Raw genomic sequence first — 134,647 nt, forward strand, 5'->3', positions numbered from 1 at the left:
GTAAGCTGTGTTACTCTGTCTGCTGTTTGTGTTAACCATTTACATCCTCAGTACTCAGTTCATCTCACCTCAATAATGTTCTCCTTTATCTGGTTGATTTTGATGAATGTGCTGTATACTGGAAAACGTAACCCTCTATGTCAGTCTTTTATACACCAATATAGTTGATCCCATAACTGTGGTCATTGTGTGGATAAAACCAACCCTGAGACAACAACCATGCACTGGTACTGAAGGATGACAGATACTGTTTGCATTGGTTGGCCCAAGGGCTGGTGATTGCTGTAATTATAACCAATCGAATAAACTACCTCAATCTCCTCAATTAAAATTCACGCACTTCACTCCACTAGAAGGCAAAACTGCTGACCCTGATGAATTTGTGGTGTATTTTGATGGTTATATTGGTTCGCTAATACAGAACTAGTATATTTTATTAATATATATATTTTGGATTCTGATTTTTCAGCACCCTCAGCACCCCTACTTCCCGTAGCTATGCTTTGTACCTCTCACAATAGCTTTAGTGACGATCTAGATCTGGAATGACATCATAAGAGGCACTCAACAGAACTGACCTGGGTTCAGCTCACTAAATACCTCACCTCCTGACTGTAAATAACACTGTTGTACTTGGCACAATATCTCCTCCACACCCTGACCTGTGTATCCCGTCTGTATACGGTATCCTCTACGCTTTGACTGCTCTTTTGCCCCTTGATATATTTGTTTTTCAGTATCCAGGAAGAACGGTTTTCTTGTGGTCTGTGGGTGTATTCTCTGCTGCTTTGTGTTCTAAGGGACCCTTTGGCCCAGAGTTCCTAAACTTAGTGATCCAAGTAGTGATCCAAGTTTAGAGGAAACTCACACACACACTCTTTCTCACACGCGCTCTCACACACACACACGCGCGCATACGAGCGCACCCCTCGGGGCCTCCAGGGAAGCGCCAAGGCCATAATCACACCTGTCTGGTGAGGGTGATGACTGGCTGTCTGGGCCTGGCAGATCAACAGACCCCCATTTAGTTGGAACTGTGTTAGTTCTCCTATTCAGCTCTGTAAAACAGTGAATAACAGTGAAAAATTGGCCTAGCTCTGCGATGTGGTGGCCACGGTCTCCATATCTGGCTAGAGTAAAACTCTGCTCAGACAACAAATGTCTATGACAGTGGTTTCAGTCAGATGCACTCTGGTAGACCATGAGCAGGGTTGCATAGGTTACTTTCTAAATGTAATCCGTTAAAAGTTACAAATCCAAAATTGTAATCAGTAACATGACTTTTGGATCACCCAAACTCAGTAAGGTAACCTGATTACATTCCGTTACTTTTCGATTACTTTCCCCTTAAGAGGCATTAGAAGAAGACAAAAATGTATGTTACCAATTGAATGACATCTATTGTAGGATAAATCAATGTTAAAGTTGACATAGCTGGCCATATATGATGTTCAATTTTACTTTATGGGTTGGTTATGTAGGCTTCTTCTAACCCATCGCTTTCTACTACAAATAATACCATTAAATTATATATCTTTACATTAAAAACCAAAGTCTATCAGAATTCCAGTCATTGCAATAAATGTTATACCCCTTGATCTTCAAGAATAGGACTTGGAAATATGGAGGTATAGATTAGCCAAATTATTTTACCTGAGCATGACCCCAAAACTAAGGACTTATTAGCCAGCCCTACTCTGTTCTTTATGATTTTGTTGTCATGGAGGACTGATTTGGCTCATTGATTCGAGTTGAAAAATAAATGCTGCGCTCATGGAATGGCATGCTTTGCCAAGAGTGTGCAAAGCTTTCATCAAGGAAAAGGGTAGCTACTTTGAAGAATCTAAAATATAACAGTGTTTAACACTTTTTTGGTTACTACATGATTCCTTATGTGTTATTTCATAGTTTTGATGTCTTCACTATTATTCTACGATGTAGAAAATAGTAAAAATAAAGAGAAATCCTTGAATTGGTGGGTGTGTCCAAACTTAGTAGATGTGTCCAAACTTTTGACTGGTCCTGTATATATAATTTATAAATCCAAAAATAGATGTAGAAACTACAGATTGCCCCTTTAAGTCTATCAATAGTGTGCAAGTTTGAACGTGTCCATTTTAACCCCCTTTTTCTCCCCAATTTTGTGATTACGAGCTTGTCTTATCACTGCAACTCCCCAACGGGCTCTGGAAGAGGCGAATGTCGAGTCATGCGTTCTCCGAAACATGACCCACCAAGTCGTGCTTGTTAACACCCACCCAGATCCCAGCTGCACCAATGTGTCGGAGGAAACACCGTTTAACTGACGGCCGAAGTCAGCCTGCAGCCGCCCGGCCCGCCACAAGGAGTCACTAGAGCGTGATGAGAACAGTACACATTTTTATTGTAACCCTGGACAAGCACACCTGATTCAACTTGTCAACTAATCATCAAGCCTCAATGAACTGAATGAGGTGCGTTTGTCCAGGGCTACAATGAAAATGTGTACTGTTGGGTGTATTCAAGGACCAGGGTTGGGAAGAGCTGTGCTACAGCAAATATCACCATGGAAGTGGCTCAATGAGAGTCCCTTGTGGAGAATGAACAAACTACAACTCTAAAGAGCTCGTGCTGTACCATGATTATCCAGCAGGTGTCCCTATATGGTCAGAGATGAACGATAATGTAATTCTAAGTACACCAATTTTCTTGATTAGTGTCTAGTCCTCAGACAATCAACTAATGAACTGAAAGACAAGCAAATCACATATAGAAAATGTTTGAACACAAAGAAATGTCATCATATTCTGATAAAACCTTCCCTCTGAAAACTGAAACAAGGTAAAAACATTTTTTATGTCATTTCCTCTCATGTCTAGAAGCATGCAGAGTGGAGTGATCCTGACTCTCCCTGAGGCAGCTTCCTTCAACAGTCGGTATTCCACTACATTTTGGAGGATGTAAAACGTTGGAAATCGGATCCGCCCTGGAAGTGTAAATGGCATATACAAAGCAACAACAAAACCAATCGCTCTCCACCTCGAAACGGTTGCTGTGGAATGTGCCGGGATCAAGAGTAAAAAACCCATTGATGTTGAGACTTTCTTCCACTCCTGTGAGAAAAACATTAACCTGAGGGAATCCTTGTTCTCTCTCTGGGATTCTCTCTCTTTCACAAACACACACGTTATCACAAACACACTTACAACTCACACACACATTCTCACAAGCACACACACATACTGTAGCCAACGTGTAGCCCACACACACACACACACGCACACGCACACGCACACACACACACAGGTGTGAGTGATGGCTGACTGAGGGGAGGGATAAACAAAGTTACACTACTAACCTGGGTTCTGTATACCTTTGTACTATGCCTCACTTAAAGACTTACAGTAGGATGATAGACTATTGCCCTGGGCTCCCTCTTACTGTGTATGATTAGTCCATACAGCTCCAGGGAGTTACTGTGAGGAAGCTGGAGCTTCAATAGGACTAAGCTGCTTCATTATGGGCTCAACTGATGTGTGGGGTCTCAGACAAAGCAATTACACTTGTCCCTATCATGTTCTGTATATTTACCAGGAACACTGATGTAAGGTCTGTGCTACTGTATCCGTTTGAATGGAATATGTAACCGTCGGGATTGTGTCATTGTAATGCCATAGGGAGATTCTCTACAAAACGGTCAATACAGTACTGAAACCGACGGGAGATGTCCGAGGTGGTCTGCGAACCCCACAATGTTGCGGTCATAGCATAATCAAAACAAAGACAATTTATGTGATGGCTACAATGAAAAGAAAAGTCATTTTATTGAAAGCAATATTTTAATAACATTTCAATGTGCCACTCATTTTATACCTCCACTCAAACATGGCAGTACAAAATCACACATGTATACAGTAATGTCAACTCCTCTCCTCCATTCAGCAGCACCTTTATCCAGTGATCTAGACACCATTCCACATAAAAAAAACTATAGCATATTATGTTATATATACTATAGTATTAAGTGTAGTGTTTTTGCAGACTTTACTGTAGTGTTTACTGTAGTATACTGTTGGAATCTGTAGTATTTACAGTTAACTATAGTATAAATACTGTAGTAATAGAAAACGAGTATATATTATAGTAATTAATGTAATGTTTTTGAAGATAGTAGTATACTGTAGTATTTACTGTTGTGTTTTTGCGGACATTACTGTAGTATTTACTATAGTATTCTGCAACATTCTACAGTAAGTACATCACATGATTGAGGGATACTAGTGTGTAGTATATTAAACTACAGTTTACTACAGAATTATTTAGTAAGTACTGTAGTATTCTATAGTAAACTGTAGTATTTCTTCGTGTGAATGAAACACAGTACTGTTTGAAGTCTCAGACCATAGGACTATAGACAGTCTCACACACTTGCAAAGCGAACTGTCTCCATATATACACCCCTGTCTCATGTTAAACTCTTCCCTATCCATCACACTGTTCCTTTTTCTAGTGCAGTTCATGTCATACACAGAGTTTGAAGGCTCGCAGTGTTTCTCAAACACACACCTTGTGGCAAAGCCGTAGGTGGGTAGTGATAAGGGTGGTCCAAGGCAAGGCTGGACGAAGTGGTCTGCTCTTCCGGGTTGGCTCACGCCTGGAGCAGCTGTCCTGTAAGGGCGGGGCTTCTGTCCCGGATCAGAGCACATAACATCTGGGCCACCCTCTCCACTGACCGCCCTCAAAGTGTAGCTTCCTGCAGCATGCACATACATACAGAGAGACACTGTTAGGATCCTCAGTGCATACAGACACACAGAGAGATGATGTTTGGATCGTCTGCATAATCTGATCCACAGACAGACATACTGTGCTGCTGCATATCCTGATCTATCAGACCAATCACAGTGGGGAGGATCTCCTTCGCACACATTTGACTGTTCAAATACAATACACAGCTCTTTGAGCTCCTTTAGAACAGACAAAAACAGTACAATCCACCGAGTATACCCATCGATGTTCAGACACACGCACACAACCTGCTGGGATCACACCAGAAGCCTTGTGATTGACAGATACCGTGTCTTACACAGAACCTCCCATGTCGAGTCCATTGTCTCTTAGGAGAATTCCTCCCTGGAAAAGCAGCCCTTCTCACGTTCTCCGGTGTTGTAATGCCTAGCGCATGTCCGTAAAATCAGCCAAACAAGCATCTGAATTCTCCTAAATCGAATTTTGCTAAGAATTCCCATTTGCAGGGGGGGTGGGGAAATGATCGTTGCCCACATGTGATTCGATAGCGAGTTCAATCAACAGACGGAAGCAATTTGAAATGGGAGAACTTCAAAATTAAACCTCTATATGATTTTTTTCAAATGTGCGTTTGTGAATCACAGGTCCCGCTGCAGTCGTAAGCCCGAGCGAGGGCATTCTTTACAGTTTACAGTGCATGATATTGGACAGATCTGCAGCAAACCACACGTTCAACTACAGACGGAATGTGTGTGTGTGTGTGTGTCTGATCTAACAGGCTAGGGTCCCACTGCTTTTAAAGGCAGACTCTACTGTTGTGGTCGTTTGCTTTCGTGATTCCTCTGTGCCTTGTGTGTTTTTTCCAGGCTGCGAATGCCTTTCATAATCATTGTTTCACTCCCTTCTCCATTCCTGACATCAGTGAGTGACTCCCGGTTTGGGTTAGTACTTGCTTGATGAGTCCTCAGCATTGGGATAGGGCTGGTTTCTGTCTTTCAGACACAGCAGTGTTTAGAAAACTATGGTGCTGCCGTCCTGTTCCACCACTGATCTGAGATCTGAGGGGATCTCTTGACATGTACTCTACTCTATTCTCAGCCTGGTCAATTTCACATTGGACCTCATGGGTTTGAATATCAGCCTAGTCACGAAGCATTGGAAACTGTGATGAAATGAGATTTCATTAAAGACGTTCTCCACGTTTGAATTTATTTGAATGATTGTTAGAGTGACTACTCGTTTGTGAACCTATAGTGCTTAATCTATTGCTACGGTGTCCATATTAGGACAGCCTCAGAGTCACAAGGAGTTAGTCTTTACACTCATCTCCCAGTGGAATGACGTGGAATTGGATTGCTGCTTAATTTCATTGTGTAAAATTATAATAGAAACATTTCTAATTCAGCCCCTCCTGGCTATTATTCAGATGAAACGTTATCAGTGACCAGACCTAAGGTGTGAGAGCGTTCAGAGCGGTGAGCGTGGAATCAGGCCTGACCGTGGTAAATGTGCCTGAGCACTGGGATCCAGAACTCCTGGAGTAACTCCCTAATCAGAACCAGTGTTGGGGAGCCAGATGACAAGCATTTTCCACACCAAGGGGGGATCCAAGGCTACAACTGCTGCTAGACGGATCAGCAATAATCTATTGATTAAAGCAACACAAAGTCAAAATGGAGTCAAAATATGGTAGCTTTGAGCAGGCTCCAGGAGTATTTCATTTCAGCTTTTCCTGTGTTTGCCTATTATGTTTTTCTATTTACATTTGGCCCTGGTTTTAAGAAATCAGAAAAGCTCAGGGAATGGAAAAAAATGTGTCTCTCCTGTTTTTCTTTAAGATGTACCAACGTCATTGTTCTTTTACTTAAAGGGATACTTCGGGATTTTGGCAATTAAGCACTTTATCTACTTCCCCAGAGTCAGATGAACTCATGGATACCATTTTTATGTCTCTGCTTCCAGTATGAAGGAAGTTGGAGGCAATTTCGCACGCCAATGCTAACTAGCATTTGCGCAATGACTGGAGGTCTATGGTATCTACTAGCATGCTAGCAGTTACCATAGACGACCAATCATTACGCTAACGCTAGTTAGCAACTTCCATCAAAATGCATGCAGACATAAAAATGGTATCCATGAGTTGATCTGACTCTGGGGAAGTAGATAAAGGGCTTCATTGCCCAAATCCTGAAGTACCCCTTTAATTACTAGTACTTGACAATGCAGCCTAGTATCATAGACTAGACGTAACATAGTAAACGTAGTTCCGTGGGACTCAAATTCGTAAGATATGTTACGTTTGGTATGGTTACATAAGACAGATGGTTACTTAAGGCAAAAGCTAAAGTAGGGTGGTTGGTCAGGGAGGATGGGGGATATAACGCGAACGCCTAGCAACCCAAAAGTTGGGAGTCCGAATCTCATCATTTTAGCTACTAATTAGCATGTTAGCTAACCCTTCCCCTAACCATTTTAGCTAATTCTTTCCCTAAGCTTAACCCTTTTAACCCTTCCCCTAACCCTAACCTTAACCCTTTAACCTAACTCCTAAACTTAACCCTAACCCCTAGCCTATCTATCCAAAGTTAGCCAGCTAGCTACAGTAGCCACCTAGTTAGAATTCGTAACATATCATACGTTTTGCAAATTCGTAACCTATTGTACATTTAGAAAAATGTGTAATATATAATACGAATTGTAATTCGTGACATACCATACGAAATGGATGATGGACATCTACCAATTAATTCATACCATACGAAACATAACATAACATACTAAATGGAGTGTCTCAGAATTACATACAGAATAATATGAAATGCTCTGAGACCAGGTTGGGCAATGAGGATGGGGGCCAATACATCTGTGAACAGTCAACAGAATATGGCAGCAAATGCACTCTTTTACCCTAACGTTGACTGGATATTCCTCCATTACAGAAATACACGTTGGTTTGTCAGAGGCTGGGAGGCAAAGCTTTGCGAGAAATCAAAGCATTCTAGGAAATCTGATTGCAACTCGTCCCCTTTATTTGCACCATAAGTAATGACCAATACATTCTTTCTTTTTTCTCTCTTGCATACTGTCTTCAATCTAATTCAGAAAAATAACTTATTGACAAAGGCCATGGCAATCAGTTCATCACACGGAATCGATTCCAGAATGTTCCATGTGTTTGAGGCATTAGTGAACTATGAGGATGATAAATGTTATGAACATGTTCATTCGTCCATTATTTACCACCCAAGTGCATTGTCTAAGGGAAAGTCTGGGAAAGCTTTAAGAGTATAGGGCCATGTCTTGGGCTCATTTGAGACAGCTACAATCTCAGCCCTCCTAACCACCAAGCTAATGATCACTCCCCTTAACGAGGTCTGTTTGGTTATGAGCGCAGCATGACAAGCCTAACGGCTGGAAAATAAAAAAGAAAGGAATAAAAAGAGAGGAATCGAGAGAAAGCAACTGGAGATCACCAAGGAGGATCAACGTTTTAAGCCCCGTCTAAGCCTTTGCGTTGAATTATTTCCACTTGGAAAATACATGCCTTTAAAATATGAATCATACTTCATAACAACGCATTATTAAATCAACTAGTCGCTCTCTGGTACATGAGCAAGAATTGAGTCCCTTTGAAGTCACTACAGCTTTGAGTGGACACAACGATTGCTGGCTGTCGCCAACTTGAGCAATCGGGGGAGAAGGGCCTGGTCAGGGAGGTGACCAAGAACCCGATGGTCAACCTGGCTCGATGGTCACTCGGAGTTCCAGAGTTCCTCTGTGGAGATGGGAGTACCTTCCAGGAGGATAACCATCTCTGCAGCACTCCACCAATCAGGCCTTTATGGTAGAATGGCCAGACGAAAGCCACTCCTCAGTAAAAGGCACGACAGCCCGCTTGGAGTTTGCCAAAACGCACCTAAAGGACTCTCAGACCATGAGAAACAAGGTTCTCTGGTCTGATGAAACCAATATTTAACTCTTTGGCCTGAATGCCAAGCGTCACGTCTGGAGGAAACCTGGCACCATCCCTACGGTGAAGCATGGTGGGGGCAGCATCATGCTGTGGGGATGTTTTTCAGCGGCAGGGACTGGGAGACCAGACTAGACCGAGTGAAAGATGAATGGAGCAAAGTATAGAGAGATCCTTGATGAAAACCTGCTCCAGAGGGCCCAGGACCTCAGACTGGGGGGGAAGGTTCACCTTCCAACAGGACAACAACCCTAAACACACAGTCAAGACAACGCAGGAGTGGCTTCGGGACAAGTCTCTGAATGTCCTTGAGTGGCCAAGCCAGAGCCCGGACTTGAACCCGATCTAACATGTCTGGAGAGACCTGAAAATAGCTGTGCAGCGATACTCCCCATCCAACCTGACAGAGCTTGAGAGGATCTGCAGAGAAGAATGGGAGAAACTCCCCAAATACAGGTGTGCCAAGCTTGTAGCGTCATACCCAAGGAGACTCGAGACTGTAATCGCTGCCAAAGGTGCTTCAACAAAGTACTGAGTAAAGGGTCTGAATACTTTAGTAAATGTTTTATTTCAGATTTTATTTGTAATAAATTTGCAAAAAAGTCTAAAAACCTGTTTTTGCTTTGTCATTATGAGGTATTGTCTGTAGATTGATGAGGGGAAAAAAACTATTTAATCCATTTTAGAATAAGGCTGTAACGTAACAACATGTGGAAAAAGTGAAGGGGTCTGAATACTTTCTGAATGCACTGTTTAAATGGTTTCAAATTGAAATCTAGGCCTATCCGATGACAGAAAGAGGAAACCGAGGCATAAATAATGTCAGTTCACTCAAGGAACCGCAGCTCACTCAAATTACTCTGGATGGGCTTGACAGACATGGCGGGTACCTCTCCTGACCCTAGCTCACCCACTAAACTTTTCTGTCATTGGCAGAGTCTCTGTCTGTTCAGTGCTCCCCTCTTCTCTTCTTTCCACTGCTGGTGCTCCAGGATCCATAAACTCCTCTCACTAATGAGGCCCTATCTGGCCCATTGTTACGAACACATGCACTCAAGACACACACGCACACTCACCAGTTAGTCCCTGTGTATAGCCATGTTATTTTCTACTTGTGTATAGCCATGTTATTTCCTACTCCCTGTATATAGCCATGTTGTTTTCTACTCCCTGTGTATAGCCATGTTATTTTCTACTTGTGTATAGCCATGTTATTATCTACTCCCTGTATATAGCCATGTTATTACTACTCCCTGTATATAGCCATGTTATTATCTACTCCCTGTGTATAGCCATGTTATTATCTACTCCCTGTGTATAGCCATGTTATTATCTACTCCCTGTGTATAGCCATGTTATTATCTACTCCCTGTATATAGCCATGTTATTTTCTACTCCCTGTGTATAGCCATGTTATTATCTACTCCCTGTGTATAGCCATGTTATTATCTACTCCCTGTGTATAGCCATGTTATTTTCTACTCCCTGTATATAGCCATGTTATGATCTACTCCCTGTGTATAGCCATGTTATTTTCTACTCCCTGTATATAGCCATGTTATTTTATACTCCCTGTGTATAGCCATGTTATTTTCTACTCCCTGTATATAGCCATGTTATGATCTACTCCCTGTGTATAGCCATGTTATTATCTACTCCCTGTATATAGCCATGTTATTTTCTACTCCCTGTGTATAGCCATGTTATTATCTACTCCCTGTGTATAGCCATGTTATTATCTACTCCCTGTGTATAGCCATGTTATTTTCTACTCCCTGTGTATAGCCATGTTATTTTCTACTCCCTGTGTATAGCCATGTTATTATCTACTCCCTGTGTATAGCCATGTTATTATCTACTCCCTGTGTATAGCCATGTTATTATCTACTCCCTGTGTATAGCCATGTTATTTCCTACTCCCTGTATATAGCCATGCTATTTTCTACTCCCGGTGTATAGCCATGTTATTATCTACTCCCTGTATATAGCCATGTTATTTTCTACTCCCTTTATATAGCCATGTTATTATCTACTCCCTGTGTATAGCCATGTTATTATCTACTCCCTGTGTATAGCCATGTTATTTTCTACTCCCTGTGTATAGCCATGTTATTTTCTACTCCCTGTGTATAGCCATGTTATTATCTACTCCCTGTGTATAGCCATGTTATTTTCTACTCCCTGTATATAGCCATGTTATTTCTACTCCCTGTGTATAGCCATGTTATTATCTACTCCCTGTGTATAGCCATGTTATTATCTACTCCCTGTATATAGCCATGTTATTTTCTACTCCCTGTGTATAGCCATGTTATTATCTACTCCCTGTATATAGCCATGTTATTTTCTACTCCCTGTGTATAGCCATGTTATTATCTACTCCCTGTATATAGCCATGTTATTTTCTACTCCTTGTATGTAGCCATGTTATTTTCTGCTCCCTGTATATAGCCATGTTATTTTTACTCGTAATTGCTATTCACTGTGTATTTATTCCTTGTGTCACTATTTCTATTCGGAAGGGTCAGTAAGGAAGCATTTCACTGTTAGTCTACACCTGTTGTTTACGAAGCATGAGACGAATAACATTTGATTTGATTCACTTGCTGAGATAGAAGGAATCTGAAACGAGGGAGGATTTTCATTTCTCCATGTCTCTAGCACCAAGTAGTCTAGTCAGACCCAATAACATGTCCTCCAGGGCCGAGGTGGTTTTCCATTGGCTCTCAGTCTCACCATGTCTTCCAGAGGTTTAATATGGATAGGGAAAACAGTTGGTTGGTGTGCAACACCACACACAAAGAGGCCTACAGTGTCTCTGAGGCATAGAGGAGTGCTGAGACATGTGGAATAGAAAAACACCTGACTTGGAGTAAAAGTAAGTATTATAAAACAGGTAGTTTGGATTCTGGATGCTGATTGGCTGAAACAGCATAAATGTAATGATTGCATTGTAATCGATGCTTGTCAAATGCCTGCTCTAAATATGTGTATCAATAAATATGTATACACACCAGGTATAGTGCCCACCTGTGTTGTGGGATACAATGAAAAAAGTCCCTACACATGTATCTGAGACCTGGTGCTCTCACAACAAGGGTAGGTGCATTTTTGGGACATATCATATTAACTTAGAAATATGAAATGAACCCAAATGAGCTTGACAAATGCAGCACTAGACTAAAACCACAGAACACTTTGATAATGGAATATATTTCACCAATATTAGACACGGGGTAACCTCACTTTCCATTTGATCATTTTCTCATCGCCTTTCATCTAGAAAATCTCCCTGACAAAAGTCCATCATTTGTACATATTAGTGGGAAAAGTGTCACAAGTCATACAGCATATGCCATATGTAATCCAAGAGCAGAACACACAGTTATACGCATATAGAAGTTACTCCTCTACATCAATCATCCACATCTCATATTTTAGTACCCAATACACGCCCTTTCTACATGGATGTGTTCACTTAAAAGTGCATCGACAAATGAACTTAGAATAGGTATCAAAAGTTAGTGACATATGGGATAAACACAAATGCTCTCTCGCACGCACACACTAGCCTCGTTATTCCAAACTGAAACCACACGTTTCCAGAATGGAACTTCAAATCATTACAGAGTCTATTTTTGCATACCGTTTAAGAGGAGGATTTTGACAGGAGTAAAACTATATGTCTTTGAAAGAGGAGAAAACATCAGCAGACCACACAATAAGCAATCCTCTGCATACTAGCTAACTTTACTTTTAAATGCCACAGATGGGATCAACCTTTCCATCATGGAAGCAGAGCTGTGTATAGCAGTCCACCGCCATACATGAAGGGGCTCTTTGAAGCTTTGGGTTTTTAGCAATTAGGAGTTTTAACAGTGACAATTTGCACGCCTCTGTCATTTTGAGATCTCAAGCCCTGAGGACTAGCTACCGAGGGCTCCCACTTCTGTTCCCTTCATGGATTGCCAATGGAGCTGGAGTCCTCAGTAAAAACAGCTCATGGAAAAGCTTTCAGTAGCGCCGGGCCAAGTGCACTGCAAAGAGCTGTTAGAATCACACTACCCAGCAGAGAAATCGGTCAAACGGCCTATTGAGACAAATGTACGACAAATGTTTGGGACGTACTGTCATTCTTTTTCTCTACATGTACCGTTAGCCACGAGGGCAGTATCAGTTTCTGTGGGCAGTTTCAAACTCTTCCATGAGCGGCTCCCTCCTTGCTAAAAAACCGCTGAAAATTAGCTTATTTTTTATTATGGTCTAAAGTAGTAGGCTGAAATAAGAAAAAGTAGTAAAAGAAGCTCTCCCCAAATGACCGATGAGGTGAGTCCCATTGGTTTAAAAGGATTGTGTTTCAGCCTACTGCCAGCATGTACTTTTGTGGGTATTGAGGACCTACGGCCCCCACCACTCTCATTCTAGGGGGAGGCGGTCACTAGGGGCCAAACAGACAGAGGGGGATAGCAGGTCTGGTTAATGTCCGGTTCAGAGACTTGATATGAGCCCAAACCTAACACCCAAGATTTGGGGTAACTTTATCCAAAGTACAGCCTACAAGGCTACTGCTTGGGCCATGCTAAGTTAGGAGGACCCAACAGTTAAAGCATTGACTTGGGATTAGGGGTTCAGGCCAAAGGGTCTGGAAGTGAGAAAATGTGACAGGCCGCTGGTCAATGATTTTAGGGTGAGGCGTTGAACTTGGCAAGGTGCCAGAATGTCTGTATTTGGGATGACCTTGTCCCTCCCATTCTGCTGCACTTCATTTGAAAAGGACACGTATCGTATGAGAATGCTTAAGTGTGCCGATGTTTATCCTCCTCCATTTGTGTGGAACTTTTGTGAGTCTCCTCAGACTTTCCAGCCAAGGAAAACCGCACTTGTATTGATACATAGCTGCTTCTTAGACCCCATTGACACGACAATTGTTGTTGCACAAACCGCTCACAGTACAGTGAGAAACCCCTTTCAAAGTGAGTTTCCAAAATATCCTGACAACTACAGCATGTATAGACTTCCCTTTGACTAACCAAACAACAAACCCAGTCAAAATGGGACACAGAGCATTTCAGCAAAGAAAATAAAGGAAGTTTGTGTTTCCAGAGGGTCTTTTCAGAATGAATGCTGTGTTATTTCAACAAGCTCTAGTGAGTGATGACTTGAATTTGGCCCACCGGCAGACATACCTCTAACAGTAACCAGGACAATGACTCTTCAGTCATAGAGGCATGAAGACATGGGGAGGACGTACGCACTGGGACATACGAAACTCACACACACACACACACACACACACACACACACACACACACACACACACACACACACACACACACACACACACACACACACACACACACACACACACCTCATTTAGTTATCATAGTAGAGTCCACACATTACAGATAAACATGACACAGTCTGTATCGTAGGACATCTCAGGTCAAAGACAGGTACTGGTATTTTGCTCACTGACAACCCCAGACATCCCAGACATGACACACCCTGGACTTAAACCCAGTACATCCTGGTCACGGCTTAGTGTCCTCACTTCCACTCCAAACACGGAGGTAGAATGTAATCGCAGACATATCTCCCATAAGCCAGGCATACAAACACCGGTGCAACAATGTGTTTCTACACTTCTGTCAAAACAACCGCATCTCACAGACTAAACAACGAGGGGATATGCAGGCCGTGCGGCCTACCAGACGATGAGCGTAAGACTGAGTGGGCAAGCAATGGGCCGTGCAATTGATATCAAAACACTTCACTAAAAATACCAATAATTGTATCTGTAGGTAATGATGTTCTAACATTGTAATCACACTCAAGGTTTACTGTGAGGATTTTCCACAGCCCAAAACACACTATACCATATCACAGTGAGGCCTTCCCCCCCAATGTAGACACAGGCACACATCTGAAGGGTTAACACTACTCAAAGTAGCCTTAAAAAGAGCCTGTAAGCAAAAGCGTAATCCTTCCAGTACTATGTCTCTTATAACATTATAAACTATAATACCTAGGTGTCTGGCTAGACTGTAAACTCTCCTTCCAGACTCATATTAAGCATCTCCAATCCAAAGTTAAATCTAGAATTGGCTTCCTACTTCGCAACAAAGCCTCCTTCACTCATGCTGCCAAACTTACCCTCGTAAAACGGACTATCCTACCGATCCTCGACTTCGGCGATGTCATTTACAAATTAGCCTCCAACACTCTACTCAGCAAATTGGATGTAGTCTATCACAGTGCCATCCGTTTTGTCACCAAAGCCCCATATACTACCCACCACTGCGACCTGTATGCTCTCGTTGGCTGGTCCTCGCTACATACTCATCGCCAAACCCACTGGCTCCAGGTCATCTTAAGTCTTTGCTAGGTATAGCTCCGCCTTATCTCAGCTCACTGGTCATCCCCAAAGCCAACACCTCCTTTGGCCGCCGTTCCTTCCAGTTCTCTGCTGCCAATGACTGGAACGAATTGCAAAAATCACTGAAGTTGGAGACTTATATCTCCCTCACTAACTTTAAGCGTCAGCTGTCAGAACAACTTACCGATCGCTGCAGCTGTACACAGCCCATCTGTAAATAGCCCATCCAACCAACTACCTACCACATCCCCATATTGTTTTTGTTTTTCTGCTCTTTTGCACACCAGTATTTCTACTGGCACATCATCATCTGCACATATATCACTCCAGTGTAAATTGCTAAATTGTAATTACTTCGCCACTATTGGCCTATTTATTGCCTTAACTCCTTACTTTATTTGCACACACTGTATACAGATTTTTCTATTATGTTATTGAGTGTACGTTTGTTTGTCCCATGTGTAACTGTGTTGTTGTTTTTGTCGCACTGCTTTGCTTTATCTTGGCCAGGTCGCAGTTGTAAATGAGAACTTGTTCTCAACTGGCCTACCAGGTTAAATAAAGGTCCAATAAAAATAAAGACGTGTTAACTCTACCCGCCAATACCGTGGGTGGTCAATACTGTGGGTGGTCAATACTGTGGGTGGTCAATACTGTGGGTGGTCAATACCGTGGGTGGTCAATACCGTGGGTGGTCAATACCATGGGTGGTCAATACCGTGGGTGGTCAATACCGTGGGTGGTCAATACCGTGGGTGGTCAATACCGTGGGTGGTCAAGTCTGTGGGTGGTCAATACTGTGGGTGGTCAATACCGTGGGTGGTCAATACTGTGGGTGGTCACAGTACACAGAGCGGTAAAATAAATTCACATATGAATACACTTTGGAGTTCTTTGCCTGAGTATATGTTTACAAACTCATTTAGAGAGACCTGGAATGTATTAATCCATTATAAGAACATATCCTTTTGTTTGTAATAGTTCCCGTAGTTGGAATGCCGTTTCCCCGATTGGGACGTGTAGAGTCTAAGTCAAGTCTTATCACTGAGAGTGAGAGAACCCATTGCTGGTCTTTTTAATCGACCAAATCAAAGCTGAGTAAACAGTGCTTTTGGTATGTCTAAGTCCTCCCTAGCCAAACTCCTGCGGTTGAGTTTCACACATACCAACACACATCTGGTGCACTCTGGGCACAAAAGATCAGGCTTGATATCCTGCAAGTCGCCTGGGTCCACATCTACCCAAGGCCCTATGGGCCCTGGTTCAAAAGTAGTGCACTACATAGAGGAAAGGGTGCCATTTGAGACTCAACCAGGGGGTTTCTTATCTCGGTTTCCACAGGGCTCCACCATAAGACTAACAGGCATCATTATGAGAAAACAAAGAGAACTAATTAGACTTATGACAGGGGAAAATAGTGTGTGAACGAGCAGCTGCATATTGGAACATAAATGTGATGCTAAACATTAGAAGATCTACAGAAGACTGGCCAAATCTGTCAGCGCTGTCGGATATGTTATTGAAGTAACACAAAACAGCTTTCACATTGGGGTTGAGTTTTTGCAAGCACTTGATTCACTTTATCTATGGTTCGTTCAGCCATGCACTTTTCCTATGCAGTGCCTCAAATTATACAGTACACTTTTTCCAAACCCTGGTACATGACAGATTTCAAATCAACAAAGCGAACTAATCACATGTATTTTAATTACTGTTTTAATTACAGTTGTCCTTATTCCTTGCATTCTCACCATGTCAGTGTGGGTCCTTTTCTAACAAAGGTAAAATAGTGCTTACATTTGTCCTGTTTCACTGCATGTACAAGTAGGTAACCAGTACAAGTGTGAGGTTTGAAATGGAAGTGGGGTCACGGCCAGGGTTCAGCAATTATTCATGGTGACCCTGGAGCAATTTGGGTGTGAAGCAATTAAGTGCCTTGCTCAAGGGCAGATCGACAGATTTTTCACCTTATCAGATCGGCTACCTGCCACCTCATATGGAAGTACTCTTGAAGGGTGCGCTACTCAAGGTCTATAACCTATCTTAGTTAACACAAATACACGTGGCATCTTAGCCCAGGACAACTGTTGAGCTGTGGCTGAGAGTGATTGGGAGCGTGCCCGAGACCGCAGTGGCGGAGGTCGTCCCTGCTCTCCCATGATCCCCTGTGACCTCGGCGTGGGTGCACGTCCAGGTAAGACTATGAGAAGGGTGTACAGTTTCGCCTGCCTGCCATGCGGACGGTGGACCTAAACAGGGAAGAGAATAGACCTATAAAGCCTTCCCTTTTTCTTACTCTCGTTTTTCTCTTTCTTTTTTTCTTCTTTTCCAGAGGCTAATCTCTTCTCAGGTTTAAGGTATTCCTGGTCTGGTTTGAGGAGAAGGAAACGCGGAGTGGGTAAACATCAGGGCTCTCACTGCAGGAATTAGAGCGCCCATATATCACTGTGACATCCCTCTTTTCATGCGGTGACAGGTTGCCAGGACCCTGGACTGGGGGGGGATCCGGTGACACTTCCTATCGCCGCGGCAGCCATTGATAGGGGATACGATCATAGTTTTCACACCGTCAGATCGGTTTACTGCACTAGAGCGTCTCCCAACTCTCACCACCGACAACTTCAGCCAACGGCTTAAATGGTCTGAGTGTTCAGTGTTCACACATCATGGCACACATGTCAGGTGTGCATCTTTGGTCAGGTTGAATAACACCACCGCAACAGGTCTGTGGAGGTGCTTTGATCACAGATCTTTCCACAAAGGCGGCAGTTCATTGTCCATGACTCCATTTGTTCAGCTTGGGAGAAATCTTTACCTTAGGTAAACATAGGAATGGTTCTGCCACGCTGCGTTCCAGCTGTGGGTGTTGCCTTGAATAACATGAAACCACAGTCATTGCTCCTTTCAGTAGATCAGCTTTGGGTCCAAAAATACATTTTCTGAAGGCCAATGAGTTGGGGGATGAAGAAATTCCTATTTTTTTTCAAATTAAAATGGCATGCATTTATTCATCTTTAAAGCTAAAATACTACTAAAGTTGCCATTAATATGTGCAAAAGTGTACTTATGTGGCAATCCATTCCACTGTAGATAAATATAACTCAAACCGCAGACATTCAGTTCACCATTATCCTGTACAGACGTCAGGGTGTGTCTTGTACTCCCCCAGTATGATACATAACAGAAGCATTTCAATTATCTCCATTATTGTTCTTCTCTATCCCTACTTACTGTGGTTGACAACAACCATTCATTTAACACCAAAAGTGAAAACATTTAAGGAGGAACAAGAGCTGTATGCTGTTAAGCAGGTCATTTGGGGGTCACATTAACTCATGCACAGACTAGGGCTGGGCGATATGGCCAAAATATCATATCAGGGTATTTTTCACATTTTTGACGGTATTTGATGTTTTTGATGAATAAAAGTTCTACATTTGCTTTAAGAGTAGTGCGTGATCCTATGGTGGCAACACATATATTCCACATTATTTCAAAGGGTTTTTCTCCAGTCTGATTGTTTTTTACTGTTCAATTCAACTTCAACCTAAAATAATTTTGTGTATTTCCATCAATTTCTGCATTTCCTACACTCATTTCAGATAATTTCCACACTGCCACGATATGGGCAAAATGACTAGGCTGTATTTTTAACCAAATGTTGCAATTGCGATTTAGATCAAAACACTTGGGTGAACTTTTGGAATCATGGAAATAGAATGCTTATTCTAATTCTATAGTTAGAATATAAATAATGGTGGGCACTTTGAATACAGTGTTGTTTGACATGACAACGAATGAAAATACCACGGAAGAGTTATTGTGACAGGGTAAGAACCAAAGTGATGTTCAGTGTTTCCTAGGGGACCCTATAATCTTTGGCTATATTAAATCTTTATTCATGTAGCCAACATATTTATGCTTAGCCTATTCCTCTTTGATTTAGAAGATACTGTTGCACAAACAACATGCTGATTTAGGCCTCCACCAGCACTGGTATCAGGCTGTATTAGCTAGCTACGTTTGCTCTGACTCAGTACTTTTATTAGCTAGTTAGCTAGCCACCTAACTAGCGATTAGCATTAGTGGCTAACACGATTTAGCTTAACTTGCTAAGAAAATACAAACTAGTTGTTTGCAGATGTAAGAAACACAAACTAATATTGTAATTATAGAACGCTTGTGGATTTATATTAAGATCAAAGTGGAAACAACATCATTGTCAGCAACATTGTTGCATGTGCGGCATTGACCATGCAGACTGAACGAAAGTGTCTCGTGGTCAAGCAACAACAAATGCGCTCCTTGTGTGACTGGGTGGGACCAGGTCTGTGTGGAATGCAGCATGGAGAGTGAGAGAGTGGAGGGATGACTCAAGTAAACTATACAAATGGACGTTACACACGGCGTATCATATTTAACAAACCAAACATTCAAATACCGTTATAAAAATCCAAACCTTGATGAGAGCTTTGCACACTCTTGGCATTCTCTCAACCAGCTTCATGAGGTAGTCACCTGGAATGCATTTCAATTAACAGGTGTGCCTTCTTAAAAGTTCATTTGTGGAATGTCTTTCCTTGTTAATGCATATGAGACCAAGTCCATATTGGCAAGAACAGCTCAAATAAGCAAAGAGAAACGATAGTCCATCATTACTTTAAGACATGAAGGTCAGTCAATATGGAAAAATTCAAGAACTTTGAAAGTTTCTTAAAGTGCAGTCGCAAAAACCATTAAGCGCTATGATGAAACTGGCTCTCATGAGGACCGCCACAGGAAAGGAAGACCCAGAGTTACTTCTGCTGCAGAGAATAAGTTCATTAGAGTTAACTGCACCTCAGAAATTGCAGCCCAAATAAATGCTTCACAGAGTTCAAGTAACATACACATTTCAACATCAACTGTTCAGAGCAGACTGTGTGAATCAGGTCTTTGTGGTGAAATTGCTGCAAAGAAATCACTACTAAAGGACACCAATAAGAAGAAGAGACTTGCTTGGGCCAAGAAACACGAGCAATGGACATTAGACTGGTGGAAATTTGTCCTTTGGTCTGGAGTCCAATTTGAGATTTTTGGTTCGATGTGGGTGAACGGATGATCTTCGCACGTGTATTTTCCACCGTAAAGCATGGAGAATGTGGCGTTATGGTGTGGGGGTGCTTTGCTGGGGACGCTGTCTGTGATTTATTTAGAATTCAAGGCACACTTAACCAGCATGGCTACCACAGCATTCTGCAGTGATACGATATCTCATCTTGTTTGGGCTTAGTGGGACTATCATTTGTTTTTCAACAGGACAATGACCCAACACACCTCCAGGCTGTGTAAGGGCTATTTTACCAAGAAGGAGAGTGACGGAGTGCTGCATCAGATGAACCGACCTCAACCAAATTGAGATGGTTTGGGATGAGTCGGACCGCAGAGTGAAGGAAGTGCTCAGCATGTGAGAACTCCTTCAAGACTGTTGGAAAAGCATTCCAGGTGAAACTGGTTGAGAGAATGCCAAGAGTGTGCAAAGCTAAGGGTGGCTATTTGAATAATCTCAAATATAAAAAATATTTTGATTTGTTTAACACTTTTTTTGGTTACTACATGATTCCATATGTGTTATTTCATAGTTTTGATGTCTTCACTATTATTCTACAATGTAGAAAATAACCCTTGAATGAGTAGGAGTTCTAAACCTTTTGACCGGTAGTGTATATCATTAGTAAGATAATGTGTTTCATTCCAGTCAGTGAAGGTTTAAAATAACAAATCTCCTCACATTAAATTAGATTCTTGGGTGACATTTCACCCCAGGTTCTCCACAGTGGAATTATTGCAGCAATCCCATAGAATGGCCAAATGTCTTGGCATATGAGGAAATGATACATGACAAAATCTATACTTACAGATGTCAAAGGGGAAATCAGACAAGTCTCCAACAATAAGAACAACTGTTTTCAATATGATATTTGAGACTGTATTTTCCAGAGTGGGTTTACTGATCCTTATCGAGTTCTTACAACAAGAATCCCTCTACATGACTAAGTAAAGAATTCCATCTCTAAACAACATGGAAATTCTACCATACCAAAAACAATATTGCTATTTAACATTTCGTTTGGAGAGAAAAACACACAACAAAACAATCACTGACTTTCAATTTTTGTTATAATTACAGTGTCAATGTGTGTCAGTGAGTGCTTGGCTAACATAGTCATAGGTCGATGCATTTCAATTTGTTTTCACACAATGGTAACCTAAGGTTTGCTCTTTGCACTATGCCATGTACAGTATAGGAACTCTACATGCAATCTTGGTTAGGTTTCCCAGTCACGGAGTTACAATGTTTGATTGAACAGGGCCTTAAGTATCTTTGGGATATTGTATTAAATTACAATTCATTAAATACTGTCCAGCCATTTGGGTGATATGAAAATGAAATAACACAGATGCAATGAGTTTAAGTTGTGGATGTGCATTAACATGGATATATTTGTACATATCTGGAGGCCAGGAGGACTGAAATAGGGAGTTTTGACAAGTATGAATAAGCCCATCTGGGAAGAATTATCCTCATTATAACAGAAAACCTATCACAGTGATTTATGCAAGGTCTTAGTCGGCTATTCCACTATCTGATAAGGATAAGCATTTTCTCATAAAACTGGAACAGGAATGACTAATTAAGCACATCACTCTCCATAGGTCAGTCACTCTGGCATGCTGGGAATTGCGGACCAAAGACCCAACATCCGATAGCACAATCAAACTCACATGTGAAGTAGGTGCACCACACGCTTCCCCGTAAAGAATACAGAGCACCTTGTTTTAATTAGATGACACGTTGACGTTAAAGAATGACTGCCGCATGTTGTCGACACTCCAGAAAATGGAAAGCCATCTTCACTCCATTACTCAGGTTCAATTCCTCCTAGCTAATGCTGACGAGGCTAAAATCAAAAGAGATGGTTGAAACCTCTCTCGATCTGCCCCGAACAGTGCGGTACTGCCATTGGTTTGTGATGTGTTATTGCTGCCAAGAAATTGAAGCTGTCATTTGTCCAAATAGCTCAATGTATCACAAACACAAAGCTCACTGGCATGTATATCAATTGTTGCACAAACAATATTACAACCATTATATATATATATATTATTTTTTTTTGGGGGGGCTTTTCTATTGGGAGAACATCTGGCTTTTCTATATCCTTTCCAGCTATTGCGACCTACTGTTGTGGGTGAGCGCAACATAGCCACTAGCCAGCAGTAATCCAATCACTTCAGTAACACATATCCCGCCATCTCTAATCCAGTGTTAGGAGGGTTTCACATTTATATAATCATGTAAATGCCGACAGAAACACATTTCACGTCAACCACATCAACCCTGACAACTGCAGTGAACTTTTGACAGGCCAATGGGGAACCTCAAACACCATCCAGAGCAGAGCCTCCCCATGAGACACAGCTGAGGTATGTATGCGGTAGGGCAAACACTTGAACCAATGTGTGTGTAAGTGTAACATGGCTTTTTCACACTTGGAGGACATCTTTATCCTCTGCATGTTTCTTTTATTAAAAACAAAACACAACATCCGTGTCTGGATGGAAAGGTTAAAAGGTTATATTCCACCCACACACACATGTAAGCACACGCGCGCACACACACACACACACAACATCTAACACAGACAGCACAATTAGCCTCAAGACCAAATGCATGAGGAGACAAGACTCTGGAACAAGGACTTGCACAGTTCTCATTGTGTTTCGTTTGGTTTTTTGAAAAGTGCATTCCAGGGGGACTCTAAATCCAGGAGGACGTAAGACCAGGCATATATAAAGGGGCATACCTTTGAGTGATGAAGCTGGATGCCATAGACTAAAATATTTCCGAGCTTGGCTCCTGTGGCGAGCTCCATCATGGCCGCCGGCTCTCCTCCCATTGGCTCGCTGCGCGGACGAATCGTCCTCCGACACGTTCAAATACACCTATCAGAAGAAGCCCAGCCACACCCAGTCAGACATGCATCTCCTGCCAATAATGACAATCTCTTACAGAGACTTAGAGAATGATTATACCTTGGATCAATTAAAGCACATTGTTCAAACACTCGGAAGAGAGACGTGCTGCGACTGAACAAGCATGCTTATTTAAAGGTCCTCGTTTGGGAGGGAGGTTGGAGGAGTGTGTTGTAGTGTTCGGGGTAAACACACGTCGGATAGGACTCTGGGGGTAGTAATCCCTCTGGTTCAGGTGGAAAGGCCTCATGGTGTTTATTTAGATAGATGGGCCCACATTAAGACAGCATAAACCAGCACTGATGAGTCACTTAGTGTGTCATGCATGGGATGAGAAAGCATGTGAGTCTACGCTGCAGCTGCGGCCAAACGTCTATTTCTAATTGGGCTGTTGACTGATGCTCGACAGGGTGAATTCACTCCAATTATGTCTTCTTATACAGGATTTGTGTTGTAAGCTCAATGTCAAATGTGTTAATTAATCTGTTATAAACCTATTATACATCATTATATGACTATAAGTCAAGTATTTCTTGAATAAGTCAAGTAAGTCACTTGTCGTTTATCAACATCTGTTTCAATTCAAATAAGTGATATTATTGATTTGTTTTGCTGCTGTAGAAGGTGCCAGTTTGGCTTAAGTCTAGACGAGATCATTACCAGGCACATACTGAATCGATTACCACGCACTCTCTCTGTGAAACTCGATTATCTCCCACTCTGATTGCTAGGTCATTGTTTAACGCTACAGACTAAGCCGGGGTTTCCCAAACTCGGTCCTCTGGACCCCAAGAGGTGCACGTTTTGTTTTATTGCCCTAGCACAACACAGCTGATTCAAATAATCAACTAATCATCCGCTTTTGATCATTTGAATCAGCTGTTTAGTGTTAGGGTAAAAACCAAAATGTGCACCCCTTGGGTTCTCGAGAAGCGAGTTTGGGAAACGCTGGACTAAGTTGTCAAAAAAGAACAGCGTGTGCCATCTAATGCCACCTATATATCCCTCACTGTTGAGATTTTGCGTCCGCGCTTAAGACGGGGAAATTCTGAGATCGCTCTGTGAGCCAACTCTTGCTTTGAATTCAGGCTCCCACCTCGCTAAAACTCTGTTTGGAATTAAGCCTTCCCATGATGCTGATGTTAAATGTAGGACATCCTTAAGCTGCCATGAAATCAACTTAGGACCGTGGTAAATATTTTTTTAATAAGGTGCTGGATCTAGGGGGTCCTAGGGTTTTCTACCTGTGAAAGGAGCATCTGGTCCACAGTAAGAGCTGTGGGGAAACCTAAGACACAGATGCATTTACTCTGGTGTGGTGGAGAGCGTTGCACCCACCCTAATGCAGCCTGGAACCTAGCTCCACACCACCGGAGAGGAGCTGTGTGTGTGTGTGTGTGTGTGTGTGTGTGTGTGTGTGTGTGTGTGTGTGTGTGTGTGTGTGTGTGTGTGTGTGAGTGAGTACTTGCGTGCACAGAGGTTCACTGAAGACTTAACAAGGCCTTACAACACAAATCAAGGCAGGCGGTTTAATCAAGTTATCCTGTATGGCATTTGCAATGATTAAAACTGAGTTGTTTTGAAGACGTAAAGACTCACTTAGAGAAAAAACAGAATGCAACTTCCCCAAGCCCACTGCACCTTTTTCCCCTCACTTTGTTTTGGCAGTTGTGCTGTTGCCGGGGTGAAAAGGTAAAATCACAAAAAGTCAACAGGACCTTCATACCGTAAATATTTATTTTTGGGTTCCAACTAGATCAATTCGCAGGGGGGTTCTACTTGAGCTGTCATGAGTTAATGTTGCTCTGTGGTTGATATTAACATCTGAACCGAGCCAAACGGTAAGTGAAAGGAGTGAAGTGCTCTCAAGGGGGGGGTGTAGGGTTCCTAAACAGCAACATCTTTTCGTCGGAGGGACCAGAGGTAGACTGCAAAGTGAACATTTTACAAGCGGAAAAAGGTTGGCTGGCCATGTAGTACATGTACCTGGAGGAAACTAGAGCCTAGCCGGGCCAGACGTGTGCTTTAGAAAACACCCAACACAAGTTCATTCACAGTGTGGGAAACCTGACTGAGACATGATAACGTCCACTAAGTCCACTAAGCACAGACAACACCCATATACACAATGTTCTCTGTTAACTCTGCTAACTCACCTTGTTCTGAATGTGTGTGATTGATACTGGGATACCCAAACATCAGAGGGTTCCATGGCCTTCGCAAGCTTACAGTCCATCCTTAAAGCAACAGGGCCAACTCACGTCAAGCAAAGTGAACAGTAAGGTGCAAAGAGCCCCAAGCATAGAGAACTGAAGAGTCTAATTTCCAGTGCCAGAACAAGAGTGTTGGTAAGGCAACTGGGAATTCATATGAGGCTCTATTCACACATTTATCCCCATGTGAACTCAACGCACCCAAATAATGACAACTGGATGCAGGAGTGCTCAGTCTGCCTCCTCCAACGCACTCAGCGTTTCTCCAACTTCAGACAAGCAAGAACTGTTCACCTACAGGATACAAATTAAAAGCAATTGTCAGAAAAGAGTGGAGTATTGTTGAGTTGGCTATCTGAACAGCAAAAAAAATAAACATATTGGCAATAACATAAACAATTTTCATAGTGTTGAAACAGGCTTACTTATATTCTGTTTTCCTAAACTCCTGAAGTGTGAACTTACAGAAACTTGAATAAAGTTCCACTCTTGACAGAGATTTGGCATTGTCTCCTATCAAGTCTGAGATCACATCCACCTCCTTGAAGAAAGATACAAAGAAACATTTCACAGAAATACTTTATTAAAATGTGAAATAAACCAAATGATGATGTTAGTTAATGCTGTTCAATTATATTGGAATGCAGGGGAGCTCAACTACAGTCCAAGAGGGTTTTCCATGCAGGTATTCATTTCTCCCTGGCACTTAATCAATTCATTTCAACCGCAGAGTCTCAGTCCACACACCTGGTTACCCAATAATAAATTAGTCCCTGATTAAACCAGCATACATTACGTAGCTCCAGGACTGGAGTTGAACACCATTGATCTTAAGCTAAATTCTCTCCATGGCTGGATTGCTCATTAGAACAAATGAAAGAGACAGGGAAGTACTGCTGGGCTCTCTTTGTCTCTCTGAGCTGGCAGAATGATAAAACGTACAAAGAAGCCTGGGGACAGAATTGTGGATGAGCCAAGTTAAATTACATTACACTGTAAATCGAATCAAAATTCAGTACAGTCCAAAATAGTAAAAGCATTTTTGTTCACTGTAATTGTAACCACATTTTAGCTGAGTATCTTTCAACGAATTTAGCCCTTGAATACAAATGGAATTAAGCTGTACAACATGCTACAGTCAAGTGTGTTCATTTCATGTTCATCTCTTCTGTTTCCCCAGTAATTCTTCCCTGGTCCTGTCTAACATTTCATACACAAGAGGAAATAAACACAGAAACAAACATCCACGCTCTGTGTTTGTCACTGACTGGGACTTGTACGATTTTAACCGTTTAGAATAACAACGACAATTAGAAATATGAAATGGTTACGGGAAACATGTGGAGGGTTATTTGATCCAGAAAGATAAGTTGCTTGTGGGTTCTGAGGGAAAAGTATCAGTCAGAAATGTAGATTTGCGAGATTACATTTTCTGACATGATTTAAACAAGGTTAGTTGGGCATGAAATTCTGAAATGGGATGTTTGTTCAAGAAGTCTGTCTGGGAGAGCCAAGGAGACAGGAGGTCAAGGACCAACTACAGGACACACCAGAGTCCGTGACCGAAGGCAGAAATCAAGTTCCAGTCTGCCAGAGGAAAAAAGAGAACTGCCCCAAACTATGGGTAGTGTTTCAATTCAGAAAGTGGTAAGATGTTACCGCATTGTTTCCTATTAAAGACCATAGAAATACCAAGTCCCAGCTTAAAGCAGGCTATAAAATAAAGCGTTACCTATTACTTTTTCAAGCTATGAGTTGCTTGTTTGAAATGCTGAGAAACTCAGACAAAGAGAAAGGATAGACATGATTTGAATATAGTGCTCAAAGTGTAGTTCAGTGAGCTTTGTCCCGGCCTAGCTCTAGCTGTTCCTCTATCTGGCTGTGTCCATGACTAAATATCTAGTAGGTCAAGGTTAATATTTTTGAAAAAGGAGGGATATAATTCACGTGTTCCAAGATTGTACTTAGTCTTGACTGAATATGAAATACTACTTTATGCCAAGCTCAAAATGTTAAAGATAAGGAGGGGTTGGAGGTGTTCTCCCTTCATCAGATCCTCCCTTCCTATCATGACACTAATGGCTGTCAGATTGGGCTCCGACACAAATTGACTCAGAGCCTAAATTAAAAACAAAAAAACATGCAAATGTTTCAGTTGCAGCTCTACTGTAATATTAGAATTATGTTTTTGTGGCAAAATTTCAATTCCTTTGTCTCAAGACACTGAAATAAATGTGGCACTAATAGGTTTACTTATTAAATAAAAAATGATGAATGGCTAAGAAAGACAAGGTCTGGGAATGTCTGTTAAAGGACAAGTGATCTGGGGTTATTGTGGCAACTAAAAAATAAATAAAACCCCCCCCAAAAAAATATTTGACCAACATTATGTACAGAACAAGAAATAAAAGTGCTAACAAGAACATTGTTTATAATATATGTCACGGTTGTCGTTGGTAATGGAGGACCAAAACGCAGCAGGTATGTGTATACTCATCTTCTTTATTATAAGGAAAGAAGGCAAACCCAAAATAAACACGTATACAAAAAGAAACACACCGACAATAAACAGTCCTGTAAGGCTTGACGCTATACACGGAACAATCTCCCACAAACACACAGACAAACACACCCAACTAATATTGGACTTCCAATCAAAGGCAACACCACACAGCTGCCTTCAATTGGAAGTCCACAACCAATTAACTCTACATAGAAACAGACTACCTAGACTAAACATAGAATACATGAATCTCAAACAGTGCCCAAAAAAACCCGGAATAATAAATCAAATGCCCTTACTACAAAAACACCACCCGGAACCACATAAACCAAATACCCTCTGCCACGTCCTGACCAAACTACAATGACAATTAACCCTTATACTGGCCAGGACGTGACAATATATTGCATATTAATACAACTTAATGTTTATTATGTATCTTCCACTATGATTATGGGATCACGTCCATATTCATCCTTCTATGAGAATCCCCTAATCATATTCTCCCCACAATAACACACATGCTGCCAAATCCTCCACCTGCACACACACCACACTGTGTGCTCGCCTCCAAGCTCCAGCTCAGCTCAGGCTCTACCTCCCTTATCCCCTGTATTAAAGTCATTAATGGCACTGATCACAACGCTAACTCCTCCGTTTCCTCGCCTTTCATCTCCCTCGAACCCCCTGGGAAGGATGTATCTGGTCCCAGACGCGTGCACCGCAACACGACCCCACCGGGCACCCGAGTGCAAGGAACCATGGTTCCAATCAGAGCCAAAGCCTTAGGTTCCTAGGATCCCATACGTCTCAGGGGTCTGCCTAGCACCACGACAGCTAGATCCGCTGCCTGTGTGACGCGTACTGCCTGATGAAGGGCTTGGCACTGCTTCACAGGAGGATGAGCTGTCGGTGTGTCTGTGCTCTCCCTGTATCACCAAAACACTTCATCCGCCATGCATTTCCCCCCTCTGCTGTCAACTACCGAGGGAGGATGTATATACTTTTCGATATACGCAGGAAGGAAGAGACTCTCGACGGCAATGTGGGGACGGTATGGTAAGAGGCCGGGGGCGTCTGTTATATAATTCATGAGAATGGAGAAGTGCAATGTGATTTGTGGGGACGATATGGCAACCTGTGAGCCCTTCACCATGACTGAGAATGAACGGGAGATATGTCATACGGGGACGGTATGGGGACACTGGTTGCCCTTCAACATGATGGGCGAAGGGCAGTAGTGAAGAGTCATCGCTGAACACTCAATTAATCAGATAATTCCCATGGCATGAACTATATGACTGCCATCTGCTTTCCGTCATGCCGGGGAGGTGGAGAGGTGGAGAGGCAGAGGGGGGATGGAGGGAGGAGGGTTTGGAAGCCTTCAGACAAGCTCCATTATAGGTCTAACAGCAGATGGCAAGTCTAACCGGGGCCCACCCAAGTGGAGCTCACATGGTCTGGGAGGGGGGGTGGGGGGTGGGGGGGGGTTGAAGGGGTGGAAGAAACATCAATGTGATGATCGAATGTAAAATCTCACAAACATTGTAATTGTAATCATCATCATAATCATCACCATACCATGTCCAAAGCGCTCATGCTCCTCTGCAGAGCGTTGGCCAGCTCTGTAGCCTGTGCAGACCCACCTGTGACAACACAGGCCGACTGGGAGAAAGTCTCTGAAAAAGAAAGTGTACTTTGACCACTTTTGCTGCAAATCTCCATTACTTAGCAATGCTAATCATCTTTAAACATAGCGAGAATTCATTGAAATCAGCAGCACTCGGAATTCAACTTGATTTACGTGGGAAAGTGATGTGCCAAAGACACACGCACACACATGAATGAATATGTATTCTTGCATATGCTCCCAACACACACGAACAATGAATTCATTCACACACAAAGCTCTCGTGGTATAATTACTATGCTCAATATGTCATAATCCAGTTGGACGGCCCAGGTGCATACAGAGGTAAAGAGTAGGACTGATGACTTTATGAATATTTCCCTGACTGTGTAGAGAACATGATGGCTCTACCCTGCCCTGACTTGTATAGATGGCATTCACATCACAGACTGCAAACACTCTCCCTTACTTTCTGACAAACTTAAAAACAAGACTTCGTAGAATATCTTGCTGGGAGGGCAATAAAAGACTATTCTATTTCTCATCTACACTCTATTCCATTCTAAACGGGCATTGTCTCACACAGGACAAAACACCTTTACGTCACTTACATGGTATAGAAAATAGTGCTAACGTACATTAGGTCTATAAAGTACGTGGTTTTACTGTCGAGATAAACAACGATCATGGAAATATTGCACTTAAAAACAGTACAATGTTAAAGTTGTGTATAAAAATGTATACAGATACACAGTCATACCTTTGACAATGGACTCTGCTGCAGCCAAATCTCCTTTGTAGGTCACCTACAGTAGAAATAAACTTAGTTTAACAACATGTTAGCATCAAACCTGTTCTAAAAAGCATTGTTAATTTTAGTGCAAATATATTTAGATTCATAGGCCTTTACCCCATTACTGGCTTATTTCAATGCTATCAAAACCATTTAAAAAAAAGTTTACTTTCAGTCATCATATCAAGTAGTATTAAATACAATACACAACGTATAAATTCAGATATGTACTTATCCCTGTATAACAAACTAGTAATAAGAATACAGCTAGAGCTACGACAATTGCCTAATTTAGGCTTAAAGGCATTGTCCCAAACTGAGTTCCAGTGTCCCAGGCTTGCTCACCTTCCACAGGGTTGGCAGGCCCTCGATGAGCTTGACATTGGTGCCACAGTACTGCAGAGCCAGATGAAGGCACTCGGTGCCAAACTCAAAGTCCGACTCGCTGCACTATGAGGACAGGACACAAGAGACGTGGTATTGTTGATGATGCATAACAAACTGAGTTAGTTCCTATTTCATAAACAGAGTTGAGAAAGTCTTCTAGGGACAAACAAAAGAGGATAGCTCACAAATTCACATCGACCATAGTTACATCTAAACAGATTTTTCACCTAGTCGGCTCAGGGATTCTAACCAGCGACCTTTCGGTTATTGGCCCAACGCTGTTAACCACTAGGCTACCTGCCACCCCAAATCAGAGGAAAGTTGAGTTCATAACCCTTTGGTCCAGTGCAGTGAGAACACATTGGAATCAGATTGCCGTCGCTGTAGATCGCATTGCATTGAAAAAGTGACATAAGCGATGAGCTCATGGCTTTTAAGATACTGTGTGTAAACTCATGCTACCTGAGATAATATGCGGGCAATATTTTATCAGAGTTATAAAAGAGAGGGCCTTTTTCTCAGGACCCTGGAACTGAAGGAGAAATATGACTGCGTCCTGTGGTAATTGAACCTGTAGAATTTTCTCCCAGTACAAAGGCGTGCACTGGGGACAGGATAGCGTGTCTCCCCTTTGTCTTTTCAGCCCAGAGTTCTGCCAGCCTCAATGCATGTCAAACTACAAATGTGAGGCTCACGCAGATATTTTAGAATATGTCCTACAGTGCTAACTTGACAGACACCTTACACTTCCCCAACTTCGATGGACACAAGCGGAGAGGGGGTGGGGCACTCCCCATCGCGCCAGAGTCCCTCGTTCTCACAAATACACTTACATCACATCAAATTTGTCTTAATTGTCAGTGAAATGCTACTTGACTGGCCTTGACACTTCACTTCACTTGCATAGTAAATGTGCTCTCATTTTCAGAGTCAAAGCCAAAACCAACAGGGCTTCCTGGTAATCTAAAATTCGTATGTGCCAGGAACCAAAATAACTGCAGACAAATGGGGCTCCAATTGGACCCATACTTCGGCTCTTAGTCAGGGCTTCCTACGTCCTTCAAAACACTGGTATCTGCATCACCATCTAAATCGACCCAAGGTTCAAATAGCAGAGCTCTGAAGTATCTGGGATGGTTGAAAAATAAATATGGTGAATTTTTGCAGTGACGGATTTGTGATAGACAGAAAATTTTACAATGTAAAAGTTATACGCCTACATGGCTCAGTTGGTAGAGCATGGTGTTTGCAATGCCAGCATGGTGTGTGCAATGCCAGGGTTGTGGGTTCGATTCCCATGGGGGGCCAGTACAAAAAAAAATGCACGAAATGAAATGTATGCATTCACTACTGTAAGTCGCTCTGGATAAGAGCATCTGCTAAATGACTAAAATGTAAATGTATAAGAATCCACACATTTATGATTTTGGTCAAAGGGGCGATTCCTCACAAATCTAGAAGAAAAAATGATTTGGGAGATTTTCCCAACATTTAATCCATAGAAGGGTCCAATGGAGGAAGGATTATTGACATATTTTACATTTGTATCTTAAAGCCCAATTGAGAAATAATGAACTGAAGTTGGAACCTTTGTGACATTATGGCCTTACCCAGGCCTCCTTTAAGACTTTATAATGTTTCATCGGTAGGTGCTACAAAGAAAAATGTGTTTCATATGAAGCTTTGCCACTTGCTCTGTAATATGAGTAACATTTTGATTTCAATAATGATTTTCTTTCATTAATGTATGAATATTTAAAAATAGAAACATGAATATTGAAAACATACCCTTTTTGATTTGGCAAATGTTTCAATATATTGTTGAACATAGTATACTCTACAGGCATATCAAAGTTCCAAAGTGGGATCTCTGCTAGTTTTAATGTTATGGACAATTTTATACAGAGAATGTAACCAATCACAGCCCTCCTTTTACTTGTATCATTGCACATCCTGCAAATCACCAGCAGAGGGCAACTGTTTTGAATCGATTTTCACAATCACTGTTTGTAATGCTTACAAATTGGATCATAACTCTAACAGTAGAAGAGATCCCACTCTGGAACTTTGAAATGCCCAAAGAGTATATTATGTTCAACAATATATTGAAAAATGTAGCAAATCAAAACATTTTCAGTGTTGGGGGTAATGCGTTACAAAAGTACCGCATTACAGTAATGTATTACTTGTATCAGTAATGGAATAATATAACAAGTTACTGTGTTCAAATATTGTAATACTATTAGTTACTTTTTCAAGTAACGCATCCGATACTGGCAAATTGGGCCACCTTGATTGGCAAAGCTGGACACTTAATTATTTATTGTAAAGAAGGATAATTGAGAGTGTACATGAATAATATATATTTGTGATAAATTAAATGTATTAAAAACACTTTAGGTATTTTTGTGGAACATTAATAATTAATGATCTACATGAAATAATCTGACAAGTGGAAAAAAAATCTAACATTTGTAAAAGGAAATATGAAAAATAAAACACTAATATATCTTGATTAAATAAGTACTCAACCCCATGAGTCAATACGTTAGAATCCCCTTTGGCATCGATTACAGCTGTGAGTTTTTTTGCCTAAGTCTCGAAGAGCTTTCAACACCTGGGTTGTGCAACTTTTGCCCATTATTCTTATCAAAATTCTTCAAGCTCTGTCAAATTGGTTGATGATCATTGCTAGACAACCATTTTCAAGTCTTGCCATTTATTTTCAAGCAGATTTAAAACGACCACTCAAGAACATTTACTGTCTTCTTGACTCCAGTGTAGATTTGGCCTTGTGTTTTAGGTTAGTGTCCTGCTGAAAGGTGAATTTATCTCCCGGTGTCTGGTGGAAAGTATACTGAACAAGGTTTTCCTCCAGGATTTTGCCTGTGCTTAGCTCCATTACGTATTTATTTTATCCTGAAAAACTCCCCAGTCCTTAAAGATTACAAGCATACCCATAACATGATGCAGCCACCACTATGCTTGGAAATATAGAAAGTGGTACTCAGTAATATGTTGTTTTGGATTTTCCCCAAACATAACACTTTGTATTCAGGACAAAAAGTGATTTGCTTTGCCACATTAAATTTAGTACCTTGTTTTAAACATGATGCATGTTTTGGAATATTTTTTATTCTGTACAGGCTTCCTCATTTTCACTCTGTCAATTAGGTTAGTATTGTGGAGTAATTACAATTATTATTATTTTATATGTATTTTTTAACCTTTATTTAACTAAGAAAGTCAGTTAAAAACAAATTCTTATTTACAATGACTACCTACCAAAAGGCGAAAGGCCTCCTGTGGGGATGGGGGCTGGGATAAAAAAAGGACAAAACACACATCACAACAAGAAAAGATACCACAACACTACATAAAGAGAGACCTAAGACAACAACATAGCATGGCAGCAACACATGACAACACAGCATGGTAGCAACACCACATGACAACAACATGGTAGAAGCACAACATGGTAGCAGTACAAAACAGGGTACATACAATATTGGGTACAGACAACAGCACAAAGGCAAGAGGGTAGAGACAACAATACATCACGCAAAGTAGCCACAACTGTCAGTAAGCGTGTCCATGACTGAGTCTTTGAATGAAGAGATGGAGAATGTTGTTGATCCATCCTCAGTTTTCTCCTATCACAACCATTAAACTATGTAACTGTTTTAAAGTCACCACTGGCCTCATGTTGAAATCCCCGAGCAGTTTCCTTCCTCTCCGGCAACTGAGCTAAACATTTTGTTTTTGAGCTAGGAAGGACGCCTGTATCTGTGTCGTGACTGGGCGTATTGATACACCCTCCAAAGCGTAAGTTAATAACTTCACCATGCTCAGAGGGATATTCAATGTCCGCTTTTTATAATAAAATTACCCATCTTCCAATAGGTGCCCTTCTTTGCAAGGCATTGGAAAACCTCTGTGGTCTTTGAGGTTGAATCTGTGTTTGAAATTCACTGCTAGACTGAGGGACCGTACAGAAAATTGTTAAACACTATTATTGCACACAGAGTGAGTCCATGTATTATTCACATTTTTACTTATGAACTTATTTAGGCTTGCCATGACAAAGGGGTTGAATACTTATTGAAAAGACATTTCAGCTTTTTATTTTCTATTTATTTGTAAACAATTCAAAAAACAGTATTCCACTTTGACAATATGAGGTATTGCCTTGGCCAGTGACACAATTTTTTTTGAAAAGGGTCAAGGGGTGTGAACACTTTCTGAAGGAACTGTTCTTGTAAGGTTATGAACATAGATAGCTAGGGTTTTTAATGTTGGTGAGGTCATATCTTTCCAAGTAAAATGAAGCTATGCTAGCTTTCGCTAGCAAGCTAGCCGATAGCAGATTTAAGGAAAATGAAATGGAACATTTGATCCTATTAAGAAAATGGATATCTGTTAAGGAAACATGTATTTCAAAATGGTATTTCTCCATTGAAATGACCTAGGGGAGTGTCAGTTTGAAAGTAACTGGGTCTCCCAGTTTGACAGTAGGCAATTGGCAGCAGCATACCACCCTGAATCCCACTGCTGGCTTGCCTCTGAAGCTACGCAGGGTTGGTCCTGGTTGGTCCCTGGATGGGAGACCAGATTATGCTGGAAGCTCTGTTGGAGGGCCAGTACAAGGCACTCTTTACACTGGTCTAAAAAAAATATCCCAATGCCCCAGGGCAGTGATTGGGGACATTGCCCTGTGTAGGGTGCCGTCTTTTGGATGGGACGTTAAACAGGTGTCCTGACTCTCTGTGGTCACTAAAGATCCCATGGCACTCATCGTAAGAGTAGGGGTGTTAACCCTCGGCATCCTGGCTAAATTTCCAATCTGGACCTCGTCATGGCCACCTAAACATCCCCGGCTTCCAATTGGCTCATTCATACCCTGTAACTATTCCCCAGGTTGTTGCTATAAATGACAATGTGTTCTCAGTCAACTTACCTGATAAAATAATTGTTGTAAAAATAATGGGACACTGCCAAAATTGTAATATTTTAAAATGGTGAGAGTACTGTAGTACAAAAACCACTTACAGTCATTCTCAATTACATCCCATTACAAAATATGTTGCATTGAGACAGTGAATATCCTTCCTTCATGTTTTATAACCTTAACATTATTTACCTCAGAACACTGTAATTTTACTTACCATTATGCCTCTGTTATTCCACGGGATGCCACACCCACAATGATGATGTCATACCCATTGAACCCATTGTTTATCATCAAATGCTTCCTCACTAACACATAGGTATTGATTGTTGATTATGGTATTGCACATATTTAAAGATATCTATTACAAAGCTTAAGAGTCCCACTTTTCTCTGTGTCCCATTTAACCAATACTCACCCTATATGGAATTGTTCCACAAATATGTGTGAAAGAGACATTTATACTCATTACGATAAAACATACATATTTAATATGTTCTAATACAATTTCCATATAAACAATCGAAATCTGACAAACGCAATTCAAAAAAGTGCCTTTTATCAAAACGAAATTATGTCTTGATAAATCTAACACATCAAAGGAATATTGTCCAAAAACATTCTGGCAGCTTTACGAAAAGATTCATAGCCTACATATTAAAGCCATTAAATACCGGCTATCAAGTCACAACAAGGCCGACTTCAAACGCCGACCTCAAAATTCAAATAACCGGCGCATTTAACTGACCGCCGCGCAAATGCAAACTATGTCAAATAAATCCTACACATAATAATGCATTGAAATAAAAGGCATACAATCAAAGGGATTACTTATCATCAAAGACCTACAGTATTTAAGTCAAACGAAATCGACGAAACAACGCAAAAAGTACCAAAGGAAAATCTACACCTTCGATCATCTGACAGGCCTATAGCTTCGTGCTGAATGGATAGCGTAAAAAAAGCCAAATAAAGAGTAATATGTAATAGATTATATGTAATAGTGTTTTTCCATGTAACGAATCCAAACACACTGTTCATGTTTATATTTCTTAATTTTCATTAATTATTGTTAGAAAATTGTTATTGAAATCAAAATACTACAGTACAGAGCAAGAGGTAAAGCTTCATATGAATTATACTTAAAAAATGTCAAATATATGTCAACAAACCTTCCTCCAAAGGACCCTTCTGTGATTAAATGTTGTGAAAATCCCCAAAATCATGTTTTTTTTTGTTCTAGTTTTGTGAGATATCACCCAAAGGTGAAATTATTTCCATTATTATTTCGCAAGTATTCTTGGATGTTCAAATCTTCTCACATGTAAATTAAAAAAAATCACAGACGGTTAGACCTGTAGTAACCATGTTACTTCAATGTTATTTTTACGTTACCTTTACCAAGCCAAGAGGTCTTTTCTGTTGTTCGACAGAGTGATACGCTGCACAGTGCCAAAGTATATTAATGTGTCATTTCTTTCCCAGAAATAACCATGCCATAGTGAAAATGATGGCACCCACACCACAAACTCTTCAGCTTGAAACCCTGCAGGTTCGAGCACATCTGGTGAACAATAGACGACTGTAAAGACTTGGTGTGATGTATGAGAATCATAAAGTCTTTTGTCATCTAGTCGCATTGCTGGGATTAATTATTTCTTAAGCATAAATCTCTCTCAGACTGTCATTTTATGTGATTTAAGGGACCTTTTAAAGCAATTATTTGACATTGAGAGGGAAAATTCAAAACCTGCAGGACATGACCAGTGCTCGATTTGGAAAAAGGTTTTGCAGACATCCAAGGTTCTCTATTTCCCTGACCAGAAGTGGAGACAACTTCACAAAAACATTAATCTAAACGTGAGAACTAACTACTGTACAAGGCGTGGTTTGGACTTTGTTTCAAGGTGCATCCTTGTTGGCATATTTCCATTTAAGAAAATCATTCAATAGTTTGTTGTTTTATCAGTCACATCTCTAATTCAAATGTGCACGGTAAACATAGTAATTTTTAGCCAGGTCAAACAGACTGACTGGTGCATTTACTTTCTGTTTAACTGAAACAAAATGTGAGTTATCGTGAGATCAGGCTGGGTTCACGGGGCTATGTATTTTTTACATAGCCCCAAACCCGGGCTACCAGTTTTTATTAACTGGACTTTGGGTAGACTACAAGTGATGTTTTGTGTACAAGAGCTGCCTAGAAGTACCTACCCTCTGATAAGCCTGGTAGATGACATCATAGATGAATCCCTGGGGCATCTCACTGGCTCTATACTTGGTTCTCTCCAGAGAATGGTCCAGGTAGCCCTCCAATGTGGTAGCAATCACTGTGGAAACCAGAGGTTGGATAGCCCCAGCAGCCTGCAAAATAATAAACGGAACAGAATATGTCATTCTTCCTTACTCTTTATGGCAAACACACATATCAATCCAAAATGTATCAAATGGTTCCGATGCTATTGTGTCTTGAGGCTTACCACAATTGTTCTAGCCATGGCTGGATAACAACAATAAATACTAGCTAAACAACAGCTTGTGCTCACAATGCTTTTTAAACAACATTCCTGAGATCCAATTTTCTTGTGACCATGACATGATTGAGGATGAAAATCCCCATTGTGCCAAGAACAAGTATGGTCAATGAGATAGTGGGGGCAAAATTACTTGCAAATGGAATGAAAGCAAACATGTGTTATGTGTGTTACACATGTTGTTAAAATCAAAATTAATCTCATGCTCTTCGGAGGAGACTGACATTTAATCATGATCGGGGATACTGGCAAGTTAATGAAGACCAGACTGCTGGCTTTGAGAGTCAGTCACACACACACACACACACACACACACACACACACACACACACACACACACACACACACACACACACACACACACACACACACACACACACACACACACACACACACACACACACACAGTAAATGTCAGCCCCAATGTCAAAGAGCTCCTGCTCTCACTTCTCACTTTTGTGACCAGCCTTCAAAAATATCATGTCACAGCTAGTAAAATGTAAATATGAATCGCCATCTAAACATATCGGTGTCTTCCTTAGCCACTAATATCAGCCAATGTGGTTTACATTTGTCCTGGCTTACAGTAGGTATACATGGCTACAGTTGAGAGCAATGAATCGCTCCGTCTGAGTTCCACTGACTGTGTCGCGGTGGAAGAGATGGAGGACTTTGAATATGTACAAACCCTTTGCTCTTTGGCAGCCATTGTTACCTTCAGGAGGAAGTCCTCTTCCACAAAGGGCCGCACTGCATCATGAATGACGACCACCTTTGGTTTGACGCGGGCCGTACCACCCTCTCCCTCACTGAGGGCCCGGACCCCATTGAATATAGATCTGTGGCGAGTAGATCCGCCATGTACCACTAGGACATTTCTGTGGTGGAAGCGGTGGATAATGTCCATCATCAAATCTAAGCTCTCCTTGGCAACCACTACAACGATGCTTTGGATCCATGGCACTCTGTCAAAGAAACAGTGTGTCTAGTCATAAGTCAACAGCTTTCGCACTGTGGTTAGAACATATCATTCTTGTTGAGTATATTTGTTTCATTACTTGTGTCATGACTTGTTATATTACCATACATAACACATTCGGGTGCAATTATTTGCATACATTATTTCAACAGAATTCCACTGAAATGGTCACATTGAAACAAAAATACATGGTAGTATCAAGAACAAGTAGGCTATTTTGGACGTTGTAGAAAGTTGTTGGAAGTTGTAGAAAGACTCAAAATTGTAATGTATGACCTGATGGATTCAGAAAAGATCTGTTGAATGGGATAATTTGAGACATTACAAAACCTCACATTTATTCAGCGATAACATAAAAGAGCTTGACACCCCAGTGAAATGGTTTGTTTACATGTGGCTACTGTCTTGTGCAGTGACAAGATTAAGGGGCAGGGCCATAAAACTACAGTATTACAAACGGGACAGATATGTTTTCGCATGCAAACATTCGACACTTCAAGTGTTACCTCTCGAAAGTTTGAATTGTGTAGCTTATCAGAGGTCTGTTGAGAAATGTGCAGAACTGTTTAGGTGTCAATAGCCCCGTTCTTTCTCCACTGCCACCGGCTGGAAGAACCACAGCTACCGGGAAATCGACACTGCAAAGTCCCGCAATGTGCTTGTCCAACCGGGCTTCGCATGTTGAGAAATGCCCTGGTTCAACAGGCCTGGCCAGTTACTGGCCATGTCGCCCGTTTCGTCTTGCATGCTTCAGGCCAATTGATTCATTTGAAGTTAAAACGGACTAACATTGATGTCACGAATATATCCTACCGGTATCCCCGTGTACCGTTTCATTCATTCCTTTATGGGCGTAGACGAGTGATTGATTCGATATGTATCCTGCTACACTGTAGCCACTGCGCTGCGCTTGTCAAGGAACCCCTTTCATGCCTTTTTATTTTGACTGCTTGATGCAATTGAGCATACATTTACATTTTAGTCATTTAGTAGATGCTCTTATCCAGAGCGATTTACAGGAGCAATTAGGGTTAAGTGTCTTGCTCAAGGGCACATTGACAGTTTTTTCACCTAGTCAGCTCAGGGTTTTGAATCAGCAACCTTTCAGTTACTGGCCCAACACTCTTAACTGCCAGGCTACCTGCCGCATATTTATTTATTCAAGCTTGCTTGATCTGGTGCAAATGTATAGCTAGTATGATATGATAATTGTATGTGTAGGCCTATACTATATGGGATTACTTCACCTACAGTTGAAGTCAGAAGTTTACATACACTTAGGTTGGAGTCATTAAAACTCGATTTCAACTACTCCACACATTTCTTGTTAACAAACTAGTTTTGGAAAGTCGGTTAGGACACAAGTAATTTTTCCAACAATTGTTTACAGATAGATTATTTCACTTATAATTCTCTGTATCACAATTCCAGTGGGACAGAAGTTTACATACACTAAGTTGACTGTGCATTTAAACAGCTTGGAAAATTCCAGAAAATTATGTCATGGCTTTAGAAGCTTCTGATAGGCTAATTGACATCATTTGAGTCAATTGGTGGTGTACCTGTGGATGTATTTCAAGGCCTACCTTCAAACTCAGTGCCTCTTTGCTTGACATCATGGGAAAATGAAAAGAAATCAGCCAAGACCTCAGAAAAAAATTGTAGACGACCACAAGTCTGGTTCATCCTTGGGAGCAATTTTCAAATGCCTGAAGGTACCACGTTCATCTGTACAAACAATAGTACGCAAGTATAAACACCATGGGACCACGCAGCCGTCATACCGCTCAGGAAGGAGACGCATTCTGTCTCCTAGAGATGAACGCACTTTGGTACGAAAAGTGCAAATCAATCCCAGAACAACAGCAAAGGAACTTGTGAAGATGCTGGAAGAAACAGGTACAAAAGTATCTATATCCACAGTAAAACGAGTTCTATATCGACATAACCTGAAAGGCTGCTCAGCAAGGAAGAAGCCACTGCTCCAAAACCGCCATAAAAAATCCAGACTACGGATTGCAACTGCACATGGGGACAAAGATAGTACTTTTTGAAGAAATGTTCTCTGGTCTGATGAAACAAAAATAGAACTGTTTGGCCATAATGACCATTGTTATGTTTGGAGGAAAAAGAGGGAGGCTTGCAAGCCGAAGAACACCCTCCCAACCGTGAAGCACGGGAGTGGCAGCATCATGTTGTGGGGGTGCTTTGCTGCAGGAGGGACTAGTGCACTTCACAAAATAGATGGCATCATGAGGGAGGGAAATGATGTGGATATATTGAAGCAACATCTCAAGACATCAGTCAGGAAGTTAAAGCTTGGTCGCAAATGGGTCTTCCAAATGGACAATGACCCCAAGCATACTTCCAAAGTTGTGGCAAAATGGCTTAAGGACAACAAAGTAAACGTATTGGAGTGGCCATCACAAAGCCCTGACATCAATCCTATAGAAAATCTGTGGGCAGAACTGAAAAAGTGTGTGTGAGCAAGGAGGTCTACAAACCTGACTCAGTTACACCAGCTCTGTCAGGAGGAATGGGCCGAAATTCACCCAACTTATTGTGGGAAGCTTGTGGAAGGCTACCCAAAACGTTTGACCCAAGTTAAACAATTTAAAGGCAATGTTACCAAATACTAATTGAGTGTATGTAAACTTCTGACCCACTGGGAATGTGTTGAAAGGAATAAAAGCTGAAATAAATCATTCTCTCAACTATTATTCTGACATTTCACATTTTTAAATAAAGTGGTGATAATAACTGATCTAAGACAGGGAATTTTTACTAGGATTAAATGTCAGGAATTGTGAAAAACTGAGTATAGATGTATTTGGCTGAGGTGTATGTAAACTTTTGACTTCAACTGTACATGCTTCAACATTGAAATGCCATCTAGTGTTCCATAGAACAATTTGGGGTAGGCCTACATATTTGTAGGTGGTCGACATGCGCTGCCACCCAAGATATGTTTAAAACTAAATTACTATGTGTAAGTAGCCTGCCACAGGACATGGATTTACATCAATGAAACAAGAACTTGAAAATGGCCCCAGGACATAAAATAATTGCAGGGGGAACATCAATAAAGTATGCAAAAAATTATACTGGGTAATAGTCTATTTTAAAAGTGGTAAATTAGGTCTCAAAAGTAAGAATCAACATACAATAAGGAGAGATTTGTGTTAACATTTTTTATTTATTCAACTGAAAGCATGAGAAATTACAGATTTTTGCAAAATATGTGTGATGCATATTAAAAAGGTTTATCAAATGAATAGCAATACAACATATATATTACATCATATACATCTTATAGAAATCGTTTATACATATGTTATCATACTTCAGAGGACATGTGATATCATATTATATATGTACACATATTTACATTGTGTTGTGTATTTGTGGTGCTTTTGTGTTGGGAATCCCTTTTCATGCAGAGCTTATTTTATTTCATTATATTGGCTGTAAAACTGTTTGTATAATGGAGTTAAGAGCAGGTTTACATTGTCATACAAGAACTTAAATGATGCGAGTTATCTTAAAGTTCCAGACAGTTCTATTGGTCATGATGACCCCATTTAGGTTCATTTCATCTTATTAGATAATGACTCAATGGTGCCCATTGGTCCTCAGATGTAGCAAGCAACCAATGCCATTCGCTTTTACAAAGTCACTTTGTTGTCCTCCTCACAACAAGCCAGTCCCAATAAAGAGATCATCCAAGACCACAGTCACTGAGGCATTCTGCAGTCCTGCCTTAGGGCTCTGCTTCATGCCAATTCTCGTTTAGCTTAATCTTCCCTAGCCTCCTTTTGGCTTTGGCTTTGTGTTTGTGGAGAAGCTGGGGCCGAGACAAGGCAGGCTCCTCAAACTTCATATGGCTCGACTCGTTGTGTTGCCGGGAGTACCTCTTACACTTGCATGAGGTGACCACGGTGATTTTGTACGTTCTTGTACTGCCGTCCTGGCACTGCAGCTGGATGCGTTGGGTGCGCGTCTTGTCGTTGACGCAGCGCCAGTCTTGACTGTTCCTCCGGCTCCAGAACTTTCTGCCGTAGCTGCCGCCGATCCAGTTGGGAAGCATCTGAGCGGGGAGGCACTCGCCAGCACATACTAGCTCCTTTATGGGGTTGATGCTTGTGCATTGGCCATCAGAGATGTACTTGGTGGACCTCAGCTCTCTACAGCCAACTTGGGTTCTCTGGTCTGTTAAAGAGAGAATCAGAAAAACGATGAGAATCAAACCACTTTTAAGATTAAAAATGTCCTTTTGTGACCACAAATTATTTGGTTTCACTTTGAATCCTACTGCAGGTAACATAAAGGGTTTTCGATCAGAAAACCTTACAAGCACAGCCATCTATTTGGTTCATTTGTAGGTTTTTGGCACAGACAGTAAACCTATACCGGTTACTGGCTTGTAGAGAGGAAATGGTGCATTGCTCTTGCATGAGAGGAAGGGCTTTAGTGTTCTGAGCTATGTCAATGAAGCTGGCTTTCTTATAGGATTATCAGCGGGCAACTGGTAGGACTATCAGCACTGTTCTGCTCCAGGCTACAGTTCCTCACTCACCCTGTAATCCAAGCCAGGGCCCCATTCACAGACTGCCATACACCTCTGTGACAATGTGCCCCCTTCTCTATGACAGAGTTTGATGAATGAAGAGAGGAGAGGCTCCCTTTCTCTCCTTCATGCTCGGGGTCCTGAGAGAGCTCAAGTCAAACAGCGCCACAATCACAGACTTCCTGTGTATAGGAACACACCTCTATTCAGTGGCGCTGACACAAGATCACTCCCCAAACACTAGCCTGGCTGCCCTGGGTGACTCATCTCTGCTGCCCTGCTTGGACGCCTGCCAGGAGTGTGTGTGTGTGTGTGTGTGTGTGTGTGTGTGTGTGTGTGTGTGTGTGTGTGTGTATATATATATATATATATATGTGTGTGTTTGTGTGTATTGAAGATCATTGTGCCAAGCTTTGCCTGGTCTCACTCAGTGGGGGCATCTGATACTGTCTCTGGAGAGTGTCACTACTTAGCTACTCACCAGAGCTGATCATATGTCATTTTAGCAGTAACATTTTCAAATTAAGAATGTAGTATATTACATTTCAAATATAATTTAGAGAACACCATCTCAACAACCTAATTGTAGAAGCCTCTATAAACCTGCTTGCGCTGGAAAAAAATATGTCTATGCACTTGTCTTGAAATAAAAACAATTATTTAAAAAAAGAAGGAAAATAGTTAAAAACAAAGCACAATTTCTCAATGTTTTGAGAAAGAATACTGAACAATACTCACCAACTCTATCGTTCCCAGCAGTATTTCCCGCGCCTCTCCCGCCGTTTCTTGCCCGATTTAAAGAGACATTGCTCCGGGCATCCTGCACAGGAGTACCCACGTGCGAGTATAGGATCTCCGTAGCATCATTCTTGAACGCCTGGCAACTCCTCACAAGAATACAAAACAAGAATACAAGGTGGCACGACTTGCATGCGCTCAAGTGCATATTTGCTTCTGGGGATTTAGGGAATAAGCAGATCCCGTGTCAGGTAAATTGATTCTGTGCCTCTGATGTCTGCGGCAGAGATACTACGTTCTGAGCTTGTTTTATATAGGCCTGCCCGGGTCTTGTTTTGGCAACCGCTCAGGTGCACATCATGGGATCTCTTGACTGAAGGCTGGGCGTAACTGGATAACCACGCCCATTTGTGTGTGCGCTAGAGAGCCAGCGCGACTACAACATCTGGAGTGATCCTGTTCCCGTCTCTCCAATTGATGGGATTTGGTGCTATTGAGTCATTTTTGCTTCTTCAAATCGAAATCTATTCATCACATTTAATCTATTAAAAATAATAGAATAACCTCCACTTTTGGTCTCTGCAATGTGTTCTTCTTCTGTTAAATGTTATTTTTTTTAATATTCCCTCATTTAATCATCTTCCATGTTCTGACATGCAGTCTCACCTATTCTCTTAATTCAAAAATGAAAGCTGACACGGTCTGTGTAATTTGCTTTCGGTCTCTGTCATTCTCTTCCTCTCCTCTCAATCCCTTGTCATTTTTATACCTAATGATTGGAGTGCCTAGACTAACTGGAGTCTTTGTGTGTGCTACTCATGGCAAGGAGAGATATAATTACTTCCGTGGGAGCATTCACTTCTGCCTTGTCTTCCAGATTTGAAAAGAAGTGTCACACATAGACACTAATTGTTGCTCATGTGAATGAAATCTGATACACTTTTGTTCAGTGTCATTATCATATGAACCTTAAATATAGGGCCCTCCTTCCTCCTGTGTAGAATACCACAAAGCATTGAAAACAAAGCAGATGACTGTAACTTGTGATATAATATCTGCCTGAATACATGTAAAGGTGAAGCCATAATATATTGTTTATACTATTGTTGGTTTTGTAACTAACGGCTTTGTCTCTTTTTACTTTAATGCAAGGCATATTTCACTAAAAAGCTCTTTCACCTACCTCACTTCCGCCACTAAATAAAGACAATCAAACCATTTTATCCCAGGAGACTAGTAATACATGGATGGCTTTCCCGTCTACAGTCCTTTAGGTGATGGGGTGAATGATGCAGAAGTTCATACGATATACCACTGTCATGTTTCTCCCATCTAAAGGAGCAGAAAGCTGAGATAGCCCCTCTGTATGTGTCCAGACCATGGAGACGGTGACATGTAGGAGAAGATCAGGTGACAGAATCCTGTGGGAAGTAAAGGGACAGGTACACAATCCCACACACATTCCTGCACGCACAAATATGCACACACACACAGTGAGTTATTAACATATCGACAAGCAACATGACAGGAGTGTGTGTATTAGCAGGAAGGACCCTCATGTGGTAATGGGGGGGGGGGAGACTAGAGAGGGACAAAAGAAATGCATAACATGGGAACAAAGCCAAGAGAAAAAGTTCATGGGTGAGTAGAATTCACTATGAATCCCCAAGGAAGCCCACTGTATAAATGCAGACAATGGATTTGTGTCTTACCCTAGAGAGAGCTGTTCCCGGTTTGCCTTTAGCCACCAGATTCAAGGTACTGATTTCATTTTCCCAATTGTATATTATAATTGATATGAATTATTATGTCAAAATTGTGAAATATCCCAATTTACTGTGAAGAATAGAATTGTGAACTTGGGCTACAGTTCAGTAATAGGCCCACGATAATGTAATGAAATAAATGCATGCAATACAGGGAAACCTTTGTCACCCTACAGTCAATACACTAGGTAGAGATAGTATGCCATCTACTGACCAGTCGTTGCCATTGTTGAAGGAACTGAATTGCAGCATGAGTAATAATGTCATATCATGAATGTTAAAAAGATAATAACAATAAATCAAAAAATATCATGAAGGTTATCATTTAGCCTCACATTATAACCTCCTGCCCCCCCCCAAAAAAAAATATACATTTCAGAAACCTGTGCAATCTGAGGATGAGGCAAGAGAACAGATTTCTTTGTTTGTTATGACAAAAAATGAAAACAAGGGTTTCCTGGCTGCAGGTAGATCTAGTAGGGTGGTTGGTTTGGTTTGTCCTTCATAGGTGATAGACATGTCTGAATTACTATACTTCATTTATCTCACCTAAAAGATTGCTCAAGTATTTTGAAGATGTAATGATATTTAGAATTTCACTGCATATTCCTACAGGGCCTTCATGATGCTCCCCTGAAGTATGGAATCATAACTTCTAACTATGGAATCTAGAACTTAAGTATTTCAAATGAGGCCCTATTCATTGCAAGGCTGTGGATGTGATGTGACCTGTAAATTATAATTTGTTGGAAAATACCAATCATGTCAGTATATGCCAGTATTATCTTATACAAAATGCACAGAATGCAAATTAACACAATTTGATTATAGAGGACTCTTCAATATTCCAGACTTTTCAAGATTCTCCATGCTGTGATACTTAACAAGGTACTGTAGCCAACATCACAAACAGATAATGATACTGCATACAGTTATATTAAATGTGGGAATGTGTGACAATCAAACACTAGGCATATCATATCAGAATAGCCAAGAAAGGAAAAATATCATTTTCCCATTTCCAATTCATAATGTTCTGTAAATGTTTCAAATTACCAAACTCTCCTACCATTCCCTCAACTGTTGCATGACAGAAAATGACCTCCAAAATAATAAAATAACATATATTTCAGGTAAATATTACCATCTTTGTTTTCCTAAGCATATGCTATAACATTGCATTGCATGTTCTCTGTGTGAGTTTGTCTTGTTGTGGATCTGTGATTTCCATCCTCAAGTGCACACATGCCTGTCCTGTTTATAGACTGTTCCCAGATCTGTTTGTGCTCTTGCCAAGTCCATGTGAAATTGTCATGCCAAACTTGGCTTGACAATTTCACATGGAGTTGTTAAGAGAGCAGAAACAGGCTGGCACCCAGGCTACTGTCTTTACTGTATGTTTTCCATTCCTAGACGCCCTGGGACACCTAACCTGTCATTGGGTTCTTCTTCTGCACAAACACCAAATGAAGAGGCTGGAGGACTGCGTGGCTGAGTTGAGGAACTTGCAGCATCTCCACACTGTCAGTGAGTGAATAGGGATTCCACTGATACTGTACAGTCTAAGGCCCTCACATTTGACATGGTTATATGAGGAACAACAGATATGACCAGTGGAGGCTGGTGGGTGGAGGTATAAGAAGACGGGCTCATTTTAATGGTTGGAATGGAACAAATGGAACGGAGTCAAACGTGGTTTCCATGTGTTTGATACCATTCCACTAATTCCATTCCAGCCATTACAATGAGCCTGTCCTCCTATAGCTCCCCCCACCAGCCTCCTTTAGATTTGACACAGTATTGTAGATGAAAGCTTGTTTGACCATTTTTTTTGCAGCTTTTTTCCCTGAATCGCTACTCACAACAGACCGGATATCGTCAATATGTGGTCCATAACTTGCCATCAGTGCAGTTATTGGATAGAAGACGTATGTCAACAAATATTGAAATCATATTCCAAAAATGTGAAAATAAGCAACTAACTAGTGAAACTGTTACAATACATTGCTGTGTCAAGTCTGGGATCCTTGTTGAACCTAAAGTGATTCCCAGTTGACAGAGATGAAGCAGGATGAGAGGAACAGTTCATTACAGCCGTTTAGTGTAGAACACCATTGTGTCCCCCAGTTGGCAGCCGGGCAGAGACTCCTGCCAGTAGAGAGACTGGCATCTGTGGGGAGTGATGACACCTTGCTCAAGGTAAAATACTGTACTGTACCAAAGGAGAAGAACACTTGGCTTATATTGCAATTCACCAGCTTTTTTAATATATTGACTTGAAAATTGAGATAATATGCAATCAATTTGATAATTTTCATCTGACTTGCAGTTCACTATGGTTCAAGACATTTAAAGTAAGTCACAAATAAGGGATATGGGTGATTATCTCTTGATACAAATTCTGCAATGTTACAATTGAATGTATGACTGCTAAAGTATTGAACGTTTTCAATGTCTATTTATATGTGCTTCTCTGTGATGGATGCTTATCTCTGCCCAGGAGCCCATTCGGTGAGATAGCAGATCCCAGTGTGCACAGAGCCATGCAGAGATCCATCATGCAGTTCTCCACTGTGGACTGGAAGGCAATTTCCACCACTGGGGGAATGGAACCAGCCAGGGGCCAACATCCTCACTGTCATGTTCAGATAACTGCACCAGAAACAAGAGGGGTGAATCTCAATTGTATTTAACTGATTCTTCATGTCCTCTCTCCTTGGCTTCTTCTCAAAATGCATTGCAGGAGAATATCCCAGGGGAGGAACCTCAGATCTTCTGCTCCAATATGCTTTGAGAAGAGGAGGAGGATGTGAGGAAATACAATTGAAATTCTCACCTGGAGGTCATACCACTGTGGTGTCATGCTGTATGAGCCTGTAGAGGGAGCTCTAGCTGAATTATACCAGTCAATAGAATCACAGTTTTCTCATTACTACTACACAACAAACAGACACCCCAGTTCAATGTTACACAGTACAGGATGAACTGGAGGAAGAACTCTGGGAGTCTGAATCCTCACTGGTCTACGTTAAGCACATTTCCCATGGGAGTGGAGTCTAGTCTTAGCCTGATCCCAGATCTGTTTGTGCTATCATGTCAACGCGGTGTCATACGAAACATTGTTTGGCATGACTGATACAAACAGACTGACACCCAGGTGAGTAATCTGTCATACAATCAAAAGCACAGAGACAGTACTGTGGTGTTTATTCTGTTGTATTGCAATCACAGTCATTTGACATCTTCGAAACATCAGTATTCAACAACAACAAAAAAGCCACATTGTTAGAGGGATTTGCCAAGTTGCTTTTTCAGGAGGTTACAGTAACTTGAAAATACATTTTATTCTTGGCCAATTCAAGCCACTTTACTGTATGTTTGGAAACAATGTCCTTTATCTATTAACTAGGGAAATTAAGGACATGAACAAACAGAATACCAATTAAATCTACTACTACTTCTTTACATCACACTCCCTGAAGCACTTTCCATTATTCTTGAACAAAAACCACCGACATAATTATATTAGTCTACAATTTAACATTGGACATGAATGATGAAAAAAAATAAAAATAAAAACATGGAATAAAAAAAGCATAGACACTCGTGACCCTAACCCTTCTTCCATCGTGTGCAATAGTGTTACGTTGCTTTGGTGGAAAACAATGTCAGATCATCAATAAATAAGGGATCCTTTCCCATGGGTTCAGGCCTTAAGCTTGTGTGAAGCTCCTGCGTACTTGATCCCCAGGTTAACTGTTGGGCCTTACATGGCAGGCCTCCCTTAGACCTTCTAGGACAACAGGGTAGACCTGTAGTAGGGGAGACAGCAGGGTGTATAGGCATTGTGCACCTGTGTTGGACATCCTTTACAGGCCCCCCCTTCAGTTCTCTGTGGCTGGAGTGGTGGAGACAGGGCTGGGGGGAGGGGGGTCTGCTTGGTTGTCAGAGGTTGACGAAGAAGACGGAGAGTCTGCATTGGGTCCCACTGAGAGGTCCTGCATGGAGCCTGTCGCCGACTCTACCGCCTGGCTCTGCTCTGAGAAACACATCAGGAGCCCACTGTTAACATGATTCCTTGTAACACGACGCAATGGAAAGACGATTTAACCTAACTACCACTTTTGAAGCTGAAGCATCCTATTCAAAACCAAGCATCGTTTTGTAACCAATGTACAGTAGGTGTTTCATGTCATCCTTGGTCACTTAAAATTACAATGAGACATATACAAATGAAACAAGAGGTGACAGGAAAATGTACGGCCCAAGAATATTTCTCCAATACCTTTCCTCTGTCGCTCCATCAACTTGGCTGACTCGGCCTCGTGTTTTTCTCTCTGCTCCTGAAGCTGCTTGCAGACCTTCTTATGGGTGAACCAGTGCATTTTCTGACAGGCTGGGGCACAGTAAATCACCTATAGGAACACAAAAACGTTGCATGTGTTGGGTAAGAAGAGAGGCCCATGCATCGGATGCAAGGATACATAATGACAGATAGAACTGCAATAGCAATGGTCAATGAATGATGACAGTGGATATATGAATATAGCATTTGACTGTATTGATATGAGTTACTGTAGAAAAGCGCATTGTGCCTACCATTTTACAGATGGAGCACCTCTTCTCCGCTCCCTTCTCCCCACAGGTGGTACAGAACTCTGCATCCATGAAGCCCACCTGTCCTGTTATAGCCTGGGTCAAAACTGAGATGGCTGTAGGATCGTTACCCTGACCAGGACAGAAAGGGGAAATGGTAGAGAAAATTCTAAATATACACAAGATATACAGTACAAACAATTGAAAATGACACCAAGGGTAACAAATTAAGCCTAGTCATGAACTAAAAAGCTATTTTAAAGGGAATTCCTCATTGAGCATGCTTTTTAGTCCATGACTTGTCCGGGAAATCAGTCCTAACAGTATAAACGTTGAAAAGGTTATTAAGCCCATAACATGAAACTATTACGAGTGGTGCTTCACTCAAACTGACGTTGCAAAATGAGTCTATATTAAAGACACAGAGAGACATCACGAGAGAGAGCATTAATGTAAAAGCACTTTGTGACAAATATTGATGGGAAAAGAGGCTTCATAAATCAATTTGATTGATGACTGATTGACTCACAATCTCCACAGGAGCGATACTTCGGACCAGCTGCTGCAGCAGTGTGGCGTCGCAGTAGGGGAACTTGCGGATGCTTTCTCTGATGAACTTCTCCTGGAACAGCGGGAAGCCGTCACTGTCCCGGCCCTTCAACAAGCTGTATGGGGACAGCAATGACATCTGGGGTTGTATGCATTGCAATACAGTATATACAACAATCAAAAACAGATTTAGTGTGTCAGAGTATTTCTACACATCATCAGTGCAGCCAGATATATACACATTTCATAGCAATTTCTTCCTTATCTTACCAACTTTTTGCACTGACATCCTCTGTCAGTCCAGTTTAATAAAAAATATCTATAGTAATAATAGTGTCCGGGAAACCAGCCCCATATGTATTTACATGTTCATATGTGTATACTCTATGCATGTCTGGGAAACCAGCCCATACAGTCCAACCCCCCCCCCTCGCCCACCTCTTGATGAGTCCTTCCAGCTTGTCGTCGCGCTCCTTGAGGAAGGAGGCACACTTCTGCAGCACACAGCTAATGTAGTGCATCTTCAAGGCCAGCACCTCGTTCATGTCCTGCTGCTTCACACACTTCTCACAGATCAGCTCCATCACCCGCCGGCACTTCTCCAGGGCCTCCGCCTCAGCCAGCACCGGGTTCTCCTTCACCAGAAGCACCATCTGAGAGAGACAGAGCGAGAAGGAGGGGGGGGGGGTTCTCATACACTATAAAGGGTGACATAACAGCTCCCTATGTTGGATGGATTGCCAAAGGTCACATAACCCACTATTCCCCAAAAAGCTAAGCTTTATAAAAAGGTGACATAACGCACGGATAGGGTTATATGGTGGTGGTCTGTCTTTTTGTTTTGCCTTTTACAGTTCTCCAACAGATTTGTCTTTAGTCAGAAAAGGTCTGCTTACTTTTTTTTTTGGCCTGATATCCTTGCTGGTCTGAGTGGTCTGGTGTACACATTGCTTTGATCAAATATGCATCACTTAATATCTCACTCCAAAACCACTATTCCATATTGTGGCTCAGAGACAGCGGTGGTGGTATTTACCTTGACGGGGTTAAGGTTGGTGCTCATGATGATCTTGTGGAGGGGCCCTGCCAGTTTGGGGGGCAGCTTGGGCTCCTTCTCCAGCCCCTGGCGTATGGTGTAATACTCCAGCTTGGCCCGCGAAAAGAAGTTGTTGATCACCGTCACACAGTCGTGCTGCCCTGGGGAGAGGAAAGGAGATACACCTGGGTGAGAAACAAGTGCCGATGTCTCACTGTGACAGAGGTTGCATTCATAAGGCTCCAAACAGAATGTGTCCTAATGAACACGATCAGAATAATGGGTGGCAATGCCAATATGGAGTCATTCATGTTTATTCTACGTCACAGACATCACATACACTTCCTATTATGTGTGATATCCACTCTGTACTTACCGACAAACGCAGCCATCTGAGATGCTGTTCGCCCGACGGAGTTGACCACATCTGTCTCCGCTCCTGCATCTAACATCATCCAGGTGATATCAGTCTTACCTAGATGACAAGGCGGGGAGAAAAGAGTTACCGCACACAGTCAAATGAATGAATTCACCATGGGGCACCCTGATCTACACAGGGATATCCTTTCTCAGCAATATGAACTGTGAGAAAATGTGCCTACCTGACAGCCCGGCGAACATCAGTGCCGTGTATCCATGCTCGTGTTCATTACAGTTCACATCTGCCCCGTGTTGCAGTAGCAGCTTGCACATGTCTGCCTTGCCCTTGTATGCAGCGTGCATGAGGGGAGTCATCCCATTCTGAGGAGGAGAAACAGAACTGTCAGTAGTGCATGTTGTAGATATGCATCATTTAAGTAGCCTATTATAGACAAATGATGCTGAATTAAATCTATATAAAAATATTTCCCATTGCACAGCATTGTAGAATGCACAATACAGGACAATGAGATTGCGGGAAATAGACTTTGCTAAACTGTGGAGTGTCTGGACTGCCTTCCTCTTGACAGCAGACATAGGCAATGTTATGAAACAAAGAGAGACATGCTGCCTGTGGTTTCCTTACTGTCCTGTTTGCAGACAAATTATGAAGAGCATAAATCAACTAAAAACTAAATGTTACAATAGAATATTGTTGAAAAATCAAACCTCATCCAAACAGTTGACTCTGACATCCTTGCAGCCCAATAATCTTGAGGCTTCTTGAACATTTCCTGAGAAAAAGCATCAAAGGTCAATCATTACTTGTACATGCATGCTATACCTTCAAGGGATTGTATTGCATTAAAAGTTATGAACACTGCCACAAGTTAACCAAGGTTTGAAACAACCAACAGTTGTCTTGTCTAGAAAACTGTTTCAGCAATTTCGTGAACTTGCTAGCTAGGTAACATAACGTCTAGTAGTACAATACTAACGTTAGCAGATTAGAGACTTTTATAACTATCTGTACTAACTTGGCTAACTAGCTACAGTAGTTAGCAAGTTCCCTTCCAATGCAACTTGCTGGATTGAGCTATCAAGTTAGCCATATAGCCACCATCATTAGAAACATAATTTAACCCATTACATAAAGTACTAGTTAAAAGTGAAATGGTACAGCAATCTCAGATATCTTATCTAGACTACAGTAGCAAGCGTAGTGTCTAGCTAGCTAGCATTAGCATTAAAGTAAAGAGGATTTACCTGCAGCAATAACTACGAATAATTCCCTCTCGGTGGAAGATAGATCTCCCTTCTTCAGAGCTGACATATTGGCTAGAATTGTGTGTAAAAAAAAAATCAGTCAATGACATAAGACAAATATGGATAATTATGAGTGAAACTAAATTATAGACTATCACGTTGTTTGGTTTTCACTCTGAAGCTTGCTTGCAGGCTGTTGAGGTTAAACTAGTGTTTTCAGACTGTACCACGTGTTTAGTATAGGGGTGGGCATTGAAATTCATATTAATTCATTCAACTTTTTCTCTTCCATTGAAGACATTAACACAGAAAGTAAATAATATGCATAGATATTACTACAGTATACAAAATTTCAACACCTTAATTATTTATCATAATACGAACCGCTTTCAAAGCCCATCCCACCCCCTTTTCAACATTTGTTAGCAGTTCCACGGAAGTCTAGAAAGTTCATTCTTGATATGTTGAAGGGTTTAGACTGTACGTATTGTATACATTGTTCCTCTAGCCGTCAGTGTTCTTCAATATGTTTTAGTGGGGTATAATTCATCACATTTGTCCATAAGCACAAACACACTTTCATAACTTGAATAACAAATATTAAGGTGTTTTATTGAAAAGCAAGTGTTGTTTGTTTATCAATGTCCAAATTAGAGGATAAAGGTTAAAGATACATTAGTGTCATAACCAGTCATTATATGCTCCCATTGTTTCAAAAGTATTTTCCCTCATCATTGTAGGTTCAAACCCCTACAAAAAAAGATTGCCGTTTTGAAACTGCAGTAAAAGTGCAGAAACTGCAGTCCCTGTGGTATTTTGGAGCATTAATTTCAGAATAACTGTAGTGTACTACTGCAGTTGAACTGCAGTTATACTGCACTCTAACTGCAGTTACACTGCAAAATTACTGCAGTAAAAAAAATGCTATTTAAAAAAATGCAATTTTTGGACGCAGTATTTGCAGCATACTGCACTTTGATTGCAATCTTTTTTCGTAAGGGAATATTTTATGTGAAATGTCTTACAGTACAGCCTGGTCCTTGTAAAACTCCCTAGTGGCGCAGTGGTCTAAAAGGCACTGCGTCTCAGTGCTAAAGGCGTCACTACAGACCCTGGTTCGATTCCAGGCTGTATCACAACCGGCCGTGATTGTAAGTCCCATAGGGCAGCGTCGTCTGGGTTTGACCGGGGTAGACTGTCATTGTAAATAAGAATTTGTTCTTAACTTACTTTCCTAGTTAAATAAATGATGAATAAATAAAGATACTGTGTATGTTTATTTATTCATCATTTATTTAACTAGGAAAGTAAGTTAAGAACAAATGATAAATGATTAATAAATAAACATACACAGTATCTGGTGATTAAAGTAACACTTGGCTCAGCTATCACACATGTATTTAACTGCATATGTAACAGTGCATATGTAACAGTTCCGTCCCTCTCTTCGCCCCAACCCGGGCTCGAACCAGGGACCCTTGCACACATCAACAACTGACACCCACGAAGCATCGTTACCCATCGCGCCACAAAATCCGCGGCCCTTGCAACGCAAGATTGAAACGCTATTAGTGCGCACCACCGCTAACTAACTAGCCATTTCACATCGGTTACACATATGCATGTCATCACTTCAAGACGACCAATCAGGTAAGTTTAAAACCTATTTCCCTGGACTTGTCCCTCCTTGGAATCCTACACACCTGTAAAACGCCACAGTCAGTGTTTTTCATTGAATGATAAGACTTCTTACTTTTCCAACTCGGATACATTTCAGTCTGAGAATTGCTTTGTTTTAGAGGATAAAAAACGAATATCGACAATGGGTTGCGGAGGATATGTTTGCACGAAGAATTCCTTATGCGCTCTGAACATACTTTATGTTGTAAGTACCACGCATTGATGTTTCCATATGGGTACGAATTGTTTTTGATGATAGGCTATTAATGAAAGTGCAAAAGCCAACATGATTCTAGTCAAGAATGATATAGCCAGGGCAAGAAGGCTATCATACAAATTAAGTCGTTGTGACACCTATCAAAATGATAGTAGGCTACATTCCAAACAGTTGCCAAAATGTCTCTCAGTTAATGTAAAGTCTAAACTATTGGTTCCCGACCAGGGGTACTAGGACCCCTGGGGGTATTTAAGAAGCCTCATGATACCATAAACCTACTTGTAAAATGTACTTATGGGATTACTTCAGGGTTATTCGGGGCAGAGCAAATTTATGTTGGTGGTACAGTAACCGAAAAAGGTTGGGAACCACTTGTCAAAACCGTATCTGTATAGCGTGATAAATTATCGTCATACAATTCTTGCAATTAATGTATAATATAATCAAAATACTCTGATACTTTCTAAATGTCTTACATAGATTTAATACAATATTTATTATTTATTTCATCTTAACATCTGTCTAAAGACTTTAATCTACCTGAAGGTTGTAGCCTAAATATGAGATGGTGTTGACTTTGCCCACATCAAAGAAATCAGCATGAAGTGTCCTTTAAGTACTTTTCAGTTCCTAGTGGACTTCTGTTATCACTTTATTGTGCTTGGTCTTCAGATGGTGAGCTTGTTGCTGATTGGAGTAGCTGCTTGGGGGAAATGGTTTGGCCTGGTCTCCAGTATTCGGTTGGTGGCTGGAGTCATTGGCGTGGGCATCTTCCTGTTATTTGTGGCCTTCGTGGGCCTCTGTGGAGCTCTGCTGCACCACCAGGTCCTGCTGTTCTTTGTATCCTTCAATCAGGAGTAGGGTGAAGTTGCCCCTAGACACTGAACTTGGGTCATGTTTTTTTGCATTTTCTCAACTAATGGTTAAGATTAGGATTGGGGAAGGGAAGCTGATCCTACTTTTCATCACCTTCATGTGATATGATTGGTTTTGTGTGGTTGTAATGTGTTTTATTCCCTATCATTACATAGTTAAGTGAATACAAACTACTACAACACAAGACCTATCGAAACAAACACAGAGGACTGTCGTATAATAGAGGATCTTAGTCTCAATGTGTACCCAGACTACTCTTAATAACTGCTAGTTTCTCACTTTATGAACAATTCTCTTTCAAATTACTGCCTAATGTTACCTAGTTTGTTTCCAGAGGGTTGTCACATGTGAGCTTCCTTAGTTGGCCTCAGTACATGATTATCCTTTTCCTGGTGTTCATGGTGCAGCTGTCAGTGTCTGCCGCATGTCTGGCTATCAATAATGAGCAGCAGGTACGTGACAATGTATAATGTGATTCATGACCACTTAATCTGTAGAACACCTTAATTAAATACTGGAAATCATTCATACTTTACTTCTGTGACCTGTATTAGATATTTAACAAATGGATAAGGCACAACATAAATGGAAAGTGTGAATGATTTCCAGTTGATCTCCAGAGATTGATGACATGCTGAATGAGGCTCTGGTCACAGAATTCAAATCTCCCTGCACCGCTTCATCCATTTCCCCCACTGTAGAAAGAACTCCTAGAGGTGGGCTGGAACAAGTCCGAGGCCACTCAGAAGGATGTGGAGAAAACTCTAAACTGCTGTGGCTTCTTCCATCCAAACTATAATGGCACCTGTGATGCGGTGAAGACACTGGCTTGTTATCAGTAAAAACCAGCAACATGTTTGTCAGATAGTATCTTGAGTGATGACCACATTACTTCAATTCTGTCCTGTCTACTTTGCTTCCTCACACTACAGGACTGTTTCTCCAACCCATTATCCTGCAACCCTTGTGCTCCAATCATCCAAAGTCATGCTGAGGAGGTTTTGCGCTTTGTGGGTGGGATTGGATGCTTCTTCAGCTTCACAGAGGTTAGCAACCTGCTGTAGCCTCATAGCAATGCACTGGTTATAATTTGCTGTGTAACATAGTAAAAGGCTGTGGGATTCCTTTGTAAATTGGAACTGAAAACATAACACTTTGTAGTGGGGACTTTTACTGTCTGCATTTTTATATTATGTCATTGACACACTCTACATTTTCGACTTTTGATTTTGACTTTGGCTTCAGAAATGAATTCAACAATTCCAAATCTGTTTATCTACACTGAGTGTACAAAACATTAGGGACACCTGCACTTTCCATGACAGACTGACCAGGTGAAAGCTATGATCCCTTATTGATGTTACTTGTTAAATCCACTTCAGTGTAGATGACAGGTTAAAGAAGGATTTTTAAGCCTTGAGACATGGATTGTGTGCCATTCAGAGAGTGAATTGTCAAGACAAAATATTTACGTGCCTTTCAATGGGGTATGGTGGTAGGTGCCAGGCTCACCAGTTTGAGTATGTCAAGAACTGCAACAGTGCTGGGGTTTTCATGCGCAACACTTTCCCATGGGTATCAAGAACGGTCCACCAGGACATCCAGCCAACTTGACACAACGTTTGGACACATTGGAGTCCAACATGGGCCAGCATCCCTGTGGAACACGTCACACCTTGTAAATTCCATTCCCCAATGAATTGAGGCTTTTGAGGGCAAAAGGGGGTGCAACTCAATATTAGGAAGGTGTTCTTAATGTTTTGTACACTGTGTATATTGTGCTTTAGTATTCATTTAATCTCACATTCAGCCATATTTTTTTTCCATCTAATTTCAGATCTTGGGAGTGTGGCTAACACACAGATACAGAAATCAGAAGGATTCCCGTCCAAACTCTGGTGCATTTCTATAACTAGCCTGTTCATAAAGTCAACTTTGCACTATCATGCATTTGTATTTAGATTTTTGTATTTAGATCCTGAGACTTATCTATGACTGTTTCTTATTCAGATATTTCCATTGCTGTGATAATATAACTGTGTTGATATAACTAATACTATTGACTGTTTTTTTTTGTTGAGAAAGTTAGTGAACAAACAATTCCAATCAATTCGAATCTTGAGTGAAGGACACTGAAATTGAGAGCAGTTACTTTAAGGTTTAATTTGACTGAGGTCACTGATTGGAGTTGTGATCAAATGTCATACACTTACTGTGCACACCTTATGCGAATAGAGCACAGCCATCGGGTGAAGGCAGAGCGCAATGTTTCATGGTAAGCCGTCTGTGGATTCCCAGTTTCAAACCCGGCATTCTTTGTGTACCTACACAGTGCCGTCTTTGTTGCGTTTGGGGGGGGGTGTGTATTAGATGTCACACGGATGCCAACAGATTCAGCCTCTTTTTCAGATTAAACTCTAAAGTTTAGATAGAGTTGATCACTTCACAGGACATGTACCAATACAAACATTAAGCTTTTGTGTCTGTATTTCTAAGCGGTTAGGCTATATCATCCTATTATTTTGAGATCTGAGTGTCAAGCATTACACAAACTGATTTCGTATCAGTTCATATTACAACCCATTTCGTTTAGGCTATTATCACTCACACTCTGACAATGTCACAACCAAAAATATAATTCTCAAAATGAGATTCAGGAAGAAAATAATTTACTGAGGTGATTTTTTTTTTCCCCACTGGAAATGGGGTAGTGTGAGTTCAATGCTTCCTCCAACTCACACTAGTTTAACTGTTCTCCAGCGAACAATGGGGTTTGCATAGAAACTTTCCTTGCCTCATTTGGCCAAGATCTACTTTAGATACAGAACACAGTGAGTTGCAATGCAGTCTTATGACCCAGTAAGAATATGTAACTCAGTGCCATGTTAGTCACGCATAGGCTACATTCCTGCCTTCCAAACAGGATAGGAACCAGGAACCGACTGTTTCATTCTTCTATAGGCTGCCCAACCTGTTCATGGAGGCATCACCATACGTAAATCAATCTTAACACAATGTTAAAGCTAAACAAATGGGCTCTTTATATTTGTATGATCAACTTAGCACATGTGGAACAAATGTGAGCTGTTCTGTGATAGTAATGTGTTGCTAGTGTATCGTACCACTAGCTGTCACTGGTAACATGTTTCACCATGCGAATGCCCGGTGTCAATCCCCTAGACCAGTGGCCACCAACCGGTCGATCTTCAAGGCATTCATAGTCGATCATCAAAGATTTCTGTAGAAGAGCCAATGATAAAGGCTTGCGTTCCGTTTGTTTGTGTTGTGCTGTGCTGTTTTTTTAATTTATTTTATATTTTTATTTCACCTTTATTTAACCAGGTAGGCAAGTTGAGAACAAGTTCTAATTTACAACTGCGACCTGGCCAAGATAAAGCAAAGCAGTTCGACACTTATAACAACAGAGTTACATGGAGAAAAACAAGTCTATATACATTGTGAGCAAATGAGGTGAGATAAGGGAGGTAAAGGCAATAAATAGGCTATGGTGGCGAAGTAAATACAATATAGAAATTAAAACAATGGAATGGTAGATTTGACAGATGGGTGTGCAAAGTAGAAATACTGGGCTGCAAAGGAGCAAAATAAATACAGTAGGGGAAGAGGTAGTTGTTTGGGCTATTTATAGATGCAGTGATATGTGAGCTGCTCTGACAGCTGGTGCTAAAAGCTAGTGAGGGAGATAAGTGTTTCCAGTTTCAGAGATTTTTTTGTAGTTCGTTCCAGTCATTGGCAGCAGAGAACTGGAAGGAGAGGCGGCCAAAGGAGTAATTGGCTTTGGGAGTGACAAGTGAGATATACCTGCTGGAACGTGTGCTACTGGTGGGTGCCGCTATGGTGACCAGCGAGCAGAGATAAGGCGGGACTTGGAGCCAGTGGGTTTGGCGACGAATATGAAGCGAGGGCTGTTGGCGGTATGTGCACTTGATTCAGAAGCCCTGCGCACCGAGAGGAAACGTATTCCAATTTTGAACCATTTAATTTGTCTGAAAAAACAAACTCCACCTGACCGGGAGATCTGGGTCTAAATCGAATCTGCCTACTGTGATGGCCAATCGGATAGCTCAAATCACGGTGCTTACGGGCTTCCACGACCCCAGCGGCAACAGTTGAGTACTATCCTACGTAAGATTTCATAACGTTCAAAACCATGACTACAGAGACTATCAATGAATACAGCAAAGAGCTGCTGTTTTATGACTGAATTAATGTAACATTTTGATTCAGCACTGTCAATCTTTATTCAACACTTGCAAACAAAACGCGCTTCTCCATGCTTCCACTCCCGCTGTAATGAATGAGTAGCTAAGTGTATCGACAGCCTTGTTTTTATTATTAGGTAGTCTATTTTTAATATTTAACTTTCTCCGGTCATAGGAACAACACGAATTTGTGTTAGAGTTAGATGTGGTGCGACTGCGTTTCGCCATCGGGTGGAAGACGGTGACAGTGTCACCGGAGGAAAGGAAGGAGAGAGCAGGGACAGTGAGAGGCGCACCAGCTGCTGCGCTCTCCCTCAGCTGAGACTAATGCCATGTTCAAAACAACTGGGAACTTGGAAATCTCCGACTTCAGTGCGTCCAAGACAATTGGGAATTCAGGAGAAGGAAAAAAAAATCTAGATCCGACTGGGAAAGATCGTTTAGAACGGTCATCCAACTCAAAATCCCCATATCTCAAACTGGCATATTTCTAAACCTCCGACCTGAAAGCACCATGACCATCAGAAGCAGGTACCATCAGCCCAGTAAAATAAAAAAGCCATTTATTTCAATTTATGCTCAGCTGTGCTTTCCAACTGCTACACCAATCTATTGGTGATCTATTTTCTATTCAAAGCTCGAAAATGTAATAATCTGGTCTGAGAAGAACAATATTGGCAGGGCAGGCATTTAGGGGAGGGTCGTCTGGGTTTGGCTGGGGTAGGTGGTCATTGTAAAATAAGAATTTGTTCTTAACTGACTTACCTAGTTAAAATAAGGTTAAATATAACCAATATGCTGTGATAATGTATTAGGCCTATTGCACAAACCTCATTCTTACAGAACTGTTTTTATTAGGGTAATGTAAAAAAAAAAAAAAAAAGTCAGTGGTAGCTCTGCTTGCTTTTTGATTACAAAAGTGATCTTGACTCAGAAAAGGTCTAGGGCAGTGGTCACCAACAACTGAAAGGCTGGTCCTTGTTGTTTCTCCACAAGCACCATTAAACAACATTGTGTACCAAGTTATTTATTCAGAACACTTACATTCATGTACCAAAACAGCATTTATTTTCATCCCATGAAAGCATACTCTTGAAATAAGCCGTTTTTATTTTCAGGGAAGCTAATGAAAAACACAAAACAGGTAAGATGTATAGGCAGGATAATATTAACATGATAACACTAAACGAAACGGAGCATTGCAGATGTAAGGTAACATGTAAGTCATCCATAAAATAAGGACAAACGAACATGTCAAATCAGGTGTGTTCCATTATGGGGAGGGCGGGAAAAAAATAGGCACTGGAAAAAATAAATCGGTCAGTAATTTAGTCAAAAGGAGATGCTAAGGTGTCTATGATACAAAAAAAAAAATTGGTTGGCACCTGATTTTCCTTGGTTCTGGCCTTTTCTAGGGAGTTTTTCCCTAGCCACTGCTTCTACACCCGCATTGCTTGCTGTTTGGGGTTTTATGCTGGGTTTATGTACAGCACTTTGAGATATCAGCTGATGTAAGAAGGGCTTTATAAATACATTTGATTTAGGCTTAACTGCATTCAGTTGTGATACTGAGCAATCCACAAGTAAAAGGGAAGAATGGTGAGGATGTGCACAGGTTGGTTATGTGTAAAACTTCCTCAGGTTGCAAAACAAGTTGTGGTTAGGTTAGGAGTCTGATGAAAAAGCTCTGTGTGTGTTGGGGAACTGCTGAGAGCTGAAGTCAGGGTCCTCTCTCACGCGCTTCTTTATGTCTTTCTTCACCTGATACAGAGGACAAAGGGTCGTTCAACATATAAAATGCATCAGCCATCATCGTTCAATATTCGTAAATCACAACGAGTGGTGCAAAATACTTTAGTTTACTATTTATAGTTAACAACTTATTTCGCTACATTCCTAAAGAAAATGTACTTTTTACTCCATGCATTTTCCCTGATACCCAAAAGTACTCGTTAGATTTTGAATGCTTAGCAGGACAGAAATTGTCCAATTCGCACACTTATCAAGGGAACATCCCTGGTCATCTCTATTGCCTCTGATCTGGTGGACTCACTAAACACATGCTTCGTTTGTAAATGATGTCTGGGTGTTGGAGAGTGCCCCTGGCTATCCACAAATGAAAAACAAACACATAGTGCCATCTGTTTTGCCAAATATACAAGGAATTTACATTTACTTTTGATACATCAGTATATTTAAAACCAGACTTTTACTCAAGTAGTATTTTACTGGGCGAGATTCACTTTTACTTAAGTCATTTTCTATTAAGGTATCTTGACTAGAAAATGGGTACTTTTCCCACCACTGCATATAACAGTCAGTAGCAGCTCCCTAATGACCATTTAGAACCGTCACACATCTGTAATATTAGGAGAAGCCATGGAATGATGGAACAGCTTGTTTTTCTGTCAGTGAGTGTTAGTGGAGGACTGTACCTGCTCTGCATAGGCCTCCTGGAGCTCAGGGCTGTCAAGCTCCTCCTGCAGGTTGTCTGGGGAAGTGACCGGCCTGACTTCGGCCGTCCTTGCCGCCCTGCTCACTGCGTCGGAGAGGGAGAGAAGAGCGCCGTCCCCCTGTCCTGTCTGACAACACACACCCTGGTCATACGGCCAATCCAACTTTCAGTGCAAGAATAAGCCCTTGCACTCAGATGTTGAACATAGCATGCTGATACTACAATGTGATCAGAGTTTACGTTAGCCCTGATACAGCAAAGGCTCCCATGTTTTAGCCATGGAGGGTCAACTACAGCGTGGAATCAGTCTGCCAACAAAGCTTGCAGGATGCCTCCTATAACGGAAGACTAGTGAGATCAGGGCTTGTCTTTTGTACATAAGTTTCATTCATATGGCCGCACAGGCAACCTATTTACCTTCCTGCGTTTGGCAGGCATCCCATGTAAATAGGCGTCAGACATGGGAGGCTGGGCCTTCATCTTCCTCTGGGTGATCAGGTCATGTCTGATGATCGGTACCCACTCCTAATCACACAGAGACAGACATGATCAGAATGACAGACAGTTAAACTCACTATCGAGAGCCATAACTGCACATTGGATTTTAAGACTTGAATGGGTTTGGATGCAGATCTGATTAGGCGATTACACTTCCGTTGTTGGATCATTTCCTTTCATATTTTCTTTCCCCAAGAATCCAAACTACAAGTCAATGACAGGTTTGCAAAAATTCAGTATAAATTCAACTAGAAGCCTGTATGTAAAAAGAAAGGAGAAAACATGGGGACAGAGTGGAAGACAGAGAATGGCAAAGCAAATAAAATGGACGAGAGAAGGACTGGACAAGTAGTGGGAGAGAGCTGAACAGTGTTCTTACAGCAGGGACGGCAGCAGCCCAGGCTTCGGTCTCTCTACCAGGCTCCTCCCTCCTGCTGGCTTCAGCTGCTGCCATGGCGCCACCCAATGGCGCAGCCCCTCCGGTGGCTCCAGTTTCCCTAGACTCTGCCCTAGTCTCCTGTGACGACGCCATGGCTTCCTCAGCTGTGGGGGCTGGGGAGTGGGTGTCCTCCATCTAAGGTGGGATGGAGAAAAGAGAGTTATGGTGAGGAACTAAAAAGAGACAACACACCAAGGTATATTGAGGACAACAAAATGAATCTTACAAATACATTTGAAACGCTCACCTCTATGATCTGGGCACGTTGAGGCTCCAGTGCATTAGAAGCCTCCCCCTTGGAAAGAAACCATTTAACATATATTGCTTGAGTGGAATCTGGTAATGAATCAATGACAGCTATCGTAACGGACACTTGATTAGAAAATGATGGTCTCCATGTGCATTGTTAGATAGTAGTCCAGTAAATAAGCCTTCTAGAGCACTAGAAGGCTTATTTTAAAAAACACACTGATCTGTTTGTGAGATGGTCTGTGTAATTACCTGCTGTGTGTGGACGGCATAATGCAGTATCTGGTCCTCTGTGACGGGGATGTGCTCCAGGATGACCTGCAGCCTCATGGTCATCATACTGGTCAGCCAGTTCACCAGGCTGGGGTTCATGTCAGTCGACAACGTCCTCTGTAACGGGAGAGGGGGGGGTCAATCACAACCTACTGACCAGATTTCAGTCTAGTCATATCCATTTAGCAATTTTTTCCCCCTAATCTATAGAAAGAGTATTGCAAATCATCTGCCAGAGAGAGAGAGAAAAAACGGGAGGGAAGGAGGAGAGACATTGAGTGGGAGGTTGTATATCATGTCATAAGGAACATTGAGTGTGTGTGTGTGTGTACTGACTATGCGGTGGTTAATGACAGAAGTGAGGGCACTCTGCTCTCCTCTCAGACAGTACAGGTTGAGGGCCAGACACTCAAACAGCCCCTGGTTGCACATCTGCAGCAGCTGCGGCCCAAACGTGTTGTCTGCAGGCGGTGAAAACACAGCAATAAGTGACAAAAGCACTGAAGTTCATAGGCCAGGTCTGATGAATTGCGTCAAATAAAAGAATTTGGCACAATAAAAGACAGAATGTTACCTGTGCAGTGGAGTATGTGTGTGGCGATACGCGTTAACTGCCGTCTGAAGAAGGACAGGTTGGTCTGAGTGATGTTGACACCCTCCAACACTGCCACTGAAGACTGAAGGACCAAGACAAAGAGAGAAATGGGAGGGATTGATTCACGTCTGACCAACTGGCCGCGGGGAGAATTTCAAACGTGACTGATATTGAGCAATTTCAAGAGCACTGAGTATAAAGGGGGCAGCTTTAGTGAACTACGGTACTTACAAAGCTCTCGGTAATATACTCCTCAAGTTCATTGACGAGACCATCAGCAGCAGCCTATGATCACAATGAAAGAACCAAAGAGAGAAAGAGGGAGAGATGAGACTCATCAAGTAGCTCATCTAGCCCCATGTGCAGTGACACTAATGACAGGTGACACTAATTGACAGGTGACAGTAATGGACGTATAACAGTAATGACAGTTGACAGTAATGGACGCATAACAGTAATGACAGGTGACAGTAACATCCCAGATAGAAACGGTTATATAGACGGTGGCCCACTCACAGCGACATTGTGGTCGGTGGGTTCGCTCCCGTTGAGGTAATGCTGGGTGAAGAACTGAGATAGCTGGGTCTGGATGCGGCCCAGGGGCTGGTTCTGGCCGTGGAGCAGCAAGACCAGGTCCACCATGGAGAAGTTCTGACACACTAGGGTCAGTAGATCTCCAAAGAAACCTGAGGGAGAGAGACAACTGTGTGGACATGGAACAAAAAAAAAACATTGAGGAAGAGAGAGCACGGAAGAAAAAGATGGAACGCGGGAGAAAGAGATGACACTTCATAGACAGAAACAGAAAGAGAGAGCAAGGTACAAGAAAAAGGGAAAGAGAGAAATGAGAAAAAAGGGAAGAAAGAAAAAAGCAAACAAGACAGAAACTCTTACCCATGGCGTCCCCTGTGCTGGGTGTGAAGATGTTGCTGGTCTCGGAGAGCCTCTGGATGAACTGGGCGATGCTCTCAGTGTTGCTCTGAGGAGAGCCCAGGGAGCCCATCATGGTGGACAGAACCCCCTGTACAATCCCAGTGAACAACTCCGGATTCAGGGCCTCTCCCTGGGCCCCAGCACCGTCCCCCGTGGGAGGGTTAGGGGTGGTCCCGGGTGGAGGGGTGGGGGTGCCAGAGGCAGGGGGCTGGGGGGCACCGTTGGGGGGTGGTGGGAAGACTGGTCCGGAGGCCTGTGATAGAGAGCGAGATGATGGACAGGTAGAAAATAAAATGTATTATATGAAAGATATGTAGTTAAGAACCCATTATGGTAACACTGGAGGATGATGTAATCTTGGTTTCAACCATTCGGTTCTAACAGGCACTACGGCTATATGTCCTAATCCACAAAATACACTTGGAACAAACTCCAATCCAGACACTGACCTGCATGAAGTCAGACACTCCCTGGACGAAGGCAGGCACTCCAGGCATGGCCACAGTGATGGAGGGTCCCATGGCCCCAGGAACTGTCCCCGCTGTCCCCAGGAGAGAGCCCAGGAGCTGGGCCAGGTCAGGGGGAGCTCCCTGGGGCATGGTGGGGATGGCTCCGGACTGGCCTGGGGGAACAGTGGTGCCAGGAGCAGGAGCAGGGGTGGGGATAGGGCCAGAGGAGGAAGAAGAAGAGTTGGAGGAGGATGAGGAGAACGTATGAGAAGCTGAGGAGAATGTATGAGAGGCAGAGGAGGTGGCTGTTTGACCAGCTGGGGGGGGGAAAGGAAGAGAGGAAAGAAATTACAATGGGCTTATAGTACACTTAACACTTCAAACAGAGGATTCACTTTAAGTGTGATGGTTAACTAAGCAAAACCACCAACAAAAAAAGCAGTCTAAAGAGGTGGGGTGTATATGGTATTTCTAAGACAGCATACCCATCTGTCCAGGCATCAGGAGTTGTCCCACCAGTCCACTGATCATCTGATTGAGGGCAGCAGGAGGGAAGGGCTGTGGGGGACAGGTCATAGGTCAACAGTTTCTATAAGCATATAATACAAACGTGGCTATGCCATTAAGACTTTCAGAGCACTACAGCTTAAGACAATTGGTACTGTCGATGGAAAATGCCCACAATGACTAGCAAAACACGAAAGCCTCCGACTGAAATTCCAAGTCGGACAACTTCTTGTCAAAACTCTACAAGCCATTAACCTCAGCCCTGCACCAAACCCCCTATCACAAACATGCTCACCTGTCCTGGTTGCTGACCCATCATGGGGGGCACGCTAGCTCTAAGGTTGATGGTGGCCCCCCGCGTGCCAAAGGCGGGTGGAGGGACCCTGGGGGCAAAGGTGGGCCGGGTGAACACCACCCTGGCCTGGGGTGCCCCAGGAGAAGGCGGAGGGGGGGCCGTGGGAGTGGTGGTGGGTGTGTTAGGGCCAGTGGTGGAAGAGGTAGCGGTGGAGCCTGGGGGGGTAGGCTGGAGGGGTTGGCCAGGGATGGCGCCCCCGGTGGCAGCAGCCACAGCCTCTGTATACTGGGCGATCTGCTGCACGATGGACTGCATGAAGTCTGGGTTCATCTGAACACTGGGGGGCATCTGGAAGCCTGGGGAGAGAGGATAAGAAAAGGTTTCTTTGAGCCTTGACTATTGGATTCAGGATCTCTGGTATATTGGGCTTTCCTCCAGTCCCCATTTATACAACCAGAGGTAGTAAACCATTATCATGAAGTGTTACCAACACTCACCTGGCTGACCCATTCCTGCAGCGTTTGGCTGTCCAGCTGCCTGAGGAACACCAGAGTCTGTACACACGAAACATAATGTTTGAACTGTAAACAGTGTGTAAAAACAAATGGACTTTGGTTTAACAAGCACGTAAAAGAAAAACACCCTTCCAAAATTGAACGAGACCTATCGATTTGAGCAGTACAGGGACCAGTACAGTAATTTGACTATCGGTCAAAGAAAGAAAACTTTCTCTCAGAAAATACCATTTGCAATAAGGAATAAATGCAACGGTAGAGCTATTCACTTCCAATGGGCCATTTGTGGACGAGAAACGGATGGACACGTAGTGGTAAAGCATTCAATCAGTGGCGGGTAGGGTACAACACACCGTCCGTGTTCATCTGCATCATGACCACCGGCATTGTCTGGTGGCTGATCCTGATGACCCGGGGGCCGGGCTGTCCCTGTCCAGCCTGCTGATTGGACGGGGGAGGCTGTGAGGGGGAGGTCTGTCCCTGACCTGGCTGGTCCGATTGGCCGGCGGCCTGACTGGGCTGGGCCTGTTCCTCTGTAGCTGGTCTGCCATTGGACGCCATTGTGACCGTGGCTCCCAGGTTCATCTGCAGATGAGTTTCAAAATGTAACTTGTGTTCCATTGGCAAACGATATCAAATGAAGTTTAAACTAACCAATGTAACTAAATATACTACCGGTCAAACGTTTTAGAACACCTCATTCAAGGGTTTTTCTTTTCTTTTGAGTATTTTCTACATTGTAGAATAATAGTAAAGACATCAAAATTATGAAATAACACATATGGAATCATGTAATTACCAAAAAGTGTTAAACAAATCTAAATATTTTTTATATTTGAGATTCTTCAAATAGCCACCCTTTGTCTTGATGACAGCTTCATGAGGTAGTCACCTGGAATGCATTTCAATGAACAGGTGTTCTACAAATTAACTTTTAAGAAGGCACACCTGTTAATTGAGAGAATGCCAAGAGTGTGCAAAGCAGTCATCAAAGCTAAGGGTGGCTATTTGAAGAATCTCAAATATATTTTGATTTGTTTACCACTTTTTTTGGTTACTACATGATTCCATATGTGTTATTTCATAGTTTTGATGTCTTCACTATTATTCTACAATGTACAAAATAGTAAAAATAAAGACAAACCCTTGAATGAGTAGGTGTTCTAAAACTTTTGACCGGTAGTGTACGTAAGACAGAAATAATGTAATAGGTCTTAAGTTTCTGATAGGTGACAATAAAATTAGTTTGACAATGGGATACAACACCAACTAACATGTAGCGGGATGTGATGGTGCACAGCTCCAGGCATGGAGACTGGGGAGGTGTAGTGAGACATTGGCCGGATCACGTGTAGGTGGCGTGGGGTGGGGCTCAGCAGGTTGCAGCGCAGGTCGCTAAGGGCAACCAGGGCATTGCCCAGGAGACGGAGGGCCTCCCCCACCAGGTTGAGAATCCGCTGGTCCTCCTCTCTTTCCTGTGTGTGACAAGAAGAGGGTTTAAGACATTTTCTGAGAACGTGTGTTTTGATTAGAGGTCGACCGATTAACCGGAATGGCCGATTAATTAGGGCCGATTTCAAGTTTTCATAACAATCGGTAATCAGTATTTTTTTTTACACCTTTATTTAACTAGGCAAGTCAGATTAAGAACACATTCTTATTTACAATGACGGCCTAGAAACGGGGGTTAACTGCCTTGTTCAGGGGGGATTCGTTTTTGCAACCTTCGGTTACCAGTCCAACGCTCTAACCACCTGCCTTACATCGCACTCCACAAGGATTAACAGGCTGACTACTTGTTACGCGAGGGCAGCAAGAAGCAAAGGTAAGTTGCTAGCTAGCATTAGACTTATAAAAAACTATCAATCTTAACATAATCACTAGTTAACTACACATGGTTGATGATATTACTAGTTTATCTAACGTGTCCTGCGTTGAATATAATCGATGCGGTGCCTGTTAATTTTCATTGAATCACAGCCTACTTCGACAAACGGGTGTTGATTTAACAAGCGCATTTGCGAAAAAAGCACTGTCGTTGCACCAATGTACCTAACCATAAACATCAATGCCTAACAGGAATATTTAGACTTAGCCACCCGTTAGATAAAATACGGAACGGTTCCGTATGTCACTGAAAGAAAAAAAACTTTTGTTTTCGAGATGATAGTTTCCGGATTCTACCATATTAATGACCTAAGGCTCGTATTTGTGTGTTTATTATATTATAATTAAGTCTGATTTGATAGAGCAGTCTGACTGAGCGGTGGTAGGCAGCAGCAGGCTCGTAAGCATTCATTCAAACAGCCCTTCGCTGTGCTTCAAGCATTGCGCTGTTTATAACTTCAACCTGGGTGGGTATAATTTGTGGAACGTTCCAACAGGAATCTATTCCAAAAACTTTGTAAATAACAAGGTTTCTAAAAAACAACGCATACAAAGTTGTATAGCGGCAGAATAAGATACCGGGTAGGGAGTGGTCTATTTCATTGCGTTTTTCACTCATCACGTTTATTCCGAAAAATGTCTCTCCTCACATGTTTGTTTGCCTATGGACAAACATTAAGAATAAGCTACGTGGTGAGTTGATGCCTATTCTGCAGCTAGTTAGCTAGGTTTGTATGCGTTGCTACTTTGTATGCGTTGTTGGTTGGCAACCTTTTACTTTACGTTTTTTGGAACAGATTCCTGTTGGAACGTTCCACAAATGATACCCACCCCTTCAAGCCTGTCAACTCCCAAGATTAGGCTGGTGTAACCGATGTGAAATGGCTAGCTAGTTAGCCGGGTGCGCGCTAATAGCGTTTCAAACGTCACTCGCTCTGAGACTTGGAGTAGTTGTTCCCCTTCCTCTACATGGGTAACGCTGCTTCGAGGGTGGCTGTTGTCGATGAGTTCCTGGTTCAAGCCCAGGTAGGAGCGAGGAGAGGGACGGAAGCTATACTGTTACACTGGCAATACTAAAGTGCCTATAAGAACATCCAATAGTCAAAGGTATATGAAATACAAATCGTAGAGAGAGAAATAGTCCTATAATTCTTATAATAACTACAACCTAAAACTTCTTACCTGGGAATATTGAAGACTCATGTTAAAAAGAACCACCAGCTTTCATATGTTCCCATGTTCTGAGCAAGGCACTTAAACATTAGCTTTCTTACATGGCACATATTGCACTTTTACTTTCTTCTCCAACACTTTGTTTTGCATTATTTAAACCAAATTGAACGTTTCATTATTTATTTGAGGCTAAATTGATTTTATTGATGTATTATATTAAGTTAAAATAAGTGTTCATTCAGTATTGTTGTAAATGTCATTATTACCCCCCCCCAAAATAACAATAAATCGGCAGATTAATCAGTATCGGCTTTTTTGGTCCTCCAATAATCGGTATCGGTGTTGAAAAATCATAATCGGTCGACCTCTAGTTTTGATATTTTATTCAGGTAGTCTTGTGGGGAAAGTGACAAGTATTGTAAGAGTCCGACTGCAATTCAAGGCAATACAGCAAACGCCCATGACGTTTGTGTGAATTGTACCTAACCACAAAGCACTAAGTTATGAGGAATGCAGCAGTGAAAAGCTTACAGCGTTGGCGTATTCTGCGGTAGTAGCAGACTCTAGGATAGTGTGTGTTCTCTGGACGAATGGCTGAAGTCTCTGCTCCACCCTCCTCAGCTCTGACAGCATCTCCACCAGCTCTGCTGGGCTGGGGTGACTGTCAAGGGGAGAAGTTATCCTTATTTACATGCATCGCAGGTTTATTTATTTGACCTTTTTTACACAGAGTTACACATGGGATAAACAAACGTACAGTCAATAACACAATAGAAAAAATCTATATACAGTGTGTGCAAATGTAGTAGGATTAGGGAGTAAGGCAATAAATAGGCCATAGTGGCGAAATAATTACAATTTAGCAATTAAACACTGGAGTGATAGATGTGCCAGTAGAAATACTGGGCTGCAAAAGAGCAAAAATAAATAGCAATATGGGGATGAGGTAGTTGGGTGGGCTATTTACAGATTGGCTGTGCACAGGTGCAGTGATCTGTGAGCTGCTCTGACAGCTGATGCTTAAAGTTAGTGAGGGAGATATAAGTCTCCAACTTCAGTGATTTTTGCAATTCGTTCCAGTCATTGGCAGCAGAGAACTGGAAGGAAAGGCTGCCAAAGGAGGTGCTGGCTTTGAGGATGACCAGTGAAATATACCTGCTGGAGTGCGTGCTACGGGTGGGTGTTGCTATGGTGACCAGTGAGCTGAGATAAGGCTTGGCTTCACCTAGCAAAGACGTATAGATGACCTGAAGCCAGTGGGTTTGGTGACGAATATGAAGCGAGGGCCAGCCAACGAGAGCACACAGGTCGCAGTGGTGGGTAGTATATGGGGCTTTGGTGACAAAACGGATGGCACTGTGATAGACTACATCCAGTTTGCTGAGTAGAGTGTTGGGGGCTATTTTGTAAATGGCATCGCCGTAGGGTATGTTTGGCAGCATGAGTGAAGGAGGCTGTTGGATTGGAGATGCTTTATTTTTTTATTCCCCTTTTTTCTCACCAATTTCGTGGTATCCAATTGGTAGTTACAGTCTTGTCTCATCGCTGAAACACCGTACGGACTCGGGAGAGGCGAAGGTCGAGAGCCATGCGTCCTCCGAAACACAACCCAACCTAGCCGCACTGCTTCTTGACACAACGCACATCCAACCCGGAAGCCAGCCGCACCAATGTGTCGGAGGAAACACCGTACACCTGGCAACCTGGTCAGTGTGTACTGTGCCCGGTCCGCCACAGGAGTCGCTAGTGCGCGGTGAGACAAGGACATCACTGCCGGCCAAACCCTCCCCTAACCCGGACGACGCTGGGCCTCCCGGTCGCGGCTGGCTGCGACAGAGCCTGGACTCGAACCCAGAATCTCTGGTGGCACAGCTAGCACTGCGATGCAGTGCGGGCAGCGATCGGTTGAAGAGCATGCATTTAGTTTTACTGGCATTTAAGAGCAGTTGGAGGCCACGGAAGGAGTGTTGTATGGCATTGAAGCTTGTCTGGAGGTTTGTTAAAGTGTCCAAAGAAGGGCAAGAAGTATACAGAATGGTGTTGTCTGCAACCACGATGTCTAAAGTCAAGTTTCATGTGTTGATGTCAATGGGAAATTCTGTGCGAAACAACATTTTGCGTGCATGTCTCAAGTTCCGGATTAAGCCCTATTCTTCTTATTTCACATGAAATGCCCAAAACAAGTTTGGTACATTTTTAATTCACCCAGCATCCTTTTTATTCAGTATAGAGCAAAAAAACTAAACAAATGCAGGACAGTGATAGTTAGCAATAATGTCTTACTTGGGTCCAGCTTGGGCGGCTCCCTCTGTTTGAGTGGAGGAAGAGAAGGATGGAGGGGAAGTAGATGGAGGTGGAGACGTGTCCATGGGCTGGGTGGAGGGAGAGGGAGTGGAGGAGGAAGAGGGAGGAGGTGCAGCAGCAGCAGAATCCGGTTGGGCTGAGGTGCCGCTTGGTTGACCCTGAGATTGAGCGACAAGGTAGCAGGTAAGGGGAGAACGTTGCTCAGTCATCTTATTTGAATTACTTCGAACTCAAATAGACCTGCTTCCTGAGACTGCCTAGAATATTTTCAAATAACATTTGGTCAAAATACTTATGTTTCACGTTGAGACAGTTTATTCATTAAAAACTAGGTCTATACTGTGGGTATCCTAGTTGTTATAATCTTTATAATTTAAAACCTCACCTCCATCCTCTCGATGAGAGCATTGGTGTCCCTCAGCAAGTTCTCAGCCAATAGCAGTCTCAGCCTGGGCTCACTCTGAACCGATTGGTCCATATCAATGTGCACATTCATGGAACCATTGCTCTGTGACAGCAAGAGTATTAGTTGACAGCTACTCAACATGTTAATTCACAGCATTTTGTACATACAGTTGAAGTCAGAAGTTTACATACACTTAGGTTGGAGTCATTAAAACTCGTTTTTCAACTACTCCACACATTTCTTGTTAACAAACTATAGTTTTGGCAAGTCGGTTAGGACATCTACTTTGTGCATGACAAGTAATTTTCCCAACAATTGTTTACAGACAGATTATTTCACTTATAATTCACTGTATCACATTTCCAGTGGGTCAGAAGTTTACATACACTAAGTTGACTGTGCCTTTAATCAGCTTGGAAAATTCCAGAAAATGATATCATGGCTTTAGAAGCTTCTGGTAGGCTAATTGACATCATTTGAGTCAATTGGAGGTGTACCTGTGGATGTATTTAAAGGCCTACCTTCAAACTCAGTGCCTCTTTGCTTGACATCATGGGAAAATCAAAAGAAATCAGCCAAGACCTCAGAAAAAAAAGGTGTAGACCTCCACAAGTCTGGTTCATCCTTGGGAGCAAACGCCTGAAGGTACCACATTCATCTGTACAAACATTAGTATGCAAGTATAAACCCCATGGGACCACGCAGCCATCATACCGCTCAGGAAGGAGACGTGTTCTGTCTCCTAGAGATGAACGTACTTTGGTGTGAAAAGTGCAAATTAATCCCAGAACGGCAAGGACCTTGTGAAGATGCTGGAGGAAACGGGTACAAAAGTATCTATATCCACAGTAAAACGAGTCCTATATCGACATAACCTGAAAGGCCGCTCAGCAAGGAAGAAGCCACTGCTCCAAAACAAAGTCAGGTATTGGAGTGGCCATCACAAAGTCCTGACCTCAATCCTATAGAAAATGTGTGGGCAGAACTTAAAAAGCATGTGCGAGCAAGGAGGCCTACAAACCTGACTCAGTTACACCAGCTCTGTCAGGAGGAATGGGCCAAAATTCACCAAACTTATTGTGGGAAGCTTGTGGAAGGCTACCTGAAATGTTTGACGTTAAACAATTTAAAAGGTAATGCTACCAAATACTAATTGAGTGTATGTAAACTTCTAACCCAAATAAAAGCTGAAATAAATCATGCTCTCTACTATTATTCTGACATTTGACATTTTTAAAATAAAGTGGTGATTCCTAACTGACCTAAAACAGGGAATTTCTACTATGATTAAACGTCAGGAATTGTGAAAAACTGAGTTTAAATGTATTTGGCTAAGGTGTATGTAAACTTCCGACTTCAACTGTATAGAAATTGATAGATAGATAATCCATAAATGAGGATACATACTATGTTATAAATCATATATTCGATTTCTTACCCCGGTGCTGGTGCTGACTCTGGCATTCCTTGCATTCTCTCCCAAGCCTGACATCATTTGCTGGACTGACATCTAAGAAGAGTGTAGTAGACAGTACAGGCTAGATATCAGCACTGTTCCACACCAGGCACTCAGGATATCATTATAAACCATGGAACAAAGACAAATTTGATCCAAAACACACACAAAAGCTGTACCTGGATCTGCTGAGGGTCCATGACGTTAACCGGGAGGTTGAAGGTCCCCAGCATGACATAGCTGTTGGCGTTGCGGTCCTGTGGGGGCACTTGGGACGTTCCCTGGGAGGTGGTAGAGGAGGGCGTCGCTCCGGCCTCCGCTACCCCTGAACCCGAGCCTGGCTGGGAGGGCTGAGGGGGGGCCCGCTCCACCAGGTGGATGACTTTTCCACCGACGTCTGAGACACAGAGGAAACAGAGAGCAAGGAACATCATCTCTATTCATGTTAGAGGACACTGGTGCTCCATCAATCTATCAGGTGATGTGCATAGCAGCCAAACGGCTTACAGCAATTACATGATGGGTACGCAAGAGTTCTGATGGTGTGCAGTTGTATAATAGGCTTACATCTGTGCATTACTGGCCTTGTAAGTCATGGAATAAGTGAATAAGAGAGTTATTCTATATATCACATTTAGACAATGTGCTTCTACATCTGCATTGCTTGCGGTTTGGGGTTTTAGGCTGGGTTTCTGTATAGCACTTTGTGACATCGGCTGATGTAAAAAAAAGGGCTTTATAAATAGATTTGATTGAGACAAATGTCTGGCTGTGTTTCTGTTCTGTGTTGACAGATGCTTTGCTGCAGCTGTGTGCTGCTCCAGATCAAACTGTCTGGACTAATTTCATGTTTATTAGCATGTGGCCGTTTTGTATCGATTCCAGGCCGCTCCGCCAACAGCATTACTCACTGTACTCTGTCAGGGTCCTCTCATCCTGCAGGACTCGGCCCTGGTAGATCAGCCTCTGTTTGTCCACAGGAATCCCAACTGAAGTGGCAATGTGCTCCTTGAACTCTTTCACTGTCAACTGATAAAAAGACACTGGTGTGAAGATTAGGCTTATATCCAGTACATGTAAGGCTACTGTGAAAGCGCTCCGTTGGAAATGAGAACATACCTGTCCGCCTACAGTGTAACTTCGGCTCTGGGAGTCCAAAGTTTTTACAGTCACCTCTATATCAGCACCCGGTTCCTCCATGGTTACGTTCACCCTGTGTGTCAAGTAACAGGGGCAATAGAATAGAGTATCATATCAATGCTGTCATGAATAGCATTATGTAAGGGATAATCAATGAGGGGCTACGGCTAGCGGAGTGGAACTAATCTTCCACAGAGTTGCAATATTTTCCTGAGAACGCATAGAGCCCTGAGTTGATTACCTCTTTTATACCATGGTTATAACAGCATTTCGACCTAACCAATTTCACATAGAAATTTGAGTTATAGATCTGTCGTTCTCATTGAAAGCAAGTATATGCAGTAAATGTTCTATGTGCGCTATTTCTATGCTTCCTTTCTTAAGTAATTTTTTTGGCATCTTTTACTTTCGGTTTAGTGCACCAGCTTCAAACAGCTGAAAATACAATATGTTTGGTTATGGAAAATACATTTCACAGCAGTTTAGATGATAGAATGATTCTCTAAACTGTTTTGTCAAAACTTAAATTAGGCAAACAGGAAATGGCACAGTGATTTCTGCATAGTGCACCTTTAACACATTTGCCGCTAGAAATGTGTTCATTTGCAGGTAGAAATGTGTTCAACATCCACTGAAGTAGCAAGCAAGATAACTATATTGCTGTAGTAGTTGCCTTGGTAACGAAACAGTTACTAGTTAAGCTAACCAAGCCATCAGTCCTAGCTTCAATGTTTTCAATTCGACTTTTGCTATCAAAAAGCAGCTCAAACGTAGAAAATAGCCATTGAATTCTACCATGCTGATGTACCGTGCGTTATAGGAAAATAATGTACGGTCTAGAATGCTCTTGAAGCCAATCAGAAACGAGTATTCAACAATATCCATAGTATAATGTGGCTAATATAATTTCAATTGTGTCGTTATCTACCTAACTTTAACGTTAGCTAGCTACTGCCTAAACAAAGATAATATGTGGTCTAACGTTAACGCTCATGGAAGCTGCCATATCTAGCTAGCTAGCTGACTGGCTAACATCCTTGCCTTGAAGCAAACATGGTCAAACAAAACCTTTTCATGTCAGCGTTCTCTTGATGAAAATACATATTAATTGTAAATGGAACGTCTACAAAAGTGATGGTCCAATAAATTGCACACGAATATTGACGAAAAAACGACAGTGAAACTTGTAGCTAGGTAGCTCACAGCTACGTTAGCTTTTAGCAAGCAGTTCGCGAGCTAGCCTTGAGCTAAAGTTCACATTAGCTGTATGAAGTTAGCTAGCTAGTTACTTACTTACTTGATAGCTCCTACCTGTGAAGTTAAATCTTCCGATTTCACCAGAATATTTGCCAATTCTTCACCGATTATTCAGTGTTGAATGTAAAGCTAGCTAGTTCCTCATTTGATGATAGCAACTGCAGTTAAAGTAACGTGACATATGATTCTACAACAGCTGTGACGTTTCAAACATACAGTAACAAATGGGATGTGGTCATGAAGTCAGTTCAACATGTTTTGCTTATATCTGTTAAAAATGGATCTGCTAGACAGCTAGATAATATCCCCAGTGCAGTTATAGAGGATGTGAGGATGTTTTTGTTAAAACCAGGCCTGTAGGAAATTTGGGGAACCAAGAGGTTCAAGACCTCATTAACAAAGTGAGACATGATTTCCTTTCTTTAAAAGGAATCCCACCAAAGTGAACAGGGCTTCCAGTTCCAACAAAGGCCTGAGACCTGAGATTATCAATTCACAGTTATGTAGTGATTGAGAGAGGAAGACGAGACTGAGTGGGGCTTGAACCAGCAACCCTGTGTTCATATTACTGTAAGGTGACAGTATTATAAAAGGGAAACAAAGTTCTCCTTTTTTCCTTTCTTGAAACTTGTTTGATAACTGCAAGATAGGTAGGGGTTGGAAAGCAGAAAGATGTGATAAATAAATGCTGCTGATAAATAAATGCTGTCTGAGTTTGCATGTTTTGGCTAAAGCCAAAATGGGCATGGTACACTTGTGGGAGAAAAGCCTATTGCTGTGTGCATGCCAATAATCCTGGCTTCTTTATCTCCTTTCCTACATTTTTATTTTACTAATTGAACAGAAACTATAACCAAGAGACTAACCACTAGAGTATTTTCTAGTATGTAATATGGTTGATGACTACCAGGAACTAGTTGAGAGGGAGAGCTGAAATTGGGACTTGAACAGTGGCTCCTACAGCACAGGTGAGCATCTAATAGGCACTGCCACACAAGCCAGCTCCGTGCAGAACCATACATTTAAAAACATCCTTGTGCATCCAGAGATCAGAGCTGCAACAAGGCGTCCCACAAAAAGCCTGAGCCTCTGGGCAACGGCAGTACAACATACACCGAGGGTTAATTAAGACCCGGGGTGTATTCATTAAACATATTCTGTTTCAAAACGTTTTGCAACAGAAAACGTTTATTCGAAACGGAAAACGTTTTGAAACAAAAACTAGAGTGTCTATTGGACAAATTCTGCCCAGGATGACGAATCCCCATCATCTGTGTAGCTGCCAGTGTCTGTTAAATCTTCATCCGCCGAGACATCAAAGTTTACTAAATTGCGGTCATTGTCTGCCATGTTTCCACGTGCGAATTCAGCAAGCCAGCTAACTTAATGATTTGAATTTAAGTGGAAACTGCTAGATATTTAGCTTTACATAGTTAGGAATAAAACTAATGAGACATTTTGCAGATAGCCACCTCTTCAGACTCATAATAATTTGACGTTATTCAGAAAGGCAGGGGGAAAACACACAGCTGAAAAGGAGTACAGTGCATCTCTACTCAAAAGTTTCAGGTCTTCCTCGGGTTGTATCCTTTCACCTGCACCAAAGTGGCTGGTTGACAACAATACCAAAAAGTTGTCAGGGGAGGGCACACATCCGCGCTGTCTGGGATGCGGGAACTGTAGCAGATGGTAACAGCCAATGAAATCAAACAACCCACCCGAATTAGACAACAATTGAACAATAGGACGGGAGTCACGAATCTGCGCAGGTGCTGGTTTGAGGAGGTTCGATTAATCTCGCGCGTACGCCCGTGTAGGCATGTTTTACACCGGCGGAATATTGAGGCATTCGATTTGGGGGCGTGAGCCAGGTGCACGGCTCTGTCTGATGGAGAAGTCGGCTCGAAACAAAAGTGACGTAATAAGCACGTGTAGTAATTATTAGGATCTGTTTTCCCATGCAATAGTGATTGCTTTTGAGAAGCAACATGGCTTCAGTGTGTAAATCAGAAAGATGTGTAGCATCGAGTAATTGGCTTTGGCCCCCTCCCAGTTAGGGGGGGTGATGAGCTCTACAGCAGAGTCTCTCAACTCAACTGCTAGTTGAAAAATGTTTTCTGCCCCTCCCAAAATATAGAATTTGTAGATAATTGGCCCTCTTTCTGGGACTCACCCACAAACAGGACCAAGCCTGGCCTGCTGAGGAGTGACTGACTCCATCTTAGCTGGAGGGGTGCTCTCATCTTATCTATGAACATAGACAGGGCTCTAACTCCTCGAGCTCCACAATGAAATAGCCAGCCTGCCAGTTTAGTGGAGTCTGCCATTAGCACAGTCAGTGTAGTCAGCTCAGCTATCCCCATTGAGACCGTGTCTGTGCCTCGATCTAGGTTGGGAAAAACTAAACATGGCAGTGTTTGCTCTAGCAATCTCACTTGAATAAAGACCTCCATTCCTGTCATTATTGAAAGAGATTGTGATATCTCACATCTCAAAATAGGGCTACTTAATGTTAGATCCCTCACTTCCAAGGCAGTTATAGTTAATGAACTAATTAATCACTGATCATAATCTTGATGTGATTGGCTTGACTGAATCATGGCTTAAGCCTGATGAATTTACTGTGTTAAATGAGGCCTCTCCTCCTGGTTACACTAGTGACCATATCCCCCGCGCATCCCGCAAAGGCGAAGGTGTTGCTAACATTTACGATAGCAAATTTCAATTTACAAAAAAAAAGACTGCATTTTTGTCTTTTGAGCTTCTAGTCATGAAATCTATGCAGCCTACTCAATCACTTTTTATAGCTACTGTTTACAGGCCTCCTGGGCCATATAGTTCTGTCCCGTGGAATAAATATTGTGGATCTTAATGTTTTTCTCATAATCCTGGACTATCAGACCACCATTTTATTACGTTTGCAATGGCAACAAATAATCTGCTCAGACTCCAACCAAGGATCATCAAAAGCCGTGCTATAAATTCTCGGACAACCCAAAGATTCCTAGATGCCCTTCCAGACTCCCTCCGCCTACCCAAGGACGTCAGAGTACAAAAATCGATTGACCACCTAACTGAGGAACTAAATTTAACCTTGCGTAATACCCTAGATGCAGTCGCACCCCTAAAAACAAAAAACATTTGTCATAAGAAACTAGCTCCCTGGTATACAGAAAATACCTGAGCCCTGAAGCAAGCTTCCAGAAAATTTAAATGGAAATGGCGCTACACCAAACTGGAAGTCTTCCGATTAGTATGGAAAGACAGTACCGTGCAGTATCAAAGAGCCCTCACTGCTGCTCAATCATCCTATTTTTCCAACTTAATTGAGGAAAATAAGAACAATCCAAAATTTATTTTTGATACTGTCACAAAGCGAACTAAAAAGCAGCATTCCCCAAGAGCGGATGGCTTTCACTTCAGCAGTGATAAATTCATGAACTTCTTTAACGAAAACATCATGATCATTAGAAAGCAAAGTACTGACTCCTCTTTAAATCTGCGTATTTCTCCAAAGCTCAGTTGTCCTGAGTCTGCACAACACTGCCAGGACCTAGGATCAAGGGAGACATTCAAGTTTTTTAATGCTATATCTCTTGACACATTGATGAAAATAGGCTTCTAAACCTTCAAGCTGCATACTGGATCCTATTCCAACTAAACTACTGAAAGAGCTGCTTCCTGTGCTTGGCCCTCCTATGTTGAACATAATATATGCCTCCCTATCCACCGGATGTTTATCAAACTCACTAAAAGTGTCAGTAATAAAGCCTCTTGAAAAAGCCAAACCTTGACCCAGAAAATATAAATAACTATCGGCCTATATCGAATCTCCCATTCCTCTCCAAAAAATGTGAAAAAGCTGTTGCGCAGCAACTCACTGCATTTCTGAAAACAAACAATGTAAACAAAACACTTCAGTCTGGTTTTAGACCCCATCATAGCATTGAGACTGCACTTGTGAAGGTGGTAAATTACCTTTTAATGGCGTCAGACCAAGGCTCTGCATCTGTCCTTGTGCTCCTAGACCTCAGTGCTGCTTTTGATACCATCGATCACCACATTCGTTAGGAGAGATTGGAAACCCAAATTGGTCTACACAGACAAGTTCTAGCCTGGTTTAGAGCTTAACTGTCGGAAAGATATCAGTTTGTCTCTGTGGACGGTTTGTCCTCTGACAAAGCAACTGTACATTTCGGTGTTCCTCAAGGTTCCGTTTTAGATCACTATTGTTTTCACTATATATTTTACCTCTTGGTGATGTCATTCGGAAACATATTGTTAACTTTCACTGCTATGAGGACGATACACAGCTGTACATTTTGTGAAACATGGTGAAGCCCCAAAATTCCCCTCCCTGGAAGCCTGTGTTTCAGACATAAGGAAGTGGATGGCGGCAAATGTTTTACTTTTAAACTCGGACAAAACAGAGATGCTAGTTCTAGGTCCCAAGAAACAAAGAGATCTGCTGTTGGATCTGACAATTAATCTTGATAGTTGTACAGTTGTCTCAAATAAAACTGTGAAGGACTGTAAAGGGATTTATATGTTTTAATGTAATGATTAAATAATTCTACCCTGAGACTTAACTATTAGGGATATGGTCTATATAGCATGTAGAATGAGTAACTAAAGGGTTAAGCATAAATCTAACAAGGTTGGACTGGGAACGAGAAGAATGTGTGTCTGTGTGTTTAAGTAAACACCAAGAACTGTTAAACTGTGGTTGACCTGCCCTAGCTTGAACTCTGAGGGTTTAAGATATAAGAGGGAGTCCCCCTCAAGGTTTCCCTAATCTCAGAGGAATGAAACTGTCGGCTGAGTAATGATCTACAGTGTTAAGAGATCTGGGGCCTTAATGTTTGTGTGTATGTGTGTGTGTAAATAAGGAGTGGTATATAATCGATGTCTTTGTACAATGGACTTCAGAGCGCCCTCGTGAATAAACACTTCTGATTCTTGTAAGCTAGGCCTCCGTCTGTTTCATTCAACCAGAATCTCACACATTCTGGGTGACAGACTGAGTATTTTAATTGACGTTAACATTGAGAACATAATTCTCGTAACAAGGACCTCGGCGTTACTCTGGACCCTGATCTCTTTCAAGGACAGCATTTTTCAATCTATGCAACATTGCAAAAATCAGAAACTTTCTGTCCAAAAATGATGCAGAAAAATGTATCCATGCCTTTGTCACTTCTTGATTAGACTACTGCAATGCTCTACTTTCCAGTTACCCAGATAAAGCACTAAATAAACTTCAGTTTAGAATCTTGACTAGAACCCAAAAATCTGATCATATTACTCCAGTGCTAGCCTCTCTACACTGGCTTCCTGTAAAGGCTAGGGCTGATTTCAAGGTTTTACTGCTAACCTACAAAGCATTATGTGGGCTTGCTCCTACCTATCTTTCCGATTTGGTCCTGCCGTACAGACCTACACATACGCTACGGTCACAATACGCAGGCCTCCTTATTGTTCCTAGAATTTCTAAGCAAACAGCTGGATGCAGGGCATTCTCCTATAGAGCTCCATTTTTATGGAATGGTCTGCCTATCCATGTGAGAGATGCAGACTCGGTCTCGACCTTTAAGTCTTTATTGAAGACTCATCTCTTCAGTAGGTCCTATGATTGAAGGTGAACGGAAAGACACTGGAGCGACGAACCACCCTTGTTGTCTCTGCCTGGCCGGTTCCCCTCTCTCCACTGGTATTCTCTGCCTCTCACCCTATTACGGGGGCTGAGTCACTGGCTTACTGGTGCTCTTCCATGCCGTCCCTAGGAGGGGTGCGTCACTGTGTGGGTGAGTCACTGACGTGATCTTCCTGTCCGGGTTGGCACCCCCCTCGGGTTCGTGCCGTGGTTGAGATCTTCGTGTGCTATACTCGGCCTTGTCTCAGGGTAGTAAGTTGGTGGTTGAAGATATCCCTGTAGTGGTGTGCAGGCTGTGCTTTGGCAAAGTGGGTGGGGTTATATCCTGCCTGGTTGGCCCTGTCCGGGGGTATCGTCGGATGAGGCCACAGTGTCTCCCATCCCCGCCTCCAGTATTTATGCTGCAATAGTTTATGTGTCAGGGGCTAGGATCAGTCTGTTATATCTGGAGTATTTCTCCTGTCTTGTCCTGTGTGAATTGAAGTATGCTCCCTCTAACGCTCTCTCTTTCTCTCTCTTCTCTCTTCTCTCAGAGGACCTGAGCGCTAGGACCATGCCTCAGGACTACCTGGCCTGATGACTCCTTGCTGTCCCCAGTCCACCTGGTCATGCTGCTGCTCCAGTTTCAACTGTTCTGCCTGCGGCTATGGAACCCTGACCTGTTCACCGGACGTGCTACCTTGTCCCGGACCTGCTGTTTTCGACTCTCTCTCTACCGCACCTGCTGTCTCTAACTCTGAATGATTGGCTATGAAAACCCAACTGACATTTACTCCTGAGGTGCTGACCTGTTGCACCCTCTACAACCACTGTGATTATTATTATTTGACCTTGCTGGTTATCTATGAACTTTTGAACATCTTGGCCATGTACTGTTATAATCTCCACCCGGCACAGCCAGAAGAGGACTGGCCACCCCTCAGAGCCTGGTTCCTCTCTAGGTTTCTTCCTAGGTTCCTGCCTTTCTAGGGAGTTTTTCCTAGCACCGTGCTTCTACATCTGCATTGCTTTAAAAAATATATATATATTTTTTATATGCATGTGTACAAACACCTGCACGGCATCAGCCTCAGGCATTTACATTTTTACATTTACGTCATTTAGCAGACGCTCTTATCCGGAGCGACTTACCTTATGATATCCAGTGGAACAACCACTTTACAATAGTACATCTATATCTTTTTTTGGGGGGGGGGTAGGGGGGGTTAGAAGGATTACTTAATCCTTTCCCAGGTATTCCTTAAAGAGGTGAGGTTTCAGGTGTCTCCGGAAGGTGGTGATTGACTCCGCTGTCCTGGCGTCGTGAGGGAGCTTGTTCCACCATTGGGGTGCCAGAGCAGCGAACAGTTTTGACTGGGCTGAGCGGGAACTCTGCTTCCGCAGAGGTAGGGAGGCGAGCAGGCTAGAGGTGGATGAATGCAGTGCCCTTCTTTGGGTGTAGGGACTGATCAGAGCCTGAAGGTACGGAGGTGCCGTTCCCCTCACAGCTCCGTAGGCAAGCACCATGGTCTTGTAGCAGATGCGAGCTTCAACTGGAAGCCAGTGGAGTGTGCGGAGGAGCGGGGTGACGTGAGAGAACTTGGGAAGGTTGAACACCAGACGGGCTGTGGCATTCTGGATGAGTTGTAGGGGTTTGATGGCACAGGCAGGGAGCCCCGCCAACAGCGAGTTGCAGTAATCCAGACGGGAGATGACAAGTGCCTGGATTAGGACCTGCGCCGCTTCCTGTGTGAGGCAGGGTCGTACTCTGCGAATGTTGTAGAGCATGAACCTACAGGATCAGGTCACCGCCTTGATGTTAGCGGAGAACGACAGGGTGTTGTCCAGGGTCACGCCAAGGCTCTTAGCACTCTGGGAGGAGGACACAATGGAGTTGTCAACCGTGATGGCGAGATCATGGAACGGGCAGTCCTTCCCCGGGAGGAAGAGCAGCTCCGTCTTGCCGAGGTTCAGCTTGAGCTGGTGATCCGTCATCCACACTGATATGTCTGCCAGACATGCAGAGATACGATTCGCCACCTGGTTATCAGAAGGGGGAAAGGAGAAGATTAATTGTGTGTCGTCTGCGTAGCAATGATAGGAGAGACCATGTGAGGATATGACAGAGCCAAGTGACTTGTGAGAATAGGAGAGGGCCTAGAACTGAGCCCTGGGGGACACCAGTGGTGAGAGCACGTGGTGCGGAGACGGATTCTCGCCATGCCACCTGGTAGGAGCGATCTGTCAGGTAGGACGCAATCCAAGAGTGAGCCGCGCCGGAGATGCCCAACTCGGAGAGGGTGGAGAGGAGGATCTGATGGTTCACAGTGTCAAAGGCAGCAGATAGGTCTAGAAGGATGAGCGCAGAGGAGAGAGAGTTAGCTTTAGCAGTGCGGAGAGTCTCCGTGACACAGAGAAGAGCAGTCTCAGTTGAATGACCAGTCTTGAAACCTGACTGATTTGGATCAAGAAGGTCATTCTGAGAGAGATAGCAAGAGAGCTGGCCAAGGACGGCACGCTAAAGAGTTTTGGAGAGGAAAGAAAGAAGGGATACTGGTCTGTAGTTGTTGACATCGGAGGGATCGAGTGTAGGTTTTTTGAGAAGGGGTGCAACTCTTGCTCTCTTGAAGACGGAAGGGACGTAGCCAGCAGTCAAGGATGAGTTGATGAGCGAGGTGAGGTAAGGGAGAAGGTCTCCGGAAATGGTCTGGAGAAGAGAGGAGGGGATAGGGTCAAGCGGGCAGGTTGTTGGGCGGCCGGCCGTCACAAGTCGCAAGATTTCATCTGGAGAGAGAGGGGAGAAAGAGGTCAAAGCATAGGGTAGGGCAATGTGAGCAGGACCAGCGGTGTCGTTTGACTTAACAAACGAGGATCGGATGTCGTCAACCTTCTTTTCAAAATGGTTGACAAAGTCGTCCGCAGAGAGGGAGGAGGGATTCAGGAGGGAGGAGAAGGTGTTAAAGAGCTTCCTAGGGTTAGAGGCAGATGCTTGGAATTTATAGTGGTAGAAAGTGGCTTTAGCAGCAGAAACAGAGGAAGAAAATGTGGAGAGGAGGGAGTGAAAAGATGCCAGGTCCGCAGGGAGGCTAGTTTTCCTCCATTTCCGCTCGGCTGCCCAGAGCCCTGTTCTGTGAGCTCGCAATGAGTCGTCAAGCCACGGAGCAGGAGGGGAGGACCGAGCCGGCCAGGAGGATAGGGGACATAGAGAGTCAAAGGATGCAGAAAGGGAGGAGAGGAGGGTTGAGGAGACAGAATCAGGAGATTGGTTGGAGAAGGTTGAGCAGAGGGAAGAGATGATTGGATGGAAGAGGAGAGAGTAGCAGGAGAGAGAGAGCGAAGGTTGCGATGGCGCAATATCATCTGAGTAGGGGCAGAGTGAGTAGTGTTGGAGGAGAGCGAGAGGGAAAAGGATACAAGGTAGTGGTCGGAGACTTGGTGGGGAGTTGCAGTGAGATTGGTAGAAGAACAGCATCTAGTAAAGATGAGGTCAAGCGTATTGCCTGCCTTGTGAGTAGGGGGGGACGGTGAGAGGGTGAGGCCAAAAGAGGAGAGGAGTGGAAAGAAGGAGGCTGAGAGAAATGAGTCAAAGGTAGACGTAGGGAGGTTAAAGTCACCCAGAATTGTGAGGGGTGAGCCATCCTCAGGAAAGGAACTTATCAAGGCGTCAAGCTCATTGAAGAACTCTCCAAGGGAACCTGGAGGGCAATAAATGATAAGGATGTTAAGCTTGAATAGGCTAGTGATTGTGACAGCATGGAATTCAAAGGAGGAGATAGACAGATGGGTCAGGGGAGAAAGAGAGAATGTCCACTTGGGAGAGATGAGGATTCCAGTCCCGCCACCCCGCTGACCAGATGCTCTCGGGGTATGCGAGAACACGTGGTCAGACGAGGAGAGAGCAGTAGGAGTAGCAGGGTTTTCTGTGGTAATCCATGTTTCCGTCAGAGCCAAGAAGTCGAGGGACTGGAGGGTAGCATAGGCTGAGATGAACTCTGCCTTGTTGGCCGCAGACCGACAGTTCCAGAGGCTGCCGGAGACCTGGAACTCCACGTGGGTCGTGCGCGCTGGGACCACCAGGTTAGAGTGGCAGCGGCCACGCGGTGTGACGCGTTTGTGTGGCCTGTGCAGAGAGGAGAGAACAGGGATAGACAGACACATAGTTGACAGGCTAAAGGAGAGGCTACGCTAATGCAAAGGAGATTGGAAAGAAAATTAACTAAACAACTGGGGAAGCGAGAGAGCAGGGCCTCCCTCACTAACCATTCGCTGAAACACTCAAATATAACTATTCCAACTTCCACTTAGAAATTATAATTGATGTAAACTACAGTGGTTCAATGTTTCCAGGAATAGGCTCAAACTTAGTTTATTCAGCTAGATAACTTGGTACAGTATTCTTCCAGCTTCTTCCAGTGCACCGTGTCCTATGACGCCGTAGCTAACTAGCATGCTAGCATCCAATAACACACGGTTAGCACCAATACTTGGTTACAACAAACAGGCAAACCGGCATTAGTTGTAAAATCACTGCCACTTAGTGTCATTCAAATGTACTTTTATTATGTTTTATTTTGACTTTTTTCCCTTTATCTTTTGACCATCATTCTCTCTCTCACACAGCAACTCCACTCCCACTCCCACTTTTCCACATACCAACCTTCAGCTTCCCTCAGCCCATCCCATCTATCTCTGCTGGCCACCCACTTCGTGTTTCTACGCAACACATATCTTTCAACTATGCTATGATGTTTAACGTACAATTTCAATCTATCTAATCGAATAGAATATACAGATTGCGTGTTGAAGATAAATACTTTTACAAAGAGTATTAGTATATTAGTAATTGACTGACTCGGTCTCTCCAGATCTCCTAACAGTACTATTTCTAGGGTCAATTTTAGATCAATGCTATATATTTTCAGCCATTCCTGAACCTGAGACCAGAATCAGGCTACCTGAGGGCAATAGCAAAATAAATGGTCTATTGATTCTATATCCTCACAACAAAATCTGCAGAGCTTCGATGATTCTATGCCCCAAATATTCAACATTTTGTTGGTGGCAATAATTCTATATCATAATTTTAGCTGAAAAGCACGAAGTCTTGAATCTTGCGTTGTTTTATATATCAACTCATACACCCTATACGATGGAATCGGTACATAAAAAATCTCTTCCCAACTATTTTGCAATCTGTATGGCACAGTTGTCAACATCCTGGTACTCAAATGAAACTGGTATACTTTCCTATTTATGCTATCCCACCTCCTCCTGCTGCCACCCGCCTCCTCCATTTTTGGGGCAATGCTGTAATCAATTGGTTGTACTCTTGGATTGAGCAGACCTTCCCGTACAATTCTGATAACTCCATGAAGAACATAACTCTACCATTACAATTTACAATATCATTTAAGAACAAAATACCCTTTTCAAAAATCTTTCCCATAAATACAGTTATTTTATCAACCAGCACATTTGAGTTCAGCCATAATATTTGTTGTAATATTTGTTATACCTTTTCAGGGGGATGAAATTGAAATTGTAGCCAGCTCTGCAGTGCTTGTTTGAAAGAGACAGATACATTGAAAAAAGTATAATTTTCAATTAATCGAAAATGAGACATGGCAATCTGCACAAAGGCAAAAAGGCCATTTTTAAACAATGGATGAGCTTTTCTTATTAATCTACTTGAGAACCATTTAGGGTTCAAATAAAACTTTTGAATGAGTGAAGCTTTTAGAGAGAGGTTTAGTGCTTTTATGTTTAATAATCTCAACCCACCCAATTCATATTCATTATATAGATAGGCTCGTTTTATTTTGTCTGGTTTAGCGTCCCAGATAAAGCTAAATATTTTTTCACATATGATTTGAAAACGAATCATCAGGAGAAGGCAGCGCCATAAGTAAGTGAGTAAACTGAGATATGACTAAGGAGTTAATCAGGGCAATTTATTCATAAATCGACAGGTATTTACCTCTCCATGGTTGCAGGATCTTGTCTATTTTTACAAGTTTTCTATTCAAATTCATTGTAGAGAGCTTTTGTGAATTTTTTCCATATTCCATCCAGTTTGCTTTATTTTTGTAATAGATTACATTAGATCGTTCTTGAATAAGTTCCTCGAGTTCTTTTTGTTTTTCCTCTGACTTATTTTGTATCTCTGTAGTATCGTTTATATTGCTATCTACCTGTACTATTAGTTCATGGTTTCCCCTTGTTAGTCTTGTTTCTTTAGCCAGAAACTGCTTTTTTATTATTGATGAATATTGAATTGAATGACCCCTGAAGGTACATTTAAAGGTATCCCAAACAATAAGGGGATTTGCTGAACCTATATTATCCTGGAAAAATTAGGTTCTAAATTCTTTTGTCTTAGTTAAAAATAAGTTGTCCTCCAGTAAACTTTGATTAAATTTCCAATATCCCCGTCCTCGTGGAAAATCTATAAGAGTTATGTGAATGCCAATTAGATGATGATCCGATGCATTCTGTCTCCTATTAAAACTTTTTAAACTTTTGATGCAAGAGAGAAAGAGACAAGAAAGTAGTCAAGACGACTAGCTTGATTAAGTCTCCTCCATGTATATCTCACTAGGTCGGGGTTTTTTAGTCTCCAAATATCCACTATTTCTAATGTGTCCATAATATTTGTGATTTCCTTAAGGGCACGGTGATGATAGTTTGTAGAGTGATTACCTTTACGGTCCATTGAGGTACTTAACACTGTGTTATAGTCTTCTACCATAATGATTAGATAATTTGTTGCCTGTAAGTTCAATAAATTGGTATAAATGTTTTCGAAGAAGTGTGGATCATCCTGATTTAAACCATATAGATTAATGAGCCAAATCTCTTTTTGCCCACTTTCATATTCAAAAGAATCCACCTTCCTTGCGAATCATTTCTGATTATTTGCACAATCAGATCGACATTTATGTTAATTAATATCATCACACCCTTTGAGTTCCTTTGTCCATGACAGAAAATGATTTCACCACCCCATTCCTTTTTCCACGCAACTTCATCTAATGATGTAGAGTGAGTTTCCTGTAAACAGTATATGTTATATTCCTTTTCATTTAGCCATGTAAAGACTGATCTTCTTTTTTATAATCTGCTAAACCATTTCAATTATATCTGGCTATACTTATTTCACCCCTTACCATAACTAGATACTATTCTCAGGCTAAATTGACCATAATTAGTGCTTGTAAAGTTACTGCCATCAGAGGTATTATGAAGGTCAAAACTAGAGCTTTCAAATGTCTGATATTTACAATTCAAGAAATAGGTTCTAGCAATATGTGTTTTATTCCCTTGCCTGTTTGTCTGTGAGCCAATGCCACTGATGTTAGAAAATTGAGACAAATTATGTGTGTAACAAATCTGAGTAGGTTGATGTGTATAATATTGGATATGATATAATGAGAGTGTGTATGATGTCTGTATAAGAGTAAGACTATGTGTGATGTCCAAATAAATAATAACTGCCAATTTGCATGTTTGAGTGTCTATGTGTGTAACATGTAGTGCTTATAGCCTTAATATTCATATTCAATTTGCATGTTTGAGTGTCTATGTGTGTAACATGTAGTGCGTATAGCCTTAATATTCATAATTGTAATCCATATCGTATCACCATCATAGTTGCATCATAATTACCTTTAACATCATTGAAAAACACATCCCAGCATTTCCTTGGCAATTGACATTTCACATGATCATGAAAGAGACCTTGCATTACTCTAGAGACGGCTTCACTACAGTACAAATGTATTCCATACAATATGTTATTATTCCCCAATGCCCCTATTCTGATATCTTCCCCTTGCTTGTTGTAAACGTATATAAACTTGTAGACAAATACATAAAAAATATAGACAAACAATAAATACATTAAATTATAAAACAGTTCTCGATAATAGAGAGGAAGAGAAAAGAAAAGAGAGTGAGAGAAGAGAGCGAGATCAGGTGTGTGTGTATGTGTAAGTCCGTATGTGTAAGCAAGCATGTAGTTGAGTACATGTGTGTTCATATCCACTTCATAATGTTCAGATATTTTAACATCTGCATTTCTTGCTGTTTGGGGTTTTAGGCTGGGTTTCTGTATAGCACTTTGTGACATCAGCTGATGTAAAAAGGGCTTTATAAATACATTTGATTGATTTACCATCCTTCTCAGTGAATTTCACAAAAATAAAAATAGTGAAACATTAAAAAAATGATCCTTTTTAGAGAATTATACTAAATATATTCATGTCACCAAATAATTGATTAAAACATACTGTTTTGCAATGAAGGTCTTACAGTAGCCTCAACAGCTCTCTGTAGGGTAGCACCATGGTGTAGCTGGAGGACAGCTAGCTTCCGTCCTCCTCTGGGTACATTGGCTTCAATACAAAATATAAGAGGCTCATGGTTCTCACCCCCTTCCATAGACTTACACAGTAATCGTGACAGCTTCTGGAGGACGTCCTCCAACCTATCAGAGCTCTTGCAGCATGAACTGACATGTTGTCCACCCAATCAAAGGATCAGAGAATGAATCTAGTACTGAAAGCATTAGCTACAGCTAGCTAGCAATGCAGTGCATAAAACGTGGTGAGTAGTTGACTCAAAGAGAGAGAAAGACAATAGTTGAACAGCTTTGAACAAATGAATTTCTTCAAAAATGAAGGAGAAGTAAGAGAGAGAGAGAGAAATGCAGCTAGCTAGTTTAGCCTACTCAAACACCAGCTCAAACAGAGAGGGATGCTATGTTAGCTAGCTGGCTATGACTATCCAACACTGAAACTCTTCCAAGTCAAGGTAAGATTTTGGTTTTACTAATTTATTGCCACCGGGGCCCGCCGGTGTAACTGCTTACTGACTGTACACTGTACTGCATGATTGTAGTGAGTTTACTAACGCATTAGTTCTATTAGCTATGTTGAGTATGACTTTACTTTAGGCCAATAAAAGGGATCACCACCACACAAACTCAACCAGATCTGCCAACATTCTAGCCCTAGATTGTCCAGCAGGGGGCGTTAGATACATATTTCCTTTTATAGTCTGATTCCCACACACAAATACACCATAAACAAAGAGCAACAGAATGTAATATATTGTTCACAGGCGGCCCGTGGCACCTTAATTGGGGAGGACGTGCTCATAGTAATGGCTGGAATGGAATCAATGGAATGGTATCAAACACATCAAACACATATTTTCCATGTGTTTGATACCATTCCATTTACTCCATTCCAGTCATTATTATGAGCCGTCCTCCCCTCAGCAGCCTCTTGTGATATTGTTGTATAGATTTACAAGATGTGTCATTTTCCTCTTCTAACAAGGAAAAAGATGAGCTCCCAGCTTTTAGTGAATACTTTTGGATGATTCAATCATCATATTTCTATGTTTTATTTAACCTTTATTTAACTAGGCAAGTGAGTTAAGAACAAATTCTTATTTACAATGACGGCCTACCAAAAGGCAAAAGGCCTCCTGCGGGGACGGGCCTGGGATTTAAAAAAATAAATAATAAATACATTTAAATATAGGACAAAACACACATCACAACAAGAGAGACACAACACTACATAAATAGAGACCTAAGACAACAACATAACAAGGCAGAAAAACATGACAACACACCATGGTAGCAACACAACATGAAAACAACATGGTCGCAACACAACATGGTAGCAGCACACAAACATGGTACAAACATTATTGGGCACAGACAACAGCACATAGGTCAAGAAGGTAGAGACAACAATACATCACGCAAAGCAGCCACAACTGTCAGTAAGAGTGTCCATGATTGAGTCTTTGAATCAAGAGATTGAGATAAAACTGTCCATTTTGAGTGTTTGTTGCTGCTCGTTCCAGTCGCTATCTGCAGCGAACTGAAAAGAGGAGCAACACAGGGATGTGTGTGCTTTGGGTACCTTTAACAGAATGTGACTGGCAGAACGGGTGTTGTATGTGGAGAATGATATGGACATCACTATTTAAGCATTTAGCCTACCCACTGGGCACACCACATCATTTCAACGTGGACACTTGTTGATCAATGAGATTACAACCTATTCACCCATTCAAAAAAACAGCCAAAAGTTAGTTGAATTTCTAATGTGTTATCACTATGCTTTCAACCATCGAAGAGCACAACCAAATTCCCATGGGAAAACAATGTCAGATTTTTGGTTTAGTTGTCACCCACATGTGCCACTGTGCTTTCAAAAATGTAATCTACTTAATCCCCAAAAGTAATTATTTATCATGAGTGGGCCATAAACAATAACTAGTAATGCTGCATAATCAAAAAAAGGTTCAAATCTCACCTTTCAGGTAATTTAAAAAAATGAATTGCTGAGGTGTAGTCACTTTTGAGGACACATGCTCAAGTACACAGTACAAATATGATCAAAATAAAATATTTTATGATGTATTTCCTACTCAACATGAATAAGGCTTGAAATTACTTATATACTAAATATAGCATAATCAAATTATAAAATGACTAAGATTTCACCTTCCTTATAACTGTAACATACATATTTGTATATTTAGTGTTAGAGAAAATGTGCATGTTTTCTAAAGGTCTCTCTTGATCAAAACGTCTGCCCCCACCACTGTGAACGTCTCACAGAGGTTTAGCTTGACTTCCTGAACTCGTTAGGAACTTGCCTTTCATAACATATTATCTATGACAGAAAAGTGTTGTTTTTTTGTTCAAAATATATGAATTATTTTACATGAATGGCTATAAATCGATCTCTGAATGTGCTACCGTGATCAGGAGCTGGTGGACAGTCCGAAAAGCGAATGAAATGGTAGGTGGTTTCAGATATCACATCCTACGTCACACAGGCTCAGAAATACTACTGTGTCCGTGGGAACCAGGGCTGTCGCTCAATGCAAGCCAATTCTATCTACGGTAACCACGGGACGATTTCTAAGCGAAAATGTCGGTCGGTACCAGAACCATGCAGGACCCCTAACCATCTAACAGGTTTTAAAAGCACAGCAAAGTTCAAATGGGAAGACGATGTCAGAAATGTTGTTTATTTATACAACATATTGTGTTATCACTGTGCTTCGTCTAATAGCAGAACCAAATTACCTGGATTGTAGTTTAGATTACATTAAAAAGACATGGGGCAAGTGATGAATTCCGTTCGAGATGTTACGCTGATTACTACAGAAATTGTGAATGCTATTTTATGCAATGCTATCTTGAACATGAACGCCTTATATGACTAACCCACATAAGAAGACATTTATAGTTACAGTAACCTCAATGTGGCCATGGATGTTACTCATTTTACGGTTGAATGTTACATTAGTTTGTAAGATATTTACTGTATTACAAAAGCAGTATTGAATTGTGTTTGGTTGACATTGCAACCAAATATCAACATATAAAGGAGATGTATCTACTGCTTGGATAGTTCCATTTGAGCCACTGGCTTAATCCCATTCTTTAACTTTTATTTGGAGACGTGACTCTAACATACAGTGCATTCGGAAAGTATTCAGACCCCTTGACTTTTCCACATTTTGTTACCTTACAGCCTTATTCTAAAAGTGATTAAATTGATGACGAAAAAAGCCAATCTACACACAATACCCCATAATGACAAAGCAAAAACGAATTTTTTGAAGTTTTAGCAAATTTATAAAAAAAATAAATAAAAAAACTGAAATATCACATTTAAGTATTCAGACCCTTTGTTGAAGCATTTTGGTAGTGATTACAGCCTTGAGTCTTCTAGGGTATGACACTACAAGCTTGTCACACCTGTATTTGGGCAGTTTCTCCCATTCTCTGCAGATCCTCTCAAGCTCTGTCAGGTTGGATGGGGAGTATCGCTGCACAGCTATTTTCAGGTCTCTCCAGAGATGTTTGATCGGGTTCAAGTCAGGGCTCTGGCTGGGCCACTCAAGGACATTCAGAGACTTGTCCAGTAGCCACGCCTGCGTTGTCTTGGCTGTGTGTTTAGGGTCATTGTCCTGCTGGAAGGTGAACCTTCGACCCACTCTGAGGTCCTGAGCACTCTGGAGCAGGTTTTCATCAAGGATCTCTCTGTACTTTGCTCCGTTCATCTTTCCCTCAATCCTGACTATGATATGACAAAGCCTACGATAGTCAGTAGTTATGGGTTAGGCGGGTCCTACTACAGAAACAAGGTGGACAGTTAAAGCCAGTAGCTTATTGCTCCAGGACTCTCACAGATGCAGAGAAGCACCATGCACAGATAGAAAAGGAGTGTCTCGCAGCAGTCTGGGCATATGAGAAGTTTACCAGATATCTGTATGACCTAGATACTGCAGAGTGATCACAAACCTTGTAATAAACTGTAAAGACCTTGACTTAGTGCCTTTGAGGTGTCAGAGACTGTTGATGCGCATGATGCGTTATAACCCTACAGCCAAGTATGTGCTGGGGAAACGGCTTGTTATAACATACACCCTTTCCAGACATCCCCAGGCAGCTGTTACAGGAGATATCGCAGAGCAGACCAGTGAAATCGAGGCCTATGAGGATGCCGTTCATACACCACGGCTTATCTCACCCACCAAGCTTGATGTCGTCAAGAAGCAGACACAACAAGATGCAGAGCTGCAGATTGTGAAACACTATGTGACAACAGGATGGCCTAAGTTTGCAGCCAAAGTATAACAAAAAACTTCCAGAACTCCAGCACGGAGTGAACGTCACCGTGAAGCTGGGTGACGAACAAGGCTGGACAAAGACGGCTTCAGTGCTTCAACGATGTGACACACCCAGGTCATACTTGGTCCAGACAGATACAGGAGTGCTGCGCAGGAATCCACACCACCTGAAACCCTTCCACAGTGCTTCAGAGACTTGTCAAAAGGGTGGAGAGGAACACCCAGAGTGTGACACGGAGTTGCACTTACCTGTTCCAGATGCCGACCCACCTCCTGTCCCAGAACCACAGACTCCGGTACACAGGACTTCTCGTGGTACAGTTGTCAAACCACCAGCCAGATACGGAGAGCATGTGCAGTAATTAACACACAGCCTGCCTTATGCGACAGAAGAACCCCACTGCAGCTATGAAGAAGACTGGCAGTCCACCCAGCTCACCTTAGAGTAGAATATAGTTAGTGTTGAAGAAACAACGACTGTTTCAACGAATGTTAAAGACAGAAAATGAGTTGATGTTTCATGAGTTGTTGAACTTTAAAGACAGAAAAGTTTGTTTATGAATTCATATGTTGAGACAGGTTTATTACAGATTGATGAACTATACATAGTATGTGATGTTTTGACATTTTAGAAGCGCATGTATTAAAAGAAGAAGGAAAGGGTGATGTGTTGTATTGGAACTATTTTATTATATATTTATATTATATTATTTTATTATAGCGCACGGCACAAGTATATTCATGACGGTCCGCGTGCATCCGTCGTAACAAGTCCAGTGAAGACAGCCTCCCGTGTTATGTTACTTATTGCTTCATTAAAGTCAACCAAAGTGACATTCACCTCAACACGATAACATCATCCGGGGGTTGAAATTTCACCCTCAAAACAACCCGTTGACGTTGATCACTTTTTTCAAGTCCAATGTCATTTTCAATACAGATTCCACGTCACGATGCATTGACAAATTACGTTGAAACAACGTTGACTCAACCAGTTTGTGCCCAGTGGGTAGTTACATTATAAAAATCATCTAATGATCAGATGTGCTTTTCAGCATCACATAGAGAGAGAGAGAATGATATAATGTCAGGCGTGTTCCATTAAGAGACAAACAACCCCTGAAACGTTGATCCGACTGCAGCAAGTGAAAGCAATGTTCTCTTTTTTCTCCTCATCAAAACGTTATCTTCCAGACACGAGTCAAATGAACATGCACTATATAGTTGTTCACAAATCACAAAACAACGACATCCTATTCAGGTCTACCTACTGTATGAAACACTCAAAAAGTTGAGTATGTGTATGGTAGTGTGCCAGGAGTTTTCCCTGCTCAGGCTCACATAGTCAGGAACACTCCTTGCCCTACATACCACAGGGATAATTCATTACTTTGACACCGCTTGGTAGATACTCTAGCGCTGTGATACCATCTTACAAAACAAGATAACCTCAAAAACCTGTGGGATGTGCATTACCAGTGTAGACTGCAGAAATGACAGTCATATTGAAACCCATCCACCAACATGGGGGCTGATGGATGTTGAGGAGAATAGGGGGTGTAGAAGCAGGCCTATTTCCTAAAATTGGGTAAACGCTCAAACACTTCTTACTTTAAAGGCCACCCACACAAAAAGACGTATAGGCAATCATGTTGACATTTTTCGGTCCCTTTTCATGGACCATGGAACAACACCTTTTGGTATGTGGGCCTTTGGACTATGTGGGATGGTGGAAAGTTGTGCTAACAAACAAGTGGTTAATGATTACCACAATCCTAAAATGTTTGAAGCTCAATCCGGACACAGAAATATCAAGCCCAGAAAGAGAGATCAATTGCCAGGTTTCTTTTAGGCCACAAGTTGATTGAGGTGGTTCAGGTATGTTAGAGGCCAAGGAAGTGTATTCGTTCTTGCTCTTTGTGAATGGGTGGTTGGGTCAGCTCTTCACCCCCTGCTCCCAACCAGTCCTCCTATCTACAAGCAGTCTCAATACCCAACAGGTAAGAGAGATATGCAGATGTAATATCTGTGTTTTTACCACTATTATGACCTGTCAATTAGGTTATTATGCACAAGCGATGATACATCAAAACATCATGAGCCCTTCATGATGATTCTCAAATTATTATTGCATTTTGGTCTTTTAATATATTTACAAAACATATGTGTGACCCATAATGAACCATTTAATTTATTTTATTTCAACTGTATTTGTACAGGGAGTCAACATTGGGTTACACACACATTAAAGGAGTCAACTTTGAGTTAAAACATACAGGGAGACACTTTTACAAGTGAGCCCCACAAACAACATACACAATACAGTTTGTTGTACAGACTTCCCACCATATGTGATATGATTTTACAGAATGGTGTAATTAGAGTCCTACGGCATACAGTATATGGTTGTACCTTACAGAAAATCGACATTCATGTGGTTTTTCCGTAATGGCTGGATATGGACAGCACCTCAACAAATGGTTTCACAGTTTCAGTTTCAGATGTCGTTTTTGACTTATTTCGCATTGGCCTTTCACTTGTCATCGTACGCTTTCCCCACCCACTGTTTTCTAACAGTGGTGGTCATTTTTTTTGTCAGTAATGTTTTAAAATAAATATTTTCTTTCATTTAATTCTCCCCCTCTCTTTTCCTCCTTTCACAAATCTCTCTCTCTCTCTGTCTCTCTCTCTCTGTCTCTCTCTCTCTGTCTCTCTCTCTGTCTCTCTCTCTCTCTCTCTCTCTGTCTCTCTCTGTCTCTCTCTGTCTCTCTCTCTCAGTATCTTGGCAAATGGTACTTCATTGCAGCGGCTGGTGTGAAGGAGTCAGATGTGCAGATGTTCAGACAGATGGACAGCACTGTGTTTCACCTGAATGAGACCTCTGAAAATACACTACTGTTGACCGGAGCCATGCGCGTGTAAGAGACCAGGGATAGCTGACACAATCATACTGGCAGAGAAGCCCACTTGGGGTATGTCCCAATAATCTCTCCTTCCTGAAGTGTGCACTTGTTCACTTCTCCACAGAAATGTAAAAGCAATGGATTTGGATATGCATGGGCTAGAGGGAGTTTCTTATAACAGTGTTGAGAAATGGAAGAAGAGAGAGATTATTTGGAACACATCCTTGGCCTGTTTCTGACCCAAATTTGACCCAGTCGTACACAGTTCAACAGGCTTAATTACACCCTATATGGCGTTGCAATGCTTGTGGCCTATTCTACCCTGACTAACATTTTCAAAGTATAGAAGAATGTCAATGTTGTTTACAAAATTACAGTAGGTTTCAGTACCTTTACAGTACCTTCTATCTGTGTGATAATGCATTTTTTCCCCCATTTTAGGGGTGTTCATTGCATTATGAAAAACTGGACATATACTATTCAGTCTGGCAAAGATGATTTGACATTAGAAGGTAACTTACAACCACTCCCACTAACTTAGGTGCAACTTTTTGAGTTTTGTTCTCTTAACTCAGTCTTTCAATGGGCCAATGAGTATATTGACCCATTGAAAAAGTATTGGGACAGTGACACATTTGTTGTTGTTTTGGCTCTGTACTCCAGCTTTGAAATGATACACTGACTATGAAGTTAAAGTGAGTGCAGACTGTCAGCTTTAATTTGAGGATATTTTGATCCATATCGGGTGAACCGTTTAGAAATTACAGCACTTTTTGTACATAGTTCCCCCATTTTAGGGGACCAAGGGTATTGGGACAAATTCACTTATGTGTAATTAAAGTAGTCCAAAAGTTTTGTATTTGGTCCCAAAGTTAGAGACACACAAATATCATACCCCCAAGACATGCTAACTGTTCACCATTACAATAACAGGGAAGGTTAGCGTTTTTTTTGGGGGGGGGGTATGATAGTTAAGCCTCTAACTTTCTCACTCATTATCCATAATCATGGTAGCATTCACATGAATGCAGAAATGTTTGGCAACATATTCTATTCTTATTTACAATAAAAGTGACTCAAAAATGACACTACATTATTTAATATTCATTTAAATTTGGCACAAAATAATCTGAAACACATCCAACACAAACAGCAAATGCATACAACAAATTTGTAGCGTCACAGGCTTGATATAGTCATTGCGTGCTATGAATGTGGGACCAAATATTTAACTTTTTACAGATAAGTGAATTTGTCACAATACTTTTGGTCACCCAAAATGGATGGACTATGTACAAAATGTGTTGTACTTTCTAAACGGTTCACCCGAAATGGTTCAAAATACCCTCAAATTAAAGCTGACAGTCTGCACTTTATACAGAGCCAAAACAGCAACAAGAAAAGTGTCACTGTCCCAATACTTTTGGAGCTCACTGTATGTGTGAACAAAACTTGAGCAAAACTATGTTAGCCCATTGAGTAATTAATTCCCTGTTGGTTTGACACAGGCAGGCCTGAGCTGCAAACTCTAGTGTGGAGTGGAGAGTGGCTGAACTGTACCAAGTGTATCCTGCTGCAGGAGATGGAGCGTCACTTGGACCCACTAGAGAGACACGACACCCTCAACAGATTCATGCTTTACGGTCAGCCCAGGAGTCATCAATGATTCCATACTGTGATGGAATACCAGGAATTGAAGCAAAGCTGAGAAAATCTAAGAATTGAGAGACATACTGTTATTAATACATCACATTGCTGTTTAGTGAAATATTACATGTATACAATGTACATATTACATATTATGTGTTTTAAATTATATAACAAGGACATGTTATAGCTGCCCAAAGGGTTAATGTGCTTAGAGATGCAAACAATATTTGCATGTTTGCACTGTAAGTGGTCCTCAATGAAAATCGTGTATTTTCTTTTTACCAGCTCGTGACAGTGCCTTATTGGATAATAAAGTGGTGAAGGTGTTTCAGACCCAAACAGCTTGTAAAAATATGGGCAGATTTGTCCATCTCCCTCAAGAGAAAGGTTTGTGGTTTTGGTACATAATCTAACCTCACTATAGAACAAATGGACTTGGACCACCAGTGAAAATATTTTGTTTCTCTGGTGGTCCAAGTCCATTTGTTCTATAGTTCTACTTAGAAATGTCCTTGTTTTTGAAAGAAAAGCACATTTTTTGTCCATTAAAATAACATCAAATTGATCAGAAATACAGTGTAGACATTGTTAATGTTGTAAATGACTATTGTAGCTGGAAACAGCAGATTTTTCTATGGAATATCTACAGAGGCCCATTATCAGCAAACCATCACTCCTGTGTTCCAATGGCACGTTGTGTTAGCTAATCCGAGATTATCATTTTAAAAGGCTAATTGATCATTAGAAAACCCTTTTACAATTATGTTAGCACAGCTGAAAACTGTTGTGCTGATTTAAAGAAGAAATAAAACTGGCCTTTAGACTAGTTGAGTATCTGGAGCATCAGCATTTGTGGGTTCGATTACAGACTCCGGGATGCTGGCCTTCGAGGCAGAGTTACTCTGTCCAGTGTCTGTGTTCTTTTGCCCATCTTAATCTTTTCTTGTTATTGACCAGTCTGAGATATGGCTTTTTCTTTGCAACTCTGACTAGAAGGGCAGCATCCCGGAGTCGCCTCTTCACTGTTGACGTTGAGACTGGTGTTTTGCGGGGTACTATTTAATGAAGCTGCCAGTTGAGGACTTGTGAGGCATCTGTTTCTCAAACTAGACACTCTAATGTACTTGTCCTCTTGCTCAGTGGTGCACAGGGGCCTCCCACTCCTCTTTCTATTCTGGTTAGGGCCAGTTTGTGCTGTTCTGTGAAGGGAGTAGTGCACAGCGTTGTACAAGATCTTCAGTTTTTTGGCAATTTCTCACATGGAATAGCCTTCATTTCTCAGAACAAGAATATACTGACAAGATTCAGAAGAATGTTCTTTGTTTCTGGCCATTTTGAGCCTGTAATCGAACCCACAAATGCTGATGCTCCAGATACTCAACTAGTCTAAAGAAGGCCAGTTTTTTATTGCTTCTTTAATCAGAACAACAGTTTTCTGCTGTGCTAACATAATTACTAAAGGTTTTTCTAATGATCCATTAGCCTTTTAAAATTATAAACTTGGATTAGCTAACACAACGTGCCATTGGAACATAGAAGTAATGATTGCTGATAATGGGCCTCTACGCCTATGTAGATATTCCATTAAAAATCAGCAGTTTCCAGCTACAATAGTCATTTACAACATTAATAATGTCTACACTGTATCTCTGATCAATTTGATGTTATTTTAATGGACACAGAAGTTGCTTTTCTTTCAAAAACAAGGACATTTCTACGTGACCCCAAACTTTTCAATGGTAGTGTGTATATATATATATGTGTGTGTATGTGTTTCTTTCAGAGCTTTGTAAATTGGAGAATAAGGCGTAGCACTGAGGTAAGAATCTAAATGATGAATTTACTTTTATTTTATGCACTTCTTATCACTACTTCCGTTTTGTGGTTATTAAAATTACATTTGCTCATATCCATCTCCACAATCTATTACAGGCTACCTGATATTTGTTGGAATCTTCAATCAAGATCATGCTATGCATCAAAATAGGTTTCCTTTTGATAGTTTAATATTAGCGTATTGCCCACTCTAACTTTGATCTAACTCCGAAACGTGGACCTAATTCAAATGAAGAACTCTCCTCTCATTTCCCATGTGTAATAGTAAAACAAATAAACAGAAAAAAGAACAGCTATTCAAAGTCTGTTCCAAAGTCTCAGAATGTTTAGAATAGCACTAGTGCTTAGACTTCTAAGCATTTTCCATCGCTCATTTAAACTTGCAGTGACAAGGCACACAGTTATCAAGCTTTCTAAAAGGGCCTATTTCCAGGCAAATATTTCACTTTCACGCATTTCTCTTTTTGTGAGGGATGACTTAACTGTCATGGTTCAGTCATGGTTCACTGAACTGCATTGTTCCACTCTTCACCTACCTCCATCAATGGAGGCTGCTGAGTGGAGGATGGCTCATAATAATGTCTGGAATGGAGTCAATGGAGTGGTATCAAACACTTGGTTTCCATGTGGTTGATACCATTCTGTTGACTCCATTCCAGACAATATTATGAGCTGTCCTCCCCTCAGAAGCCTCCTCTGACCTCCATCTAAATACCATTGAAATATTTCGAAAATAATCCAGGGCTAGTTTACGGGGAAGAGCCACCCACGTAGTTACACTGACAGTGCAGGGGAAATTCCCATGATGCTGCTGACAGAGCATAAGCTCAGAGCACACAGTCGTTCACAACTAGAGTGGTCATCAACAGTTCTCTTCTTCATTTGCTCTAATGTAATAATACACATATTATTTCTTGTAAGGTTATTTCTTTGACCTGCAGGTCAAAATCAAGAAAATAGGGATATATGATGGGGTCCTTTGGGGTGCATTGGATATGTTGTACTTGTAATTTCTATGGCTTAAATACAATAACAGACTCCCATGTCTGGTCCTATAAAAACACCTACAGTATACACTACATTGACAATAAACTTTTTCCTATACAGGCAGCAGGTAGCCTAGTGTTTAGAGCGTTGGGCCAGTAACCAAAAAGTTGCTAGATTGAATCCTCGAGCTGACAAGGTAAAAATCTGTCGTTCTGCCCCTGAACAAGGCAGTTAACCCACTGTTCCTAGTCCGTCATTGTAAATAAGAATTTGTTCTTAACTGACTTGCCTAGTTAAATAAAAATAAAAAATACAAGAGGAAATTGAGAATTCTTTGAGTTAATAGTTTCTAAAAAATTATGTCAAAGCCATTGATTGATGTAAAATAGCTCAACTTTCATCTGCACTGGCATCAGTGACAAAGCACAATGTCCAGTACTTGACATTATCAGGTTATGTGGGTTTTTTACCTGTAGCCTCAAGGAAAGGCCAAACAACAGTGGTGTCCTTATGCTTATGTAACATTTTGAATCCTATACTGTAGCTCTGGACCCGTATTCATAAAGCAGAGCAGGAGTGCTGATTTGGGATCAGTTTCACCTTTCAGACAATTAATAATATTACATAGATAGGGAACCTGATCCTATCAGCACTTCTACTCTGAGAAGCTTTATGAATAAGGGCCCTGGTTAGAAATGATTGACATTACCAGTGGTTGCTACCAGTGCCAGGAGACAATCAATGGCTGAGTTAGACAAAGTCAACATGTAGCTAACAATGTCACCATTCAAGTACCTCTGTGTTTCGGCTATGCCCGGGGCTAATATGACTATATCCCGAAACCATGATGAAATCCTTGTCTATCTCCCTCCCCCTCTCCATTTATCTCTCTGATTTACGCACTTTCAAAGGTTTGTGACGTACCAACATGAAGACACTTGACTTCCCAGATACACTTTGGCATGAAACAACTTGTTGACTGGCAGAAGGTACAGAGGTCAGGGTGAGAATTTACTTCCCATCTCCGTCAGGATGACTTTAGATTCTTACCTTTCTCTCACCTGTACGATGTCCATAATAGGACAGCCTCAATCTCAGCAGGACTTGTTTCAATCTCAGCGCGACTTGTTTCAATCTCAGCAGGACTTGTTTCAATAAGTTAATTTTAATATAGTCACGGTATGGCCGAGATTCTATTCCCAGTGTGTTCCTCTTTTCATTTCTGGATCATTTCTCAAATATCAATACCATTTACAGTATATGAAAGCATATCTTGTTAAGCCCAAAAATAGGCAGTCAAACTCTTCCCTGCATAATAATTCATTACTGTCAAACGATGGTTCTTCCAGCCCACCTCTAACACACCTGATTGTTGATGAGCAGTTCACTAGTAAAACACTAATCAGGTGTGTTAGTGCTGGGCAGAAACAAAAACATGTACACCCTTTAGCTCTCCCTGACCAGGAATGGTGACCGCTGGTAAATACCAATATTGAGCCAAACACATCTTCGATGCTGCACAGATTGAAATCAATTATCTAAAACTGAACAGAAACTGATAAATTATCTAAAACTGAACAGAAACTGATCAATTATCTAAAACTGAACAGAAACTGATCAATTATCTAAAACTGAACAGAAACTGATCCATTATCTAAAACTGAACAGAAACTGATCAATCATCTAAAACTGAACAGAAACTGATCAATCATCTAAAACTGAACAGAAACTGATCAATCATCTAAAACTGAACAGAAACTGATCAATCATCTAAAACTGAACAGAAACTGATCAATCATCTAAAACTGAACAGAAACTGATCAATCATCTAAAACTGAACAGAAACTGATCAATCATCTAAAACTGAACAGAAACTGATCAATCATCTAAAACTGAACAGAAACTGATCAATCATCTAAAACTGAACAGAAACTGATCAATCATCTAAAACTGAACAGAAACTGATCAATCATCTAAAACTGAACAGAAACTGAACAGAACATAATTAGATGGATGCCAGAAGGTTTCTGCTTTCAACAACAGCAGTGCCTGCACTTCTGCATTTCAGGAAGATGGGGAAAAGACAAAGAGGCAAACATGATTGAAGGCCTTGTCTGAGAATTGTGCCTGCATTGGGTAAGCACCTAAACCATCTGTGTGTGTGTCAAGGAAAGCACAGGCGGGTTGATTGAGGATGTACCATGGAGCATGAAACCAAGAACGGGAAAGTTACATAGAAATCTACCAGCAAACACTCTCTCTCCCTCTCTCTTTCTCTGTTTCACTCTCTCTCTCTTTCGCTCTCTCTCCACTTTCTAAAAGTTACTTTCAGTCCTGTTTATGAAATCAACAGTGTTCAACTTCACGCATCTGCATTTCCATACCCTATGGCTATTTCCATACCCTATGGCTATTCCCATACCCTATGGCTATTCCCATACCCTATGGCTATTCCCATACCCTATGGCTATTCCCATACCCTATGGCTATTCCCATACCTTATGGCTATTCCCATACCCTATGGGTATTCCCATACCCTATGTATGTAAAGTCAGATTAAGTCACTGTGGCTGCCAGCTGGTGTATGAAACCATGAAGAAAACTCCCTGTCATGTTTTTGAGCCTGTTGAACCCGCTGACACTGATCTATAAATATGTATGGGAAAACACATGACACCCACATCTGTCAATGTTGTGCCTAACTCATCTTTAGCCTTACTAGCCTATAGTTCCTCGCTACAGGGATGATAGTGGTTCTGTCACCTTCTCTTTTCCCGTACTGTCATACTTGAGTAAAAGTAAAGATATCTTAATAGAAAATGACTCAAGTAAATGTGAAAGTGAACTGAATTTAAAAACGGAATCTAAATGCATCTGAGATGTTGAATATGTGAAACCATGGTAAATTTGAAATGATAGTTTGTAAACTTGATATGCAGACAATGAATGCAATATCCACCACATTGAAACAGAATATATAAATATTGAATTAGAATATTAAATTCAATTGTAATAGAATTTTAAAACTGAATGCAATATTCATTAAAATAATTTTCAAATCATGAAATACAAGTTCAATTAATTCAATGATTACATTTGTGCATTACAAATGTAAAAATATTGCATTTAAATTCAATATCTTAATGCAACTAAAAAAGTATTGAATTCGAATACAGTTTCTGTTGTCACTGATATCGCTCTGTAATCGCTCTGTAATCGCTACATCGCTTTCCTGCTCCGCATCCAAAATGTAACAAGTACTTTTGGGTGTCAGGGAAAATGTATGGGAGTAAAAAGTACATATTTTCTTTAGGAATGTAAGTGGAGTAAAAGTAAAAGTTGTAAAAACAATTTTTTTTTTAAATGCTGAAAATCCGATGTTTCTATGTCAAACGGTTTTGTTATTTTTCAGTCTTCTGTGATGTATATAAAGTGTAATATTGGGATGCAAACTCAAAATTGAATACATTTAAACTATATCTGACATGGTACAGGTGTCTTCTTTTTTATAGCCCATAACCATGTGTGTGAGGTGTATACTTTGGTTTCAAAGTAGATTTGTTTAAGACTACCAAGAACACTCTGTGTCCCTGATTTAGCCCACTGCAGTAAAAGGTTTTAAGTAGTGCTTCAAAGTATTTTTCTTAGGGTAAATCCATTTGAATTCAATCACTTTTTCACAGCATCCCTTTTGATTTAAACAAAACTTTTCATACATGTTTGTCCATGGTCAGAAAGAGACTTTTTGGACCTGAATGCCAAAACATTCAGGAGATAAAGGTGCTCAGTTGACCCGTTTTGCATACCATACTATGAGACATCCATGTCTTCATCACCGGAAAATATAGATGATATAAAATAGGGTCTCAGCTACAACATATGGGAAAAGAATCCGAGTTTATGCATTCAAACTCAAACGTTTGAGGTTCTTGTGTTGTGCCCGCCATCAGTTGAGACACAACATGCTCTGAATACAGGGGGAGTGTCATTTCAATCATACAAATATAATTAATAGAATGGACATATCCCTTCAGACCACTGCAATTTAGCTGGTACACCATTGACATTTTAATTTAATTTACATGTTACTTCTAATTACTACCACAAAGATGGTCACTGGTCCACCCACTGTTGAATGTAAACTTAAATATCTATTCTATTATCTATATTTCTATGATTTCAATAGGTTTCCTATGGAAGATTAACAGTATCATTTAAAAAAAACAGATATTCCCATTCAAGACAAAGGAGATGATTGTGGACTACAAGAAAAGAAGGACCGAGCACGCCCCCATTCTCATCGACGGGGCTGTAGTGGAGCAGGTTGAGAGCTTCAAGTTCCTTGGCGTCCACATCACCAACAAACTAACATGGTCCAAGCACACCAATACAGTTGTGAAGAGGGCATGACAAAACCTATTCCTCCTCAGGAAACTGAAAAGATTTGGCATGGGTCCTTAGATCCTCAAAAGGTTCTACAGCTGCATTCATCGAGAGCATCCTGACTGGTTGCATCACTGCCTGGTATGGCAACTGCTCGGCCTCCGACCACAAGACACTACCGAGGGTAGTGCGTATGGCCCAGTACATCACTGGGGCCAAGCTTCCTGCCATCCAGGACCTCTATACCAGGCAGTGTCAGAGGAAGGCCCTAAAAATTGTCAAAGACTCCAGAAACCTGGGCCTCCCGAGTGGCGCAGTGGTCTAAGCTGTGCCACTAGAGAGTCCAGGCTTTGTCGCAGCCTTCCGCGACCGGGAGACCCATGGGGCGGCACACAATTGGCCTAGCATCGTCCGGGTTAGGGGAGGGTTTGGCCGGCAGGGATGTTCTTGTCTCACCGCGCACTAGCGACTCCTGTGGCGGGCCGGGCGCAGTGCACGCTGACACGGTTGCCAGATGTACGGTGTTTCCTCCGACACATTGGTGCGGCTGGCTTCCGGGTTAAGTGGGCATTGTGTCAAGAAGCAGTGCTGCTTGGTTGGGTTGTGTTTCGGAGGACGGATGGCTCTCGACCTTCGCCTCTCCCGAGTCCGTACGGGAGTTGCAGCGATGAGACAAGACTGTAACTACCAATTGGATACCACGAAATTGGTGAGAATAAGGGGTTACATTTTTAAATTAAAAATAAGACTCCAGCAACCCTAGTTATAGACTGTTCTCTCTGCTACCGCAGGGTAAGTGGTACCGGAGCGCCAAGTCTAGTTCCAAGAGGTTTCTCAACAGCTTCTATCCCCAAGCCATAAGACTCCTGAACACCTAATCAAATGGCTACCCAGACTATTTGCATTGCCGTCCCCCCCCCCACCCCCCCTTTATGCTGCTGATACTCTCTGTTATTATCTATGCATAGTCACTTTAATAACTCTACCTACATGTACATATTACCTCAATTACCTCGACTAACCGGTGCCCCCGCACATTGACTCTGTACCGGTACCCCCTGTATATAGCCTCGCTATTGTTATTTTACTGCTGCTCTTTAATTATTTGATACTTTTGTTTATTTATTTATTGTATTTTTCTTAAAACTGCATTGTTGGTTAAGGGCTTGTAAGTAAACATTTCAATGTAAGGTCCACACCTGTTGTATTCGGCATATGTGACAAATAACATTTGATTTGATTTTAATTTGAAGTCAACATTCTCTGGTGTGTGGACTTTCGACCATCTTTTTGGTACCATTTGAAAGCAAAAATTTCAATTTTATTCCCATTTTAGTAAATTGATCAGCCAAAACATGACACCCACCCTGTATTCAAGAGCATGTTGTGTCTCAGCCGATGGTGGGCACAACACAAAAACCTCAGATTAAGTAAAATAGGGTCTAAGCTACAACATCTGAATATGCTAAAAATCGGAGTTGACATGTTTTTAGATAATTGACATATACGGTTATAAAATGACAAATGTAATTCCCACCCAAAATTCCAATAAATTATTGAATAGTTTGACACCCCTGTAAGCTTTTAAATGCTATTAATCTCAACCATTTGTCGTTTCCAGTGATGAAGACATGGATGTCTCATATTATGGTGGGGTATAAAAAATATGTTTTGGCATTCAGGTCTAAGAAGTCACTTTCTGAACACTTCTTAAATGGGCCAATATGGATGAAAGGTTTCGTTCATATCAAAAGGGGTGCTGTCAAAAAGTTACTTTACAACTGTACTTTATCTACAGTATTTCATAAAATAATGGATAAAATACCTGGGTTTATTGATTATTTAAATTCATTTTTTGTTGTCAGAACAAAAAAACATGTTATAAACACAGAGGGGAAATCAAATAAATAATAGCCCGGGATGACAATCTGTTTCCGCTCTTTTGCCACCTCCTTATGGAATTGTCATGTCTGGCTTGACAATGGAGTAGGCATAAGCATAAACAGATCTTGGACCAGGCTAAATTACATTTTCATAGAAGAATATGACATCATCAGTTGCTAATTCAATGTGACCAAAGTCACCCTAGATTTTGAGGTGGTTGTTTAGTCCATGATGCTTTGCTTTCACTCCCTCCTTTCTTTCCAACCACAACTCACAGTGAAGAAAAAAACTCCATCGCATCGAGCCTCAACTCAAGTGAAAGGGGGGAAACCCTGTCTAATGAACATGTCTCTGAAATGCAGCACGGTAGGCAGCAGACAGATTTGTTTGTACAAGGACACTACAAGACACGCTAGGTGAGTTGAGATCCTGGTCATTGTGTTTCATTTTTCTCATATCAAGCTACTCATTTATTTATGATGTATATGTATATTGTAGCAACACCGAATTGTGGACAGTGGACCATCGTATTTGCAATACTTTTTCATAATGTGAAATTCCTAATCTTAGACTTAATTATAGGATGTTTCGATGAGGAAAATGTGACACAATGTAAAATCACTTGGTGATAACAGTAATGTCCGATTTATCATCACACAGTAATAGTCTAATGGTTCTACAGTTCTATTTGGTCCAAAAATGGTGGCTGTTGTATGAATATTTAGTGGTATTTTCAATAATGAGACTGTAATAGGATGGACCCAGTCTCATGTCCTATACCATATGACAGGTAATGCAGTCAAATTGATCATTGCCAGAACGTTCTCTCACTCACTATGCATACCTTCACAATTACTTGTATCTTGTACAAGTGTGTAACAGGACAAATATAAGCACCCCCCAAATTATTATTATTATTATCTTGACTATTGCATTCATGTCCTTCTGAACATACCGGAGTACACTGCGTGACAGCCCTAATGTCTTGTCACAGTCATACAGTACATACCACTCTCTGCATGTTTACTACAAATTATTTTATTGTATTTCTCTGGTAGTGAGTTCAGATATCACATTTACAGCCACTGATGTTATTGTTTGAGCCAAGACAAGTAGCAAACCACACTGCACATAGGGCAGCATTGTAGTTCAACAGGGGAATAACCTGTATAGGTGAAATCCCAGAGTTTGTTTGTTTTATTTATTTATAGGGGACAATGCACATTAATCAACATCAATATTACAATAATGCAACATCCATGTAAATGTGCCGGGGTTAGCCAAAAGTTAATTTACACCCGTAGTCCCAGAGCAGCTAAGGACAATTACACATACTCACTAAAACAATACAAAATACAAATACATTACATCCAATAATATATCATTCTAACGACAACAACAATACTATCATCAACTGTCGTCTTACATATGAGGAACCACAGATAACTCATGTGTACAGGTTTGGATAGATCTGAGCCATGTTTTCAATTAAAATATAAAAGTACCATAATCAGTGCAGCTTCTCAAGTCCATGGGCATTGTATTCCAGTATGTTGTAGCTCTAACAGAGAAGGCCGATTGGCCGATTTTACTGTGTCGAAAAGGGACAACGCAACCCCCTCTAGTTAGTGCCCTGTTATCCTGGAGGTGCTTTCCTTGAGCATGATATGGCAGTATAGGGGTGAAGGGGCAAGACCATGTAGGAACTTAAAGACAAGGCTTCAAAATCAAATCAAATCAAATTTGAGTAAAAAATAAATAAATAATTTTAGCAGTAAAAAATAGCAACATATACAGGGGGGTGCCGGTACAGAGTCAATGTGTGGGGGCACTGGTTAGTTGAGGTAGTATGTTCAGTACATGTAGGTAGAGTTAATTGAAGTGACTCTGCATAGATGACAACACAGTGTGGCAATGGTGTGGAGAGGGGAGGGGGGGGGGGGCAATGTGAATAGTCTGGGTAGCCATTTGACGAGATGTTCAGGAATCTTATGGATTGGGGGTAGAAGCTGTTTAAAAGCCTCTTGGACCTAGAATTGGCGCTCTATGACTAGGGTGGCTGGAGTCTTTGACAATTTTCAGGGCCTTCCTCTGACACCGCCTGGTATAGAGGTCCTGGATGGCAGGAAGCTTGGTCCCAGTGATGTACTGGGCCCGTTCGCACTACCCTCTGTAGTGCCTTGCGGTAGGAGGCTGAGTAGTTACCATACCAGGCAGTGATGCAACCAGTCAGGATGCTCTCGATGGTGCAACTGTAGAACCTTTTGAGGATCTGAGGACCCATGCCAAATCTTTTCAGTCTCCTGAGGGGGAATAGGTTTTGTCATGCCCGCTTCACGACTCATGGTGTGCTTGGACCATATTAGTTAGTTGGTGATGTGGACACCAAGGAACTTGAAGCTCTCAACCTGCTCCACTACAGCCCCGTCGATGAGAATGGGGGCGTGCTCGGTCCTCTTTTTCCTGTAGTCTACAATCATCTCCTTTGTCTTGTTCATGTTGAGAGAGAGTTTGTTGTCCTGGCACCACACGGCCAGGTCTCTGACCTCCTCCCTATAGGCTGTCTCGTTGTTGTCGGTGATCAGGCCTACCACTGTTGTGTCATCTGCAAATTGAATGAGTCGTGCCTGGCCGTGCAGTTATGAGTGAACAGGGAGTACAGGAGGGGAGCACGCACCCCTGAGGGACCCTGTGTTGAGGATCAGCGTGGCGGATGTGTTGTTACCTACCCTTACCACCTGGGGGCGGCCCATCAGGAAGTCCAGGATCCAGTTGCAGAGGGAGGTGTTTAGTCCCAGGGTCCTTAGCTTATTGATGAGCTTTGAGGGCACTATGGTGTTGATCGCTGAGCTGTAATCAATGAATAGCATTCTCACATAGGTGTTCCTTTTGTCCAGGTGGGAAAGGGCAATGTGGAGTGCAATAGAGACTGCATCATCTGTGGATCTGTTGGGGCGGTATGCAAATTGGAGTGGGTCTAGGGTTTCTGGGATGATGGTGTTGATGTGAGCCATGACCAGCCTTTCAAAGCACTTCATGGCTACAGATGTGAGTGCTACGGGTTGGTAGTAATTTAGGCATGCTACCTTAGTGTTCTTGGGCACAGGCACTATGGTGGTCTGCTTAAAACATGTTGGTATTACAGACTCGGACAAAGAGAGGTTGAAAATGTCAGTGAAGACACTTGCTAGTTGGTCAGCGCATGCTCGCAGTACACGTCCTGGTAATCCGTCTGGCCCTCCGGCCTTGTGAATGTTGACCTGTCTAAAGGTTTTACTCACATCGGCTGCGGAGAGCGGGATCACACAGTCTTCCGGTATAGCTGGTGCTCTCATGCATGTTTCAGTGTTATTTGCCTTGAAGCGAGCATAGAAGTAGTTTAGCTCGTTTGGTAGGCTCGTGTCACTGGGCAGCTCTCGGCTGTGCTTCCCTTTGTAGTCTGTAATGGTTTGCAGGCCCTGCAACATCCGACGAGCGTCAGAGCCGGTGTAGTACGACTTGATCTTAGTCCTGTATTGACGCTTTGCCTGTTTGATGGTTCGTCGGAGGGCATAGCGGGATTTCTAATAAGCTTTCGGGTTAGAGTCCTGCTTCTTGAAAGCGGCAGCTCTAGCTCCTTGAAAGCGGCAGCTCTAGCTCCTTGAAAGCGGCAGCTCTAGGCTTGCATCTACAAGAAAAAGTATGTGAACCCTTTGGAATTACCTGGATTTCTGCATAAATTTGACATAACATTTGATCTGATCTTCACTAGACAAACGTAGTGTGTTTAAACTAATAACACACAAATTATTGTATTTTTCTTGTCTATTTTGAATGTATAATTTAAACATTCACAGTGTAGGTTGCAAAACGTATGTGAACCCCTAGGCTAATGACCTCCAAAAGCTAATTGGAGTCAGGAGTCAGCTAACCTGGAGTCCAATCAATGAGACGAGATTGGAGATGTTGGTTAGAGCTGCCTTGCCCTATAAAAACAGTTTTGCTATTCACAAGAAGCATTGCCTGATGTGAACCATGCCTCAAACAAAAGAGATCTCAGAAGACCTAAGATTACGATTTGTTGACTTGCATAAAGCTGAAAAGTGTTACAAAAGTATCTCTAAAGGCCTTGATGTTCATCAGTCCACGGTAAGATACATTGTCTATAAATGGAGAGTTCAGCACTGTTGCTACTCTCCCTAGGAGTGGCCGTCCTTCAAAGATGACTGCAAGAGCACAGCGCAGAATGCTCAATGAGGTTAAGAAGAATCCTAGAGTGTCAGCTAAAGACTTACAGAAATCTTTGGAAGATGCTAACATCGCTGCTGACAAGTCTACAATACGTAAAACACTAAACAAGAATGGTGTTCATGGGAGGACACCATGGAAGAAGCCACTGCTGTCAAAAAATAAACATTGCGGCACGTCTGAAGTTCGCAGTAGAGCACCTGGATGTTCCACAGAGCTACAGGCAAAATATTCTGTGGACAGATGAAACTAAAGTTGTGTTGTTTGGAAGGAACACAACACTATGTGTGGAGAATGAAAAGGCACAGCACACCAACATCAAAACCTCATCCCAATTGTAAACTATGGTGGAGGGAGCATCATGGTCTGGGGCTGCTTTGCTGCCTCAGGGCCTGGACAGCTTGCTATCATTGACAGAAAAATGAATTCCCAAGTTTATCAAGACATTTTGCAGGAGAATGTAAGGCTATCTGTCCACCAATTGAAGCTCAACAGAAGTTAGGTGATGCAACAGGACAACGACCCATTAGACAGAAGTAAATCAACAACAGAATGGCTTGAACAGAAGAAAATACGCCTTCTAGAGTGGCCTAGTCAGTCCTGACCTCAACCCAATTGAGATGCTGTGGCATGACCACAAGAGAGCGGTTCACACCAGACATCCCAAGAATATTGTGGAACTGAAACAGTTTTGTAAAGAGGAATGGTCCAAAATTCCTCCTGATCGTTGTGCAGGTCTGATCCGCAACTACAGAAAACGTTTGTTTGAGGTTATTGATGCCAAAGGAGGGTCAACCTGTTATTAAATCCAAAGGTTCACATACTTTTTCCAACCTGCACTGTGAATATTTAAACAGTGTGATCAATAAAGAGATGGAAAATTATAATTGTTTGTGTGTTATTAGTTTAAGCAGACTGTGTTTGTCTATTGTTGTGACTTAGATCAAGATCAGATCAAATTTTATGGCCAATTTACGCAGAAATCTAGGTAATTCTATAGGGTTCACATACTTTTTCTTCCCACTGTACATACTGCTTAAAGCTATCCAGGCTAAATAAATTATGTTTGTAAATTATATGACAATGGTGGTAACTGTTTGGTTTGTTATCAAAAATCTTAAGTGTTTGTAGAGTGATTCAATTGGTTTCAGAATAGTAGCAATATTTCAGATGTGAGAACATCATAGCATTCATATATAGTTTGGCGGCCTCCAGAGGAAGGAAATGTCTTTTAAACCTAAAGGTGGATAATCCAAACTTAACCGTGTTAACCACCGTCTTCACATGTTTCTTAAATGTCAAGTTGGACTCCAAAATGACACCAAGATACTTGAAGATAGACACAGCGTTCAGATTCTCCCCATTAACAAGAACAGCTCGTTGGGAAGAATCAATGGATTTCTTAGAGAAGTACATACAACAGTCTTGTCGATAATTCTTGTCTGCATCACCACCTATGTCCAGTTTAGATTTAATGCAATCCAGAAAATAGCAATTGTCTGTTTCGGTGGAATGGTTAGTTCTGAATCCAAATGGCATTTGATGTATGGAGTTCCCCTTGAATGAGGCGATCAGTAAGATGATCAGCCACCCATCTTTCAGCTACTTTTGATAGCACTGGAAGGATGCTTATAGGTTGGTAATTTTCCACCAGTGTTGGGTCACTAGATTTTATCACTGCAGCAGACTTCCAAGCATTGGGGAAGAGCACATATTTGATGGACAGATTCACTAGATGTACAATAGGGGCAATCAGAGAATATTTGTCTGTTCAGGAATACAGTGCTTAGACCAAATACATATTTTGTTCTAGAGCTCCTGAAGAAGCTAATAATACTGTCCACTGCTGACGTTGAGATTTCAGGAATTCTGAATATTGGTTTATTATTATCTCTGGGAGTGAGAACTGTGAACATGCATATATAGTTGAAAATGTTTGAGCCAGTTCCATGACAGAGTCAACAAAAACATTGTTAAAGGTGGTGGATATGAAATTGGAGTCTTGAATTAGAATTCCATGAACCTTTAATTCAGGATGTTTTTTTTGACTTTTCAGCTGTTAGTTTGTTGAGATTTTCCCAAATCACTTTGCCATTTTCTTTTGCTTCATTGATCACTCTAAGAAAGAACACTGCTTTTTTTATATTCTTAATTACCTTATTTCTCAGTGATGCAAATATACATCTGCCATCATTCTTACCAGACTTCAGTGCTTTTTTCAATGAAAAATCACGTTCTCTCATCTGCCTCCAGAGGTCCTCATTGAGCAATGGTAAAGAGGTTTTCTGTCTTGGCTTACGTTGAAATGTCCTAGTAAAAGAGGTATCCACGTTGTCAATAGCTGACAGAAATGTTCTGTATCCAGACTCTGGGTCTTCATTGCTTAACAGTTCAGACTAGTCCATTTGACTTATAGCTACATTGTAGTTACTCTGCTCACTTTTCTGGATTTTTGTATCATACTGTTACACATTAATATGGTTCTTAAATCTCTTTTTAGTGAGCTTTCTAACCACCAATGTAACATTGTGGTCAGATATGCCAGTTGGTAAGATACTGGACTTAATTATTCGATCAGGTCTGTTAGTAAACACCAGATGCATTTGAGTCTGGGATGACTGTGTTACTCTGGTTGGACCTTGTATTATTTGAGCCAGGTTGAAATCATCTGTGATCTCTTTGAGTTTTTTCCTACAAGTTTTGTTTTCCCAGTTTACATTGAAATCGCCCATGAAGATAATCTCCTTCTTATGATCACATTCTTTAAGCATGGCATTTAGATGGTCAATGGGGTATAATCTAAACTAAATGTTATTCAGAAGGCAGTCTATTGACTAATGTTGAGGTGCTCAGACTCAAACAGTAGCCTATGGTGGAAGATCTACAACCCACCTGCTTATATCTATTCTAGACCCTTCAGATCTGCAAATTTAGGATTAGATAAGGATTAGGGCCGATGGGAAGTGGAAGGGAGTGAATTGGGACGGCTCTCAGTGGTTTGTGGTACTTGTGTGTTTTTCAGAGGATGAAGAGCCAACAGCACACCTCCAGATACCTGCTGCTCCATGTGTGGTGCGGGTTTCTCACAGTCGCAATGGGGATTATGGTCGCAGTTCTCACAACAGTGCAAATAAGCTCACCTGACAAGGTATGTCCAATTATCATCAGTGATAGCTAAACTCAGATATGATGATGATGATACATAAGGGTAGACTGATGATGATCTCAAGGTGTCACTATGTAATTTCTCTCTCCAAGAGTAATTTATCTGAATCAAAGGATGGAAACCAGCACTCTCCAAGTAAGTTGTACTGGGTTACACATACTGACATTAATAGTTTTTTCTGTTCTGTATGTCATTATATTGACCAAGGCACTGTAATATAATTCCTATCCCATATTAGACATTCTACAACAGTATTATTATTTTAAATAGGCAAGTCAGTTAAGAACAAATTGTTACTTACAATGACGGCCTACCAAAAGGCAAAGGCCTCCTGTGGGGACGGGGGCTGGGATTTAAAAAAATCTGCAAAAGATGGGCATATATATATATATATATATATATATATATATATATATATATATATATATATATAAAACAATGACTTGAAATGTAATTTTTCTTTTGCAGACGGCAGTTTTCTGGCTCAATTGAATTCATCAAAGGGTAAGTAAAGCATTGCTATTTCCATTTCTGATTATCAATGAATGTCTAATGTTTAAACAATACATTGTGTGCAATAGAATTCAGGTCAATTATGCATTTTCTGGAGAAAGATGGCATTATAAGATTGCACAAGCAGAGAGTAACACGTAAATGTTACAATATAGATCAAAACAGGAAAATGAATGGCCTTTTTTTGCTTTCCAGCTCCCCATCTCTCGTATATCCAGCTGACCATGGGTAAGCTAAACACTTCCTTTCCTAGTTTATAGGTATGGACTTTTGGGCCTAACATTCCATGCTTGTTGCAGTTTCCTTTTTACATCCTAAATTCATGGAATGCATGAGTTAACATTGGAGCTTCTGCAGTCTGTCTGAACTTGTCAGTTCCATTAAACAAGACTAGGGCCCTGTACACACTCAGGTTGTACAACTGATCTAACACATTTGACACCTAGGTTGTGATACACCTAATATTTATATGATACAATGGAGAGTGTGCAAGTTGGACCCCCCTTTGCCTCCAGAACAGCCTGAATTCTTCGGGGCATTCTACAAGGTGTCGGAAACGTTCCACAGGGATGTTGGTCCATGCTGACGCGATGGTATCACACAGTTGCTGCAGATTGGACGGTGGTACATTCATGCTGTGAACAGTCCGTTACATCTCATCCCAAAGATGTTCTATTGGGTTCAGGTCTGGTGACTGACCAGGCCACGCAAGTAAACTGAACTCGCTGTCACGTTCCAGGAAATGTTTTTCCACTCCTCAGTTGCCCAGTGTTGATGATCGCGTGCCCACTGGAGCAACTTCTTCTTGTTTTTAGCTGATAGGAGTGGAACAAGGTGTTGTCATTTGCTGCAATAGCCCATCTGTGACAAGGATCGACGAGTTGTGCGTTCCGAGATGCCGTTCTGCACATCACTGTTGTAATGAGCCATTATTTGTCTGTTTGGAGGAGGATTATTTAAGATACTGTTTGAAGAGGTAGGATTTCAGATGTTTTCGGGAAGATGGGCAGGTACTCTCCTGACCTAGCTTCAAGGGAGAGCTGGTTCCACTATTGGGGTGTCAGGACAGAGAAGAGCTTGAACTGGGCTGAGCGGGAGCTGCCCTCCCATAGGGGTGGGAGGGCCAAGATATACAGTATAACATGCTTACTAACATGCTTACTCACCATGAGCAGAACATATTACTACACAGTCCAATGTAATTGTATGTCTCTTATCAACAAGATGTTATGCCTCTTTATTAATCATGAAATTATATTTATGTATTGAAAACATTATGTAAATATTCAATATATTCATTAAACATTAAACTATTGTGAGGGTAGGTGTATTAGTGTAAGGTTAAAATGGTAGCTGTACAATCAGGGTGTGCTCAGAATGAGGTATAGATTTAGTTCCACCAATTTTTCCCTCATCATGCGCTGTCCCCCCGTCTGCTCCTTTATGAAGTGGGGTTTAAGACCCACAATCAACCCATCTACTGTAACTGCTTAGATGTGGGCATCCACTAACCCCAAGACAGTGCTACAATTACTGTCTGTGAAAATACATTATAATTTTGCAACGTACAGTGCCTTCAGAAAGTATTGAGACCCCTTGATTTTTTCCCACATTTTCTTACGTTACAGCCGTATTCTAAAATGAATTACATTGTTTTTCCCCCCATCAATCAACACACAATACCCCATAATGACTACGCAAAAATAGATTTTTCTGAAATAATAATAATAATATAACATTTACATAAGTATTCAGACCCTTTACTCAGTACTTTGTTTAAGCACCTTTGGCAGCGATTACAGCATCGAGTCTTCTTGGGTATGACGCTATAAGCTTAGCACACTTGCATTTGGGGAGTTTCTCCCATCCTTCTCTGCAGATCCTCTCAAGCTCTGTCAGGTTGGATGGGGAGCATTGCTGCACAGCTATTTTCAGGTCTCTCCAGAGATGTTTGATCGGGTTCAAGGCCGGGCTCTGGCTGGACATTTAGAGACTTGTCCCAAAGCCACTCTTGCGTTGTCTTGGCTGTGTGCTTAGGGTCGTTGTCCTGTTGGAAGGTGAACCTTCACCCCAGTCTGAGGTCCTGAGCACTCTTGAGCAGGTTTTCATCAAAGATCTCTCTGTACGTTGCTCCATTAATCTTTTCCTCGATCCTGACTGGTCTTGCAGTCCCTGCCGCTGAAAAACATCCCCACAGCATGATGCTGCCACCCCCATGCTTCACCGTAGGAATGGTGCCAGGTTTCCTCCAGATGTGACGCTTGCAATTCAAGCCAAAGAGTTCAATCTTGGTTTCATCAGACCAGAGAATCTTGTTTCTTATGGTCTGATAATCTTTAGGTGCCTTTTGGCAAAGCGGGCCTATCATGTGGTGGAGTGCTGCAGAGATGGTTGTCCTTCTGGAAGGTTCTCCCATCTCCACAGAGGAACTCTAGAGCTCTGTTAGAGTGACCATCGGGTTCTTGGTCACATCCCTGACCAAGGCCCTTCTCATTTTGGCCGGGCAGCCAGCTCTAGGAAGAGTCTTGGTGGTTCCAAACTACTTCCATTTAAGTATGATGGAGGCCACTGTGTTCTTGGGAGCCTTAAATGCTGCAGAAATTCTTTGGTACCCTTCCCCAGATCTATGCCTCGACACAATCCTGTCTCTGAGCTGTACGGACAATTAGTTTGACCTCATGGCTTGATTTTTGCTCTGACATGCACGGTCAACTGTGGGACCTTATATAGACAGGTGTGTGCCTTTTCAAATCATCTCCAGTCAATTTAATTTACCACAGGTGGACTCCAATCAAGTTGTAGAAACATCTCAAGGATGATCAATGGAAACAGGATGCACCTGAGCTCAATTTCAAGTCTCATAGCAAAGGGTCTGAATACTCATGTAAATATGGTATCTGTTTGTAGATATCTGTTTTTGCTTTGACATTATGGGGTATTGTGAGTAGCTTGCTGAAATTTTATTTTTATTTGAATAAGGCTGTAACGTAACAAAATGAGGAAAAAGTCAACGGGTCTGAGTACTTTCCGAAGGCACTGTATACAGAGTTTTGAAGGGGTATTGAAAGTGTAATTATTCAATATTTTGCCACCTGTCTGTTCAAATATATGCATAAACATACACTATATATACAAAAGTATGTGGACACCCCTTAAAAGGAATGTATTCGAGCTATTTCAGCCACACCGTTGCTGGCAGGAGTATAAAATTGAGCACACAGCCATGCAATCCCCATAGACAAACATTGACAGGAGAATGGCCTTACTGAAGAGCTCAGTGTCTTTCAACGTGGCACCATCATAGGATGCCACCTTTCCAACAAGTCAGTTCACAACATTTCTGCCCTGCTAGAGCTGCCCCGGTCAACTGTAAGTGCTGTTATTGTGAAGTGGAAACGTCTAGGAGCAACAACGGTTCAGCCACAAAGTGGTAGGCCTCACAAGCTCACAGAACGGGACCACTGAGTGCTGAAGCGCGTAGCGTGTAAAAAATAGTTTGTCCTTGGTTGCAACACTCACTTCCGAGTTCCAAACTGCCTGTTTCAGTATGACAATGCCCACGTACACAAAGCGAGGTCCATACAGAAATGGTTTGTCAAGATTGGCGTGGAAGAACTTGACTGGCCTGCACAGAGCTCTGACCTCAACCCCATTGAACACCTTTGGGATGAATTGAAACACCAACTGCGAGCCAGCCAGTTGCCCAACATCAGTGCCCAACCTCACTAATGCTTTTTTGGCTGAATGGAAGCAAGTCCCCGCAGCAATGTTCCAACATCTAGTGGAAAGCCTTCCCACAAGAGTGGAGGCTGTTATAGCAGCAAAGGGGGGACCAACTCCATATTAATGCCCATGGTTTTGGAATGAGATGTTCGACGAGCAGGTGTCCACATACTTTTGGTCATGTAGTGTATATTAACCCATTTATATGATGTAAAGCGTTTTAATATTTTCTTTTATTCCCTTTTCTTTTCTTTCCTTCTGTCTCATGAGAAGGAAAATTTTCTTGGGAGAATGACCATGATGCCCCCGTCTGTGGCTCTTGCTCCCTCGTCCTCCGCGACAACTCTGTCTACATCAGATCTGAAGGCTTCTACTACTTCTATGTCCAGGTCACCTTCACTAGGCACACCGGGGGAGAGGAGAAGAGGAAGGTGACTCTGTTCAAAAATGGCATTCAAAATAAGACCCAGCAGAGGAAACTGAGTGAAGCCGTGTATCACGGAGAGAAAGAGGGCACTGTATTCATGTCCAGGATGGTTAAGCTCCAACAAGGTAACAGTCTCAGCCTTGAGATAACATCCAAGAATAATAGTTTTAGGTATGGGGGAGAGAATACCTACTGGGGGGCATATCAGCTCCCCCCATATTAAGCCTAACAGACATTGTTAATGAGAATTAGTTCAAGATTGAACCAAAGAAGCTGTTAAAACATTGTTTTAAAAAGCTGTAGTTGCTAAACTGAATTTATTTTGTGAAAACTATAACTGTTATGCATATGCATTGTTTGTTTCGCTGAACAGATTTGATTATAATAATTATAATAATATATAATGAGGTAACAGAATACATCGTCAAACTATGTATTTGTGTGTGTGATTTCTTGTGATATTAATGGTATCTATCATGATGTGAATTAGTCGATGCTAGATATTATAGATGGTAAATAGATTTGATATGGAGACAGCGGTCGTGTCTGAATACCCATACTAGCGTACTAAATAGTATGCAAAAAAAAAGAAGGTTTTATAGTATCTGAAATTTCTGAAATAGCACTCCGAATGTGTCATCTAATGTGCGATTTGCGTTGATTCCCACTGTTTATTCATTTTGGTACAGCGCATCAATTTATCTGATTATCAGCTGTTGTCAAACACACAAATTCTACTAGATCAAACGGCGAAATGACTTACAGTTTGAGTATGCCACTGCCACTATTTACTGTTATCATCCATTGTCTATGTTATTTAGCAGTCGCTCTTATCCAGAGCCACTCCCATTCTTCTCCACTGGTCTCCCGTGGGAATCTAACCCACAACCCTGGCATTGCAAGCACCAAGCTCTACCAACTGAGCCACACAGGAAGTAGCACTTCCCACATGGTGGCGCTACCTCACTACAGAGAAAAGGCAGATGTCCTTTGTCACTTTTGAGATGGATTCTGCTACTATCACAGACTCAGCTTATTCAGAGACATGCAAACTAGGTCTGAGACCACCTGTACCTATTAGCGTTAGAAAACGGATGTAACAGAAACACACGTCAGTGCTGAGTTATCATTGGCCGAAAGCTAACCCACTGGGCATAAACATGGTTGGAAAAAAAGATTTGCCCAACTTTTAGCCTAAATCCAATGACATGGTGAAATGTTTTGTTGATTTCAAATTGAATCCCGGATAGTTGGCAACTCAACCAAATGTAAATCAAAACTAAACATTGAACTGAAGTCTGTGCCCAGTGGGAATGCAGTGATGCTTTAGTTGCCCCTAGTACACAGAATCAAGCAGGAACGAGCGATTGATAGCTACTCAAAACAGGAAGCCACAAAGTTGTCGATGTCAGATTAGTCATAGCTTCTATTCCTCTAGTCATCTCTCCACATAAATCTGCAGTTATACACACTTAGTCACATATCCGCTACTGTGTCCAACCTCCTCTAACTCTGTCTGGGCTGGGCGTCTCAGGCTCTGCACACTATTGGATTGTATTTGTGATTAAAACAAAGGTGTGGTTGAATTTATTCTGCCACTGTTTCTTCTTTTTGTCTCGGCCTTAGGCCTATACAGTGCATTCGGAAAGTATTCAGACCCCTTCCATTTTTCCACATTAGTCTAAAATCTATTAAATGAATTGTTTTCCACATCAATCTACACACAACACCCCATAATGACAATGCGAAAACAGGTTTTAAGACATTTTTGCACATTTACTAAAAATAAAAAAACAAATAAGTTATTTACATAAGTATACAGATCCTTTGCTATGAGACTCGAAATTGAGCTCAGGTGCATCCTGTTTCCATTGATCATCCTTGAGATGTTTCTACAATTTGATTGGAGTCCACCTGTGGTAAATTCAATTGATTGGACATGATATGGAAAGGCACACACCTGTCTATGTAACCGATGTGAAATGACTAGTTAGTTAGCGGTGGTGCGTGCTAATAGCATTTCAATCGGGTGACGTCACTTGCTCTGAGACCTGAAGTAGTTGTTCCCCTTGCTCTGCAAGGGCCGTGGCTTTTGTGGCTTGATGGGTAATGATGCTTTGTGGGTGTCAGTTGGTGATGTGTGCAGAGGGTTCCTGGTTCAAGCCCAGATTGGGGCGAGGAGAGGGATGGAAGCTAAACTGTTACATCTATATAAGGTCCCACAGTTGACGAGGTCGAAGGAATTGTCCGTAGAGCTCAGAGACAGGATTGTGTCGAGGCACAGGGGAGGGTACCAAAAACTGTCTGCAGCATTGAAGGTCCCCAAGAGCACAGTGTCCTCATCATTCTTAAATGGAAGAAGTTTCGAACCACCAAGACTCTTCCGAGAGCTGGTCGGCCGACCAAACTGAGCAATCGGGGGAGAAGGGCCTTTGGTCACTCTGACAGAGCTCCAGAGTTTCTCTTTGGAGATGAGAGAACCTTCCAAAAGGACAACCATCTCTGCAGCACTCCACCAATCAGGCCTCGTGTGGCCAGATGGAAGCCACTCAGTAAAAGGTACATGGAGTTTGGAGTTTGCCAAAAGGCACTCAAAGGACTCTCAGACCATGAGAAATAATATTCTTTGGTCTGATGAAACCAAGCTTGTAGCATCATACCCAAGAAGACTCGAGGCAGTAATCTCTGCCAAAGGTGCTTCAACAAAGTACTGGGTCTGAATACTTATGTAAATGTGATATTTCAGTTTTTTATTATGTATTTATTATGTTTATTATTATGTTTATGTAATACATTTGCAAAATTTTCGAAAAATCTGTTTTTTCTTTGTCATTATGGGGTATTGTGTGTTGATTGATGAGGTAAAAAAATATTTAATCAATTTTAGAATAAGGTTGTAACGTGGAAAAAGTCAAGGGGTTTGAATACTTTCCAAATGCACTGTATATCACGGTCGCAAGGTATATGAACTAACAGGTTACAGAGCAAACAACGCAATTATCACAAAAGATCGGTTGTAATATGTAAAAAAAAATCTGGCTTGGCTTTCCCAGTGATTTCACCCCATCACTGCTATGCAGATGATACTCAACTATTTTTTTCCCCCTTCTGACACCCAGGTATCGACACACATCTCTGCATGCCTTGCAGATATCTCAGCTTGGATGTCAGCCCACCATCTCAAGCTCAACCTCATCAAGACGGAGTTGCTCTTCCTCCCGGGGAAGGCCTGGCCGCTACAGGGCCTCTCCATCACGGTTGACAACTTCACGGTGTCCCCCTCTCAGAGTGCAAAGAAACTTGCAGTGACCCTGGACAACACCCTGTCGTTCTCTGTAAACATCAATGCAGTCACTCGCTCCTGCAAGTTCATGCTCTACGGCATTAGTAGAGTATGACCCTATCTCACACAGGAAGCAGCACAGGTCCTAATCCAGGCACTTGCCATCTCCCGCCTGGACTACTGCCACTACAATGGTCTTTAAGTCCCTTACTGGTCTTTATGCAAACATTTTCTACAGGACGTTCTGACAACATTCAAAACGTTCCCTTAAGGAAAGCTCTCCTTTCATATCCTAAAGCACAGGACTCACCATCGTCTGAAATGAACTGAATCTACCTCCATCCCTCCTGATTGATGAAATGATGTGATGTCCTTGCTGATCTGCAATACAGGGATATTTGCTCTTTCTTTCGTGAGAATTTAAGCAATAGTTGATTATCACTTCCTTACGGTTGTGGTTTCCTTCCTGAGCATTTTTTCTTTCAACTCCTGTTTTCAGGACCTACTTCCTGCTTTTTGCAGTCAGTTCATCCTAAAGTACAGTTACATTCCGAGTAGTTGAAATTCATTTATCTACAAACAGATCATCTGAATGAACCACATGACAAATACAGATGATGAGCCTGTCCTTCAGTCATGTGAGGACCATGAGACACAGGATAGTGACGTGCGGTGAGGTCAGTGGCTGGGTAGGCACTGGCTATTATCAAAGCCAGATTTACTCACAAATAAACCTTGATGAAGCCCAAGTCCACCAAACAACAGATGGCTCCAACAACCAGAGTGACATAGGCTAAATTGACAAATATTATTACCAAATCTAAATACCAATGTAACCAAGACACGCAAGTGATAGCCTCTGATGGAAGCATATTTCATATCATCCGACAAAATGACACACTGCTCAACTCAGCTCATCCATAGACCGATGTAGCGTCCACAGTTACAACCAATAGGTGGCACTAAAATAGCAATATATGGACACATTTAATCTGAGTAGTTTGCAATGCAAACCCCATAGCCTTTCATAATGGATTTACAATTCTTCCAATACACTGTGCGTGGCGCGTGCAACACACACACACACATACATATTAATATTATGTGAAATATTATTACACACATATATAAATTTAGGTTCTCACGAAATGTCCACATCAACAATCGAAATGACTGAAAAATGTGTCTAATCAAAACTTAATTCTAGCTTGATAAATCAAATGCATCAAAGGGATGTTGTCTATTCTCATGTTCATTTAACAGTAGACTAACCTGCAAATTGCAAAGGAAAATGCATTTCAGCCTACCTTTACTTGTAAAGGAAGTCCATTCGTCTGTCCTTCAGTGTAAACCTCTGTGACGACGTTGTCTTCTTTATTCTTTTTGAGTTTGAAAGGGCTCTCAGTCTTGATTGGCATGAGGGCCAAGGATGACAAAATGATCAAACCTGGCTTTCATTTGAATACTGATATTGTCCAAAATGTTGTAAAACATTCCTCTCCTCTCATCAGCTGTCTGCTCCGGTTTGCTGTGTCTGTCAGGCCAAGTGTGGTGCATTTCTCCTCAAACCGATCATAGAAAGTGTCAAACTCTTGTCCCTGGGCATCCACAACTTTCATTGTGTCCCTGATACATGCACAGCAGAACCCCATGTCCATTATTTTATTCTGCAGAACACGAAAGAGTGCCTCAGTTTAGCTGAAAATCTCCCCATAGACCAACAGCAGAAACCCGGTTGATGCCTTGACAGCCAGGTATCATATCCAGAGGCCATCAGCATCGTGTCTTTGCCCCAAGCTGAAGACTTTTTGTCTCTTCTTCTGATGAAGGTCAGGGAACGCAGATGTTGGTCTCCCTCTCTGAATTTGAACAAGTTTTTTTTTAGAACTCCATCTTGGAAAATTGTTTGAGGTGCAGTATGGTGTTCATTTGTCAGGTTGTTTTTGCTTGCTAGCTAGATTTGTTCAGTTCAACGTATGCGACCTCCAAAATATGTAGATACATCCAATTGTGTACATCTTACCCCAGGCTTACCCACACAACATGCTTAGACAATACGCATGTGCAAAATATGAAATCCACTCAATGCAACAAATGAAGGCTAAGGCACTGCCTCGCAGTACTTAGGGTATCATTACAGACCCTGGTTCGATCCCAGTGTAACGACTGTCATAGAGAGGGGACCAAAGCGTAGCGTGTTGAGTGCTCATGATGAAATTTATTAACTCAAAAACACTAAAGACAAAATAACAAACAGAAAACGATCAGCTCACAGTTCTGTCAGGTACAGAGACTAAACAGAATGCAACTACCCACAAACACAGGTGGAAAAAAAAACCCAACTTAAGTATGATCTCCAATTAGAGACAACGAGGACCAGCTGCATCTAATTGGAGATCATCCCCCCCCCCCAAAAAACATAGAAATAGAAAACTAGAACTAAACATAGATATAGAAAATATAGAAAAACACAAAACACCCCCTGTCACGCCTTGACCTACTCTACCATAGAAAATAACATTTTACTATGGTCAGGACGTGAGTCTGTGTCGCAGCCGGCCATGACCGGGAGACCCATGAGGCGGCGCACAATTGGCCCAGCGTCGTCCGGGTAAGGGAAGGGTTTGGCCGGCCGGGATGTCCTTGTCCCATCACACTCTAGCGACTCCTTGTGGCGGGCTAGGTGCATGCACGCTGACTATGGTCGCATTCTGTAAGGTGTTTCCTCCAACACATTGGTGCGGCTGGCTTCCGGGTTAAGCGAGAAGTGTATCAAGAAGCAGTGCGGCTTGGCAGGATCGTGTTTCGGGGGACGCAAGGCTCTCGACCTTCGCCTCTCCCGAGTCCGTACAGGAGTTGCAGCGATGGGACAAGACTGTAACTACCATTTGGATATCACGAAATTGGGGAGAAAAAGGGGTGAAAAAAGAACAGTGAGGCCTATGCTGACCCTGTCCATCAACAGTGACTGGAGTCAGGAACGGCCTCGCTCGTCAACGATTTGAATGGATTTCAATGGATGGGAAGGAAGGCATGCATACTCTGGCGCCTTTCCTGATGTTTTGATGTAGTTTTAGCACATTTTAAGATTTTGAGTATAAAAATCACCAGAATCATTGAGACAAAACAGATTTAAAAAACAAATGTCCATTTTTATATAATTGTATTTTTTATTTGGCTTTTCGTAACAGCTTTAAAAAAAAAATGATTATGACAGGGTAAGCACGACCTACCCTGCCTACCCTGACTGCAAGTCACTGACACTATCATCCACTATAACTACTTTACTGTGCTAACTACTAGCCAGCGTGTTTGACTGTTTCTGTACACAACAAGGTCACATTATACAGTATGTTGGAATATTTGAGTGTCTGGGCCACAATTTATTTTCCTTCTGCTTACCTCATGAGATGATCTGCATTTAATTACAAAAATGTTGTCAGAATTTTGATAACAATGATAACAATTTTGACAGCAATGACTCAAATGCTCTTTCAGCCAATGGGAGATGAAACAGAATGAATCACCCCTCTGATGCACCTAAGGATATGTGTCACTACCATCTTAGTACATAAAAAGATCAAATAGTTAGAAAAAGCCTGTTTCTCTGTTCCTAGAAGTAATCCCTGAGGTAACTTGGCTGGACATGAAATATCCAGTTGGTTCTGTGATCAAGGTCCACACGATGATGAGCCCTGATGAGACCTAAACTTGAACCATGTGACCCCAAGCCAATACCTAGTAAGGCTAATACACTGTTCTGGTAGGAGACCCAGCTTTCAGTCACAGATAGGTGAATCCAAAGTAGGGCCAATTACATCATTACTTAAAAGGGGATGGGAGGCTTTTTATATTTTAGTCATTTAGCATACATGCTCATAAAGAGCAACTAACATTTAGTTCCATGCTCAAGGGCACATCACCAGATGTATCAGCTAGTCTGCTCGGGGATTCAAACCAGCAACCTTTCTGTTATTGGTCCAAAGCTCTTAACTACTAGGCTACCTGCCGCCACAAAGTATTTGAGGGCCAGAGATAGTGGTGGGTAATGTTGAACCTTCAGAGAGAGGAAGGGTTGGACCATGGCCCTGCTACAGAGAGGGGTGGAAGGATTGAGGTGAAGGTATTGCTAATAGGGCAGAGAGAAGGGCATCGAGATATGAAGTCTCAGGTAGATGTTTCCTCCCTTTATCACAATACTTATGTTCCTCACAATCAAAAGGTCTCTTTCTTTCCTCAGTAGAATTCAGTATGAGAGGTTCCTGTATTATATTTCAGATGACCCCTGAATTATTACCTAATGCTTCCCTGCTCTTTCCAAGATCTTGTGGTTGGCGTGTATTTGCAGGTAGTCATATTCTTGGAAACATTGCTACACACTAACATAGGAATAAATAAATCAATCTGAGAGATGAATCAGAGGTGAGATCTCAGTTCTTGTCACGGATCCCTCCGGAACTTTTATCACGCACATCTGTCCCCTATTCCCACTGATTAGTATTTGTATATATTGGTTTCCATTGGGGGGTTGATTATTGTTACAATGTCCGTTGGTGCGTGTGAGTGTACCTGTGCTGTGTGTTTTGGCTTTCGTGGCCTTGTGGATTGTGCAGATGATTACGGGTCTCGTCCCGTGTGTTAAACATTCTGCGCGTGTGTATTTATTTGAGGTACCCCTCGCTCTTTTGTTTGGGTTTCAATCCTGTGTTTTTGTAACATGTTCGTTGGTCTTCGTCCCCGTGCCTTTATATGGCACGCTGTAATTTGGGAAATAAAAACCCCTATTACGCATTCCTGCGCCAGTCTCCTGACCCTTTATACCAACGTGACAGTTCTCAAGTATTACGACTGAATGACAATACATAAAACACTGTGACAATACTCCAAGCTTTCCTGATGGTCATGCCTGTATTGCTTGTATTTGCACGTAAGGAAACAGTGACACAGTGCATGTAAAACAGTGTTACGTGACAGTGCTCCAAACTACCTTTACCAGCGGTGATACATTGCCCCTATACACTAAATTAAAGCTGCAGTCTGCAGCTCGGTCTGGTCACCCCAGTCACTTGTTTTGGTAGACAGCCAAGGACTGGGCCTGGAGAAATGTAAATCATCAAATCCCAGTTTATTTCAAGTGCATTTAACAAAAGCCTCAATACACTTTACCAAAAAAAAGGAATAAAAAAGAAAGAAAGAAAGAAACAACAGAGAATTCAAACTTAAGTATAACCACTCTCAAATTCATAGACAGAGCTATGGATGCAAATGCGTTCCACATATGATATCAAAAATGATAGTTTTAACCATGTTTTGAAGGTATACAGTGCTTGTTTATCACTAACAGAAACAGAAATTAGATGATGAAACAATATGAAAATAAAACTCAGTTCAGGTCGTGTATGGGTGATGGAAATCCCACAAATAAACCGGGTTATAGTCCAAACTCGCTCAACCAGTCAGGGAGGGCAGTGAAATACCAGATTGGGTCAATAAAGAGAAGTCAAACACCTGTTTGGGGGTTTGGAAAGGGTTATGTACAAAACCAGTTCTGAAACAAGAAGAGGGATATTTACAAGTATTTTTTGTTTCTCCTGAGCCTGTCCTTGTATAGCTTCAAATGTATTGTGATTGTGTAGGTGTAGAAGTATTAATTTTACATCCAGTTATTAACAACTTCTGTGCAGCAAGTTCTATGTAATCAATAAATATCATAATTGTTTACTATTTGAAATGTACGACTATTACTAGACATACAGCATTACAAACAGCTGGTGAATGAGACTGAATAAAAATCACTAACTAAAGTTCAAGTCAAAAGTGGCTTTGCTACACTTTACATTAAGTAGCAAAGATACCATGGAGTTTAATGGTATTCAAATGCATGTGTGTAATTACACAATAAATACACGCGGGACTTGTTGAGAATTCCTTGTTTTATGTAAATGCAGTTTCAGTATATAGCTGAGAAGTTACTGTACATTCTGGTTACCAAATAGAAAAACTACATTGTTGCACAAGGAATTCACTTTAAAGTTGAACTTTCTGTTTTGTCTTAACCCTATCCTGCAACCACACCTACCCATTGGAATCCCAGTTTGGCAGAGCTGGTCTGTGGATTTTATTTTCCTTTGAACCATAACCATCTCTCCACAGTCTGCTGCTACTCTGCTATGTCTCCACTCACTGGGTGACATCACTGGAGTTTCCCCTTTTGTGCTAGTAGCAGGCCGAGCATAAAAACGACAGGGCTTCTGTCAGAAGTCCATTCTAACAAACGAGCAAAACACAGGACACCTATCAAGCTACAACTCTGTCAAAACAAAGAAGATATTTAGGCGAACATTCAGTTGCTAGACTTTTCCACTGCCACCAAGAGCCAAGAGTCAAGAGTTTGAACCTCATTCAACAGAAGTATGGAGGGGTATGCGATGACAACTGGCGACATGGAGAGGGGCCCTGTGTACAAGACAACGGTGACAGCTGTTGCTGAGGGAAAGGCCTCCAGAGGTTGGCTATGGAGGCTGTGTGGCGTCCTCTTAGTAGCAGCTTTATGTGCGGCAGCAGCCCTGCTCTTTGCCTGGTGTCAGCATGGAAGACTGGCAACGGTAAGGAACTCTAATGGGGCCAATATTTAACACATTTCTGAAATAGAGGACCGTACAATCAACTAACATCCTCTTGGTTTATCTCACAGATGCAGGATGGAATGGAGCATCAGCTGGAGATACTCATTGGTGCAAAAGGTGATTATTTGATTGACAGATGCCCTTTTTTATTGAATTCCTTCTCACTATAATTGCTTTAATTAAAGGTTACAGTTGTAGCCAACGTCATGGCTTTTGCTTGTGTTATTCGTGACTAATATTTTTCTCTCCCTCAGATACCCACCATACATTGAAGCAGATTGCCGGCAATGCAAAAGTAGCCATCCATTTAGAGGGTGAGTGACCTACAGCCTTTTGCAGTCAGCCTGGACTGTGTCTGTTGAAGGTTAAAACATGTCTAGTGGGCTAGTATGTCTTAGTGTCATTCCATTGTAGAAGCTAGGGGATTCTTTTTAAACATCCCCATTCAAAAATAAGGTTTAAGGTTTAAAACAGTGTCTAGTGGGCTAATAAGTATTTCTATTGGGGAAGCCCTGGGATTTTATTCAAACATTTCCATTGACAAAAATTAAAGCACAACACAAGGAAGCAAGGAAGTTGCTTAATCATTAGCTTGTCTCTTGTTGCCACCAGAGTAAATTGACAAGAGCTTTGGAAGAACAAATAGCTACCAGCTGGACTCTGGGGCCTCAAAGTTGTAACAATGGGCCTTTCTTCCCTCTAATGCCAGGTGAATACAATCCTAATCTTACCGCTAACACCGTGCAGTGGAGAAAGGATGACGGCCAGGCCTTTTCCCAGGGCGGGTTCAAGCTACAAGGGAACCAAATTCTCATCCCACACACTGGGCTCTTCTTCGTTTACAGCCAGGCTTCGTTTAGGGTCAAGTGCAACAGCCCGGGCGAGCGTACCACTCCTCTGAGTCACGTTATTTGGCGCTATTCGGACTCCATCGGGGATAATGCTAATCTACTTAGCGGGGTAAGGTCAGTTTGTCAACAAAACTATGGTAATTCTGAGTCCAATATCGGCGAGGGCTGGTACAATGCAGTTTACCTTAGTGCAGTGTTTCATCTGAATGAAGGGGACAAACTGTGGACTGAGACCAATCGACTGACCGAAGTGGAGCCAGAGCAGGGCAAGAACTTTTTTGGTGTGTTTGCACTATGATGAGAGAGAGGCAGGCCAGAGATGAATGTTTGTTCAAACAGTTTTATGTTAAAACTCTTATTTTAGTGTTGCAATTTTATGGTAACTGAGCAATCTCAAAGGAGATAGGTCTAATCTTAATGGTTATTTTGTAAACTGAAATAGTTTGAGAAATGATTATTGTTTGTCCATACATGATGATTGTCCATTCTCTGTATTGTAGATTTTGCACCAAATAATACTATGACTTTGAGTTATTTATATTAACTTACTTTTTAATTTTTTTTACTATTTATATGAAAATACATATTAACTTAAAAAAATGATATTTACTATTTATATGAAAATACAGTAGGCTACTGTGGAGTACTGTAGTATAAGTTATTTTGATTCACATAAGTCTATCAGAATACATTGCTACAATATTAAGTTATTTTATTTAATGTACTGATGTACTATGTCTATTTAAATGTGATTGTGTGTATTTTATTTGTCACCTATTCAGAGTGCTTGAATCAACTGTAATAAATTCCAAATGTTCTCAACTTTAGGAGACTCAAAGTTTGATTATATTTAATTATGCAGTTTGGAGGGGGCGGGGCCGGGCGCAGTGACGCCAATTTAGCAACGTTTCAGACTACCCTGGCAACTTTTTTTTCAAACAGCACCTAGCAACATTTAAACATTTATTTGGAACTTTTAGCAACTTTTGAAAAGTGACTCAAACGCTAAAATGCACGCATTTTCCCTCTAATTGACACAAAAACGAGTTTCTCTGCCACACACTCAGTCACAACACACGTGCCTGGCTGCAAAAGTGTATTGTGAGTGACGTCAGCAGCAGGCGCTCAGCTTGTGCACAGGCAGCAGCAATTTCAGCAAATTGCAAATCATTGTTGGTTGACTGCAGCAGCAGTAGTACGCAGTCAGCAGTTGTACGGGTTCGACGAGCCAAACCCAATGAATATAGTTGGTCACGAATGTTTGATCTTGAACAGAACTTACAACATCAATCAACATGTATCAATCAACATTTTACAGCCAGAAGTACAGAACAGAGTGGGAGTCTGTACCTGAACAAAAGTCAAATCATATTTTTGGCCGAGATGGCCAGTCAATTTGAGTAACCTTAATGTGTATTCTATGTAATGACGCAGTTTTACGTTATCACGTAGTGACATCACAACGTCATTTAGCAACTTTTAGCAACAAATCAAACTGCCTCTAGCAACTTACCCTGAAAATTTGTTGGCAACACTGGCCGGACGGGTCTGGACATATCCAACTGTCTTATATGGTTGAGGGTAAATGGGTTTTGACTTTAGCAGTAAATTAACACTACGGGCTTTATTAATTCTGTAAAGTTTAAGCGTTACAGACTCCGCGATAGAAATGTAAAGGTAATTTCAGATTGAGCCGACATGTGCAGCGTTTACCGTGAATGCAGTCTCCACTAATGCGGGAACATTGCCTTTCAATTTCAGTCACTCTATAACGCTGAACTTCTGCAATGCAGATTGAATCAAAGCCCAACATCTGTTCTTGAGCAGCTTGCACCAGAAATTGTAATACAAAGTGCATCCCCAATGATGTCAGACCAAAACAAGGGAAATTCCTTTTTTTATTTCCTGCTGTGTCAAGTGAGAGGGCCCACATATGCCTTAAAGCCATGTCTGGGGATTCCCCCCACTGACCTTATTCCTCCTCCTCCTCCTTGAAAGCATCATAGGTTTTCAGTCATGTGGGTGGGTGGGTGGCGGGCTGTAAACATCTGAGCTGAAATACTGTATGTGCACGAGAAAATGTGTTTGACCCACAAACATCCTCAGGC

The 134,647-nt window shown here is 41.7% G+C and overlaps 8 protein-coding genes across 12 annotated transcripts; 4 read left to right on the forward strand and 4 right to left on the reverse strand.

The window, feature by feature from the left end:
* Nucleotides 1–3,772: 3,772 nt before the first annotated feature.
* LOC106582287 (D-ribitol-5-phosphate cytidylyltransferase) lies at nt 3,773–39,989 on the reverse strand. Of its 2 annotated transcripts, XM_045703523.1 has the most exons (10): nt 39,581–39,989; nt 38,811–39,060; nt 37,776–37,925; nt 30,572–30,676; nt 30,194–30,239; nt 29,385–29,482; nt 25,766–25,841; nt 25,502–25,594; nt 22,919–23,057; nt 3,773–4,732 (listed from the first exon to the last, which is right to left on the reverse strand). In XM_045703523.1, the coding sequence occupies exons 2-8, from the start codon at nt 39,003–39,005 to the stop codon at nt 25,572–25,574; spliced, it is 693 nt and encodes a 230-aa protein (XP_045559479.1). In that variant the 5' UTR covers nt 39,006–39,060; nt 39,581–39,989; the 3' UTR covers nt 3,773–4,732; nt 22,919–23,057; nt 25,502–25,571. The 2 variants fall into 2 exon arrangements, with proteins under 2 accessions (XP_045559479.1, XP_045559484.1); XM_045703528.1 differs by lacking the exons at nt 3,773–4,732; nt 22,919–23,057; nt 25,502–25,594; nt 25,766–25,841 and adding an exon at nt 28,009–29,263.
* A 2,261-nt stretch (nt 39,990–42,250) lies between these two features.
* Nucleotides 42,251–44,698, reverse strand: LOC106582291 (sclerostin domain-containing protein 1). Its single transcript, XM_014165226.2, has 2 exons — nt 44,380–44,698; nt 42,251–43,283 (listed from the first exon to the last, which is right to left on the reverse strand). Exons 1-2 carry the CDS (start codon nt 44,585–44,587, stop codon nt 42,835–42,837), a joined length of 657 nt encoding a protein of 218 aa, XP_014020701.1. The 5' UTR covers nt 44,588–44,698; the 3' UTR covers nt 42,251–42,834.
* Nucleotides 44,699–49,335: 4,637 nt separating this feature from the next.
* LOC106582298 (ankyrin repeat and MYND domain-containing protein 2) lies at nt 49,336–54,150 on the reverse strand. Its single transcript, XM_014165247.2, has 11 exons — nt 54,111–54,150; nt 53,953–54,024; nt 53,416–53,480; nt 52,929–53,067; nt 52,703–52,801; nt 52,327–52,487; nt 51,729–51,943; nt 51,271–51,406; nt 50,745–50,873; nt 50,431–50,560; nt 49,336–50,184 (listed from the first exon to the last, which is right to left on the reverse strand). The coding sequence occupies exons 2-11, from the start codon at nt 54,017–54,019 to the stop codon at nt 50,030–50,032; spliced, it is 1,296 nt and encodes a 431-aa protein (XP_014020722.2). The 5' UTR covers nt 54,020–54,024; nt 54,111–54,150; the 3' UTR covers nt 49,336–50,029.
* Nucleotides 54,151–55,650: 1,500 nt separating this feature from the next.
* Nucleotides 55,651–58,671, forward strand: LOC106584540 (tetraspanin-13). The gene is made up of 6 exons (XM_014169954.1): nt 55,651–55,837; nt 56,522–56,689; nt 57,097–57,177; nt 57,427–57,540; nt 57,658–57,771; nt 58,563–58,671. Exons 1-6 carry the CDS (start codon nt 55,775–55,777, stop codon nt 58,635–58,637), a joined length of 615 nt encoding a protein of 204 aa, XP_014025429.1. The 5' UTR covers nt 55,651–55,774; the 3' UTR covers nt 58,638–58,671.
* A 3,288-nt stretch (nt 58,672–61,959) lies between these two features.
* Nucleotides 61,960–78,029, reverse strand: LOC106582304 (BAG cochaperone 6). Of its 4 annotated transcripts, none has more exons than XM_014165262.2 (25): nt 77,816–78,029; nt 76,502–76,595; nt 76,294–76,411; nt 75,562–75,779; nt 75,365–75,436; nt 73,906–74,028; nt 73,500–73,678; nt 71,748–71,877; nt 69,431–69,631; nt 68,510–68,741; nt 68,139–68,195; nt 67,642–67,997; nt 67,325–67,397; nt 66,840–67,156; nt 66,352–66,643; nt 65,974–66,143; nt 65,689–65,742; nt 65,437–65,539; nt 65,199–65,323; nt 64,842–64,979; nt 64,588–64,635; nt 64,281–64,475; nt 63,821–63,928; nt 63,384–63,530; nt 61,960–62,709 (listed from the first exon to the last, which is right to left on the reverse strand). In XM_014165262.2, exons 2-25 carry the CDS (start codon nt 76,580–76,582, stop codon nt 62,614–62,616), a joined length of 3,633 nt encoding a protein of 1,210 aa, XP_014020737.1. In that variant the 5' UTR covers nt 76,583–76,595; nt 77,816–78,029; the 3' UTR covers nt 61,960–62,613. The 4 variants fall into 4 exon arrangements, with proteins under 4 accessions (XP_014020737.1, XP_014020752.1, XP_014020733.1 ...); XM_014165277.2 differs by having other exon boundaries at nt 68,642–68,741; nt 77,820–78,009; XM_014165258.2 differs by having other exon boundaries at nt 77,820–78,009.
* A 19,814-nt stretch (nt 78,030–97,843) lies between these two features.
* On the forward strand, nt 97,844–103,779 carry apom (apolipoprotein M). The gene is made up of 7 exons (XM_014165292.2): nt 97,844–98,080; nt 98,859–98,998; nt 99,425–99,495; nt 100,492–100,626; nt 100,919–101,020; nt 102,417–102,452; nt 102,566–103,779. The coding sequence occupies exons 1-6, from the start codon at nt 97,961–97,963 to the stop codon at nt 102,443–102,445; spliced, it is 597 nt and encodes a 198-aa protein (XP_014020767.1). The 5' UTR covers nt 97,844–97,960; the 3' UTR covers nt 102,446–102,452; nt 102,566–103,779.
* Nucleotides 103,780–115,100: 11,321 nt separating this feature from the next.
* On the forward strand, nt 115,101–122,188 carry LOC106584545 (uncharacterized). Its single transcript, XM_014169967.2, has 5 exons — nt 115,101–117,098; nt 117,209–117,251; nt 117,585–117,620; nt 117,825–117,857; nt 121,626–122,188. Exons 1-5 carry the CDS (start codon nt 116,976–116,978, stop codon nt 122,000–122,002), a joined length of 612 nt encoding a protein of 203 aa, XP_014025442.1. The 5' UTR covers nt 115,101–116,975; the 3' UTR covers nt 122,003–122,188.
* A 9,138-nt stretch (nt 122,189–131,326) lies between these two features.
* Nucleotides 131,327–133,361, forward strand: tnf-alpha-2 (tumor necrosis factor alpha-2 precursor). Its single transcript, NM_001123590.1, is given in 4 exon segments — nt 131,327–131,667; nt 131,757–131,805; nt 131,943–132,002; nt 132,398–133,361. Coding segments are annotated over 4 exon segments (741 nt in total). The 5' UTR covers nt 131,327–131,475; the 3' UTR covers nt 132,838–133,361.
* Nucleotides 133,362–134,647: the final 1,286 nt, after the last annotated feature.

This window comes from Salmo salar, chromosome ssa02, assembly GCF_905237065.1.
Source record: "Salmo salar chromosome ssa02, Ssal_v3.1, whole genome shotgun sequence".
NCBI classification, from domain to species: domain Eukaryota; kingdom Metazoa; phylum Chordata; class Actinopteri; order Salmoniformes; family Salmonidae; genus Salmo; species Salmo salar.

Bases quoted from the DNA above. Each gene is read 5' to 3' on its own strand.
- LOC106582291 (XM_014165226.2), bottom strand. From the start codon at position 44,587: ATGCACTTGAGCGCATGCAAGTCGTGCCACCTTGTATTCTTGTTTTGT. The intron at 43,284-44,379 runs GTGAGTATTGTT...TCTCTTTAACAG, and splicing joins TGCTGGGAACGATAGAGTTG to ACCAGAGAACCCAAGTTGGC.
- LOC106582298 (XM_014165247.2), bottom strand. From the start codon at position 54,019: ATGTCAGCTCTGAAGAAGGGAGATCTATCTTCCACCGAGAGGGAATTA. The intron at 50,561-50,744 runs GTAGGCACAATG...GTGTTCCTATAG, and splicing joins GGTGCTCCATCTGTAAAATG to GTGATTTACTGTGCCCCAGC. The intron at 50,185-50,430 runs GTATTGGAGAAA...TGTGTTTCTCAG, and splicing joins GATGGAGCGACAGAGGAAAG to AGCAGAGCCAGGCGGTAGAG.
- LOC106582304 (XM_014165262.2), bottom strand. From the start codon at position 76,582: ATGGAGGAACCGGGTGCTGATATAGAGGTGACTGTAAAAACTTTGGAC. The intron at 65,540-65,688 runs GTAAGTACCGTA...TTGGTCCTTCAG, and splicing joins AGTATATTACCGAGAGCTTT to TCTTCAGTGGCAGTGTTGGA. The intron at 64,476-64,587 runs GTGAGCGTTTCA...ATCCCACCTTAG, and splicing joins AACGTGCCCAGATCATAGAG to ATGGAGGACACCCACTCCCC.
- LOC106584545 (XM_014169967.2), top strand. From the start codon at position 116,976: ATGAAGAGCCAACAGCACACCTCCAGATACCTGCTGCTCCATGTGTGG. The intron at 117,099-117,208 runs GTATGTCCAATT...TCTCTCTCCAAG, and splicing joins AAATAAGCTCACCTGACAAG to AGTAATTTATCTGAATCAAA. The intron at 117,858-121,625 runs GTAAGCTAAACA...TCTCATGAGAAG, and splicing joins GTATATCCAGCTGACCATGG to GAAAATTTTCTTGGGAGAAT.
- apom (XM_014165292.2), top strand. From the start codon at position 97,961: ATGTTAGAGGCCAAGGAAGTGTATTCGTTCTTGCTCTTTGTGAATGGG. The intron at 99,496-100,491 runs GTAACTTACAAC...GGTTTGACACAG, and splicing joins AGATGATTTGACATTAGAAG to GCAGGCCTGAGCTGCAAACT. The intron at 100,627-100,918 runs GTCAGCCCAGGA...TCTTTTTACCAG, and splicing joins CAACAGATTCATGCTTTACG to CTCGTGACAGTGCCTTATTG.
- LOC106582287 (XM_045703523.1), bottom strand. From the start codon at position 39,005: ATGATGGACATTATCCACCGCTTCCACCACAGAAATGTCCTAGTGGTA. The intron at 37,926-38,810 runs GTAACAATGGCT...ATTATTTTGCAG, and splicing joins AAGAGGACTTCCTCCTGAAG to GCTGCTGGGGCTATCCAACC. The intron at 25,842-29,384 runs GTATGGTGATGA...TCTTTCTTCAAG, and splicing joins GCATGAGCGCTTTGGACATG to GAGGTGGATGTGATCTCAGA.
- LOC106584540 (XM_014169954.1), top strand. From the start codon at position 55,775: ATGGGTTGCGGAGGATATGTTTGCACGAAGAATTCCTTATGCGCTCTG. The intron at 55,838-56,521 runs GTAAGTACCACG...CTTGGTCTTCAG, and splicing joins CTCTGAACATACTTTATGTT to ATGGTGAGCTTGTTGCTGAT. The intron at 56,690-57,096 runs GTATCCTTCAAT...AGTTGGCCTCAG, and splicing joins ACCAGGTCCTGCTGTTCTTT to TACATGATTATCCTTTTCCT.